Source organism: Vombatus ursinus, unplaced genomic scaffold, assembly GCF_900497805.2.
Source record: "Vombatus ursinus unplaced genomic scaffold, bare-nosed wombat genome assembly UNPS02014945.1, whole genome shotgun sequence".
Lineage (NCBI taxonomy): Eukaryota > Metazoa > Chordata > Mammalia > Diprotodontia > Vombatidae > Vombatus > Vombatus ursinus.
In genome coordinates this window covers 23604782-23748960 of record NW_020954723.1, presented here as the reverse complement: position 1 = coordinate 23748960, position 144179 = coordinate 23604782, and the positions used below count along the sequence as shown (strand labels likewise).

General features: G+C 39.0%; 5 protein-coding genes across 15 annotated transcripts; 2 read left to right on the top strand and 3 right to left on the bottom strand.

Moving 5' to 3' along the window:
• The first annotated feature begins 24140 nt into the window (after nucleotides 1–24140).
• EIF2B2 (eukaryotic translation initiation factor 2B subunit beta) lies at nucleotides 24141–30795 on the top strand. The gene is made up of 8 exons (XM_027844939.1): nucleotides 24141–24388; nucleotides 24490–24610; nucleotides 25399–25547; nucleotides 26766–26929; nucleotides 27770–27865; nucleotides 28992–29129; nucleotides 29218–29284; nucleotides 30239–30795. Exons 1-8 carry the CDS (start codon nucleotides 24226–24228, stop codon nucleotides 30394–30396), a joined length of 1056 nt encoding a protein of 351 aa, XP_027700740.1. The 5' UTR covers nucleotides 24141–24225; the 3' UTR covers nucleotides 30397–30795.
• Nucleotides 30796–45387: 14592 nt separating this feature from the next.
• Nucleotides 45388–77772, bottom strand: MLH3 (mutL homolog 3). Of its 6 annotated transcripts, none has more exons than XM_027844853.1 (13): nucleotides 77746–77772; nucleotides 72723–76045; nucleotides 62048–62146; nucleotides 61293–61378; nucleotides 59684–59788; nucleotides 56557–56629; nucleotides 52751–52822; nucleotides 51317–51428; nucleotides 50272–50431; nucleotides 48287–48310; nucleotides 48106–48184; nucleotides 46697–46848; nucleotides 45388–45803 (listed from the first exon to the last, which is right to left on the bottom strand). In XM_027844853.1, exons 2-13 carry the CDS (start codon nucleotides 75985–75987, stop codon nucleotides 45705–45707), a joined length of 4326 nt encoding a protein of 1441 aa, XP_027700654.1. In that variant the 5' UTR covers nucleotides 75988–76045; nucleotides 77746–77772; the 3' UTR covers nucleotides 45388–45704. The 6 variants fall into 6 exon arrangements, 5 of the variants coding, with proteins under 5 accessions (XP_027700654.1, XP_027700653.1, XP_027700655.1 ...); XM_027844852.1 differs by having other exon boundaries at nucleotides 77641–77761; XM_027844854.1 differs by lacking the exon at nucleotides 77746–77772 and adding an exon at nucleotides 76926–77127.
• A 1171-nt stretch (nucleotides 77773–78943) lies between these two features.
• On the bottom strand, nucleotides 78944–89430 carry ACYP1 (acylphosphatase 1). Of its 6 annotated transcripts, none has more exons than XM_027844873.1 (3): nucleotides 89129–89430; nucleotides 83497–83591; nucleotides 78944–79406 (listed from the first exon to the last, which is right to left on the bottom strand). In XM_027844873.1, exons 1-3 carry the CDS (start codon nucleotides 89292–89294, stop codon nucleotides 79191–79193), a joined length of 477 nt encoding a protein of 158 aa, XP_027700674.1. In that variant the 5' UTR covers nucleotides 89295–89430; the 3' UTR covers nucleotides 78944–79190. The 6 variants fall into 6 exon arrangements, with proteins under 6 accessions (XP_027700674.1, XP_027700675.1, XP_027700679.1 ...); XM_027844874.1 differs by having other exon boundaries at nucleotides 83497–83588; XM_027844878.1 differs by lacking the exon at nucleotides 89129–89430 and adding an exon at nucleotides 85348–85463.
• A 158-nt stretch (nucleotides 89431–89588) lies between these two features.
• Nucleotides 89589–95747, top strand: ZC2HC1C (zinc finger C2HC-type containing 1C). The gene is made up of 3 exons (XM_027844676.1): nucleotides 89589–89657; nucleotides 91109–92474; nucleotides 94509–95747. The coding sequence occupies exons 2-3, from the start codon at nucleotides 91128–91130 to the stop codon at nucleotides 94770–94772; spliced, it is 1611 nt and encodes a 536-aa protein (XP_027700477.1). The 5' UTR covers nucleotides 89589–89657; nucleotides 91109–91127; the 3' UTR covers nucleotides 94773–95747.
• Nucleotides 95748–99210: 3463 nt separating this feature from the next.
• NEK9 (NIMA related kinase 9) lies at nucleotides 99211–136715 on the bottom strand. Its single transcript, XM_027844675.1, is given in 23 exon segments — nucleotides 99211–101934; nucleotides 102523–102732; nucleotides 103490–103651; nucleotides 104266–104465; nucleotides 105519–105578; nucleotides 106492–106662; nucleotides 109114–109180; nucleotides 109182–109276; nucleotides 109954–110062; nucleotides 111024–111179; nucleotides 113022–113068; nucleotides 113401–113601; nucleotides 114520–114664; nucleotides 118884–119076; nucleotides 119495–119545; nucleotides 120713–120777; nucleotides 121559–121669; nucleotides 124082–124213; nucleotides 126913–127018; nucleotides 128206–128276; nucleotides 128826–128881; nucleotides 132880–133057; nucleotides 136443–136715. Coding segments are annotated over 23 exon segments (2931 nt in total). The 5' UTR covers nucleotides 136665–136715; the 3' UTR covers nucleotides 99211–101811.
• Between the last annotated feature and the right edge of the window lie 7464 nt (nucleotides 136716–144179).

The window sequence follows — 144179 nt, the reverse complement described above, 5'->3', positions numbered from 1 at the left end:
AATTTTTAGAACTAGAGGATAAAATAGAAATGGACAAAGTCCACTGACCACCATCTGAAAGAGATCCCAAAATGAAAACTCAACAGGAACTTTATAGTTAAGTTCCAAAGCTCCAAAGTCATGGAGTAAATATTACAAGCAACTAGAAAGAAACAATTTAAATATTGTGGAGCTATAGTCAGGATAACACCAAATTTACCATTTGGAATATGATATTCTGAAGAGCAAAGGAGCTGGATTTGCAACCAAGAATAACCTACCCAGCAGAGCTGAGTATAATCCTGCAAGGGAAAAAAGTGGATATTTAATAAATTAAAGAACTTTCAGGTATTCTTGAGGAAAAGCCCAGAACCGAACAGAAAATTTGAGTTACAAGGATCAGGAGAAACATAAGAACATAAACTTGAATGACTAATTATAAGGGATTTAATAAGGTTAAACTATTTATTTCTTATGTGGAAAAATTATATTTGTAACTCTTTTTTTATAAATTATTTTTAAATTTTTAAGCAATTGGGGTTAAGTGACTTGCCCAGGGTCACACAGCTAGTAAGTGTCAAGTGTTTGGTCTGAGGTCAGATCTGAACTCAGGTCTTCCTGACTTCAAGGCCAGTACTCTATCCACTGCACCACCTAGCTGACCCTTTTTTAAATAAATTGTAAAAATTATTTTAAACTTAAATACAAAATGAGAAAAGAAAAAAACATTGCCATGTACACAGCAAAACACTAGAGAAGATTCAATATAAAACAATAAATTTCCATTTCAAGAAAACCTATATTTATAATAAATATTACACATTGTTTTCAAAGCTGCCCAACTTTTCTTTGCTTCCTTGTTGGTTTTCTTTTGTTCTCTGCTGTGCATTTTTCACTTTACTTGTTTTCTTGTCTCTCTCCCCCTCCCACCCCAAAGAAGGCTACAATTAAACATGGATATATATACATATATAGATATCTATAAACATATACATATATACACATATGCACTAACACACATATAAGTAAGACCATATTATGTTTAATGCCACCTGTCATCTGTTTCTCTGAAGGTGGATAACATTTTCCTTCACAAGTCCAAGTCTTTCTACATTTTTCTAAATCAACCAGCCATCATTTTCTATACCACAGCAACATTCTAACCCAATCACGTCCTATTTGAGAGATTGTCTATGAAAGTTTCCCCCTCCCCCCAATTTTCTATATTCCTTCTATTCTTAGCTACATAGGTTTTATTTATACAAGAATATTTTAATTTAAAATAATTGAAATTATCTCATTTTACACATTAACAATGCTCTCATCTTATAATATAGTTTAAGGTCTGATACTGCTGAATCTACTTCCTTTACATCTTTTTCTCCTGGTTTCTTTGAAGTTCCTGACCTTTTGTTTTTCCAAATGAATTTTGTTATTATTTTTTCTAACATAGTAAGATAATTTTTTAGTGATTTAATTGGGATTACATTGAATAATAAGTAAAATTATCATTTTAAAAATAATATTGGCTTTACCTACCTATGAACAATAAATATTACTTAAATTATTTAGATCTGAGTTTATTTATATAAAAAATCTTTTATGTTTATGTTCATATGGTTCCTGTGTCTGTTTTGGCAGGTATACATTCAGGTATATTATACTATCTAGTTATTTTAAATTGTCTGACTCTAAAACAATATTGAATAATATTGCTAACACATAGTGTAGTTTCTCTATTTTTCTCTTTTGATTAAATCTATTTGAAATCTAACTTCATCTGAGATCATGATTACTATCCCTGCTTTTTTTACATAATAAACTCTACTTCTGCCCTTTATCTTATCTTTGCATGTATCCCTCATTTTTGTTTCCTGAAAACAACATATTGTTTAATTCAAATGTTTAATCTGCTATTTCTGTTTTATGAAAAAATTTGTTTCATTCACATTCTAAGCTCCAATTACTTGTGCATTTTCCTCCTTTTTATTTTTCTTCATCATCCTTCTCATCCTATTTACCTTATCTCTCCTCACTCCTCAGCTTTAACTTCTATCTACTACCTTGCCCTCCTATTCCTTAACCTACCCACCCCTCCAAGAGTTCTTCCTTATCCTTTCTCCCCACCCAATCCCCTTGCCCTCTTATTTCTTTCTGAATTTAGAAGATTTTTATAACCTTCTAAATATATATGTTGTTCCCTCTTTAACCTGTTTCCATTGAGAATAAGATTCTAGTACTACCTGCCCTCCCCCTACTAGCTTTTTCTGCATCAATTTTTCCTTTTATGCCTCATTTTGTAAGATCCCTTTTATCTCTACCTAGACAGTTTTATTTTTTTAGAATCACCCCATCATATTAAGCTCAGCCCAAACCTTTCCTTCAAACAACCCAAATAATGGTGACAGTCATAAGAGTACTGCTAATATTTTCACATAAGAAATAAACCATTTGATCATATTGAGTCCCTTATAATTGGTCTTTAATGTTTATATTGTATTTTTTTCCTGGATATTATATGTCAAATTTTCCAAAAGTTTCAAATTCCTTGGGGTTATTGTCACAAAAACTTGAAAGTCTTTCAGTTCATTAAATGTCAATTTTTTTTCATTTAGGATTATACTTAACTTTGCTGGGTAAATTATCCTTGGTCATAACCCCAGTTTTTTTTGCTGTACAAAATGTAATATTCCAAGACCTGCAGTCCTTCAAAGTAGTAGCTACCAGGTCTTGTTTAATCCTTATTGTAGCTTCATGATATTTAAATTGTTTTTTTTTCCCTTGTTGCTTCCAATATTTTCTCCTTAACCTGGGTACTCTGAAACTTGGCTGTGATATTCCTTTAAGTTTTCTTCCTGGGATGTCTTTCAGGTTGTGATTGGTGAATTTTTTCTATTTCTGCTTTGCCTTCTTATTCTAGAACTTCAGAGAAATTTTCCTTGATGATTTCTTATAATACTGTATCAAGATTCATTTTTTTAATCATAATTCTCAGGTAGTCTGACTATTCTTATATTATTTATCCTTGATCTGTTCTGCATATCAGTTATTTTTCTGATGAGTTGTTTTACTTTTTCTTCTGGTGATCTAGGTGGGCTTGGGGTAGGTCAGTTTCCTTGGGCAGAAGCACCAATGATCTGGGCTGCTGAAATGTATGGGAAATTTCAGGGACTGGGGTTGCTTTCAAAGACATAGTATTTTCCTTTTAGGGGTCCAGATCCCATCACCCCCCCATTGGGCAACATTTCTCTCTCTCTCTCTCTCTCTCTCACCCTTCCTTTTTTTCCTTCCTTCCTTCCTTCCTTTCCCTTCTTTCACCTGCCAGTATTCTGCCCAAAGGGCATTTAAATTTCATCTCTGAAACCTTTTTTTGTTTCTTTCTTTCTTAGAGACCAGCCTTAACTCCAAATCACTCAGATTCTCAGTGATTGGCTAACAATATGGCCCTACTCCACCATCTTCCCAGAATCCTTTCCAATATTTGTAACTCTTAAGAATGTTATCATTACTAGGGTAGTTGGAGAGAGTATACCTAGATAGAAGGCTTAAGGTTGAGTGGATGGGATGATCCTAAAAAGTAAAATTGGGTGAGGAGAGATAAAATGAAGGAAATTATGTCATACAAAGGAGGCATGAATGGAAGAAATGTTACAGTGAAGGGAAAGATGGGATGGAGGGTAGGTAGCACAGGAATCTTATTCTCATCAGAACTGGGTTAAAGAGGAAATAATATATACATCTAGAAGAGTATAAAAGTCTTCTTAATTTACAGAAAAATAGGAAGCAAGAAGATAGGATAAAGGAGAGAATCTTAGAAGAGTGTGTGGATTAGGGAAGCAGTGGTCAGAAGTAAATTAGTCTTCTTAGGAGGGATGGAAAAAGAGAGAGAGAGAGAGAGAGGCTGAGAAGGATAAACAGTGAGGAAAAATAGGATGGAAGTAAATATACAACTAGTAGTTATAACTTTGAATGTGAATGGGATGATCTCACCCATAAAATGGAAACAGATAGCAGAATGAATCAAAAACCAAAACCGGATAATATATTGTTTATAAGAAACACACTTAAAAATGAGAGACACACATAGAGTAAAAATAAAGGGCTAGAATAGAATTTGTTATGCTTCAGCTGATGTAAAAAAAAAGCAGAGGTAGCAATCATGATCTCAGACAAAGTTAAAACTAAAATAGATTTGATTAAAAGAAGTAAGCAGGAAAACTACATTATGTTCAAAGGTACCATAGATAATGAAGTAATATCAATACTAAACATATATGGATCAAATGCTATAGCATCCAAATGTTTAAAGGAAAAGGTAAATGAATTAGAGGTGGAAATAGATAACAAAACTATAATAGTAGGGGACTTCAATCTTCTCTCAGGGTTTTGTACAAATAAAACCAATGTAGCCAAAATTAAAAAGAAAGAAGAAAATTGGAAGAAAATTTTATAGACAGTTTCTTGGATAAAGGCCTCTTATCTCAACTATATAGAGAACTTTGTCTAATTTATAAGACTATGAGTCATTCCCCAATTCATAAATGGTCAAAGGATATGAACAGGCAGCTTTTGGAAGAAGAAATCAAAGCTATATATACTCATATGATAAAATGCTCTAAATCATTACTAATTAGAGAAATTTAAATTAAAACATCTTTGAGGTTCCATCTCATACCTATCAGATTGGCTAAAATGATAGAAGGAAAAAATGACAAATGTTGGAGGGGATGTGTAAAATATTGGGATGTTAATACACTGTTGGTGGAACAATAAACTGATCTAACCATTTTGGAGAGCAATCTGGAATTATGTCCAAAGAGTTATAAAACTGTGTACCCTTTGACCCCACTAATAGGTCTGTTTCCCAAGGTGATCAGGGAAAAAGGAAAAGAACCTATATGTTCTAAAATATTTATAGCAGTTCTCTTTGTGGTAAACTCAAATGTCTATATACATAAATGCCCAATGTTTAGGCAATAAGCAAGAGGAGCAAGAATTCCTAACCCAAGGAGACAGATTTGACTTTATAGTTATTATCAAGTCTTGGTGAAATGAAATCCATGACTAGATTGTAGCTCTAGATATATATACCTTTTTCAAAGCAACAGCATAAATAAAGGGGAAGTGTTAGCTTTGTATATTAAGAAGGTACAGAAATGTAAGGAAATCCAGGAACCAGAGTGGTGAAACCTAGTAAAACACAATTGGATGAAGATCAATGTAGGGTGAAACAGAAGGGATTTTGTTAGCAAAGTGTATTGTAGACCACCTGGGCAGATAAAGGAATCAGGAAATAATCTTAGTCCATAGGTATGACTTCAATTATCCAGGTATCTGCTAGGGTTCTCTCTCTGCCACAGGCAGAACAGTTGATAATTTGTAAAAAGTTGCCTTAAAGCTAATCTCATTCTTCAAAAAGTGGGAGAATCAATAGAATTCTATTCTGGATCTCATTTTTAACAACATGAAGAAACTGGTTGCTAGGGCAGAAATGGTGGGATTTTGAGGAGAAGTGAGCACTCTTCCCTAGAATTTATGGTAGAGAAAGAAGTGAAAACCAGACATAGTCTGACATACACCCTACATTTTGGGAGAGCATATTTCAAAGGAAGGATAGATAAAATGCTTTGGATGTAAATCCTGAAAGCAAAATCAGCTGAGGAGGGATGGACTATTCCAAAGAATAGAAATTCTGAAGACACAAAGAGAAATCTGGTGAGGATGGAAATAGTTCTCTGAAGAGACTAATGTGGGAGGCAGAGCCAAGATGGCAGAGAAAAAGAAGGGACTTGCCTGAGCTCTCCCCAAATCCCTCCAAACACCTTCAAATAATGTCCCAAAACAAATTCTAGAGCAGCAGAACCCACAAAAGGATAGAGTGAAAAAACTTTCTAGCCTAAGACAACTTAGAAGATTGGCAGGAAAGGTCTGTTGCACTAAAGAGTAGAGTGCAGTCCAGTACAGAAGACACCATCCTAGACCAGGCCCCAGTAAACAAAGAGCAGGCCTTGGGAGGGACTGAATAAGTGGCAACAGTGCTGGTTTCTGGACCTCTTAGCCCACAGATTGTAAGGGGGTCAGACCACTGGTCAGAAGGAGATGATATCTAGGCTCTTTCTTTGATCATTGCTTTCAGGTAGTCCTGAAATAATTCGTATATTGTCTCTCCTGGATCTATTTTCCATGTCAGTTGTTTTTCTAATAAGATATTTCTTTTTTTATGCTTTTGATTTTGTTTTATTGTTTCTTGATGTCTCATAGAGTCATTAGCTTCCATTTGCTCAATTCTAACTTTTAAGGAATTATTTTCTTCATGAGTGTTTGTACCTCTTTTTTCCATTTAGCCAATTCTATTTTTTAATAAGTTCTTTTCTTCAGTGGATTTTTGTGCCTCTTTTTCCATTTGACCTATTCTGTTTTTTAAGGTGTTGTTTCCTTCAGTGTTTTTTTGTGCCTCCTTTACCAAGCCATTGACTCTTTTTTCATGATTTTCTTGCATCACACTCATGTCTCTTCTCAATTTTTCCTCTACCTCTCTTACTTGATTTTTAAAATCTGTTTTGAGCTCTTCCATAGCCTGGGGCCAATTCATCTTTGGTTGTAGGAGTTTTGACTTTGTTGTCTTATTCTGAGTTTGTGTTTTGATCTTCCTTGGTACCATAGTAACTTTCTACAGTCAGGATCTTTTTCGGCTGTTTGCTCATTTCTCCAGCCTATTTCTCGACTTTTAACTCTATGCTAACATGGGGCTCTGCTTCTGAAGGGAAGGGGGCACTGTCTCGAGCTTCATGTTTTTTGTGCAGCTGTTTTCAGAGGTAATTCTAGAGGCCTGTCAGTTCTCAGTTCTTCCAAGGTGGTATGATTTAGGGAGAGGTGTGTTTACTAATCTCCTGTACTATGCACTGGTCTGTGAGTGACCACAAGCACTCTTTTCCACCCTGGAACTATGATCAGGGTCCCCACTCCTTGTGGCTGCAAAGTGTGCTAGTGTTCCTCCTTGCCCTGGGACTGAGGTTCAGGACTGAGACCCAGAACCAAATATGGGCAATGCAACAGAGTCCTGTCCCTGGTGCCAGCAAAGGGACCCCTGTAATCAAAGCTATCTATAGTCATATAAAAAATGCCCTAAATTGCTATTAGAGAAATGCAAATTAAAACAATTGTGAGCTACCAGCACAAACCTATCAGATTGGCTAATATGACAGAAAAGGAAAATAATAAATGTTGAAGGGGATGTGGGAAAATTAAAATACTAATGCACTGTTGGTGAAGCTGTATGCTGATTCAACTCTTCTGGAGAGCAATTTGGAATTATGCCCAAAGGGCTATAAAACCATGCATATCCTTTGACCCAAACATACCACTACAAGGTCTGTATCCCAAAAAGATAAAAAATAAAAATATGTACAAAAATATTTATAGCAGCTCTTTTTGTGGTGGCAAAGAATTGGAAATGGAGGGGATGTCCATCAATTGGGGAATGGCTGAACAAGTTGTTGTATGTGATTGTGATAGAATATGATTGTGCTATAAGAAAGGACAAGCAACAGTCACTTAACCCCAATTGCTTCACAAAAAAAAAAGAAAAAGAAAAAAAGAAAAAGAAAGGACGAGCAAAATGCTCTCAGAAAAACTTGGAAAGATTTACATGAACTAATGTAAAGTAAAATGAGCAAAAACAGGAAAATACTGTAAACAGTCACAGCAATATTGTATGATGATCTACTGTGAATAACTTAGCTATTCTCAGCAATACAATGATCCAAAACAATTCTGAAGGACTTATGGTGAAAGGTGCTGTCCATCTCCTGAGAAAGAACTGGTGGAGGCTGAATGCAAATCAAAGATACTTTTTCTTTACTTTCTTTATTTTTTATGTCTGTGTTTTCTTTCACAGCATGACTTACATGTAATGTGTTTGCGTGACTATACATGTATAACCTAGGTCAAATTGCTTGCCTTCTCAATGGTGGAGGAGAGAAGGGAGGAAGAGAATTTAGAACTTAAATTTTGAAAAAAAAAAGAATGTTAATATTGTTTTTATATGTAATTGAGGAAAAATAAAATATTAATTTTTTAAGAGACTAATGTGAATTCACAGAGAACTCACCAACCAACTCAGATTTTTAAAAGGTAGGTACAGAAAATGGAAGCAAAGGCACAATCCAGTAAGAAAAGAGTTGGGAGTATTAAAACTCAGAATAAGCTGAGGTGGATAAGGAAAGCTAAGGATAACAAAGAGGTGGGGGGGGGGTTTAAACCCTATATTGTGATAAAAAGGAGAAGTAAAGAAGGAATAGGACCACTGCTTGGGGTGGATAGGACAATGATATTTGAATGAGGGAAGGAAGAGATACTCAATTCTTATTTTGCTTCTATTTATCCTGCCAAGGAGAACAACTTTTGTCTAAAAAAAAAATGATTAATACAGATAAATAAGGAAAAAATAAAAAAGCACATATTTGACATTAAAGAATTCAAGTCACCTGACCCACATAAACTACATCCTCAGGTATAGAAAGAACTGATAGATGTGATTGCTGAGCTACTGTCATTTACATTTGAAAGACTGCAGAGAACAGGAGAGGTTTGCAGGACCAGAAAAGGGCAAATGTCTTGATTTTCACCAAAAAAGGGAAAAGAATGGAATGTGAAAATTGTAGTGAACTTCAATTTCTGAGATGGTTAGTGAACATAGAAAAGGAAGCAGTGATCCCAAAGAACTGGCATGGCTCCATCAAGAATAGGACATGCCATACTAAACTTATGTATTCTCTTTGATAGGGTTACTAAACTGGTAGAACAGAGGAATGCTCTCTCTCTCTCTCTCTTAATGTAGATGTAGAAGTATGTATATACACACAGGTGCGTGCACACACACACACACACACACATATAATTTACTTAGATTTTAACAGTGCTCAATAAAGTGTTGCATGTTTTTCTTATGGAAAACATGGAAGATGTAGGCTAGTGTGACAGTACAATTAAATGGATTCAGAAGTAGGTACGTGGCTGGACCCACATGACTGGACCCCATTAATGGCTTGATGTTAATTTAATAGTAAATCTCCAGTGGAGTGCCCCAGGTATCTGTTTGGTCATATGCTATTTAACATTTGTATCAGTGACTTTGATAAAGGAATAAATGGTATCCTTATTAAATGAGCAGATGCTACAAAGCTATAAGAGATAGCTAACACATTGGACAATAGAGTACACTAAAGCAATAGGAAGAACTTAGGAAGATACACATTTAGATTTTATCTTCCTAAAAATGAGAATGGTCTGCCTGGGAGTAGGATTTCCCTCCAGGCACTACCCTTGTTAGAGTTCATCTGGAACATTGTGTTCAGTTCTGGGCATCAAAATTTAAGGTCATTGATAACCTGGAACATGGTGTAATAATCATTTGGCCCTGCAAAAGAAATAAGGAAATGTATGTCCCTCCCCTCTCTGAAGAAGAGTGTGTGTGTTTATGTGTATGTGTGCACACATACATGCCGTGCAGGGTTGGGGGTAGGGACAGGGGACCTATGGGTGTGGAACATTGCATATACTACAAAACTTGGTTGATATAATGGTTAGTTTTGCTGAACTTCTTCTTCTTTCTTCTTTGTTACAGGTGTAGTGTGGGAGCAGCGGATAGGTTGATCCTGATCCCTTTCCTTAGCTAGTTGATATAATCACAGAAAGTATGGGGCAAATAACAGAGGTAATGAGACATGTTTAGAATATGCTAAAAAAATGCAAAGATAGGTCTATGATATCTTGTCATCCTTTCATGAAGTGTGAAAAAGTTCTCTGACTAAATTGGAAGGGAATCCTGGACATTAGCTGGGGAAAAGATCAGCTATACTTTAGGTGCTCCTTAAGAGGTAAGCCTGTCCACATCCAAAGAAAGAACTATGGTGTTTGAATGCAGATCAAAGCATACTATTTGATATTTTTTTTCTTCTGTTTGTTGTGTTTTGTTTCCTCTTTCTTGTGGTTCCTCCTATTAGTTCTAATTCTTACTTACAACATCACTAATGTGAAAATATGTTTAATAAGAACGTATATGTATAGCCTATATTAGATTGTGCGCTGTCTTGGGGAGGAAGGTAGGGAGGGAGGGGGAGAAAAATTCAAAACTCAAAAGCTTATGGAAGTGATTGTTGATAAATCAAAGTAAATTAATAAAAAAAAGAGATAAGCCTGGAATTTTCTTTTATGATGGTTTCATGAAAGATTAAAGAGGAGCAAAGCCCTCTCACATAGGGATCGGACCTGTGATTTTATCGGGATAGGGAACTCCTGTGTAAGGAAAGACTCTCTACCAATGCATGTCAGCACCTTTCTCGGCAACTTTTGGACTTAAAAAAAACTGCCTAGAGCACTGACAGGTTAAGCTACTTGCTCAGAATCATTTGGTTAGTGTGTTTCAGAGGCAGGACTTGTACTTTCTGACTTTTACACTGGCTCTCTATCCACTAAACCACTATGCCTTTCCTGCTACATACATTCCAGCAAAAATCTAGAAAGGGCACCAGATTGAATAAAAATCCAAAAAGAAACAAAAATAAGCTCCTTCTTTCAGCCCAGGATTGCATGTGACAACCATAAATCTGTGTGCACTGAGCATGGTGTCCTTCCTGGGCAGGAAGTTGAAGTACAATGTTAAGCTCAGGTAAATAGAACAGTCTCTTTTTGTACATCCACTGAGTCATCAGCTCTTCCAGCTCTGTCACCAGACCCCTTAGCAAGGAGTTATACATGGCCAGAAACAGCACACACATCCCTCCCCCCACCTCCCCAAAGCTTTCACATGGTTGCTTAGAATCAGAAAGGGCAACTTTGAACAAGCTCCCTAGGGAGGATGGAAGATCCTACTTCACTTACACACACACACACACACATACACACACACACACTCACATACACTTATTGAACTCAAAGTAGTGTTGTTGTTTTTAAAGAAGGAGTGGGTGATAGAATTGACTCATTAACTTTGTTATTTTTCTTGTCTTTTCTGCAGAATTTGACATTGCTGGTCATCCTCTCCTCAATACTCAGTCCTCTCTGGATTTTTGTGGCATTAATCTCTTCTGGTTCTCCTTCTACCAGTATGACTACCTGTCAATGTCCTCAGCTGGACCTTCATCCAGATATCACTCACTAACTATAGTTGTACCCCAAGACTCTCTCAGGCCCTTTTCTCATTTCTGTACTCTCTTACTTGGTGCACTCATCAGCTCCCTTGGGCTCATTTAGCATCATTATATATAGATGATTCCCAGATCCATGTATCTAGCCCTGATCTCACTCTTGAGATCCAATTCATGTCATCAACTACCTTTGCCTCAACCTCTTTTTCTCTCACCCTCTTAACTCTCTGTAGTCTGGCTTCCAGCCTCATCATTCAGCTGAAACTGTTCTCTCCAAAGCTACCAGGGATTTTAAAATTGCCAAATCTAATGGCCTTTCCTTAATTCTCATACTTCTGATCTCTGCAGTCTTTGATATTGTTGTTAGCCTCTTCTTGATATGCTCTTCTCTCTAGGTTTTTGTGACACTACTTTCTTCTGGTTCTCCTCCTACTTGTCTGACCTTTCCTTTTCAGTCTCCTTTGCTGGACCTTTATCCAGCTCACAGCCCCTAACTGTGCATGGCCCTCAGGGCTCTGTCTTAGGTTTTCTTTTCTTCTCCCACTATACTCTTTCACTTGTTGATCTCATCAGTTCCCATAGATTCAGTTATCATCTCTATGCAGATGTTTCTCAGCCCTATTTATCCAGCCCCTAACCTGTCTCCTGACTTCCAGTCTTGTATCTCCAACTGCCTATTGGACATCTTGAAGTAGATGTCACATAAACATCTTAAACTCATGTCCAAAACTGAATTAGTTATCTTTCCTCAGAAGCCCTCCCCTCTTCCTAGCTTCCTTATTACTGTCAAGGGCACCACCACTGTCCCAGTCACACATGGGAAATCTAGGTGTCATACTCCACTTTGCACATGCTCTCACTCTCCATATCTAATTAGTTGCCACATCCTGTTGAGTCTACCTTCATAACATCTCTCAAAGAATTCCCCTTCTCTCCTCTGATACTGCCACCACCCTGGTTCAGGCCCTTATCCTCTCACATTTAGATTACTGCAATAGCCTTCTGGTTGTTCTGCCTTAAATCTTTCCCCATTCTCCACTCAGCTATATCAAAGTATTATTCCTAAAGCACAGATATGAGCATGTCATTCCCCTCCCTCCCCAACACACACTTTATAAACCACACTGGCTCCTTATTACCTACTTTTAAAGCCCCTCACAACCTGTCCCCTTCTTACCCTTCCAGTCTTCATACACCTTCCTCTCTTTCACATACTCTGTGATTCAATGACATTGACCCTTTTGCTATTCCTTGCACAAGGACATCTTACAATTGGGCATTTTCACTGGCTGATCCCCTTGCCCGGAATTGTCTCTCTTCTCATCTCCTCTAGGCTTCCCTGGCTTCTTTCAATCCATCCTCTTCCCCCTATTCATGTAGTGACTACCTTACTTCAGCACCTCATTATCTTCCTCTTGGACTATTGCCATAGATCACTAATTGTTTCCCCTGTCTCTCCCCACTCCAATCCATTTCCCATATTTGCCAAAGTGATTTTCCTAAAGTTCAAGTCTAATCATATCATACTCTTACTTAACTTCTGGTGGCTTTCTTACCTCTAGAGTAAACTTCTCTGTCTGCCATTTCAGCTCTTCACAACCTGATCTTTCCCTACCTTCCCAGTTTTCTTACATATTACTCCTCTCCATTGACTCCATTGTCTAGCCAAACTGGCCTACGTGCTGTTCTTCACACATGAGACATTCCATTTCCTGTCTCTGTACGGTTGTACTGGCTCTACTCCCTGCTTGGGAATGCTCTGCCTCCTCAACTCCTCCTCTTGGAATCCCAGGCTTCCTTTGAGAATAGGCTCAGATGCTAAGTTCTTCAGAAGGTCTTTCTGGTTCCCCTCCAGCTGCTAGTGCCCTATCATCTGAGATTATCTTGCATCTGCTCTGGAGCTTGTAAATGTAAGAAGGGTCCATTGAGCATGTTCATAGTTGCCCTTCCTGGTTTTGAATAAAATACTTTTCCCATTCTTGATACATATTGTACTTCAGTAGAAAACTCCCCCTTTTGGGGAAATCATAGATGTGAATCATAACCCAAGGAGTGGTTTAAGAAGCTGTAGAGGGTAAAAACAAGGATCCTAACTCTCCTCATTGGAGAGTAGGACTCCAGTCCCGCCCTCCTAGGACTGCATACGTGGTTACAGAACAGAAAGTAGGAGCATTATCCCAGCTCCTGTGGGCCCAGCAAGTTCCTCAAAATTAGATAGATGATAGATATATACATACTTATTTACAAGCATAGGTACATAGATACATAGCATAGATAGATAGCATTTGTTAAGCATTAAATGTGTGCCAAGCATAGTGCTAAGCAGTGGGCACACAAAGAAAAACACAGAAACAGTCCTTGACTTCAAAGAGTTTACATTCTAACTGGAGAGACAATACATAAATAAATAGATATATACACATATGTATGCATCTGTTTATTATATATAATAAATGTATATACTTATTTATTACATCATTTATATATTCTATGGTGTATTATTATATATCTACTTTATATACATGCATACATATATATGTATATGTGTGTGTGTGTGTGTATCCTCTCCAATTAGAATGTAAGATCCTTGAGGGCAAGGATTGTTTTTGTGTTTCTCTTTGTTTACCCACTGCTTAGCACTAAGACTGGCATGTATTAAATGCTTAACAAATGATTGTTAATTAACTGATTGATTAAAACCTTTGGGTCATCATTGACTCCTTTCTCTCCCTCCCTGCACCTCTCCCATCCCCAGACAATAGGCTCTCAATAAATATTTGTTGATGATTGTGATGCAAAACCAGAGGATATTATTGAAATAATTAATAAAAAGGATGCATCAGTTCAGGTTGGGATGTGGGTACAGTAGAGAATAGATTTTAAAGCTGGGAGAGACCTTAGAGACCATTTCATTTAATTATTTGGGTTTTTTGGGGGGGTGCGGCTAGATTTTATTTATATCTATTAATTTAAGGGTTATTTTTCCCTTTTGTATTTACAGCTTGTCATTTCCAGAAGTACTGCCTCCTCCATTCCCTTCCCAGTAAATTTTCCTTTATAACAAAGGGGAAAAAAAAACTGAAGCAAAACTAAATGATGTGTATCAACTCTATGTGACAGTGGTGCAGCATTCCATACGTTAGGCCATAAGCTCCAGTACTTAGCTCAGGGCTTGGCACATTTTTGTTGTTGTTATTCAGTCATTTTTCAGTTGTGTCTGAATCTTCATGACCCCATTTGGGGTTTTCTTAGTAAAGATATCAGAGTAGTTTGCCATTTCCTTCTCTGGCTCATTTTACTTTTGAACACCGTCTCCCTTGGTCCTGCCTCCCTTCTATTAGCCACCTCCCTTTTCTTTCCCCTTTTCCCTCCCGACTGCTTATAGGGCAAGTTAGATTTCTATACCTAACTGATTATGTTATTCCTTTCTTGAGCCAAATCTGATGAGAGTAAGGTTCAAACAATGTTCATCTCCCTCCCTTCTTTCCCTCTGCTGTAATAGGTTTTTATGCCTTTTCCTGTAATGTAATTTACCCTTGTCTACCTCCTCTTTTCCTTTTCTCTCAGTACATTTTCTTAGTTAGATCAGCTTAATTCACTTACTTGGATCCATTTAACCCACTTGATCAGATTTTTTTTATCATTACATCAAAGTCAATTTATACCCACCCCCTTTATGTATACCCTTAACATGGTGTAATAACAATACAGTTCTCAAGAGTTACAAGTATCATCTTCTCTTGTAGGGATATAAACAGTTTGCCCTTATTAATAACATATTGTTTCTTTCTGTCCCATTTACCTTTTTATGTCTTTCTTGAGGCTTGTATTTAAAGATCAAATTTTCTGTTGAACTCCGGTCTTTTTATCAGGAAGGTTTGGAAGTCCCCTATTTTGTTAAATATCCATCTCCTCCCCTGAAAGATCATGCTTATTTTCGCTGAGTAGTTGATCCTTCGTTGTAATCCAAGCTCCTTTTCCTTACAGAATATCATATTCCACGCCCTACAGTCTTTTAATGTAGAAGCTGCAAGGTCCTTTGTAATCCTAACTGTGGTTCCATGGATATTTAAATTGTTTCTTTCTGGCTGCTTGCAGTATTTTCTCTTTGACCTGGTAATTTTGGAATTTGGCTACTATATTCCTTGGCATTTTCAATTTGTAATCTTTTTCAGGAAGTGATCAATGGATTCTTTCTATGGCTATTTTACCCTCCGGTTCTAGGACCTCAGGACAGTTTTCTTTTACGATTTCCTGAAAGATACTGTTTAGGCTCTTTTTTTCATCATGATTTTCAGGTAGACCAATTTTTAAATTGTCTCTCCTAGATCATTTTTCCAGGTCAGTTGTTTTATAAATGAGGTATTTTACATTTTCATTGATTTTTTCATTCTTTTATTTCTGTTTGACTGATTCTTGCACTCTCATAGAGTCATTAGCTTCCATTTGCCCAATTCCAATTTTTAACAAATTGTTTTCTTCTATTAGATTTTGTACTTCCTTCCCCATTTGACCAATTATATTTTTTAAGGACTTCTTTTCTACAGTTAGTTTTTGTCCTTCTTTTTCCAAGCTATTGACTCTCTCTTGCATACCTCTCATTTCTTTTCCCACTTTTAATTCTACCTCTCTCATTTGACTTTTAAAATCCTTCTTGAGCTCTTCTATGAAAGTTTTTTGGGCTTCAGACCAGTTCATATTCTCTTTTGAGGTTCCAGATATGGGTTTATTGACAATGTTGTCCTCTTTGGAATTTCTGCCCTGATCTTCACTCTTCCCATAATAAGAATCTATTGTATGTTTCTTTTTGCTCATGGTGTTTGCTTATTTCCTGACCTTTAAAGAGATTGAGCTCTCCTGCTGGGGAGCAGAGGGCACTGACCCAAGCTTCTTGTGTTGGGAGCCTAGGGCCTGATCACTAGCTTTGTGGGCTGGGTCCTCTGATTTTGGCAGTTGGAAGGTGTAGGGTTCTGACAGCTCACCTGGTGTTGGGCTGGAATCAGTAACACTGGAACTCTAGGGGTAGGATTGGATAGTGTGACCCATGCAGATTTCCTGCTCACCAGGGCCTTTCCTTCCTTTTGCTTTCTTTAGCTCCTTTCAGATGGATGTTGTAGGATGTTTATCCGCCTGGGGCCCCTTGGAATGCTGCTTCCCTTAGTTTTGCTGAGGCACTGGGAGACCCAGTTGCTGTAGAATGCCAAGGCACCTGGTGGTTTTCCAAGCTTGTTTCCACTGGTTCTCCTGCCCTCACTGAGGCACTCGGGGGTCCTGGTGTTGGTGTTTGCCTGCTCCACCATCTAGGTTTCAGGATCTCCTCCTGGTATGCTGAGGTGGGACTTTCTGCTAGCGTGCTAGGACACCTCTTGTTCTGTATTGCTCCCCTTCCCCCGGGGCACGAGGGGTCTTTCTCATTAATCCATCAAGTTTCCTGGGATATTGGATTGTCGCACCCCATCTTCCTTCTGGTTCAGCTGTTTCAGGGTTTTTCCTTGGGCGATATTTTCTGGGCTTTCAGAGATTAATAAAAGAAGGTAAGAGCAACTTACTTCTTTCTCCACCATCATGGCTCCCAGAAGCGGAACTCCCTTCTCCGGCTCATTTTATAAATGAGGAAACTGAGGCAGAGTTAAGTGACTTGACCAGGGTCACAGGTTTTTTTGGGTTTTTTTGTTTTGTTTTGTTTTGTTTTTTGTTAGGCAATGGGGTTAAGTGACTTGCCCAGGGTCACACAGCTAGTAAGTGTTATGTGTCCAAGGCCAGATTTGAACTCTGGTCTTCCTGACTCCAGGTCTGGCACTCTATCCACTGCACCACCTCGCTGCCCTAGCTTGGTACATAGTAGGCAGTTAATAAATGTTTATTAATTGGTTTATTGATTGATTGAAAGGAGGGAGCGGCTTTTCTTCATCCATTCTCCAGGAACAAGTTTGTTTATTATGATTACCCAACATTCAGCTTCATGTTGTTCTTTTCATTTACATTGTTGTAATCACTGTATATCTTGTTCTCTTGATTCTGTTTACTTTGCTCTGCATCATTTCACTCAGTCCTTTCCATGTTTCTCTGAGTTATACACAATTATCATTTCTTTTGCTGCAATAATATTCCATTACACCCATAAATTATAATTTGTTTAGCCATTCCCCAAAATCAGTGAACACTAATTTTGTTTTCAGTTTCTTATTTTCACAAAAAATTCTGTTGTTAACATTATGGTATTGTGATAAGATTCTGGCACATGCCCAGATGACCTAAAATGGTGTCACCCATGGGAAAGAAGACAAGCAGGGAGTGTGCTGGAGCCAGCTCAAACTGGGATCCTATTGTTAAATTTTCAGTGTGAGCATTTATACCTTGCAAATTGATTGCGCATCAAGGCTTGATTTAGAAAATGTTAATAATGCAGATTCAACTTGAAAGAGTGTTGTATGGACACTGGCTCTCCTGACTCCAAACTGGTTGTTAAACGTTTATCTGCATACCCCTGGTTGAGCCTCCCCCACACCCCCCTCCACCACCCTACCCCCACACCTTTCAGCCATGTAGTTCCAAGAAATGAGCTTGGGGTTTTGTTTGATCTTTTCAGTTCTAATTTCAGGAAGTGGGGTCCGCAACTCAAGAGCTTGAATTATGGGAATCTCAGAGCCTAGAACTCCAAACCAGATGTTACAGGCAGCCCAGTAGGGATACCCTGAGAAGCCAGGGTCCCTGAAAGCTAGCCTGGGTAGGGGGTGGTTTTTAACATAAACTTGGTAAGACAAATGCTTTGTAGAAACCGAATTAAACTGTGAGCCTAATCCTCCGAGGGGGTCTGTAGGGATAGTGCTCTCCAGTGTTAGGAAAAGTATTTGTATGTTTGTTCCTGATATGTCTTTGAAGTTAATATTCCTTTGTAAAAGACAATCTGATGTTTTGCTTAAATTAAAGAATTGAGGTGCTACTAACTGGGTCCCTAAAATTCAGGGAACACAGTCAATAGATACTCTAGCCCATAGGTTCCCAAAGTGGGCGATACCACCCTCTGGGGGGCACTGAAATGATAGGGGGAGGTGGTAGTTGCCTCAGTTGCAATTGGGGAGGGTGTTGAATAAAAATAAGCAGGCAGTGGAAGCATAAGAAAAGAAGAGAAGGTAAGAAAAATTTGAAAAACCCTTTGTACATGTTTCATCTGTTGTGTAACAGAGTTAAAGTCATAGTGATTACATTATTTTCCAAATAAACACACAAAATTGAAGTTATAACTGATCAGTGGTCAAATCTGCCAACAGGTCTTAACAACCAAGTGTTGGCATGTGTGTGCATTGTCTGGAAGTCCAGCATGCATCAGCAGGAATATGTGCATGCAATGACTTGTTTATAATGATACTATATGGTTACATGGTGCAATATTGCTTCATCAAAATTTCAATGCAGGAAAAACCCCACAAATTTACAATAAATTACTGAATTTAAGATGCATCATTTTAAAAAAAATTATATATTTTTGAAATGCTGCAAATTAAAAAAAAAAAGTTAAAGGGTTAAAGAAAGTAGATTCCCAGGGGGGCATTGAGCGATTTTTTTTTTAAAGGAGATGATAGGCCAAATAAGTTTGAGAACCTCTACTCTAGTCAACGCAGAAAGGAGAGCTCCTCCCCTGCCACCTCTAATGTACTGGAGAACCTTAGTCTTCATATGGGACAGGGGTGGGGCTGGAGCAAATCCCCTTTACATTATATGTGAAATTTCTCTTTGTATCTTTGACTTGCTTAGGATATTTGCCCAACTATGAAATGTCTGGGTCAAAGGGTACAAATAATTTAGTGACCAACACCTTTATTTTACAGATGAGGAAACTGGAACCCAAAAAGAAGATGTTACTATGCCAAGGTCACACAGGCAATTATATAGCAAAGTCAGGATTGGAAACCAAGTTTCTTGACTAGAAAGTGCTTTCTCTACTAAAAAACACAGACATTCAGATGTTAGACCTGGGAGAATCCTTGGAGCTCATTTAGTTAAACTTCTTTTATTTCACAGACAAGGAAACTGAGGCCAGAGGGTAAAAGGGACCTGCTCAAGGTCCCAAGGAAGTAGGTATATGAACTGGGAGGTAAACCCAGGTCTTTCATCTCTAAATGTAGTGCTCTTTCTGATGGGGTATGGGCCCAAGATGAGACCTTCATCTCTTGCCCCAAAGGGAATCTGGCTCCCATTTGTCTACGGGCCCCAGCTCCTCATCTCCCTTCAAAAGCCCTAGCCCCACCTTTTGACCTTATTCAGATGCCTTTCAAACTTCTTTCTTCCAGTTCTCTTCATTATCTATTCCCATTGTCTATTCAATCTCTCAGACCTTCCAATTGGAATTCTCACCTAGACCCTTTTCCCAGCCCCTCCTCCAGTCACCCAAAGTTACCTTAGTGTATATAAGATCCACCCTGGCTCCCATTTAAATGCTGAGACTTTCTCATGCCTGCTCATCCCTATGGGTATTAATAATGTTCAGATTCCTTAAGAATCTGGCCTGTATGGTTTATCTCTAATAAACTTTTCCTCTGGCTGAAAGAAGATTTGGGTTGAATTCATTCAGGCAGGGCCTACTTCACGATCTCGGGGGTCCCAGCACCACTAAACCTCTAGACCTCATCATTTCCACTATGCTAAGTTATCTCTAGGGATGTGAAAGAAAGTACTTTGAAAAGTACAAAGCACCAAATAAATGTGTTACTGTTGTAACCCATAGCCTAGAAGCCCAAAGCTCTGTGTTTACACAGACTGGGTTTGATCTTAAAGGATAATGCCAAAAATATTACTCTCTTTGGCTTGTTGTTCCTTCACCTAGACTCCCAGGGGTGGGGAACCTGTGGCCTTGAGGCCACATGTGGCTTTCTATGGTCCTTGAGTACAGCCTTTTGATTGAGTCCAAGTTTTACAGAACAAATCCTTTTATTAAGTGGCCTTGAGGCCACAGGTTCCCACCCCTGATAGAGTTTACTCTAGGAAAACCTCCAAATATAATTCTTATCTAGCTCTTCTCAAATATGGGTATATGGCTCATTTCTTAAAGGGCCATCATCTCTCACTGCATTCTGGGCCATCTCCAGTTGTCCTGATCTATATCTGGCCATTGGACCCAGATGACTCTGGAGGAGAAAGTGAGGCTGGTGACTTTGCACATTCCTCCCTCACTCAAATCTAATTCAATTGCAAGTCATGACATCATCTTTCTAATGACATAGTCCTCTTCGAGAACAAAGGATGAACCACATACAGAATCCTGTACAAGGACTCAAGGTAACAGTATGTTTATCCGGTATAGAACAGCTTTTATTCTGCTCCATAGAAAATACAAAAAATGCAAAGACTTCATGGGGGCAAATAAAGAAATACAGAAAATACATAAAGGAATCCCAATTGCCCATCATCATTCAATATTATTCTTTGGTGATATTTCATTTGCCCCAAGATCCTAAAGTCCTCAATTGTACAAATTTACCATTTGGAATTCCCCCAAAAGGGAAGCTAGATAGGCAATCAACCATTTTTCTTATCAAGCTCACTATTTCCAAATAACATACTCTTACAGGGGAGTGCACAGTTGGGGTCTCTTGTCCTTCCATATCAGGGCCCTTGTCACAGCTCCTTTCAGCACCAGAAGCCATATTCTTGATGATCTTTTCTTGCCAAAAGGGAAGCATTTTAAGAAATTCCCCTTCTTTCAATAGATGGCATGATTCCTAAACTTTGGCAGTTGGGATAGCTCACAAAGCAGTCCCCACAGCTAATACTGTCCAAGGAATCTCCCTTCTCTGGCTAAAAGTCTAGATTCTGGCATCATGCTGGAAGTGATGTCCTTTTTTTTCTAGCTAGAATACCTAACTAGATTTCATGACTCAAACTTGGGAATGCTAGAGAAGTAACCCTCAGGATTGGTCAACACTTAGACAAATGGTGCCCCTTTCCATGGATGCCATGTGGTTGAGAGGTTATGCCCCTGCTTCTCTATAGCTGGGGCCAAGAACTCAACATTGTTCAGGAATTTTCCTGTCATGATACAGGGGCAAGTACATCTGGCTTTGTTATATACCTTCCCAGAAATTGTGATACTTCAATTACCGCTTTCTCTTGAACAGAGAATCTGTGAGGCTGAGTGAAAATTGTTGGACTTTGAGGTTCAGAAACTTTCCTCTTGGTCCACTTCAACTCAAGCTTACTGCTTGATTTTAACAGATTTTAACAGCTCCTAGATTTAAATGTATGTGTGTTTTGGGGGGAGGTAAGAAGAGATCTATCCTGTTTCTCTGAAGATCTAAGTCTGCTCTTAGCTCTGCTGCTCTCTCAGAAAAAGAGACAGAAAGAAAATAAGGGCCTCTTAATACCCTTTTAGGGGGTAGCCCAAAGAGCTGGCTCCTATCATGAGTTCTTTATGAAACAGAAGGAACCAATCAGACCACACAGCATTGGTGAAACCCATTCTCTAGAAGGTACCAAGGTCATGCAGTCTCAAATAAAGGCTCACCCTCCCTATTCCCAGCTAACTGGAATCTAGTCCTTGGGAATATGGCCATGATAGTAAAGGGATTCAAAACCATGCCATTTTAGGATTAGTTAAAGAAGCTGGCAGAGGTTAGCGTGGAGAAGAAGGCTTAGGACACATATGGTAGCTAGCTGTCTTCAAGTATTTGAAGGAAGAGGGATCAGACTTGTGCTTGGCACCAAAGGGTATATGGGAGCAATGGGTGGAAATTTCAAAAAAGCAGAAGTTTTTACTCAATATAAGAAAAAAGAAAAAGAAAAAGCCTTTCTAAAAATTAAAACTGACCAATAATCACAACGTGTGACCTTGAAAAATGGTGAACTCCAGTGCCATACCAATTAAACTACCAAAAAATTATTTTATAGCACTAGAAAAAATAATAACAAAATTGATCTAGAAGAACTAAAGGTCAAGAATATCAAGGGAATTAATGAAAAAAATGCAAAGGAAGGTAGCTTAGCTGTACCAGACCTAAAACTATATTATAAATTGACAATCATCAAAACCATTTGGTACCAGCTAAGAAATAGAGTGGTAGATCAGTGGAATATATTAGGTACATAAGACACAGTAGTCAATGACTATAGTAATCTATTATTTGATAAACCCCAAGACTCCAGCTTCTCGGATAAGAACTCACTATTTGATAAAAACTGCTGGGAAAACTGGAAAATAGTAAGGCAGAAACAAGGCATAGACCAACGTCTTACACTGGATACCAAGATAAGGTCAACATTGGCATACGATGTAGATATAAAGGATGATACCATAAGCAAATTAGGGAATAGTTTACCTGTCAGATCCATAGAGAAGGAAAGAATTTATGACCAAATAAGAGATAAAAAACATTATGAAATGCAAAATAGATAGTTTTGATTATATTAAATGAAAAAGGTTTTGCACAAACAAAGCCAATGCAACCAATATTAGAAAGAAAGCAGAAAGTTGGGAAACAATTTTTACTGCCAGTGTTTCTGATAAAGGCCTCATTTCTAAAATATATAGAGAACTGAGTCAAATTTGTAAGTACACAAGGCACTCCCCAATTGATAAATGGTCAAAGGATATGAACAGGCAGTTTTCAGATGAAGAAATTAAAGCTACCTATAGTCTTCTGAAAAAAAAAATGCTCTAAATCACTATTGATTAGAGAAATCAAATCAAAACAACTCTGAGGTACCACATCACATCTATCAGACTGGTTAACATGACAAAACAGGAAAATGATAAATATTGGAAAAGATGTGGGAAAATTGGAACACTAATGTGTTGTTGGTGGAGTTGTGAACTAATCCAACCATTCTGGAGAGCAATTTGGAACTATGACCACAGGGCTATAAAACTGTGCAAACCCTTGACTAAGCAATATCACTTCTAGGTCTGTAGCCCAATGAAAACATAAAAATGAGAAAAGAACCTACATGTACAAAAATATTTATAGAAGCTCTTTTTGTGGTGGCCAAGAATTGGAAATTGAATGGATGCCATCAACTAGGGAATGGCTAAACAAGTTGTAGTATATGAATGTAATGGAATACTATTATGCTATAAGAAATGATGAGCAGGCAGACTTCATAAAAACCTGGAAAGACTTACATGAACTGATGCTGAGTGAAATGAGCAGAACCAGGAGAACATGGTACACAGTAACAGCAGCATTGTGTGATGATCAACTTTGATAGACTCAGCTCTTCCCAGCAATACAATAATCTAAGAATTCCAAAAGACTCATGATGGAAAATGCTATCCACAACGAGAGAAAGAATGGAGTCTGAATGCAGATCAAAGCATACTGTTTTCTCTCTTTTTTTTTTCTCACGGTTTTCCCCTTTTGTCCTCATTCTTTTTTCACAACATGACTAACGTGGAAATATGTTTAATATGATTGTACGTGTATGACCTGTATCAGATTGCATGCTGTCTTGGGGAAAGGGAAGGGGAGGGAAGGAAGGAGAAAAAAATTTGGAACTCAAAATCTTATAAAAGTGAATACTGAAAACTATTTTTACACGTAATTGGAAAAAATGAACTACTATTTAGTGGGGGAAAAAAAGTGAAAAACGGTGAATTCCCTTTCACTGAATGTGTTCTGGTACAAATTGGACAACCACCTCCACTGGAGCTATGGTAGATGGGAGTTCATAATGCCATTTATATTTTGGATATGAGTTGGCTTTGAGATTCTGCGGTACAGCTATGGTTGACCTCAACTTATTGACCTCCATGCAGAAGGGAAAAGGAAACAGGCCTCCTACTACAAGCCTGGAATCGGGGCTTTGTCGTTTCCATAGTGACGGGTCATAGAGCCCGGAGGACTGTGGGGACAGACATTACCCGCGGCGTACCAGCTAAGGGAGAATTAATTCACACAAATAATTTTTCCTTACGCATGGCAAATGGACTCTCTGGTTCCTTTCCTCTATGACCAGAGCCTCCAGTCTGTGATTGGCTCGTAGCGGGGCGAAGACCGGAAGCATACTCTGATCGCCCTGGAAGTAGAGGTCTGTGTCAGTCTCGCTGTGGCAGCGCGTCTTCTTGGCTCCTGCCCTCGGTTCTGCGGCGGAGTTGTCAGTTTTCAGGATGCCGGGCGCCGCCGACAAAGGGACGGAGTTGTCTGAACGGATCGAGAGTTTCGTGGAGGCGCTGAAGCGGGGCGGGGGCCAGCGCAGCTCGGAGGACATGGCCCGGGAGACAGTGGGGCTGCTCCGTCGGATCGTGGCCCACGGGCGCTGGAGCAACGCCGGTGAGGAGGGCGGCAGCAGAGGCCGGGGTGGCCTCGGGGGTCGGGGGGAGGTTGCAAGCCCCGACACTCCTCCGCTCATGCTCTCCCCTCCCTGGCTGCAGGGGAGCTGATGGAGCTCATCCGGAAGGAGGGCCGGCGGATGACGGCCGCTCAGCCCTCGGAGACCACCGTGGGCAACATGGTGCGGAGGGTGCTCAAGATCATCCGCGAGGAGTACGGCAGGTCAGCAGCGGCCTCCTCCTCCCCATCCCCCCGCCTTGTGGTCTCTTCTGTCACTCAGCAAACATTAATTTAGCGCCTACTGTTTGCCAGGCATTGTGCGAAGCGCCGGGCATACAAAAAAAGGCAAAAAGACAGACCTGCTTCCAGGGAGCTTGCAGTCTAATGGGGCAGACAGCGTGCAAACAGCTACGCACAAACAAGATACAGGACAAATTGTAGATAATCCCAGCTGGAAGACAGTAGAGTTGAAGAGGAAAGGGTGGGATATTAGCTGTTGGCAGGTGTGAGCGACCTGCTTGTGCAAGGCTCCTCTGTCCCAAAGAGAATCTGTCCAGATAGGGCCAAGGAATGTATCACACCCCTTCCCAGCCCTCTCCCCCCAGTGTTGTGTCTTTTGGAACTGGAGGGGTGGAAAGAGCCCCTGAGTAAGGCTGCACTCCAGTCTTGGGTCAGCCACTTCAGCAGCAACAACATTGCCCTGGGAAATCACTATCTCTATGGGCCTTAACTTTCTTTGGTTCTGTGATTTAGGGAAATGTGGGCTGGACTCTTGAGACTGAGGGTTTGGGTCTGAGACCTAACTCTCCCACCAGCTTCCTGTGTGATCTTGGCTGAGTCACGTTTTCTGCCTGGGCTTTAGTTTCTTCATCTTTTAGTTATAAATTTAGGGAATTTGGACTAGATTATCTTTAAGATCCCTTCCAACTATTGTAATCTCTGACACTTACTTCCCCCTTAAGATCGTTTCTCTTTACCCATCCCTCTGATGATGAGTCTTATATCCTCAGACTCCATGGACGAAGTGATGAGAGTGATCAGCAGGAGTCCTTACACAAACTCTTGACAGCTGGAGGCCTGAATGAAGATTTTAGTCTTCACTATGCCCAACTCCAAGCCAATATCATTGAAGTTATTAATGAGCTGTTGATAGAGCTGGGTGAGTGTGTGGCTGGGCCTTGGCATGTCTCCTCAGATAAGGGAAAGGGTCTTTATGGTTGTCTAGCAACGTAGATAGAAAGTAATCTAGTCTGTGATTCTTTCTAAACTTTTCTCCTTATGTTTTTGCTGGGAAGCCAGGGTTGAGACACATGGCAGCTTTGGTTATGGCTGTGTATTTTGTTTTACAGACCAATAACAAACTTCTTCTAGATTTGAGTCTAGACTGAAGATCCCTGAGCTGTGCCCACATTAGTAGAGAGAGACTCAGTAAATAAACTTAACTCGCATCAATAATAAATAAACAAACAAATAAATTCACAGTTTGAGACTGTGCTTTGAATTCATATATGAGAAAAAATGCTCAAAACCATGCTTACTAGGCCTTTAGTCTTGGAATAACTATATGGTGTAGTGGATGGAGTGCTGGACTTAGAGTCAGAAAGACCTGAGTTTGACTCAGATATTTATTTACTCACTCTGTGACCCTGCACAAATCACTTAACTTCTCACAATCAAAGCTTCCTCATTTATAAAGTAGTGATGATTATAGCACTACCTCACAGAGTTGTGATAAAGATCAAATGAAATATTTGTTAAGCACTTTTAAACCTTAGAGCACTGTATAAATGTTATCTATGATTATTGTTATTGTGATATTACTTCATTGAAGTTGGTCTCTGGAGACTGGCAAAAGTTCATCAGAGAAATAAGTGCCCCTTAGGGTCTCAGTTTTGTGTGCTTTTGTTTTTAGTGCTTCCTACCCACCTGTTTTTTTCCTTGGGGGTTTCCTTCTGGCATTCAGTGTTGCTGACTTGTAGCTTCTTTTGGAAAGAGAACCTTTTAATGGAAATTTCACTTTCCCCTCCTCCATCAGTTTTGGGTTTAACATTCTGAAAATTTTCTTGATTGGATAGTCACTGTCTTCAGAATCAGTTGTCCCAAAGGGAGCTAATAGATTTCGCAGCAGCCACAGTGACATGGGCTTGAAATAGGGGTGGGTTTTTTTAGAGGATACCAAAGGGGCAAGGTGGGTGCAGTTTTGAGATTAGGAGTAAAAATTTGGCTTTTGTAATATTTAATTTCAGCCATTTTTGATGTGGTGCCTCTTAAGGTCTAATTTCCCTATAATGTGTACTGGTAGGATGGTGTATGAAGGGCACAAATCTTTCTTTGCAACTTGGTGTCTAATTTTCCTATAAATTGACTGTGCTTGCAGAAGGGACAACTGAGAACATAGCAATGCAGGCTCTGGAGCATATTCACTCCAACGAGGTGATCATGACCATTGGGTACTCCCGAACCGTTGAAGCCTTCCTCAAAGTGGCTGCCCAAAAACGGAAATTTCATGTTATTGTGGCTGAGTGTGCTCCTTTCTGCCAGGTACTGAAGGAACTATGGAAAAATGAGAAAGATGGGAGAAGGTAGTAAAGGAAGGGATGGTTGGGTCCATTCTGACTGAATTGGTAAGCAAGGGGTAATGATGACTTGGGGGGAAAGTGTTTGTTATGATGGAAAAAATTAAGATAACTCTATGTAGTGAGATGTTAGTAGAATTAACCAGAAGCTAATATGTGTTACACCTGCATCTGTATTGGGAGAGGGAATTTCCTCACTAGAAGTGAAATCACATGACTGGTCAAAAAATGTGTGATAGTTGGTTTGAGAAAGTAGTAGTGAACTGCAGAGCTTAGGATATAAGAGTTAAGACAGCGTGATGTAGTGGAAACAGCACTGTCCTACCTGGGGGAAACCACAATCTCCCCGGCCCTCCGTTTCTTCATGTGAAGAACGAAGCAGCTGGACTGAATGGTCTCACAGGCTGCTTTCAGCTCTAAATCAGTAGAGTGTGATATCCTCTCTAGGGATCTAAATAGGGCAAGGAGCCTTAGAAATGACTGGTACTTGAGCTGACCTCAGTTCCTAGGATCATAAAGGACATTTGTCAGAATCCAGGATGGAATTGCAAGCTGGGACCAACCTGAGCAGCTGTGCCTAGTGGCTCTGTCTAGTAGAATGTCTAGTTTTATGACTGCTCTAATTAGTGTTGAGGAGTAGTTGCTGTGCTCTGCTGTCAGAGTTCTTCCTCAGTGTTATCAGAACTTATGCCAAGAACTTCTACTGTAGCAGAATGAACTTTTAGAAACAGATCAGCCCAAATTACATTTGAAAGCACACTCTTTATCTTCCACCGGGCTTATCAGTTTCTGCCTCTTATTTCAGGGCCATAAGATGGCGGTCAATCTGGCCAAGGAGGATATTGAAACAACTGTCATGACTGATGCTGCTATTTTTGCTGTTATGTCAAGAGTCAACAAAGTGAGTATATCTGGAATTACTGGAAATGGGAAAAGGTAACATAGAGGTATTGGCTGTTAACATAAGAAGTATTCCTTTCCTATGGGTTCCTAAAGTATTCATTCTTCCCCATCATAGCTCTGGGAAAAAGGAAAGTTCTTGATATTATTTAAAGATATAAGTTGAGACTGTTGATCCAGTTACCTAATTCCATTCCCTTTGTCCCTATATTCATTCCCATTGTCTATGCCCCTGCTTAGACTCTCTCAGATATTTGGAAGAGTAGTAAAAGGAATATAGGGCTGAAGGTGGAATAAATGACATGTATGTGAGCCCTCAGTGTCTGGGAAGAAAGGACTGTGTGCTGTGTCCTGAGTTTCACTGAGAACTTGGCAGGTGAAATGTAGTAAATGAATAGGGGCCTCTTCTACTGAGAAGTAAAATTCTGTACCTTACTAAGTAGTGAACATGGCAAAAAGTGGTAAGCATAATACTTTTGTTCGCTGCATATGTATGGTGATTGAATTTCACATCTTCTCTGGCATCTGCTCACTTATCAACAGCATAGAAACAGACATGCAGATATGTTGAAGCTTTCACTGTAGGTAGTTCTTTTACTAGCCCTAATAGAAAGCACGTTAGGGAAAGAAAAAAATTGATGACAAAGTAAATGAAATTGCGGGTTTGGTCTTTTACATCTGTCTAAGGCCCTTTCTGTTACTGGCCTAGGGATTTTCTTTCATTTTCAGTTTGGCTTCAGTTTGATCTGGTAGAGCAGTAGATTAGAATGACCCTCTAGCAAACTTATTGTAGTGAAAGCTGTCATGAGACTAAAACTTGTCTGTTATCAAGACATCACAAGAGTTGAAGAGGCCTTTTGCCTCATTCCCCGCCCATTTTCCTGTAAAAATCAGAACATGAAATAGGCAGTTGAGAAAAAGGGATCTAGTTCACTCTTAGTTACAAGACCTGAACTCTTTTTATCTTGTCTACTTGTGTCTGGACTCCAGGGCTTTGATTGTAAATTAGCTTTTGTTCTCAGTGGCCTCCAGTTAGACTTGTTTTCTGAACCCTTCCCTTGCCCCCCCCCCCCCAATCCCACTTGCCTGTTTCCCAAGTAGCTCATCATACTCTTTTCATTCCAAAGGTGATCATTGGCACAAAGACTATCCTAGCCAATGGTGCCCTGAGAGCAGTGGCCGGAACTCACACCCTGGCCCTCGCAGCTAAGCACCACTCCACTCCACTCATTGTTTGTGCACCCATGTTTAAGCTTTCACCACAGGTAAGGGCTGTTCTCTCCCTCTGACTCTAGTGGTAGGGCCGCTTCCTGATTTACTTATGTCGTTTCTTTTTATGTCTTTTTTTCCTAGTTTCCCAATGAAGAAGATTCATTCCACAAGTTTGTAGCTCCTGAAGAAGTCTTACCATTCACGGAGGGTACAATTTTGTTTGTTAAAGCTGATTTGTAGAATTAGATGAGACTGTGTTGCAGTTCAGATTCAGGGTTCCCTGTCATGCAGGAATAATGATGGACTGCCCCATCAGTGCCTTCAGTGATGATCAGGAGAGAGGAAGCAGAGGAATTTTTTTTCTAGTGGCTGTGATTCTTGCCCCATTTATGGCATTTCAGCACTTTGTGGTTTTAAAACATTCAATTTATTTTAGGCTAATTGAGCTTTTAGGTGACATGATGGAAGTAAAGATAACTAGATCTGAGCTTGCAAATAGACTGTGATACTTTAGTATAACAGACCTATGGAAAAGATAACAGTGTTAAGAATTACGTAAGGTGCAGTAAATAGCTTTGTGTCTCTTTGAAGCTCAGTTCTGGTCCTTGTGGAGGTTATTTTGATGATATCATTGCCACAGGTGGGTAGCTTTGAATCATTTCTCCTTATGAAACTCTCTACCTAGTGCTTGTGGACCCCCTTTTCTGTTTTCCTCAGAGGTGAGCAGCTTAATTCATTAAGTAAAGACCTAGCAACCTCCTCAGAAACAATTAATGCTGATACTCTTCCTAGTTGCTATTGCTTGAGGCCTAGACAATATTTCTTATTTTTAATACTTTAAAAGAATTTTGGAGTTCCAAATTCTCTCCCTCCTGCTTCTCTCCCACCCACTGAGAAAGCAAGCAATATAATATCAATTATACATGTGAAATCATGCCAAATATATTTCCATGTTAGCCATATTGTACCCCCCCAAAAGGCAAGAAAAATAAGGAAAATGAGAAAACTATACCTCAATTTGCACTCAGAGTTCATTGATTCTTTCTCTGGAGGTGGATAGGAGTTTTCATCATGAGTCCTTTGGCATTTTCTTAGATCATTGTATTGATCAGAGTAACTAAACTAGACGATATTTCTTACATTTATTCTTGTTGCCTTTCAGGGGACATTTTGGAGAAGGTCAGTGTTCATTGTCCTGTGTTTGACTATGTCCCACCAGAGCTTATCACCCTCTTTATCTCCAACATTGGTGGGAATGCGCCCTCCTATATTTATCGCCTCATGAGTGAACTCTACCATCCTGATGATCACATACTCTAAAGTCAGGAGATGATGGAGCTCAGGTAGACGTTTGTGTAACACTGAATGAACACTTAAAAAAAACTAAGGAGAGACATCCTACTCCTAACTTGGGAACAGGTGGAGTCAAGTCCCCTTAAAAGAAGTCTTGAACTCTAGATAGAAACTCCTGCCTCTGCAGCCATACACATGCATGGGCAGAATTCCAGGATCTGTTCTTTGGATCTTAATGGAACAACAATGCTTGACCTGTTGATTTGGAAGCCTCCTGCTGACCTGGATGCATCTCTGTGGGATATGAAAAGTTCTGATTCAGTGATGTGTTATGGGTCACGTGGAATTCTTTGCTGAGGTAGACACCTTTGCTCAGAGATTTCTACACCTTCTCCTGGGATATGCCAATAAAAGCTACTTTATGACTTCCGTCTACAAATCTACTGTGATTAAACTGCTTGAAACAGCAGCAGCAGGGCTCACTTGGTGTGTTTGCAAAGCAGTGTGCCTGTAGGAGGGTTGTAATTAGAGGTAAACTCTGAACCCTAGCATTACAAAAGAAAGTGTTTAATTTCCTTTGGAGTTCAGCAGAAAATTATATCAGAAATTTTTTTAGTGGCCTAAGGAAACTTAAAAGATAAAAACAGCCTCCTGGTGCTAATAGCTTTTCTGTGAAAACAGATTTTTTTTGTCTTTTTCTGATTTTGGGAAAGAAACGACATTGAGCAAGATTCTGAAAGGCTGATGTAGAAATTGTATGACTCAGAGATGACTGACTTAACCAGGCCTCAGCTTGTCAATTTATAAAGTAAAGTCCCCAAAGTAAAATCTTTACCAGCATTCTGGATGAAGTGTCTTATAGCTACCAATCCCTGGTAATTTTCTCCCTTCCAAAGGCACCAATTCTAACCACTCCCAACTTAACATATAGCTAATGTGGTTTGGGGATAAAACTTAAGGAGTGAGTCAAGAGACTCGAGTTCTAATTTTAGCTCCATAGTTTTACTGAAGGACCTCTCATCTAACTTAGTTTATTTGTAGAAGAGAAGGGCATTCTTCTTAGGGATATTTTTTTTTATTTTCGTCATATAAAGCATATAGCTATACTTGACAGTCTTAGAAGGGACCCTTAGTTGTGATAATGATCCCTTGCTTGGAGTATCTGTTCTGAACTCCTGTTTTTGGTTGGGGTAAATCCTTGTTACCTGGTCCAGCAGATTCTATTGAAAACATAAGCTCTATAGAATTGAACTATGTGTAAAGGGTGGGGTTGAAGGGTTGCCATAATACATTAAGTCTTTTTGCCTTCTCCAAGTGTAGGAAAGTTGGAGATTGGATGGAGAGAGTGATCTGAAGGGCAGAAAACTAGACACTACGTAGTGTTTATCTGCCTAGGTACCATCTTTTGGGACCATTTTCCCACTCCCTTCATCCCCCTTTAGTTTTATCCCCATGCCTAGGGGGAATATTTGTAAATAATGCTGTGAAAGTACATGTTCCCTCTTCCAAGACTCAATTCTCACCATCCCCCGACTTTTTTCTTAATTAAATTTTATTTTCAAACAAAGATTAGCTTTTTCTCGCTCCCACTTCCTTCCACCTTCTCGCCACTGAGAAAACAAGAAAAACAAAACCCTTGTTTCAAACATGTATAGTCAAGCAAAACATTTTCGCATTGGCTATGTCTAAAAAAATGTCTCAATCTGTACTGAGTTCATCACCTCTCTGGAGGTGAGCAGTATGTTTGATCGTGACTCCACAGAATTTGTAGTTGTTTACTTGTTGATCAGACTTCCCAGGTTTTCTTTTTATACATGTATACACACACACATACACATAAACACATATATTTTTTGTGCATATATGTATTGTATGTATACACAGACATATGTACTTCTTTTTTGTTTTAATCTTCTCTCCCACCCTAATTCTATCCCCCCTCCATTAAAAACACAAGAAAAACAAAACCTGTTGCAAACGTGTAGTCAATCAAGACAAATTTACACACTGGCCATGTTCTAAAAAATATCTGTCTCATTCTTCTAAATCCTTCACCTTAATCAGGAGTGGGTAGCATGTTTCATCATTAGTTCTCTGAAATCTTGGTTGGTCATTATATTGATAAGAGTTCAGTGCAATAGTACCCCATCACATTTATCTACAATAACTGGTTCATCCATTCCCCAATTCATGGGCACTACCTCAGATTCATGTTTTTTGCCACCACAAAAAGGGCTGTAAATAGTTCTGTCCATACTTTGAGTTTATTTTGCTTAGGACTAATCCCTCCTTATGGCCTCCCTCTAACTCCTTCCCCTTCTCCCCTTTTCTTTATGTTTTCCTGTCCCAACTCTGTGTGTGTGTATTTTTCCTTTTGATCAGTTCAGAGATGAGAGTGAGGTTCAAGTTTCAGCCACTTCCTCCCACCCTCTCCTTGTTTGTACTGATGTCTTCTTGTGCACTTGGCTTATATGAGATATCTCTAACCTTCCTTCCTGTCCTGCCCCCCCCAATGTATTCCTCTTCCTCTCTTTCTTTCTTAATATCAAGATAGATATACTCTCAGGCCTCGTCTAACTGTACTCCCTTTATGAGCTCTGATAGTGACAGGATTCACAGGGATACATCATCTCATATTTGAATGCACCTACTTTATCCTTTCTTAGTCCATTATTGTAATTCATGTTACCTTTTATGTTTCTTTACTCTCGTGTTTGAACTTCAAAGTTTCTGTACAGCTCTGGTATTTTCCTCCTCCTTTTTTTCTCCTGTAGTGTTATACCCAGTTTTGCTGGGTAGGTTATTCTTGGCTATAAGTCCATATGTTTTGCCTTCAGGAATATTTTCCCACCTTCTCCACTGCTTTATAGGAATGACTGTTAAATCATGTGTGATCCTGACAGTGGCTTCTGAGTAGTTGAATTCTTTCTGGCTGCTTGTAGTGCATTTTTCTGTGACCTGAAAGCTGGATTTTGGCCATGGAGTTCCTGGGAGTTTTCATTTTTTTTTTTTTTTCCAGGAAGTGACCAGTGGATTCTATTTCCACTTTGCCCTCTGGTTCTAAGAGTTCTGGGAAGTTTTCTTTTAATATTTCTTAAAATATGATGCTGGGGCTCTTTTTATAGTAATGGTGTTCCAACAGTCCAGTGGCTATTAATTTTTTTTTTTAATTTAAAAAAAAAAAGCCTAGACCTCATCCCTCAGTCAATTTTTCAGGTCAGTTGCTTTTGCTATAAGATACCTTACATTTTCTTCTATTTTTTCAGCCTTTTGATTTTATTTTAATATTTTTTGTCTCATGGATACATTGGCTTCTCTCCATTCCATTCTAATTTTCAGGAAGTTTGTTGTTTTGGGCAAGGCTTTGTACCAAGTTGTTAATGCCCTTTCTAATTCTTTCATCCATAGCTCTCATTTATTTTCCAATTTTTTCCTTAAACACTCTCATTCCATTTATGAAAACATTTCAAACCTTTTAAGCTCTTCATATCTTTCCGGATCTCTGGTTGCTTGTGCCTGATCTGTATTTTTCTCTGTGGTATGGCTCGTAGATGCTTGGGAGTCGATCTTTTCTTCATTTGTTTCTTGAACATCCCTGCCACCATTTTAGCTCTTCATGCTGTTCTTTTTTGTTTGCCTGTTCTTTGTTGGCTCAGCCTCTTTCCTGACTTCAGACTTGATGTTAGGGCTGGGCTCTGTGACACTTCTGGAGGGAAGGTCTGGGCTGGCCCTCTTGCTGCTTTCTTCAGGTACTGAGTATTGTGTTATTCCAGGATCTCAAGGACAGGGTGGGGGCCTGTGAGCTTTCAGTGCTCCCAAAGTAGTCTGACCCAGGGAAAAGTCTGATTGGTCCGTCCTTCTGTTCCCCCACCCCACACATGTCTGGCCTGGAATTGGGTCCATGCAGGAGTAGACTGCTACCAGACTGTGCTTCTGTCAGCAGGGCTCAGATCAGCAGAATCGTAGGCTTCCTCTGGGTTCTGAGCTACACTGATGCTGCTGCAGCTGCTACAGAACTTCCTCATTTTTCTGTACACAGCCTAGGGCCTCTCTCTAGGTGTCACAATGGATGGAGTTGCCAGGCCTGGAGTTAGGTAGATGAGTTCAAATCCAGCCTCAGACACTTAGTAGCTGTGTGACTTTGGACAAGTCACTTAACCTTTGTTGGTCTCAGTTTCCTCATCTGTAAAATGGAGATAATAATAGCTCCTATCTCATAATTGTTGTGAGAGTCAAATAATCATATTTGTTGAAGTATAGTATTGTATAGTATTTGGCACATAGTAGGTGCTATATAAATGTTACTATTATTACATCATCATCATCACCACCACCATCATCATCATTACCTAGGGATGCCACTTCTCTGCATGGGTCCCCTTCTCAATCTGACCTGGATCTAAGCTCCAGTTTGAACTTGTCTCTGCGAGTTGCCCCAGTAGAGGTCTGGGTCTGGGACCTCCTCTAGCCCCGGTGCCCATCTTCTCTCTTGGTGCTGACATCCTCTGTGTGACTGTGCTCATGGCCCAACCTGTCCTCAGCTTCTGCAGAATTCCATGTCTGTCTCATTATGCAGACCTGGGCTAGACAAAGGATACACTGTGAGTTTTCCTGTACTTCCCCATCTCGATTTGGCTTGGTGCAGTTTGTGGACAGGAATTCAATGCACTGCTTCCATCATGCCACCATCTGGTTCTGCTCCTTCAGCCCCTAATTTTTGCAAACTGAACTCAATAAAAGCAGTAGAGATCATGATTTAGCTTGATTTGAGCATGCTTTAACAGCAAATAGTAACAACAATCTAAATGTCTATATAGAGGTTTGTGTATAACAAGAGCTTGTTAACTATAGCAGACCCAACTGGAAGTCTTGTAACTTGATTGGTGCTAAACTTTAGAGGCGCTCATAGTTTGATTCTATAAATTCATGTGGTGAGAAGATTAGCTCATGTAAAGTCTACATGGAATAGAAATTCCTAGATATGGCACAGGAAGGAAATCTTTGAAAGATGTCCACCAAGAAAAGTTTTAATCAGTACAAAGTGATGAAACAAGGAAAAAGAAGCCAATACCCCTGCTTCTTATGTGTCAGATACAGCCAGTTAAACATTTCTCAAACAATTTATCTTATTTATTTACTGCTAAAATCATGTACTTATTTATATTAACAAATGACTCTATAGAAATGCATTTGTGTGATACTCTCAAATTCTCAGAGGGATCTGTGGCCTCCATTCAGCAGTTTCCCCTAATGACACAGATTGCAATCCACCAGTTCCTGGCTGTCCCACGTGACCATCTTGTCCACGATCTCCCAAAAGTTTGCCACAAAGGGTCCAACCAACATGCCAGAAGGCCTTCCGTGCTTTCTTATTGATGTCACCAGAATATCCATGAGGCATTCTGGCTGCCTACCCTTGCTCTCACCATATGACCAGCCCACCATCCTATCATACAGTTCCTTCAGTTCAGTCCTTTACTCCTATTCTTTGGAGTTCTTTGTCAGTTATATCTTATAACCTGCTCATACCTACCACACCTCTTCACTTCCCTTTGTGTGATACAGTTTTTCAGAAGCAGTGGTGTTCCATGTCTTGCTGGCATATGGCAACTCCAGCAAAACATTAGGATTGAAAAAATGGGCCCTTGCTTTCACAGAAAGCTTAGGAGGCAGTAAAAGAGCTTTGCAATTTTTTGGAAACAATCCAGCCTTTAACCCTGGGCCTGGTTCGTTGTCCATCTGTACTGTCTGTCCCCAATATACATACTAATAGAAAAGCTCTACGGGGTGCCCATCCAAATGCACGTTGAAATCTGGCCAATGAACATTCTTCATCTGGTTGATACTTTTGGTGTGGCTGGACAGGCCAAACTTGTTTGAGGCATTTCATGTTGCTTCCAGGAGGCTCTGTAATGTATGGGGACTTAATATAGTCAGCACAATCTCATCCATACACAGAAGCCTTAGGATCCCACCATTCCTAGGGAATCCCTCCCCATCCTGTATTCTGTGCTAGATCTCCCCCATCACAGTGTTGAATACCTCCACTGAGCACACATCTCCCCATTTTATGCCTCACCTAATATTGTCAGAGGGTCATTGGACAGGATTGTTTCTGTTATTACATCTTCCGAGGAATCTTAAATGATCTTGATATATGAGTGGGGAGACAATTTGCTGTAAAAGAGCCTGAAGGTGACATTTGTTCTACTGAGTCAAATCCTTTTTTTAATAATCAACACACAATAAGCACAATGAGATCTTATATTTTCTATATCTTTTAGTTAATTGTGAGATGGTGAAAATGGGGTCTGTTGTTGAATGTTGCTTGCCAAAGCCCTCTTGTTCCCTACTAATACTTTCATTCAGAGTACATTCAATTCTTATATAAATGACCACCATAAAGATTTTGTATAGATGGGAGAGTAGGAATATAGGTCCATAGTTAATGATGTTCTCTGGATCATCTTTTCTCATTATTAAAACATAAGATTTTTTTCTTGCCTTTAGTATCTTCTTCTCCTTCAACAGCCTTGTCTATCAGGTCCTCAGCGCCCTCACAATTGTATCACCTCTAGCCCTAATCTCCTTTGAGCTAATCCTGCTGCTTTCCCCCATCTTTGTTCTCTTTAATGCCATTTCTATGTCCTTTGTAAGTCATTCAGGAACTGTGATGTTAGGGACTGCATGTGGTGACCCCACTGTCACTGAGGGAGAAAACAGTTGAAATGTTGTTTTGCTTTTTGCTTTTTCACATCTTTTCCATTTTTCTTTTGTCTGTAGTCCTTCCATTTTCATCTTTGAAATCCCTTGGGATAAGTTTAGTTGAATCAGAGGCAGTGGAAGGTAAAAGCTTAAGAAAACTTGGCAAGACATCTAACCAAGCAAAGTCATCACATGTGCTCCATTTCTTAAGAAATGCTCAATAATAAAGACAATACTAGATTATGATTTGTTATAGAGGTCTTGTGCTTCCCACCTGTCATCCTTACAGATGTTCATGAGCGGATACAAAGAACTATTCTGAAATGTTGTCTGGAAGTGCTTTGGCTTTGACATGTTGCTTTGAATTATCCTTTCATTCACCAAACAGCTGTACTAGGACATTGTGCAACAGCTCATTAGTTATTAATGATTAAAAAAAAAAAGCTGTATCCACATAGCAGTCTGTTAGACTAGGAGATCAGGGGAATTATTTACACAGCGTATCTGAATTTCTGCAAGGCGCTTGGGATATTCCTGTAAATAAGATGGAAATATGTACCTGGGTGATAACACTTAGGTGTTATTCATACCCAAGCAATTCTGATTAATGGATCCTCAATCTACTCAACATTTTTAGCAATGACTTGAAAACAGGCAGATTACGGGGACAGCTAAACATTGGATAACATAACTAGTATCAGAAAAGATCTGCAGTTTAGAATTATGGACTAAAACAAAGAAATATTCAATTTAATGATAAAAAATTTCATATCCTTTAAGTTTTAAAAAAAATCCACACACAAGTGCAAGATTGGGGAGAAATCTGACTAAGGAGCGTAAGACAAAAAGGCTTCAGGGTTTTAGCCCCTACAAAGTCATCATAAGCCAGTTACACCCATGTCCTCTTCCCTCCTGGACCACTGAAAGTCATATGGAAACCTAGAGAAGGCATGGATTCTTTCATTTTTTTGTATTTGTACCCCCAACACTTAGCATAGTACTTTGCACATAGTAGGTACTCAGTAGATGTTTGAAGACTTTATGAAGTCTCTCCTCTCAAAAGCCTGCAGTGGCTTCCCACTGCCTACTGCATTGAAGTGTTAACCAATTAAGTATTATCCAATCCTAGCTCTCATTCAAGGCTCTCCACATGCTGGGTACATCTAGGTTATCTAGGCCTGCTCTCATCTTTGTGCCTGTGTTCATGTTATCTCTTGTGTTACCCTTCCACCCCAATGTATGTAAACTGAAACCTCACCCTTCAAAACCCACCTCAGGTGCCGTCTCTTCTATAAAGCCTTTCCTGAACCCTGCCCCACCACAATCAGTTGAAAGTGATGCCTCGGGGCAGCTAGGTGGCGCAGTGGATAGAGCACCGGCCCTGAAGTCAGGAGAACCTGAGTTCAAATCCGGCCTCAGACCAAACAGTTGACACTTACTAGCTGTGTGACCCTGGGCAAGTCACTTAACCCCAACTGCCTAAGCAAAACAGAAAAAAAAAAAGTGATACCTCAGTTTTATCATTGCACTTTGAGAACCTCTTTTTTGAATTCAACACATTGTCCTTTGTATGACAGTTATTCTGAAGAAGTCTTCAAACATTTATTGAGCATCTACTATGTGCAAAGTACTATGCTAAGCGTTGGGGTTACAATTATGAAAATGAAACAATCCCTGCCTTCTCTAGGTTTCCATGACACTGTTCTGTCCTGGTCCTCTTTCCTATCTGACCACTTCTTAGTCTCCTTTGATGATCTTCATCCGAGGATGCCCAGTAATGGTGGGTGACTCCCTCTGTCCCAAGCTCCCTTCCCTCTCTATACTATTTCACTTAGTGATCTCATCAGTTCCCATGTTTTCAGTTATGAATTCTCAGATATGAGATAGTTGAAAATCACTTGGCACAGTGCCTGGCATTTAATAAATGCCTGTTCCCTTCCCTCCATTGTCCAGTCCTAACCTCCCTCCTAACCTCCAGACTTGCATCCTCATCTGTTTATTAGACACTTCTAATTAGATGTCCCATGGACATCTTAAACTCAACATGTCCAAAACTGAACTCATTATCTTTCCCCCCCAAACTTTCCCGTCTTCCAGATTTCCCTCTTGTTATGGTGGGCACCATCATCCTCATGGTCATCCTACCACCTTCAGCACCTTCCTCTGTCTCGATCAACCTCATCATATCAAATATTGCCATATCAAATCTTGTTGATTTTACAATCGTGACATCCCTTGTATCTGTCCTCTTCTCTTCCCTGACACAGCCCCCACCCTGGTGCGCAGCCTCATCACTTCATGCTTTGACTACTAGAATAGCCTGCTGGTTTGGCAAGCCTCAAGTGTGTCCCTATGCTAGGACCTCTGCACAGCTGCCAAATTAATCTTCTGAAAGTGCAGGTCTGACCCTGTCACAGCCCTGCTCAACAAATTCCAGTGACTCCCTATCACTTAGAATAAAATATAAAAGCCTCTGTTTGGCATTCGAAGTCTTTCATAATAAGCTAGTCTGCTTCTGCCTCTCCAGTCTTCTTACATCTTCCCCACTCTGTAATCCAGTGCCACTGGCCCCTTTGCTATTTATCTTGTAAGATGCCATCTCCAGATACTGGGCATTTTCACTGGCTGTCCCCTATGCCTAGAATACTCTCTCTCCTCATCTTTGCCTCCTGGCTTCTTTCAGGTCAAAAATTCCATTTTTATGAGAAGCCTTTCCTGATCTCCCTTAATGCTAGTATCTTCTCTCTATTATCCCAATTTTATCCCATACGTATCTTGTTCACACGTTGTTGTTTGCATGTTGTCTCTCTCATTAGCTTCCCCAGAGCTTAGTACAGTACCTAGCACACAGTAGGTGCTTAATATGTGCTTACTGATTTAGGGGAAAGGTTCAGAATGGCTATGTCCTTAGCCCTCTTCTCTCTTAGTGATCAACTCACATGGGTAGAAAACTTCCACTCTACATATTCAGTCTTATTTTGCGTTGAATTCTAGTCTTGCATCACAACTGCCTGTCCAAAATGTCCACTTGGATGTACCACGGGCATATAAAAGTTATTGTTGTCATTCAGTCATTTTTCAGTCGTATTTGAATCTCCACAACCCCATTTGGAGTTTTCTTGGCAAAGATACTGGAGTGGTTTGCCATTTCCTTCTCCAGCTCATTTTACAGATGAAGAAACCGAGGCAAACAGGGTAAGTGACTTGTCCAGGATCATGCAGCTAGTAAGTGTCTGAGCCCAGATTTGAACTCAGGAAAAAGAATCTTCCTGATTTCAGGCCCAGCACTCTATCCACTGAGCCACCTAGCTACCCCCAAGTATGCCATCTAAAGATACTTGTAAACTATTTAATCCAATGCCTTTTTCCTCAGTACTTATTTCACTTGCCCTCTCTTCAGCTCTTGACACCATAGACCACCCCCAACCCCCATCCTTTTTCCTCATTTGCCTCTGTAATACCTCCTCTTGGCTCTCCTCCTACACGTCTGACCTTTCCAGGCCGATTTGCAGGTGTCCTCCATGCCCTAATCCCTGGCCTCAAGTGTCTCCTCCAAGCCTTCCTGGCCTTCTCTTTCTTCACTCATTTAGTCTTTATTGGCTCCCATGGGTCTGAGTTTCATTGTTCACACAGGTGACTCCAACCCACGAATTTAATTAAGTTCAACAAAATTTTGAAGGTGGACAGAGTATTTGCAATGCATAAGACACTATGTTAGGTGCTGAATAAAAAAATAACAATGGTTAACAGTCCTTTCTCTCACAGACTTTATATGTATACCCATGAGTAAATACATCATAAATACAAGGATATTTCATGGTGGTGGAAAGGAGAGCATTCATGTTTGTGGGGCATTCACAAAAGGCCTCAGGTTGGAGGCCACACAAGCTGAGCCTTGAATAGAGCCAAGGATTCCAAGACGCAGAGGTGAGAAAGATCAGCTCAGGCACAAGAAGCAGCTTCCAGGGGTGGGGCACCTACGGCCTCGAGGCCACATGTGGCTCTCTAGGTCCTCAAGTATGGCCCTTTGACTGAATCCAAATTGGATTCAGAGGGCTGCACTTGAGGACTTAGAGGGCCACGATGTAGCTTTGAAGCTATAGGTTCCTCACCCCTGGCTAAAAGACAGGAGGAGACATGTAAGGGAAGCAGAAAATAGGAATGGGGAATATCTGAAAGGAATGAGTAAGAAATCAGTTGGGAAAGTTGGTGGGAGCCACACTGTGGAGAGCCCTAAAGGACAAACTGAGAAGTTTGGCGCAGCAGATCGAGCACGGGGCCTGGAATCAGGAAGACTCATCTTCCAGAGTTCAAATCCAGCCTCAAACACTTACTAGTTGCGTGACCCCGGGTAAGTGACCTAACCTTGTTGGTCTCAGTTTCCTCATTTGCAAACTGAGCTGAAGAAGGAAATGGCAAGGCACTCCTGTATCTTTGCCAAGCAAACCCCAAATGGGGTCACACAGTCAGACATGCCTGAAAAATGACTGAACAACAACTGTGGGGACTATACTAAAGGCTAATGAAGGAAGAATAAAAGGATTGTCGAGCAGCAGTGACAGAAGATTCAGCAGCCAGAGAACTGTCGGGCAGGCCTTTTACCTCTATTCATGTGGGCCGTCAGGTGTTACAGTGGGTAGGCAGCTGGACTTCGAGCAGACTTTGAAGCCTGCCCACCAGTAACAGGACAGGGTAACGAGGGATTTAAGGGAAGAAGACAGTACATAATTTAACTGGTCAACTGCAGGGTCAAAATTATGAAGAGGGAAGTGAGGCTAAAGCATGGGTGATGACCTGGGAGGACTGTGAGGAAGGAAGGTGCGGGATATCACCATGAAGAAGAAAAATAGGTTAGGAGGAGTTGGGCAGAAAGACAGAGAAAAAGGAAGGGAAGGGAATAAGCATTTATATAGTACCTACTGTATGCCAGGCATTGTGCTAAGTTACAATTATCTTACTGGATCTCCCAACAACCCTGTGAAGTAGGTGCTATTATTATCATCCCCATTTTATAGTTGAAGAAACTGAGGCAAAGTTTGAATTATTTGCCCAGGGTCTTGTTGTTATGGTGATTTAGTAGTATCTGCCTCCTCGTGACCCCATTTGGGGTTTTCTTAGCAGAGATACTGGAGTGGTTTGCCATTTCTTTCTCCAGCTCATTTTATACACGAGGCAACTATCCACTGTGTCACCTGGCCTTTAAGGCTAGGCTAGGAGGTTATAATCAGAAAGAATTTCAGAATTCTGGATGATAGAGGTAGCACAGTTATGGGGGATGCAAACAGGAGATGTAAGTTGGCTAGTCTGGCCAGAGCTGGAGCACAGCATACAGAGGGGAATAATATGCAAAAACACTGAAAAGGTAAAAAGAGACCCTGTTGTGATGAGCCCCAAATAGGGGAATTTATATATGATCTGAAATTATTATTAATAACCAATGATTCAGGGAGATGCAGAGTTCCCCCATTTTCTAAAGTCCTGATTTTAAAAGTTCAGTCTCTTGCAGAACATTGCAGATAACGAGATTGGACTAACTTTCTTGTTCAAAAACCCACCCAGGTGGAAGCTATAGTGATCTGCTCAGCCTTGGGTGGGGTATGCATTCTTTGACCAGATGGCCCAAAGCTAGAGATAGTTTCTTGGTCCAAGGGTGACATGATATCCCTCATTTTAATATAGCCCATCTCCCATCGTGTTAACCAGTCAGAGTTGACTGCCACTCCTCTTCCAAAAGAACAAATTAGCTCTGAGCCTGACACCATGATTGCCTTTGGTCTAAGAGGGAAGCCAAATGACCATCTTTTTATTAATACCATGCTGGCATTATTAACAAAATGATTAAATTACTCAGAAATTATGTCCCTCAAACCTTTTCAATCATCACAGATCCTAGTGGAACTTCCGGTGTGTCCAGACCTCTGTCTTACTTTACTTAACCCTCATGCTACTTAGATGGGCTTCTATGTCAAAATGCCTGCCTGATTCTAGAACTTCTTTTCCCTTGGCTTTGGCCCTGGCCTCCTTCCATATCTGTCCTCTACCATGTGCTCCTAAGCCTTGCCCCGCAGTTGCGCCCCAAAACCTGTTGCCATTTATGGTCCTGGGGCTGACCATGGGATTTTTTCAGGTCTCCAACACCTTCTATTAGCTGCTTTGCCATGTGCTCTTGGCCTGGAAGAACCTGCGAAACTGAAGAAACAGAATAAAAAATACAACCTGTCTTTTCCTGTGGTCAAAGTTGCCACAGATGTGAACCTGATAAAGCTGCACTGCTTATAAAAATGTGGCTTTTATTCTTCTTAATAACTAAGAAGTTACGCGTTTCATAAAATTGTCCCCACTTTAGACTCTGGAAAACCCTGTTTCTCTCCAGGGGTGGTGGGATGCGGACTTTTATCAGGCTAAGGATCAGGGACAAGGCTATCAGGGTAGTCCTAGCTGCCACAGGTGATGGGGTGGAATATCGTAACTCTGCCTTTGGACAGGCAGGCCATTGAGGGTGACTGAATCACTTATGATGGTATTTCTAATCCTGGGAGTCTATGAAAATGTTGGTTCAGTACAAGAACAGTGCTTCTCAAACATCTTCACTTGATGGCCCTCATGAGAGATGCTGTGTCATCTCTCTTTCAAATTTAAAGTAAAAATTCTCAAAGCAACATTTTACTCTTATCATCCAGACTTGTAGCTTGTTCACAGTGCATGTTACTGCTTTTTCCACAAGTCTAATCCACTAAGCATTTTTATTAACCAGAGACATAGAAAATGCTTTTCTAAACAATTCATGTGTTAAGGAAGTAGGAATATATAAAGGAGACTGCTTGGAAGCATTTTGCAAGGAGGAAAATCCAGTGTTCACATGGAATTATGCCATGATTAAGACTGTAGATGGTAATTAAGCATGGATAATAATAACAGCTAACCTTTATATAGCATTTACTATGTACCAGGCCCTTTATAATCATTATGTCATTTGATCCTCACAACTTTGGGAGGTAGGTGCTATTATTATCCCCACTTTACAGATGAGGAAATTGAGGAGAACAGAAGTGACGTGACTGGCCCAGGATCACACAGCTAGTAAGTGTCTGAGGCTAAATTTGAACTCAGGTCTTCCCGACTTAAGGCCCATTGCCTCTATCCACTGTGACACCTAGGTGCCTAGATAGAAGTTGGGTTGGACCCAAAAGAACCCCTATCCCTTGAGGAAAATGCAGGGGAAATCACGAGCGATCATACCTGCTTAGGCAAAGTTAGGCATCTTATTAAAAGAATAAATACTGCATTGAGACATAAAGCTTTTAAAAACAAACATATACCGAAAATTAATGGTCTGCCATGGCCAAAAAAGTCCATTGTTGACTGGCCAGCTTCCTGGTGATGAGCTTTTCCATACTTAGCTGGGTCAACCCTCAGAACACAGCTTTGGTCTATGGTGAGGGCCATAACCGAAGCATTTCCAACATGGTGGAACCTGTAAGAGCTTACACTCCACTGGCATGGCCTTTGAGAACCCAGGATCACCTTCACATCAGGCTCAGATATTGGAGAAGTACTTAGCGGAAGCGAAATTGAGGAAGGCCTGCAGTACTTTGGATGGATTCCCCAGGATGCGTCCTTATAAGAGGACATGGCTGAGACTCACATAGGATGGGTAGATATGGATAGGTCGTGATCTGCACTGTCGGAAGGAACTTCCAAGTCAGGGAGGTTACAGATCCATTATGAGTATCCCCCCTGAGGGGGAATATGAGTATCCATATAATAAAAATCTCAACCCCAGACATCTTTAAAAACAAACTTTCAGTATTTCTGTGGTTGTAGATATATACAACATCATTTGCTAGACAATTGTTTTAAAGACAGCAGAAAAATGGAAACTAGAAATTTTCTCCATCCAGTTCTTGTCCTCTTTCTTTTTCTTGACCACCATGACTTGTGTTGGTCAGTTCCCTAAAATCATCTAGTTGAAAATGATGGAAGGGTAAGGACCCTATCTTCAACTAGATGGAAAAAAAACACTGGTTGGGGTTGTTTGTAGAGGAGATTCTTGGTCAGGTATGGGTTGGCCTTGATGGCCTCTCAGGCCCTTTTCATCATTCAAATAATCCAGTTATTGTGGGATCAGACTGGATGGAATAAGACTCTTTAGGTCTGGGCTTTTAAATGTAGGCAAGGGACGGGGCTCAGGAAAACTATAGGATAGGAAGGTGTATAAGGGACTAGCATTGAACATGGATGGGAGGACATTACCAATCCTTTGTAATGTAGATTAAATGAAAACTAAACTGATGACTTTTTTTTAAAATCCATTATTAAATTTTACTCCAAAATAAGACACGGAAAGGTATTTTCAACCTCCTGATTCATACAAATGCATACATTTACATATTTCCCCTTATGCAGCTTTCAGATTTGAATTATTATGTGGCAGTTTGCCTATTGAGATACCCAAGAAAGGATGTTATGCTTTTGCAGTCAGTTCTGTGCATTGGGCTTGCTAAGGAAAGTGTCACAACCGCAGTGATTCATCCTGTATGCGGCCATATTCAGCCAACTTCCCTTCATCTTCTCACAGTTGTGGGGCCTGTCCAGAGAGTCTTGTATTCATGGAAGTTCACAAGGTGGTTTCATCCTTTGTTTTGCTTTTCATCATGAGTCTCTACTTTCTTAAACAAATGCCAGGCCCGGGCCATTTTGCGAAGTTTAGCAAGGTTGGGTTTAGGATACTAGGAAAAAAAAAGAATTATTATAGTTGTTAACATACTAAAGCAAATATGGATACTCAAATCCCAAATACACTGTTAATTTACCAAAGTATATTGAAATCAGGCTTCAGGGAAGACTAAATGAGCAACACAATAGGTTTCTCCAGGATAAAAAAAAACTCCTCTAATAGTCGTGGAACCTAGATTCTTTGTGGTTCAGAATGGGGCAGAGTTTCCAGCACTAGGGAGTTCAACTGGGCTGCATACAAAGTTCTAATACCCATGACTCACTGTAAAAGAAGAATTGGTAGTTCTTTAGTGGGAAAGGTAAGCACAATTGCTGGCTCTAGGAATGCAATAACATGGACATTCTTAATATGGTCTCATGTTCTGTTTCAGTTAAGATTATAACTGAGAACAGAAAATATTCTTAATTTAAACCACTCTGTGTCCTTGCAGCTTTATCCACACCAAACTCTCTGGGGTGGATTGTGACCACAGTCTCATAATCCCCCAAGATGCAGAGACTCCATCAACTGGCATTGCCGTTACAATAAGTTACTTTCATGGTAAGTGACCAGGTAGTATGACCACGCTTAGCCAAAAGCTAATCTGCAGTATCCCTACCAAGTCTCTACAGTTCTAGGAAAAAGAATTGCTCCGTCCTATCCAGAAAGACAAGAGCAAGTCCGCACTAGATATGATGGATCCACAAATCTGTGCTTATACCAAACTCAAGAATACTGAACCATGTGTGTGTGGTGGTGGTGGGGGGAGGGGTGTGTGTGTGTGGGCATTTCAAAATGGGTGAGCAAGAAGAGCTGGTAGTTTATTCAAGGCAGCACTGTTCCCTGCCCTTTAAAAGAAAGAGGGAGACTCAGTTTCCTCTTCTTCACTCTTAATCGCTAAGGTACCTGTTTCTCCTGTTCCAGATGGTCTACGTCTGCCAAGGGCAGCATCGAAGGTCTCCCATGAGCACACTGGAAGGGCAGCTGGCACCGAGACAGAGCCTCAATAAGTCGACAGCTCTCCTCTAGGCTCAGGCTGTCATTAAACTTAATAGCTCCTAAAAACAAGAAAGGAGCACAAGAGAAGGGTCACATGGACAGTGAGAAAGCAATCCTGACTATGCCCCAAATGTCTCCTAAATAAAGGAACATACATCTTGGACACTTTTCTGTCGGTCTTAGAATTGCTGGAGTCATCACCTCAGACCATGGATGGAACTTACGGCTTCCTGCTTCACCATGCTCCTCAGCCATTCCCTGAGGAAACTCTCATCCTCGTAAGAAGGTTATGTTTTGTGGCTTAAACTAGAGCCATATAATGTGTTTTCAGAGTTCCTCTGAGTGACAAAAGCAGCCTTACATTCTTCGGAGTAACTAAGCCTTATATAATTAGGGTTATTTTTCAATATTTTCTTTCCTCTGGCTCCAGGTTCAATCTACCAAGTCATGTTAATCTTTCTTCAAAATGTCCCCTTTCATTTGCCATTTTCTTTCTACTTCTACAGAACCCACCCTAATGTAAATCTTCACTAGCTCTTGCTTATGTCATTATAATAGCCTAAATCTGATCCATCACACAAAAGTAGCAGTCAGAACATTTTTCTCAAATGCCATTTTGTTTTATTTTTTTCCTGCTCAAGATCCCATATCAAATGCCTGGACAACACAGTATGAAGGAATGAGCATTAGATGTGCAGTTGGAGCCCTAATGGTTCAAATCTTGGCTGTGCTGCTTTTACAAATACATCCCTTGGCCTTAGTTTCCTTCTCTGAAAAATGAGACGGTTGGAGTCCCAATCCAAGGTCTGTTCTAGCTCTAAAGTCTACGTGCCAAAGTGAAACGTTCCATTTTGGACTTCAAGGCTTCCATCTCCCCTTCTCAATCTAACTTCTTCATACTTCTCTATATAGATCCTTTATTCAAACTAAGCTAATCTACTTGGTGTTCCACAAGTATGGATTTGTTTGTTAGGCCTATGTTCATGCCATTCCTTCCATCCACTGTTTTCTTTTTTTCTTCTCTCTACTAATTCATGTTGAGTTTCATTCAAAACCCACTTCTTCTAGGAAAGCTGATTCTATTTGCTCTTCCATTTGGCTCTCCTACTGAACTCCTATATCAAATATTTGTATGAAACTCAAATGATCCCACTGTATTTTCCTTTGGTTGTTTCACATGTGTGTTGTTTCTTAATACAGACTGTAGGCTTCTAGAGGCAAGGCTCCATTTGTCTTACATTCTCCTCTTTCTTCTTCCACCCGTCAAGAGTGCTTAGCATAGAGTGAATCTTTAATAACTACACTGAGGTTCTTACCATGACAGGCCTGGGACGCTAACACCTTCTGGATGGTAAGTGGCAAAGTCCCTTGAGCTCCTCCTGTAGTCTGAAGCAGCTAAAAGCAATAGGACATGATTAACTCTTCATTCATAGTAGGAATAGAGGGTGATAGATGTGAGACCTCTGCCTGTCCTCCCCAAACAAAAGAATTGCTTACCTCTACTTGTTCTCGAATAAATTCCTGGAAAGCAAAAAATAAGTGCAAGTAAGCTGCTGTTATTCTATCTTTTCTCTACCAAGAAAATAAATATTTGAATTGACTCCTTTAAGGACCAGCAGCCTCAAGGAAAGGAAGCTTGGAATATGAGGTTTTATAAAACATAAAGTGCTTTGAGTAAGACGTTCTGTGAAGATTTAAACACATTTGTGCAAGGGAGACTCGATCCAGACACAGCTCCCAACAGCTTATGAGGACGTGTAATTGGTAAGAGTGGCTTTGATCATTTATTAAGAGATAGTCTGTTTCTGTTTAAAACTCTAGCCAGAACAAGTGTAATGTTGGACACATATTGTGAATAAAGGCAAATAAATAAGAAAAAAATTAACATAATTTTCCACTCAATACAACCCATGCTTTATGATCATAAACACCAGAAATTTTTCATTCAAGTTTCCACAGTAGTTCTTGGAAACTCCCTATCTTTAGATTTAAAAAAAAAACTCTATAGTACTTAAAAAAATTGCCTGGCATATTTTTGCCCCTGTTACATCTCTTTCAACAGCCTTATTAGAGCAGATACTAATTTTTTTGGGCAGGACAATCAGGGTTAAGTGACTTGTCCAAGACCACAGAGCTAGGAAGTGTCAAGTGTCCAAGGCTGGATTTGAACTCACGTCCTCCTGACTCCAGGGCCAGTGCTCTATCCACTGTGCCACCTAGCTGCCCTCAGCAGATGCCATACTACAAATGAATTTTAAAGACATTTCTACCAGACCTCCTTTCATGCTACCCATTTGTAAAACCTTTGAAAGTTAAGCTAGTCCAGTTACAGGGAAGAGCACTGCTTGAAGATACAGCACCACTAGCGATTTCTTTGCAATAAATCACAGGACTTCTTTATTAGGGATAAAGTGCTCAGCACAGTGCCTGACACATAGTAAGCATTTAATAAAGGTTTCCTTGGTTTATTGTTTCCCTCCTTCCTTCCTTTCTCAGTGCCTCTAGGCTCCCATTGCTCTTAATTGTCCTTCTTTTAGATCAGACTTAGAAAATACTCCTTCCTCCTCTTCTCCCAAGCCATGTTCTAATTCCCAAAGTTACTCAAAGCCAAATGGTAGACATTGCACTGCCTCAAAATCACAGCCATATTTCTCCCAAGAGGAGAAAAAAACAAACAGAAAGAAACTGAGTGACCCCCTTATCAAAGTTAGTACAACAGAGACAAATAGTAACTCCTCTCACATTCTCTACCATTGGTGTTTCCAGAAACTAACACATTTAGATTACAAAGCCCAGTGAGCAAGATCTGCATACAATTCCCTGATAAGTCGCTTGCCCATCATCACACTGAAAGGGAAGTGTGTGTGTGCGTGCATGTATGCGTGTGCGTGTGTGTGTGAAATGCTGTGAGAAAAGAGCTTTGAAAATTATAAAGCATCATATCAATGTGAGCTATCATTATTACTATTACTAATAACATCAATGCTACCATTACAACTGTTGGGTTCAATTAATGTTAAATGATTTGTTCTCTTAACTAGGAGCATGTTAGTGATTTGTTCCATCTGCCAGAAGTTAAGAGGCTACTTCTCTTTGGAGATACAGCAAAGCCATTCCAGTTCCCTTCAGAATCAACAAAAAATTATCTCGATCAGCCTGGCTGAACATAAGTAAGATTTTTCTTGCCATCATAAGCTTGATTTCAAACTGAAATAAACTCCTTAACAGCCGTCTTTGATGTGTGTGCTGCAAAAGTTTTTGTTCTAGTTTAATAGAGATTGAATAGCAAAGTCTATTAATGAAAAAAATAAAAAAGAAGGTGGGGGGAGAGGAGGGTTAGGGTAGAAGCCCCAAAGTAAAGACTGCTGAGAGAATGAGGGTAGCAAAGGACAGCTTATCAAATCGACCAAGGTCAAGCTCACGGCCTCTCCAGGCCAAATGCACCGGGACAGTCCCAAAGCAACCTTCCCAGCACGGCTCACCTCCAGGATACTTTTTGTCACAGTAGGTCTTCCCCTCCGAACTTCATTGGCTTCTCTTTCTACAAAGCAGAGCGGCACCTCCCCAACAAGGATATGGGAGCTGGGGGTATCGGGAAATATGAATTTCAGGCCCAGATCTTCTAGACCCTTGTGGTAACACCTAAAGAGATGAAGAGTCTCCAATGAACTAGAGTATATCAAAGAGTACTTCTGAAGAAGACTCCTTTGTTTCCATTTCAGTTACAAATACTCCATCATTTTTCAGAAATTGCCCTGGTTTTTAAAAGCTTCTCTCATTCTCTCATAATTAAAGATCTTCTTTTAGGATTCTACTATTATAATATCTCCCCTTTTGAGATCACAGTAACCTCCACTTATTCCCCATTTCGCTCAGGGAAACAAGGGTCTTGAGAGATTTAAAATACCTGGATTTACTTTTCCTCTTCACTGGAGAGTTACTCACTCTGATAGTTGATTTTCAACTGGCTCTTAAAGAAGCCTGGCACAAAAACAAAGAGCTCAGAATGTTTTAAATCAGCATGAAGGCAGGGAAGTAATTAATGGCCCCTGGATCCGAGAAGTTACAGATTAACTGGATGTAAATAAATGGATCTGCAGCTAATCTAAATTAGGCCCTAGGAGAAATGAAGTATTGGCAATAGCCTTATTTCCAAATCTGAAATAAATAAGAGACAATTCTCTCCTTCCCATTTCCATAAACGGCTGCCATCCCAGGAGTTGGGAAAGGTCTTATCTAGTGAATCACTACATGATTTATCCCTGCTATGCTTCTCTGTGCTAGACATTTCCTTCAACGTGATTATGGGAACTATATCTAAGGAATGAGAATACATTGATACAAAGCAGAATGGAAGCAATTATAGCAGTAACGTTGCTTTCAGAGACTACAGAATAAACACTCCCTGTTCCAAGAAAGGGCGAAAATGATCTAAGTTCTAGCCGCTGGACCAGATTACTAGGCACACTCTATCCTATACTCAGTATCCCATCTTTAAAATGTTCATCACTCAAGCATGGTACTAACTGTAAGAGCCTCCTCTGTTCCTCTGTCACTGTGACCTCCAGTGGTGGGTAGATGGTAGAAGACAGCAATTTCTTGCGGTGAAAGCTTTTTGGCTGTTCCTTCTCATAGGAATCTATTGGCAGAAAGTTTAATAGGTGGGAACAAAGAGAAATAAAGTCTAGGAGTCTCAGATCAAGCATGAAACATGACAGAGCATAATAATGTTAATTATTCTACTGCCTAGTTTTAGACCAAGAGTTTTTAACTTCAGAGTTTCAGGTTTCAGCCTTTTGGCAGACTCAAAATGTAATCCAGCCTGTCCATACGTTTTCACAGTAACTTAGTAATCTAAGAAATCTTCATCTTCTATACCAAAGACACAATGTCACATACATGTAGACAAATAACAACTACTCTTTCACTGATACAACTGAATGATGTGGGTAGGCTGGGAAAGAATACAAGGTTTTCTAATACAAATCTTGAGACTGTATCACTTATTCTCAAGAGGTCACTAGAGAAGACCGATCAGCATAATAGTCTAAACACCATTGCAATGAAGTTTCTCTAACTGTGATACTGTAATATGTTCTCTCTTTCTTGGGCCTTCCTCTTTTAAAGAGAAGTGAAAAATGGCATGGCAAATTTCTATTCAATAGAAGTATCCATCTCTATCCTTTCCTAGTCCACTGTCAACAGTGTTTTTTTGTTACTTACCCACAAAAGTAAAGCTCTTCCTGTAATTTCATCCGTTGGGGAGAACATAGTCCGATAATGTGAAAAATGGTCTATAGTGTTTCTAAAATGCATACCAAGCCTTCCGAGATTCTAGAAACCTTTGCCCAATGGACACTGAAGTGGAACTGCCCGGCTCAGTCCCCTCAACTTAATTCAAGTCTCTGCTCTGGACACCATGAATAGTAGTAGGAAACCTCAGGGACCAATGGGCACATTTCCTAAGCTTCTGACCAATTACAACCTTCCTGTCTGGATGACAGGTCTGACTGTTATGTCCTTAACTTAGAGTAGAGGGCACGAAAGGGCCTTCATTCAAGTGGCCCACTGCCTAGGTACTTCTTGGCGTGCCCCTGCTGCCCTGAGGATTTCCTCAGGACCTACCCCACAGGCAGACATCTGCTGAGAAGTCAGTCATCTCCGTTATTCCATGCCTTTCTTGTTGTTCAGCTGTTTCAGTCATGTCCAACTCCTTGTGACCCCATTTGGGGTTTTCTTGGCAAAGACACTGGAGCAGTTTGCCAATTTCTTCTCTAGCTCATTTTACAGATGAGGAAACTGAGGCAAACTGGGTTAAATGACTTGCCCAGGTCATACAGCTAGGAAGTATCTGAGACTGAATCTGAACTCAGGAAGATGAATCTTCCTGACTCCAGGCCCAGTACACTATCCACTGTGCCTCTTAGCCGCCCTATTATTCTGGCCACAATTACGTCTTACCACAAATGAGCTGCTCTAAGCGGATCCTCTCGTGGGCAGCATGCTGATCTACCAAGACAAGCAGGTTTCCACCTGGGAATATCAGAAGAGATTAGGACCATTTGAATTCCAAACTCGGGAGAACGAGAATAAAAGAACCATTTTATATAGAGCAACAAAGGCTGACTGAAATTACTTAACAACATAAGTACAAGATGAACCAAGGTTAACTAAAGAGCAATAGTATACTTTTAGCTTTCCAAAATACTGAAATTGTAATAAAGATGCTAACAAAAGATGCTTTCAGAGTCAGTATTTCCATGAGCACGGGCATTCCCTTTAGCTATGCATATCTTAGCTTTTCTCTGCTTAGCATGGTTTCCATTGGTATCTTGGGCTAAAAAGCTTCCTCACCCAGAAGCCAACCACCTAGGCTCTCTGAATTTTGCTAGGCTGGTCCTCGGACAATTTCGCTGGAACCATATTGGAAGCCTTTCCAGCTTGGGAGAGGATGTCCAAGGTACTTTATCAGTATATCCTTCAAGAACCAAGGGTCACGTCTATGCCATGATGCAGTTTAGGAATATCTTAAGGCCTTTTTGAAAAAGGCACTGAATTTATTTCTAATGAGAGAGTGTTGTCATTAGTACTCACTAAGGATTAAACACTACACTTATATGCTTTATTAATTTTAATTTGATAAAATGGAGTTTCATTAAACACCACATTAAAATAATCTAAATTGACTGCATGAAGATTTGGGATCCATGAAGATTGTGATTTTTATATCATTTGAAGAGCATCCAAATGTCTTGGCAGAGGGCCATAGGATACCACATTTCTGGTTATGCTTCTTTTTCAGTGCTTAGGAAAATGAAGTGTAAAAAATAAGTCCCATTCTCTTTCTGTTATGATAGCAGAATTAGTCTTCCTAAATACAATAGGAACATCTGTAGCCATATTCTTCAAGATGTCATCATGGCTTTTTTTCATGAGGGCTTGTCATGAACATCTTGCAGGAAGGAGTAACTCTGGCTGAGGTTTACTTTTATAGGTTAGAACTTTATTGCTCTGGCCAAGGGCCATTGCAAGAATTAAAGTTTATTAGAACTGCTTTAAAAATGAAATTCTGTTCTTGAAATTGGCTGAAGAAGATTATGCCAAATGGCTATTTGCTCTTCCTCCTACCTAAGAGATAAAAGACGCTGCCCCCAGGATACCCTCGAGCCCAGGGCATGAGAGGTTAAGTCTAGAAAAAGAAGCAATTTTTTGTACCGGAGCCCAAAGACAGGGTTGGCCCCCAGTGCTGTAATTTAAACTCCTTTGAGGACAAGAATTGCAGCTGGTTGTGATGAATGCTGTACATCCTGTGCTGGGCAAAACAACTGAATAAATAATAAACTATGAGGCAATAACATCAATATGAAACTGATGCCAATGTTCATTACTAAGAGTAAGGGATACTATGAAATCAGGACCACACCTACCCTTGGCCTATCTAGAAGGATGTTTATTCTTTCTTCTGTTTATAGTACTTCCATTTTTCATTTCTTAGATATAAATGGAGATATGACAGTAACTCTATCTACATCAGAAACTATATATATATATATTTTTTTTATAACCCTTGTCTTCTGAGGCTTCATAACTAGATAGCTGTACTTAACTATAACAGAAACAAGGAACATAAAATGTCAAGCTAGAGGTATTCAGTTATCTGTAATTTAGGACAATAATTTGTTTGGCCATATAACAAAATACAAGTGCAAATGTCAAAAGTAAAGGAAGTAAGTTAAGAGTTTTGAACATATTATTCATAGAACTAAAAAAAAATTGGTAAAAAAAAATCCTGGATAATGGAAAAACTTTTGGTATTTTGACTTAAAAAAATACCAGAGTTATATTAGCTTATCTCAGAGGCTTCTAGTTTAATCCAGTATGTGTCATGAAGTCTAAAGAAAAGTTTACCATTGTCCTTTTCTCACCAGGTCCGAAACAAAACTCATTCACTATCTTCCTACCAAACCCTGTCCTCTCCCCCACTTTTCTAGCACTGTCAAGGGCACCACCATCCTCCTGGCTACTCAGGCTCCCCATCTTGGTGTCATCCTCAACTCCTGATGTACACCCACCACCATTTTTCCAATTTGTTTTCAAGTCTTCTCATTTCTACCCTCCCAATGTATCTCAAACATATGCTCTTTTCTCTACTCACACAGCTGTCCTATGTTTCAGGTCCTTATCATGTTACACCTGCACTAATACAATAGCTTTCTAGTTGGTCTTCTTGCCTTAATTCTCTCCCCACTACAAACTAGCCTCCACCAAGCTTCCAAACAGATTTTTCTAAAGTGTAGGTCTGACCATATAATCTCTCTACTCAGAAAACTCCAGTGGCTCCCTGTGACTACCAAGATCAAACAGAAAGTGTTCTGTTTGGTATTTAAAGCCCTTCACAACCTGAAACCTTACTATCTTTCAGATCTTTATACTTTACTTCCCTCAATGTACTCTATGATTCAGCTACACTTGCTTACTTACTGTTCCTCATACATGATATTCCATCTCCCAGGATATCAAAGGATTTTTTTCTTTTTCTTTTTTTTTTTTTCTAATGATGGTAGTGGGGAGAGAAAATAAATGCTTGTGAAATTGAAAAAAAAATAAATGAAAAAGGAGTTATAGCCTCTAGTAAAAAAAAAAAAAAAGAATTGATAACAATCAGAACTTCCCAAATTAATTCATTTTTACTGGCAGTCCACTGACTCCACTTGCCTATATTTTACAGGGAATGGAATTAATTTTTCTTTGCTCTACTGATGAACACTGGGATTATTAAGTAAATTAACGGTGTAAACAAGATTGAAGGATATATATTTAAGATGCTAATGAGAATAAACTCTTTCCAAATCAAAGGTTCTTAACCTGGTATCTGTGAACTTGCTTTTTAAATATTTTTCTTTTTTTTTTTAATTTACTTTGATTTATCAACAATCACTTGCATATGCTTCTGAGTTTAAAATTTTGCTCCCCCTTCCTCCCCACCACCCTCCCCAAGATGGCGCACAGTCTGATATAGGCTATACATATACATTCCTATTAAACATATTTTCACATTAGTGATGTTGTAAGTAAAAATTAGAACCAATAGGAGGAATCACCAGAAAGAAGAAACAAAACTCAACAGAAGAGAAAAAAATAGCAATTCAAATTCCATAGTTCTTTCTCTGGACGTGGACAGCATTTTCCATCTTGAGGTCTTTGGAGACGTCTTAGATCCCTGTATTGCTGAGAAGGGTTAAGTTTATCAATATTAGTCATCGCACAACGTGGCTGTTATTGTGGACAATGTTCTCTTGGTTCTGCTCACTTCACTCAGCATCAGACCATACAATTCTTTCCAGTCTTTTAAATATTTTGATAACTGTATTTCGATATGACTGATTTCCTTTGTAAACCTTTGTTTTATGCATTTAAATACATCACTCTGATATGTTGTCCACAGGCTTCACCAGAATGCTTACGTGGTCTGTAATTCCAAATGGTTAAGAACTCCTGGTTTAAAAGTATCCGTTTTACAGACTAATGGTTGCTATCTTATTTATCATTCTTATCTATTCATTAGAACAGATCCAAAGGAATTATATACTACATATGTACTTGCAACAACTATATTTATTTGAACATTTTCACAATTTTGATAATTCTTCTGCCTCACAGTTGGTTTAAATCAGCAATCGTATATCCAAAATTTCCTTAAAATAAGGCCATGCATCTCTTAACTGAAGGTCAGCAGAGTACTAATCAAGGACAGGCTCTATTCTTACCTGTGCCAACATTCTCTTCCTGTTTTGTACTCATTAAACAGGCAATAAACTTGTTATCCACTTGCTGGAGTACCTGCCAAATATTCAAATTAATAGCACAACAATGAATATAGGTTTACAAAGGAGCTAGAAACCATAACAACAGATTTAATATCAATATATCTTTCTATTAGAAAAAATGAAGTTAGTGTTATGGTACTGGCTGGAATCTAGACACACAGACACAGACACAGATACAGACACACACACACACACACACACACACACACACACAAACACAAAAGTAATCCTGAGGTTATACAACAGCCCATTCCGGGGGGGGGGGGAAGGATGGCCTATATTTAGAGAACTATTATATATTTCATTGATGCTCGGTGATGCTAAGGCTCCAGCCTCCTTTTCTAGCCCTATTTCTTACTACTCCACTAAATGTTTTCCACAATACACCAACCAAACTGGACTAGTTCCTGAATATCTTCACCCCTGCACCAAAGCTCATGTTCTTCTCTTCTCTTAGAATGCTTTCTCCTCACAGCTCCACTTGTTGAATCCTACCAACCTTTTAAGATCTAGTGCCGAGTGTATCTCCTCCATGAAAACTTCCTTCCTTTACTGAAAGGGATTTCTCCTTCCTCTGAACCCCCAATTCACTTAGTTTATATCTCTTTTTATGGCATATACCACATATTCTTCCTTGTACTACAGCTTTTTTTTTTTAATTTGCCCTATCCCTCCTACTGGATTAATTTAAACTCCTGGAGGCTAAGAGTTGTATCTAAATCATCTTTCTAACATTTATAGCATATTATAAGCTGTTGTGCTAGTGCTCAAAAGAATTTACTTGAAATGAATTACACAAAAATCTAGAATTTAGGAGGAGGGAAAAAGTTCTTTAAAAATGTACAGAATTTAATCATGATATTAAGTCTTAAAAAGTTTTAAAATCCAAGTTGACTGATAAACTTGGTAAGATAACAGAATTAGAGGGGCAGCTAGGTGGTGCAGTGGATAGAGCTCTGGCCTTGGAGCTGTGTGACCCTGGGCAAGTCACTTAACCCCAATTGCCTCACAAAAAAAAAAAGATACAGAATTAGGGCCGACATGTTGGGGCAGTCATTGGGAAAGATGAGAATGCTAGAGACACAGGGAGTGAATAGATATGTAAAGAGAGAAAATAAGAAGGAGGATATAAAAAAACAAGGTAAAAAGATGATCATGGTTGAGTGGCAGTGCTTCACAGTAAACAGAGTGCTGGACTTGGAATCACAAAGACCTATAATTCAAATTCTGCCCCTGCCCCTTGCAACGGGCAAATCACTCAACCTCTTAAACCCATTTAACCTCTTAGTTTCCTCCTAGGTGAAATGGGAATAATAATAAAATCTATAGCAACTATCTATAGCAACAGGGTTATTGTGTGGCTCAAATGAGATGTTTATAAAGATTAAATAGATTATATGAAAATGAAAAGCTTCTGCACAAACAAAATTAATGCAAACAGGATAAGAAAGGAAGTGGTTGAATGGGAAAAAAAATCTTTGGATCAAATGTCTCAATTAAGAGTTTGGTAAGGAACTGAGGTGGGACTTGAATTCAGGACTTCCTGACTCCTGGCCCAGCACTCTATGTACTTACTGTGCCACTAAGCTACCTCAAATAATAACAGAAATAATAAGGTGAAGGACACAGTGAGAAATTGAGGTGATGTAAAAACAAGAGATATTAATACAATTTTATGTATTTAAATTTTTTTTCATCCCTTAACCTTTGCTTGTGAAGCAAATTGTGAAAAGTATATGATCTGTTTCTCTTCTAACTCTTCTACTACGTGATGTTTAATATTCAGGTCACATACCCACTTTGAATCTATTGTGGCATATGGTATAAGATGTGAGCGTGAGCCTAATTTCTTCCAGACTGCTTTCCAGTTTCCCCAGCAGTTATTATTATAGAAAGTCTCATGTTTCTTAACGCTGTCTGCAGCTATCTTGTTCCAGTAAAATCCCTCCCCTTCTAATTGTGGGGTCCTAGCTTGACCCATGCGTGCGAAGTTGTCACGTACAACTTTCCCAGCTGTGGTGCAGTGTGCTCTGGGCAGCACTATCTGCTTGTTGGTACTTTTCACAGCTTGCTTCTTAATAATGTCTTTATTTTTCATTTATATGTTCACTCCTAAAGTCAGATAACCCCTATGAGTTTCTAATTTAAAGGTGCCATTATGACCTCCATTTTACAGTTGAGAAAACTGAGGCAAGCAGAGGTTAAATGATTTGCTCAGGGTCACACATCTAGTAAGTATCTGAGGCTGGATTTAAATTCAGGTCTTCCTGACTCCAGGCCCAGTGCTCTATTTGCTGTACCACTTAGCTGTCTCCAGACAATTCCCACTGTTGCAGGAACTGTCAACAAGGTAGTTTATTGATTCCTAAATATCTCACAACAGCAAGTGCATGATTCCGTGCAAAATTTTCTTAGCCCCTGAAAATGAGGGTAAGACCACTTTGCAGAGGTGTGGAACATTTTGTGGAAAGGCAGACTTTTTTTGACATATTGGTTAGTTTAGCTGAACTTCTTTCTTCCTCTTTTTTATTCATTTTTTAAAAGGGATGGTTCCGAGGAAAACGTTTCCAGGAGATATGCAGTAGGAAATGTAGGTTATGTAAAAATATTAGATATCAGTAAAATGCAGTTTTTGTTTTTGCTTTTTGGTGAGGCAATTGGGGTTAAGTGACTTTCCCAGGATCACTTAGCTAGTAAGTATCAAGTGTCTGAGGCCGGATTTGAATTCAGGTCCTTCTGACTCCAAGGCCAGAGATCTATCCACTGTGCTACCTAGTTGCCCCTAAAATGCATTTTTTAAAAAAAGAGAAATTGTGGGTCAGAACACGCAATTCAACCCTCTCGGATCTTCCACATTCCTAAACAAATTGCTTTCTTTGCAATACAAACAATTTCCCTTTGATTTCTTTGCCTTCTCCTCTTCTGTGGTAAAGATTATATGAAAACGATGACAATTTAACAACCTAACTAAGTACTCTGTACCTTTAATAAATGTAATTTGCTTAAAATTCAGCAGCTATTTTGGGCACTGCATGTGCTTTTTATTAAGCTTCGATCTATCTTTTACCTGCATCGAATGAACCATCTCTTTGGTAAAACGATAGGGATATAAGATGTTGTGAATTTTCACTGTTAGACTCTCAGCCTGTTCACTGCTCACATCAAGAGCAACCTATAAAAAAACCACAAACAATACTCCTTAAATCTAAATTTTTTAGATGTCTATATTGCCTTTTCCTGAAGGTTCTCAACATGCTTTTAGAAGCATTTATTTTCATAGCACCTATAGGTAAAAAGAATGAATATAGAGAATTAACAGAAATGTAAAAGAACCTATAAATTATAATTTTGTTTAAAAAAAAAACACCAAACTTCTTTTTTTAAGTAAAATCCTTTTTGAAAATTTCTGATGAAAATGATACTGTAGTCACCAACTTTAGCCAAGAACTACTGAACAGTCAGTAATCAATTACTGGACTACTACTTATCATCATCATCATCATCAATGAGAATTTATTAAGTGCTTATTATGTGCCAGGCACTGTGCTAAGTATTGAGAACACAAAGAAAGGCAGTAACAGCTCTTGCCCAGAAACAGCTTACATCCTAACGTGGAAGACAACATGCAAACACCTACCTAAATATACACAAGATATGTACTATGTCAGTGGGAGTTAATCTTAGAGGAAAGGTACTAGCAATGGGGGGTGGAGGTGGGGTGAGTGTGTGAAGCATAGGCTGTGAAAGGCCTCTTGTGGAAGACAAGATTTAAACTAAGTTTTGAGAAAGACAGGTAAGCAGGAGGCAGAGATGAGGAGTGAAAGCTTTCCAGACCTGGGGGACAGCCAGTATGAAATCTGTGTGTGAAGAGATGGAATGTCATGTATGCAGAATAATAACATGGCTGTTGTTGCTGGATTATGAAGTACACAGTGGAATGAAGAATAAAATGACTGGAAAGGTAAGAAGGGTCCTGGTTATGAAGGGCTTTAAAAGCCAGGTAGAAGATTTTATATTTGATCCTGGAGGACTAAGGACCCACTGCAGAGTACTGAGTAGGAGTGGGTGGTTTACATGGCCAGATTTGCCCTTTAGGAAAATCACTTTGGCAGCTCACATAGGACATTCGGTAATACTTACATTTCAGAGAAAATGTAGTGCCCAACTGGAATGACAAGCTATTGCATCACTAGAAGATGTACCCATTTATCTAATGATACCAATTTTTACTATGACTATCCTATAGTGGAAAAAGTACCAGGTCCAGAGTCAGGTGACTTCGAGGCAAGTCTCACCTATGAAATGGGCCATCTCTACGACTTCAGTAAGTCACTCAGCCTCTGTGGACCTCTCTCCTCATCAATAAAATGAGAGCTTTCGATGAGATGCCACTGAGGTCTCTTTCAGCTCTATGCCTGTGATCCTATGATTGTATGGAGTTCTGACAACACTTCAGGGCATGGACAGTTTTGGTCCATGTACTGGTTACATAAGAGATTTGCCCATAATGTCAAAGTTGCCAAAATGTTATTAATTTTAATGCCTTCTCTCTCCACAGATGACATTTCACTTTCCAAATATAGCAGAAATATTGCCAATTTCCATTACTGAGTCATCTGAAAATTAGTTTAGTCATTCATGTATTGACTCCAAGACTAAAGAAAGTTCAGACTCACCTCTGGATAGCGGGCAAACACTGGATTTTCCCACTCTGAGAACAAAGTTTGGAGAGAATCAGTACCAGTAGCTTTATCCACAGTATCTAACATAAAAGAAAAAATGTAAAGTTAGTTTTGGAGGCAAGGAAAATGGCAATCTTCTATTTTCTGTGGTTTAACTTCTGAAACTAAAATCACATTTTTAGTTGCCATATTCTACAATTTTGCAGTGTAAATGTTACCCCTAAATGATCCCAACATGTTCATATTTAAACGAGTTAATGGAATTATCTTCTGACTTTACAGCCATTATTCTAGACTGAACACAAAATGAAAAATGAAAAGACATGGATCAAAGTATCAGTTTTATTCCCTTTATTTAAACACTTTTGAAAATAGGGTGGGGGAGGGAAAGAGATAGGAAATGAAAACTAAAACAAAAACAAAAACAAAGTCTATAGCTTCTTTCTAATATAAGAATTTTGCTTAAATTAAAACACGTGCTGTATTTCCAATCTCTGACATCAAAAGAGGAATAATTTTTCAAATTATAAGGTACTTCAGACCATGTAACTGACCCTGGAGTCTGAAAAAGTAATTTCTGATCTAAAATGCATAAGCTGAATCACTTAGTTATATGGTTAAACAGGACCTTGGGGAATTTCTGGTTCAAGTCAGTCACAGCTGGCTCTGCTCAGGAACATTAACACATTTTTGCTTTGTTTTGTGAGTTAGGTGACAAGGTACTGTGTGTTCCAACAATCTGACTCTACCTCTGTATTCCTGTCTCATCATGGTCCTTTCTTCTCTAGTTTTACGAAGGAAGGGCAGGACAAGCTTGCTTCTAAATGGATGGCACCTGAACTGAAATCCTAAATATTGAAAAAACAAACAAACCCACCACACCAAAAATCAAAATAAGACAAAACAAAAAAACCCATTGTGGAAATTTCATACAGGGGACTGCAATCATTTAGATTACATAAAACTAACAGAAATACAAAGTATCTTTCCATATAAAATAAATGATCCAAGACAAAATGTAGTCCTCTGGATAAGACACCAAGATGCCCCAGTGAGGAAGAAAATTTTGGTGACTCAGACTAATCCATTTTAGGGATAAAATCTAAGGTCTCAGTTTCGTCATCTGGACAAGGAAGATGTAACGGAGCCGGCTACAGAACAGGAGTTCATCAAGTACTTTTCGGCATAACATTTTTTTTCTTTAATTTAGGGATGAGATGCTTAACCTTTCAATTCACATACAAAAGAGGCTCAAATCTTCTGTGACCATCAAAGAATAAAATGCACCTTTCCCACAGGAAAAATGCCTTGGTTAAATTCAAATTTAGGTTTGAGTATTTTTATATATTCATTGACTAATATGTACATTAATTGTACATGGTTGTTTGCATGTTATGTCTTCCTCTCCCCGTGTCTCCCCTTCAACTCTGCATTTGATTGTGAGTTCTTTGTCGGCAAGAACTATCTTTTGCCTTTCTTTTTATCCCCAGCACTTATCACCGGCCCCGGCACATAGCTGACACTTAATAAATGCTTATTGACTAAACAGTAAATATTCATAGAATCACAGGATTCCAGAGCTGAAAAGGATGTGAGTGGCCAGTTCTTTGGGTAATACAAAGAATTAAGACATGGTTTTGGACTTCAAAGGTCTTATAATCTAGTTGAGATACAATATATATTTGAATATTTTTATATATTAATTGATAATATGTAACAGAATTGTACATAGTTATTTGCATGTTGTTTCCCCTCTCCCCCTTCCCCCTTAGACTGTGAGCTCTTTGAGGGCATTCTATGTATCATATGCAGAGAGAGAGAAAAAGAGAGAGAGAGAGAGAGACAGAGAGAGAGAGAGAGAGATTTGACTAAAAATGCAAGGTTCTAGATGAATGATACAATAAATGCTAAAAGAGTTCAGATAACATAGAAATTACCATGAGCTTGAGTTCTAAATTTATCCCACAGATAATATAGAGCTGTTGATAGTTCTTCAGGAAGGGAGTGAAACAGTGAAAGAAATGTCTGAGGAAGATTAAACTAGCAGAGGCATGAAGAATAGATATGAGACTGAAGATAAAGAGACCAAGTAGGAGAATACTGCTATGGTTCAGGTGTACTGACTTAAACTAGGGGCATACAAGTGATTAAGAAGGAAGACATTTTGAAGTAAGAACTGACAAAATTAAGTGACTCTATATTATTCCCTAATATTACTGTCACAATTTCACTTGCGTAAAGTAAATTTTTCACCTTTTCAGCTCATTTTACTTTACCTCTTTTATCTCTGGTACAGTAGGGTCTTTCAACAGTTAAAAAGCACACATATTTCTAAAGGGCAATTTTCCCTGTCAGCTGAAATTGTTCAGAATAATTTCTTCCTGAAAATTTGTTTGAGTACTTAACAAATTTTATTTTTCATCAGGAATCCATGAGTTGACATGACCTTCTAAAGTTCATTACAAGGTTGACTGGTCTAGAAAGTTACGTTAGTTGAGGCGCTTTGAACATCAAGATTAATTTCACAGGAGCAGATGTTTACCCTGGTTATAACAGCCAAGATCTTCCCTCTTTATTAACAACTGCTGCACGGTGTATTGTGTTCCAGTTATTTTTTTTGGCACCATACCAGAAGCAAACGCACTTCAATAATATATATTGACATAATTAATGAAGTGCTTTGAGTTTGATCACACAATAAGCATGCTACATAAATTAGGACATGTAACTATATGTACTGAAAAGGTCATAGGTCCCAATGAGCAAACCTATATTCTCAGGAGCATTATTAATAGAAAGGATTTCCTCTTAAAAGTGATTCCTTGTCTGTAGCAAAATACTAAGGGATGTTTTGGAAAGTAGTGGTTTTACCCAACATTAAGCATCTTATAGTCTTTTGCTGGCAGTACCCATCTGAAAAAAAAAATTAAAAATTCATCTGTATTTAGGAGAAGCCTTTTAATATGTATATTGTTTTTAATATTTATCATTCTAGTGCAAATTTGGTGTTACTGCCAGATGGAAATCTGCTTTACCATTTCCTAACATCTGGGTCTCAACATACTGCCAAAATACTGTCACTTTTAATCTAAACTGAAAATTGAGAACTCAGAGTCCTAAGCTTCACTCTACTGCTGTCTTACAGTGTCACCTATGAGGCACCTTAAAACCTTCCAGAATAACAGCAACCAAATCTGTAAGGCAGTTATGTATAATCATTATTATAAAATGTTTCTGAAAAATTGTTATAGAAATACATACTATACTGAAGTTCAAATATCAGATTTTTTCAACTTCTAGAAATGAGGTTTTATTTACTAATATACAGTGAAAGAACAATAAGATGGGACTAAAATTTGCATGATATAGTATAAAGCATGATAAAGCACTGAATTTGAAATCAGGACATGAGTTAGAAACCTGCTTCAGACACCTACTAAAAATGTTTTTATCTTGAGGAAGACCCCTAACTACTCTATTCTTTCTCCTCATTTATAAAATAGAAATTATAATACCATCTATCTACAGAGCTATTCTAAAGACCAAAAGAGATAATGTATATAAAGTGCTTTGTCAACCTTAAAACACTACATAAATGAACTATTTTTATTGTAATTTTAACTTGTAGTAGTCAATTTCTCCTTGGGGGGAGTGGAGAGAGGGAAGGATTTAAGCTTAATTTTGTACTGATGATTCGGGTATCCTTAGAAAGACCAGTGATAATATTATTCATCACTGGGTCCCTCTAGTTCTTGACTAGAAGTCACAATAGGGTCTATAGTTCATTAAAAATAATGCCACTGGACTTCTGGGGATGAAACCAAGATGATGGAGAGGAGAAAGCACTCAGCTGAGCTCTCTCAACATCCCCCTCCAAACAACTTTAAAATAATGCCTCAAATAGAACTCTGGAGTAGCAAAGGCAACAAAAGGTCAAAGTGAGACATTCTTCCAACCCAAGACAACACAGGAGGTCAGAAAAAGAGATCTGTGTCATGGGGGTAAAGTATGGCCTGAAACCCATGTGAATGAAAATACCAGTGGTAGGACTAGGTGGTGGTAACAGAAGGAGCAACAACTTTGAGAGCTCTCAAACCAGAGATGGCAAGGGGACCTGACGACTGGTCAGAAAGAGATTACAGGGTACCCCTGTGCTAGCAAGGGACACAGCACCAGAATCTGTTCAGCAGCTCCACTGCCTATACCCACTTCTGGGTCATAGTTCAAGGATAGACAGGAGCACTTTTGGTCAAGAAGGAATGGAAGCCCTGAGGGGCAGTATCCCTTCTGGTCCCATGGGATCAAGGACCCTAAAGAAAAGTATCATTTCTGGTCCCAAGGGAACAGGGGCCCTTTCTGGTTAAGGACCAAAGTGCAGAGCAAGAAAACAGGGACCACACCTCGCCCCAGATCACACCACCTTAGAAGCAGTGAAAACTTCTAAACTCCCAAAACCAGCTATGAAAACAGCAGTGCAAAAAATGCCTGAAGCTTTGGACAGACTCTCCTACCCTCCCATGCCGGGAATGGAGTCCAACATTAACATAAAGTTCTAAATCAAGAAATAGGGTTACAAAAGAAAAAAAGAAAGAAATAGGGTGAAAAAATAAGCAAACACACACACACAAAGAATCTGACCATAAAAATCTACTACGGCGATAAGGAAGATCAAGACACAAACTCGGAAGACAATGAAGTCAGAACAGCTACAAGCAAAGCCTCAAAGAAAAAAATATGAAATGGATACAAGCCCAGTAAGAATTCCTGAAAGTGCTCAAAAAGGATTTTAAAAATAAGAGTGGTAGACAAAAATTAGGTAAAGAAATGAAAGCAAAGGAAGCAATTATGAAAAGACAGTTAATAGCTTGGTAAAAGAGGTTAAAAAAATTCTGAAGAAAATAACACCTTAAAAACACAATTGACCAAATGGAAAAAGAGGTACCAAATTCGCTGAAGAAAACTCTTTAAAAAGCAGAATTGGCCAAATGGAAAAAAAGAGGTGCTGAAGAATATAATTCCTTAAAAATTAGAACTGGGGATTATTTTTTCACAACATGACTAATGTGGAAAGATGTTTAATATGATTGTACATGTATAGCCTATATCAGATTGCACGGAAGAAGGGAAGGAGGGAAAAAATTTAGAACTCAAAATCTTATAAAAGTGAATGTTGAAAACTAAAAATAAATAAATAAATACAATTTAAAAGTAATTAGAATTGGGGAAGTGGAAGCTAATGACTCCATGAGACAAGAAACAATAAAACAAAGCTAAAAGAATGAAAAAAATAGAAGAAAATATGAAATATCTGATAGGAAAAACAACTGACCTGGAAAATAGATCAAAGAGAGATCACTTAAAAATTATTGAACTACCTGAAAGCCATTATCAAAAAAATAGCCTGGACATGATATTTCAAAAAATTATCAAGGAAAAGTGCCCCCAATATCCCAGAAACAAAGGGTAAAATAGAAATGGTAAGAATCCACTGATCACCACCTGAAGGAGATCCCAAAATGAAAACTCCCAGGAATATTATACCCAAATTCCAGAACTCCTGGGTCAAAAAGAAAATACTTCAAGCAGCCAGAAAGAAACCATTCCACTAGCACACAGCCATAGTCAGGATCATACCACCACAGTCAGGATCCCACCAGATTTAGCAGCTACTACATTAAAGGAGTGGAGGGCTTGGTGAAGGCAAAAGAGCTGGGATTATAACTAAGAATAACCAGCAAAACTGAGTATAATCCTTCAAGGGAAAAAATGTCTATTTAATTAAATAGAGGACTTTTAAGGATTCCTGATGAAAAAAACAGAGCTAAATAGAAAATCTGACTTTCAAATACAAGATTCAAGAGAAGCATAAAAAGGAAACATGAAAGAGAAATCATAAGGGACTCAATAAGGTTAGACTGTTTACCTCTCTATACGGAAAGATGATATATGTATCTTCTAAGAATACTATCATTAATATTATAGGGCAACTGGAAGGATTCTACCCAGAAAGAAGGTACTGGAGTGAGTTAATTATGTTGGGATGATATTAAAAAAAAAAAATTGGATAGAAGAGAAAGACGGATGACTTAGGAGAAGGAGACAGGGAGAGGAAGAATGAGAAAAACTATCCCAATAAAAGTGGCATGGAAAGAACTTTTACCGTGGAGAAGAAAACGGGTGTGGGGATGGAGAAGTGGGCAATGCTTGAATCTTTGAACCTAAATTGGTTCAAAGAGGAAAAAATTCTCTCTTTCTCTCTCTCTCAATTGGTAACAGAAAAGTATCTTAACCAACAAGAAAGCCTGAGGGGAAAGGGATGGGGGTGTGTGTGATAAAAGAGAGGGCAGATAAAGCAGTGATCAGAAGCAAAACAGACTTTAGAGGAGGAACAGGATAAAAAGAGAGAGAGAAGGATAAACAGAAGAAAATAGGATAAAGGGAAATGCACAGTTAGTAATCATAACTGTGAATGTGAATGGGATGAATTGACCCATAGCATATAGCAGAATGGATCAGAAACCAGAATCCAACAATATGTTGTTTACAAGAAAGACACTTGAAACAGGGAGACACACATTTAGGAGGGGCTGGAGCATAATCTATTATGCTTCAGCTGAAGTAAAAAAAGGCAGGGGTAGGGACAGCTAGGTGGTGCAGTGGATAGAACACCAGCCTTGGATTCAGGAGGACCTGAGTTCACATAACACTTACTAGCTGTGTGACCCTGGGCAAGTCACTTAACCCCATTGCCTAGGCAAAAAAAAAAAAAAAAAATTGGGGTAGCAATCATGATCTAAGACAAAGCAAAAGCAAAAATAGTCTTAATTAAAAGGGAAGCAGGGAAACTACATCTTGCTAAAAGGAACCATAGACAATGAAATAATATTAATACTAAACATATATGCACCAAATAGTATAACATCCAAATTCTTAAAGGAAAAGTTAAATGAATTATAGGTGGCAACAAACAGTAAAACTATACTAGTGTGGTACCTCAAATTTTCCCTCTCAGAGCTAGATAAATCTAACCATGAAATAAATAAGAAAGGAGACAAGGAGATGAATAAAATCTTAGAAAATGACAGATCTCTAAAGAAAACTGAATGGGAATAGAAAGGAGTATATACTTTTTTCTTAGCTATACATGTTCCTTCACAAAAACTGGCCATGTATTAGAGCATAAAAACCTTACAACCAAATGTAGAAAAGCAGAAATACTAAACTACCCTTTTCAGACCATAATGCAATAAAAATAAATTTAATAAAGGACTGCAGAAATATATATTAAAATTTAATTGTAAACTAAATAATCTAATCCTAAAGAATGAGTTGGTCAAAGAACAAATATAGAAATAATCAATTATTTCATTAAAGAGAATGACAACAATGAGACAACATTCCAAAATTTGTGCAGCCAAAGCAGGTACTTAGGGGAAAATTTATATCTCCAAAAGAGAGAAAAAGCAAATCAATGAAGTGAGCATGCAACTAAAAGAAAAAGCTAAAAGAAACCCCCAAATTAAAAATCTCCAATTAAACACCAAAATGGAAATCTTGAAAATCAAAGGAGAGATTAATAAAATTGAAAGTTAAAAAACAAAACAAAACACTGGACTAATAAATAAAACTAGGAGCTGTTCTATGGGAAAAAAACCTCCAATAAAATAGCTAAACCATTGGTTAATTTGATTTAAAAAGAAAAGAAAACCAAATTACCAATATCAAAAATGAAAAGGGTGAATTCACTAACAATGAAGATGAAATCAAAGCTATTATTAGGAACTACTTTGCCCAATTATATGGCAATAAATCTAAGAATTTAAGTGAAATGGATGAATATTTATAAAAATATAAACTGCCCAGATTAACAGAAGAGGAAATAGAATACTTAAACAACACTTTCTTAGAAATAGAAATTGAACAAACCATCATGAACTCCCTAAGAAAAAAGCCCCAGGACCAGATGGACTTACAAGTGAATTCGATCAAACATTCAAGGAACAATTAATCCCAATATGATATAAACTATTTGAAAAAAATTGGTAAAGAGGAAGTCCTACCAAATTTCTTTTATGACACAAATGTGGTTTTGACACCCACACCAGGAAGATCAAAAACAGAGAAAGAAAATTATAGAAATACTTCCTTAATGAAAGTTGATGCAAAAATTTTAAATAAAATACTAGCAAAGAGATTACAGCAATATATCACAAAGATCATATACTATGGCCAGATGGGATTTATACCAGGGATGCAGGGCTACTTCAATATCAGGAAAATAATCAGCATAATGGACCACATCAATAACAAAAACAATAAAAATCATAGGATTATATCAATAGATTAAAAAAAGCCCTTGACAATATACAACACTCATTCCTATTAAAAACACTAAAAAGAAAAGGAATTAATAGAACCTTTCTTAAAATGATAAGTTGTATCTATCTAAACCAAGAACAAGCATTGTCTATAACGGGGATAAACTTGAAGCCTTCCCAGTAAAATTAAGAGTGAAACAAGGATGTCCATTATCAACACTATTATTCAATATTGTACTAGAAATGCTAGCAATAACAAAAGAAAAAGAAATTGAAGGAAAATAGGCAATGAGGAAACAAAACTATTGCTTTTTGAAGATGATACGATGATGATACTTAGAAAACCCTAGAGAATCAATTAAAAAACTAACTGAAGCAATTGACAACTTCAGCAAAGTTGCAGGATATAAAAGAAGCCCACATGAATCATTAGCATTTTTATATACTAACAACAAAACCCAGCAGAAGAGATAGAAAGAGAAATTCCATTTTTAAAAAATGCAGATAATATGAATCTAACTGCTGAGACAAACCCAAGGATTATATAAACACAGTTACAAAACACTTTTCACACAAATAAAGAGATCTAAATAACTGGAGAAATATTAATTGCTCATGAGTGGGCTGAGCCATTTTAACAAAAATGATAATTCTACCTAAGTTAATTTCCTTAACCATGGCTATACCAATCAAACTCCCAAAGAATTATTTTATAGAGCCAAAAAAAAAAACTCAACAACAACTTGAAGAACATCTGGAAGAACAAAAGGTGAAGAAAATAAAGGGAATCAATGGAAAAAAATGTTAAGGATGGCAGCCTAGAAGTTCCAGATTTCAAACTATATTAGAAAATGGTAGTCATCAAAATAATCTGGTACTGGCTAAGAAATAGAATAATGGAGATAAGAACTCCAAATTTGACAAAAATTTCTGGGAAAACAGAAAAGAAGTTTGGCAGAAAGTGGGCCAACATCTCACACTCATACCACGATAAAGTCAAAATGGTTAAATTATTCTAGACATAAAGGGTGAAAGCATAAGAAAGCATAGGGGAGCATGGAAAAACGTACCTGTCAAACCTATGGATAAGGGAAGAGTTTATGATCAAACAAGGGACAGAGGATTACGAGAAGGAAAACAGATAATTTTGATTATATGAAATTTAAAAGCTTTTACACAAACAAAATCAGTGCAGCCAAAATTAGAAGGAACAAAGGAAACTGGGGGAAAATTACAACAACTTTCTCTGATAAAGACTTCATTTCTTAAATATATAGGGAAATGAGTCAAATTTGTAAAAATAAGAGTCATTCCCCCATTGATAAAAGGTCAAAGGATATGACCAGGCAGTTTTCAGAAAAATTCAAAGCTATCAATGCTGTTGTTCATTCATTTCAGTCACGTCCAACTCTTTGTGACCCCATTTGGGGTCTTCTTGGAAAACATACTGGTTTGCCATTTCCTTCTCTACCTCATTTTAAAGATGAGGAAATTGAGGCAAACAGAGTTAAGTGTCTTGCCCAGAGTCACACAGCTAGTAAATATTTGAACTCAGGTCTTCCTGACTCTAGGTGCGGTGCTCTCTCCACTCTGCCACTTAGCTTCCCCAAAGCTATCAACAAACAGTCACATGAAAAAATGCTCTAGATCACTACTGATTAGAGAAATGCAATTTAAAACAACTCTAAGATACCACCTCACACCTATCAGATTGGATAATATGACAGAAAAGGAAAATGATAAATGCTGGAGGGGATGTGGAAAAATTAGGACACTAATGCATTACTGATGAAGTTGTTAACTAGTCTGACCATTCTGGAGAACAATTTGGAACTATACCCAAATGTTATAAAATTGTGCATACCCTTTGACCTAGCAATACCACTACTAGGTCTGTATCCCAAAGAGATCAAAGAAAAAGGAAAAGAACTTATTTGTACAAAAATTTTTTAGAAGCTCTTTTTGTGGTAGCAAAGAATTAGAAACTGAGGGGATACCTATCAACTGCAGATGGCTGAACAAATTATGGTATATGATTGTGATGGAAAATGGCTTCAGAAAAACCTGGGAAGACTTATATGAACTTAGGCCAAATGAAGAGCAGAACCAGAATACTGTACACAATAAAAGCAATGTTGTAAGGATGATCAACCATGAAAGACTTAGATACTCTGATCAAGACAATAACCCAAGACAATTGCAAAGGACTCAAGATGAAAAATGCTATCCACCTCCAGAAAGAGAACTAATGACTTCTGAATGCAGACTGAAGCATACTTTTTTTAACTTTATTTTTACTGTTTTCTTTTGTTTGTTTTCTTTTGTAATATGGGTAATATGGAAATATGTTTTATATGATTTCACACATATAGTCAATATCAAATTGCTTGCCTTGTCAAGGAAGTGGGAGGGGCAGGACGGAGGGACAGAATTTGGAACTCAAACTTTTGAAAAATGATTGTTAAAATATTTCCAACAATAAAAAATTATTAAAATAATTAAAAAAAAATAATACCACTATTGGTACTGCAAGAGCACTGAAGATAATTCCTGGGATGGCAGGGATCATAATGGGTCTTAGGCTTACTTCACTGCTTCCATTATAATACGATCATTTATAATGTAAACGTCCATCATGTCCCTGATGTGTGAGCTACATCAATCAAAATTTCACAGTGTTTCTAATTTAACTGCTTCTGACCAAGGGAATTTTCAGATATTGGAGGACACTGAATTAGAACAGCTTTCTAGTCAGTATTGGCACTTACCAGCTGTGTGATTCTGGGCAAGTCACTGAGCCTGAGGTTCCTCATCTGTATAATGAGAATAACAATAGCGCCAACCTCACAGGCTTGTGAGGGACAAATGAAATAATGTATGTTAAGAACTTTGCAAGCCTTAAAACGTTATTGAAATATGAGCTATTATTATTCACTACAATTACACTTTTCTCCAAATCATCATTTTGTGGTTGAGTACTAGTTCTTCAAAGATATTGCTTTTACTCATGCAAAGAAAGATTATTTTATAACTCAAACACTGTATTTCTTTCTAGGGCATTTCATATTTATAATACATTTGCTTTGAAAAGAAACTTTCTACCTACCGTTTCTGGAGACAATATTGACAGCCACGGTTGTTAGGTCTTTCGTACAACTGGCCAAACTCTCCTCTGGGGGGGCACTGAATGTGCTAAGTCCAGTTATTTTGTTGACATAGACTGTTCTACCCAATGACATATCAAAATGCTGTTGCCAATCAAAGGAATGTGTCATTGACTCTTCATCCTTAGAAACTCTTGTTTTGGTATTCTCTTTCTGAAAACAAGCTGCAGTTTGATCATCTGCTGAAATGTCTACATGATTTATTAAAACCGTGCTGGGAGGGTCGGCTGTTTCCGATTGCTGTTCTGAAGATATGGTGGGGATACTTGGGTCTTCACAGACCTCAAAAGATGAATTTCTGGATAATGCCAAGGGAACATTATGTCTCATTGGGTAGTCCTCTGTTGTATTGATTAGTAATGACTGGTGAGTAAAAGGTGAATTTGTATTTTTATTATAGGTATTATCTTGTACAGCAGTGTCTGAATCTGGGATGTTAAGCATGTTATGGGGTAACTTATGAGACTCCTGGGCTAACACACTGCACAAACTACTGTCTTCTGTATTGGAGCTGAATTGGCAAAAATCATTAGAATGTCCTATAGTTTCAGTAATTAAAGCTTCTTTGTTGTGACCTTTCATTCTGGATAGCTTAGATGCTAATGATCCTAATGGCCTATTAACATTCAAAGGTTTTCTGTTAAACTGAGAATAGTCAGTCAGTGTTATAGGACTTTCTCTCACACAGGCATTCTGCTGCTCCAACATCGCCTTTTTCTTGGAAGTTGAGAACTGTTCTGAGAGGATGTGACTAACTGGTTGGTCACTATCACTGGATTCACTATTATTTATTGTTGGAATTTCGCAAACATTGGAGTGGTCTAAGTGACTATTCTCTTTCTGGGAAAAGTCAGGTTGAACTTGGGAACTATTATTGGTAGTTATTTCAAAATCCTGAATTCTTGTAGGCAAAGGACTCTCAGCCTTCCTATATTGTCTCTTAAACCTCTCTAAAGGCACTGGCTGTGAAAATAAGTTTAGTTTCTTATGAGCAAAGGGTTTAGAAAAACCAATCAGCTTTTCTGTTTTCCTGTTATTTGAAATGTGTACATTCCAAGGAAAAGTTACGGAAGCATTAGATAACAAGTTACTTGTATGTGACTGCTTACTGCTTTTCTTTTGAAAAAATGCCTTATTTTCATAGATTCCTATGGTTTTGCTTTTCGGCCCATCTTTCATATTTGTTATGTAAAAATTTTGGTCGACTGGTTTAGCAGATTCTTCACTTAAATGAATATTTAAGTCTATGTTTGGGGTCTCAACTGAACTTTGGGTTTTGTTTCCAAATATTTGCCTGGCACTAACAGGCCCAGGTTGAAAATTATTTTTTAATGTAAAGTCCATTTCAGATGCTTTTGATTGTTGGGTTTGCATCACATGAGTTATAAAACCAGTGGAGCACAACTGAACTTGTCCATGACTAATAACTGTCTTTCCTCTATCACAGTTGGATTCTCTCTCTGTTTTCTTGTCTTCTTTAAGTGTATCACATGTCTCCAATAGCATTCTCCCAAAAGGTGAAGATTTGCATGCTATTTCAGGGATATCTTTAAGTCTCTGTTGTTGTCCCTCACAAACACTGTTGACAACTATTCCATTATCGTTGGTCTTTTCCTTCTGGAGAGATGGATTTTCCCCACTGTCCTTAAAGTGATATGGAGTGTAAAAAGAACTTTTTAATACTTCTGAACTGGTTCCACAGAGATTTTCTGAATGCTCAAGTTCTAAACAAATATTTTTAGTATTATTTTTTTCAGAATCTGTGAATTTGGCTTCCTGTTGTGTTAAGATACTTGGTCCTGAGCAGGTACCATCTTGACAAGGTACAGATGACTCCATCATATCATTAAAGCACATTTCATTTGAGTCACCGTTGGTCAGCTCTTGGCAGTCTTTTATTTGTTTGATGTTTTCGTCACTCCTACAAGCCTTTAAAGTAATGTTTTCCACTACGGCTTTTCTTTTCACAGTTTTAGACTTCATATTAAATATTTCACATGAATCCATGACATTTTCGCATGCTTCCTGAAAGTTGTTCTGGACATATTTTTCATCAGAGGCCACAGGCTGAAGAATAGCACTGAATAAGGTCAAACCACCGTCTTCATTAAATTCTTTAATGTCATCACCTGACAATTCTATAAATAATTGTTCTTGTTTTAAAAAAGTTTTTATCCCTTCCTGAACACAAACCAAGACAGTATCCCAGTCCCTAAATTCAATTAGCGTTTTTGCTGGATCTAGGCATACATCATACTCACAAAAATGGCATTTGACATTGATTACATAGATCCCATGGAGTTCTAGGTTTGACTTATGCCGAGGAGGGCTTGAATTCATTTGCTTACTTGCAGGGCCGCCCTTTGGCCTACAAATAATACTTTCTTTCCTTAATAAAAAGTCAATGAGTTTATGCAATCTTGTCTTTAAAACCAGTCTTTTGTTCACAAACAAAAACTGCAAATTTTTATTATAATATCCTTCAGAACTGATATGTCCATTAAGTTCAAATTCTTTATGTTTAAAATTGATTTCTCTCAACTTTTGTGACTTACCCAATCCATAAATTTGACAAAATCGAGAGCGTGTATCTTTGGTTTTGGGGAGCTGAAGAACCATAGAACCAGAAATATCATTTCTCAAGGAGAAGGAGATAGAGGGGTGCATGAGTGAAAGTGCTTCAATCCTCTGCCTAACCTTCTCAAACTCCAGTCTGGGATCCATGCATTTCCTCCTCACTGGTAACTGGTAAAACAGGTTACATACAGTAACTGTTGTCCCTGAACTTGGCCTAGTCAACTCAGCTTCACAAGCTTCCAGGGCTTTCCCATTCTGAAACAGTTTCACAAAAGTTTCCACTGTCCTGTTTGTTTTGGATGAAATTTCTACAGCACTGGCCATATTTACTATGCTTGATATTGCCTCCCCTCGGAAACCATAAAACTTTGGGTTCTCTAAGTCTTGTACAGATTTGCATTTGCTGGTGAAATATTGTTTTCCCACCCTCTCTATATCACCCCTTTCCATCCCAGAGCCATTGTCTATAACCTGAATCTTGAAAGTTTCTACGTTTACTCTCACAGCCACACATTTTGCTTCAGCGTCAATGCTATTGAGGGCAAGTTCTTCAACGCACTGGCTAAGGGAGCTGATAGCCACACCAGAACGAAGTTTAGCTTGCACTTCCTCAGACAAACACTTGATCATGGCAGGTGGAAAACTGGTCTAAGAGAGGCGGTATCTTTTTCTGATCAGAAATACTTCCCTAGAGAAAACAAAGAAAATTAAGGCCCTGGTAAAACTTTTTAGTTAGTATCAAATTATCTGGTACACAATTACATCTGTTTTGTCATAATCAGTTTGTGAATATTATTTAAAACAAATACCATTCTCCCATATTGTTAATACACAATAGACAATGTACTTTGGAACTTCTCTTACTTAGTGCAATCTATTTAATAGTATAAGACAATAACCCTCATGACAAGTTTCTCTCCTTCTTAAGTCCTATGTGCCACAAAGTAGACATTAGTATTCTGTCCCAAAAGTGATCTACAATGGAGACATAGAAGATTCTAGTTATTTCACAATCAATAGCTGAATAAACTCAATCCATTATGGAAAACATATTTTTTTAATTCTACTTGTTAGATAGTTTTATAATATCTATACAAAAATCATGGCTTTGGAATGATATAAAACTCCATGAAGGATTTTATTAAACTTTTTCTAGTATACTTAAGATGACTGAAGGAACCTGAGTAAATTTACTTTAAAAAAAAAAAAAAATCACATTACTATGATGTGACAGCCAGGTGGTGTAGTAGGCCTAGCCTCAGGAAGACCTGAGTTCAAATTTGCCCTCAGACACTTACTAGCTGTGGTCTTCCTGTGGGTAAGTCACTTAACCTATTTGCCTCAGTTTCCTCATCTGTAAAATGGTGATAATAACATCTCCTTCCCAGGGTTGTTGTGAGGATCAAATTCAACAATAACTTAGCAAAGTGCCTTGCAAACAGTAAGCACTCTATAAATGTTAGATATTATTATGATTGTGTGGGGGAAAGAGAGTAACAGGCCACCACCACTCCCATGCTTATATATTCTAGGCTGCTACATTTGTAAAAAACTCAGTAGTATCGTACCAGTTCTGCTAGTAAGCTGTGACTCCGTTAAATCTTAATTCAATTCACCCCAATTCAACAGCTGAGGTCTGTTTCTTCATCTTTAAAATTAATTAAAAGATTGTCTTTAAGAGCTATTTTGGCACTAAATCCTCTGACTTTTACCTCGTATGCCCCATTTAATTCAACTATTGACAACAGGGACTGAGCTTCCCACAAAAGGTACAGAAAAAAAACTGAGTGAACCAGCAACATCAGCACTGTTTAAGTCTGGGGGTGCTGAGTTTTAAAGATGACATCACCTCGAGAAGGAGGTTCTCATAAACACTCTGTTTCCACTCAACTCCACAATTATTTAGACGAGCCCTTACTATGAAGATGCTCCTTTCCACTGAGAGGGCCCAAAGCCCCTGGGAACAAAAAGGAAAAACATGCTCTTTCTTAAATTCCTAAGAAATTACCTAACTCCCCCAAACTTTGCTCCTCTTACACGGAAAAAGTTCTAGCAAGAGCGCATGCGGGCCACGCCCCTATCTGGGAAGGTCACGCCCTTCGGGGGAGACCACGCCCCCGTCACTTCCCACCCTTTCCGGGAGCCTGCTCCAGCCTGGCTCGGGCCCATTCACAACCCACTTTTACTTAACCCCGCCCCCTCCCCTAAACTCCGCCCCAGACCAAACCATCCTCCCCAAACACCCAACCGTGGGAAACTAAGGCATAAATATTTGCAAAAGACCCTTGCTCGGAGGCTGCTCAATCACTCCCTGGAGGCGTCCGTCAACGCTCGGCCGCCGAACGAAATGCCCTCGTTCCTTCCTCCCTTCCCTTGCTCTCCAGTCACCTCTAATGGTAGCTTCACCGACCGCCACAGTGACGAAAGCGCGCACGGAGACGGAAGCGCACGTAAGCGAGGGCCCAGGTGGACTCTGGGAGTCGTAGTTTGCCCTTGATGCCCAGCCCTTTCTGAGCAAAGTGGCATCTTCCAGACAGTGTCTTTTCTGTGCGTGGTGGATTCACAAGAACCAGAGTGGAGGAAATGTGGAGGTAGTAATTTATGCCAAGATTTCAGCGTCCAAACGATATTTATCACTTTCTAGGCATATGAAATTGACAATCTTTTTCCCCCCATCATGGCATAGTGTTACTAATTAGATAACTAAAAGTTATCGATCTTTTTGGAGGATTCATTTCTTTTAATCAGCCCATTCCATCCCTCTTTATTGACCGTTTAATAAATCTAACCCGTGTGGAGGCAAATAAAACCCTGAGAGCCCAGTGAAGTGACTTGATTGAGTTTGTTTTCTGTCCCACTTTCATTGGAACCTACTTTATAAAAAAGCTCATAGGGTTTTTTTCACACATTACTAATCGTAAGTTCTTAGTAAGTACTTGTTGAAGAAATAGCCAAACTGCTGTAATCCCCTGTATCCCTTATTGAGTTTATAATGGGTGTCTCCTGGGTTGAATGAATAAGTGATACATTCATAGTCGAGTCTGAGCTTCTACTATAGAATGAGAGGGCATGGGTAGAGTATCCCATAATGCCTTTTCCAGCCTTAATATTATATCATTTTGCACAAAGACTTACTCAATGCCGTTTTTATGATTGGCAAGATCATCAGCAGTTTCAATGTGTTAGCATTAATGGTTAAATATTCACAGAATTATTGGTTTTTGAGCTTTTCAGTATATTTTCCCAAAAAGGCATTCCTCTTCCAAAATTATTTATTTTTTGTTGAGGGGACCATCATCCTAACAATCACGGATTTGCACACTATGAATCAAACTGGTCTTTATGTTCTTCATATAAGACACACCATTTTCTGTTATCTGCACTACTGCACTGGCTGTCCCTAACTCCTGGAATGCACCTCTTTTCTGTCTGTTTTATAGCAGCTCAAGTGATATCAAGAGGCCTTTCTCCCAAAGTCATACTGTATATCTCTTATTTACATTTTTGTTATAATTATTACTATATTATATATTTTATTAGAGAAACTCTCAGTGAAGACAATAAAAAATACCAAAGTTAGGGATTCCAATTGTCTTTATTTCTTTATTATTGAGTTCCTATTTACAGTTGCAATGCCACAATGTGGCATTATTAGATTCAAGAAATATTTGAATTTAATTGAAATAACATGTTAAATGACCACCCTAAATATTAACAATAACAAATAGTTCTGCATATTAACAACACAGATGACAAAATAATAAATTTAATACCACTTCAAATAAGCATATACTCATATTACACTAGGAAAAAATACTGTCTTTTGATTACTATTATTTCACAATTTCAAAATCTTTGTGTTCCAGCTTTGGGATGACCTTCTCATTGTGGAATTTTGCCTTGTCAATGCGGGATTTTGGGCTTCCTTTTGTCTTAAGCCATTCTTGCATGATTTGAACCTGGACAGTGGGACCCTGTATCTGTCCTTGCACCGTGCCCTGGTCAGTGTTCTGGACCCAGCCTACCAGTCCCAGCTTTTTACCCTCAGCCTAAGGAAAAAAAACAGAGTTGGATTAAGTGAGACTAAAATAAAGCGAAATCACAATCTGTTGTCAGAACTTTGGCCTGGAATCAAGCCATGGAAGCGGCCTGATGTTGCCCAGATCCTCCTTCAGAACACAAAGGCAGCAGGACGAGGATCTCCTTGTGACTCTAATGTGAGGGTGTTCGGCATCTGAACTCATTTCCGTTCCCCACTCGACTCACACCAGGGGTTAGAATTTTCCACTAACATAAAAACTGGCAACCACTAGTACTAGAGATGCAAGCACAAAACCACTCTTTTCAAAAAGCTCCCAGGAGGTTATCCATTTGCTCTCAGCACACTTGATTATGCATGGTAATCTTCCCCTTTCCTAGTCAAGAATCCATTGGGTATAGGGGAAGAAAAAAAAAAAGAACCTGGAACCACACTAAAAGGTCATCGAGTTCCTCTTCCGGCCTTCATGACTGCTACTCCAAATGGGAGAATAGCCATCATATTTTTAAAAGATCTCCCAACTGTTCCTGGGAACACGTGTCATTGTTATTACTTTCAGGGAGTTATGTCTAACCCAAATCTTTCAGGGTGCCTCTGAAATCCATTTTCTGTCCTCCAAATTAGAGAAGAGCAGCTGGTCACTACTTTTGGTATAATAACCCTTCACGTGCTTGAGGGATCTTGGGTAGTGTGACAGAAAGAATACTGGATCAGGAATCAGAAGATGTGGATTCTAGTCCCAGCTTTGCCCATTAACTAGCTCACTGACCTTGGCTAATTCATTTAACCTTGACAAATAAGCCTGTTTCCTCATCTATGAAGATAAGACTTGATGATCATTAATCTCTTTCAGGGCTAAAGTCTACGATTCTATGAAATTCTATGACATTGCCCCTCAGACTTCTTTTCTTTAAGTTAAGCAAGACCAATTCCCTTAAAGTTGAAAAAGATACATGAAGAAAAAAATACAGATACACCTACACACCCGAGCGTGCCCGCACACACACATGTGCATGTGCAGCTGAGCTCTAAGCCTTTTTCTAAATTCTTTCCTTTACAGCTGTGGTATGCTGGAGCCAGCTTGTACCTGTGAGCAGAAGGTTAAATTTTCAGTGTGTGCATTTACATGTCCACTATTGGCAAATGATACAAACCAGGGCTTGATTGATTGTTTTGTTGACTGCCTTAACTAGAGAAAGTGGTAGAGAAAATGTTAATAATATAGATTAAACTTAAAAGTGTGTCCTGCTTCAATCCCCACCACTTCCTGCCTCCTAACCAAGGATGTTAAAACATTTACCAGTATCCCACTGCCCTAAATTGAAAGACCAATATTTCTTTAAGCATTACTTTCACCTGTTATGCTTACTTTTTTTTTTAAATGTACAACTTGCTATTCCTTTTATTTTATTTTATTCTCATTTCATAGCAGGGCTTCATTTAAATTTTTTAAATTTTATTTATTTTTAGTTTTCAACATTCACTTCCACGACATTTTGAGTTCCAAATTTTCTCCCCTTCCCCCATGGCGTGCAATCTGATGTAGTATGCTTACTTTTTAAACAACAGAATTACATTTGCTGACAGATTCAGTTTGTAAGTTTAGGCTGAAAAAAAAAAGTATTGTACTTAGAAGAATCCCAATGAATTATTTTAATTTGCCCACACAAGTTACAATTTCTGCTGCAAATACATACCAGAGAATTTAAACTAGGTGAATAAACTTTGCCACATAACTTACATTTAAATGTCATTCATATAGTTCCAAAAGAGCACTCTACTTCTATGGCAGATAACACAATAAGAATTATTTTCATGATTAGTTATAATCACTGATTAAACTCAGTAAGACAAATTTTTAAAAAATATGGTTTATAATTTGAATGTAACATAACTATAAAGTGAACTTGTAAAAATTTTACTATATCACATCATTTCCCTCCTTTTCCCTGATAACAACATTTTATTCTAAATTGTAGGGGAAATTAGGCCACCAAGTAGGGCCTTGGTTGTTGCTTGTCTTTGAGAGTCCCATCTCCATTTACTAAAGAACTGTGACCAGCCTGAAGTTATGAAACAATCAGTGATAAAGCCAATTGGAACATATATTCCTGGAACGAATGGCCGAAAAAAGCATTTATTAAGTACTTACTGTTGTCAAAGCACTGTATTCAACAATGGAGATGAAATTAGAGAAAAAAAAAAAAAAAAGTTGGGCCAGCTAGGTGACGCAGTAGATACAGCACTGGCCCTGAAGTCAGGAGGACCTGAGTTCAATCACATTCGGCCTCTGACCAAACACTTGACACTTACTAGCTGTATGGCTCTGGGCAAGTCACTTAACCCCAAATGGAAAAAAAAAAAAAAAAAAAGCAAGACAACCTGTGCTTTGAAGGAGCTCACATTCTAATAGGGGAAACAACACAAATAGGAGGTTTCAGTCCCAGCAGAGGCAATATGGTACAGTGGAAAGGGCAATGAATTTGGAATGAAGAGGAAACTGTTCAAGTTACTTGTCTCTAAGCTTGTTTGCACATCTGTAAAACGGAGATAATAGTACTTGTACTACATTCCTCATAGGGTTGGAAGGCTAAAATGAAATAATGTATTTTTATAAAGTGCCTTATAAACTTTAAGATATAAATGTCATTTATTACCTCTTCAAATATTTCTCTTTTAGCAATCCTATTCTGATTAAAGAATGTGCTTTGTGTCTGTGAGGGAAAGGGAAGAAGAAAATGATGTGCAAGTGAAAGATGGTGCTTAGGTTTAGGACTTCTTTTCCTTTCAAGACTGAGATTTGAATTTTAAGCATCCTAGTTGCAATCAATTACGATCACCTAGTTTTACAGCTCCAATTCACTATTCCTGTTTCCCCATTAAGTTTTAAAGGGATGAGGTGGTAAAGGAGGGGAAGAATAGAACACAGTCTGGCATCTCCAGAATATAAGGGGCAAAAAAGGGAGGAGATGTGTGTATTGCAGAGCAGAGACAGTGGAAATTAGCTAGCTGCTCCCTTAATTTAACTAAACATTTACCTGTCCTGTTATGGACAAAGCAGTTTGTAATTAGAGAAGTCTCTGTTGGCAACAACAGTTGTTTGAAAGCTAGAAAGCTGTTTCCATTAGAATTAGAATATAATTTCATCAAGGGCTGTTTAATTTCTTTTTATCTTTGTATTCATAGCACCCAACACACAGAGCCTTACAACAAATACTTGATGAGTTTAATTTAAGTGACAGTTGATACAAAGCAAGGAAGAATTACATAGGGGAATAACACTTTGATTTTCTTCTTTAAAATGGTAACAGGAGTGTTAAAATGCGTAATAGAAACAGGACAAAATGAAGATACTCAAGCTTGCAGATAAATACACATAAATAATATGTATTCCATGTACATAGAGTTCACCAAATATTCACTGCTGCTGATGGTAATGAAGATAATGCATAATCTGATAGAGATCCTTTAAATAGCAGGATTTCCTCAGAAAATAATAGGAACTCTATCATACGAGACATTTAAAACTGGACAGAGAATTAGAAAGCATATCTCAGGAAATAATCCTTTATTACATCGAGGTAATACAAGTACTCAGTACACAGAACTCCTTTGAAAGTTTCTTGTGTGACAAAGCTCTACACTCCATAAGGACACAGACCAGGAATGTTTCCTTTTAGAAACTTCTCTGAGAAGGTAAATTTGGAAAAGCAGTCTGAAAAAATAGCAGTATCCATTAGAGAAAGTGATATATGGAATTACTGAATACAAGAAGCAATTCTGATTTCTTTAGTGTTGAAATTAGTTTAATGCTGTAAAACGAAGAGCTGGGAAGTGTTCCTTCTCCTTCAAGGAAGGAGCATCTCTGTCTTGTCTAGATAATCAGACATCATAAGTAATAGAAAGGAAATAGAGTAAAACAAAAACCAAAAAAAAAGGATAAAATACGACTCACAACCAAACCTATGCCCCAGTGCTTTAATATCCAGTTCTTTATAGTCTCATCCCCAATACAGCCAGCTCATGTGTATCAACAAAAACATTTCTTATTTCCTTGGAACATTATTTAGCATTTTCCAAGTCCAATGTAGAACACTTACCTGTGTGTACTTTCGGAAAAATACACCTTGGACTTTCCCAAAGATTTCATAATCCACTGACAACAGAGTGTGTCCTTCAGCCATAGTAAGACCTGCTGGTGACCAAGAAAAGCAAAAGAAGTACAAAAAAAAAGTCCAGCCTGGACAGCCTGAGCCTTTATTTGTCATACAGTTGGGTCTCAATCCTTATTGCTCATTTGTTTAAAAAACAAACAAAAAACATTTGTTGAGCCCCTAATGTACTCTTGTAGGTCCTTGGGAGGACTTTTTAAAAAAGAAAGAGGGGCAGCTGGATGGAGCACCAGCCCTGGAGTCATGGAGGACCTGAGTTCAAATCCCCACCTCAGACACTCTGACACTTACTGGCTGTGTGACCCCTTGATTGCTGAAGAAAAAGAAAACAACAAAATGCTCTAAAGGAACCTGCTATTTAGACAGTAAACTCTATAGAAGTAGAAATGTTATCTTAGTTTTTGCATTCCCAATTCCTAAATCTAGCATTGTGCTCTGAATGCAGGGGACTGACAATAAATGTTTCTTCAATTGGAATCTAGTAAGGGTAAGACACAAATATATACATACACACTTAGGTGTACACCCATGTAATTATATATGTACATGTATATACATATATACATGTATGTCGCATATACACACACATAATATACATAATATACCTCATATATTATAAAGCATATAGAAAATATACACACACGCACACTCTATGTATGTATACATATATAATGCATAGGCATATAAACAATCTATGCATATGTGTATATACAAACATGCATGTGCATACTTGCACATATGCACAGTACGTGTATATAGGTGCACACATGTAGATGTAAGTTTATGTGTACATATCGCACGTCTACATGCACACATGAATGGTATGTTCCCATGTATGCGTATGCATGTACATGCATAGACATATGCACCTATATAATACATATTTATGTACATATTCATAGTAAATGCATACACACGTATATACACTTATACAACAATGTATCTACACCAGACACAATGTATACGGGCTTGTTCAGTGCTGTCCAACTCCAAGTGACCCCATAAACAAAAGTTTTCTTGGCAAAGACACCAGAGTGGTTTGCCATTTCCTTCTCCAGGTCATTTTATAGATGAGGAAACTGAGGCAAACAGGGGTAAGTGACGTGCCCAGGATCACACAGCTATTAAGTGTCTGAGGCCAGATCTGAGCTCAGAAAGATGAGTCTTCCTGACTCTAGGCCCAGTGCTCCATCCACTATGTCACCTAGCTGCCCCATATTTACACAAATCACAGTACATGCATGCACCCATGTACACAATACACATATGTACATGCACACAGATAACCGCGCATTTGCATGTATACATGCACACATGTATATGACGATATACACATAGATAAATTGCAACCCCTCTCAGCATGACTCTCCCCTCCTCGCCCTATAGGCTGTGTATATGCTTCAGTTGGCAGAAATTCGGTCTCATAAGTGTGCTATCTCATCATCGAGCCATGTTGCTGGTGGCAGGGGATACAAAGTCGGTCATCAACCATTTATTAAGCATCTACAAACTCCACGAAATGCAAGGTGCCATCCATGCTACCTCCACCACCTAGCAGGAAGGAGGCCCCCCCCAAGTCCCCCACACAGGCTAGCAAGCCCGGGCGGGGGTGGGGCATCTCGGTGGGGGGGCCCTCCCCCCACTTCGTGTTCCTCCTACCCCACCCCACCGCTGCTCACCTGCCTCTCGAACTCCCCTCAGCCTCCTCCCCTTTGCACTAACATTGCATGCTGAGTGTTCCCCCCGCCCGGGTTGGGGGGGAACACCTCCCGGGCTCACCCTGCTCAGCTTTTCCCCGGAGGAGGTCGCAGGGCGGGCAGCGGCGCACTTCACCTAACCGTCGGCTCCGGCCACAACCGCCGGTACCTAAAGAGCATCGAGTTCTAGTCCTTCTCCTCTCCGCTCCCAGCTAGAGAGGCTTGTGACCCAGCTCAGCCAATCAGGGTCAGCTGTTTCAGCTAGGAGCCCGCCCACCTGAGATGGATGCGAAAGTGCCGAGTCAGGGGCGCTTGGGAGTCTCACCTGGGCCCCTGGCCTCCCCAACTCGTGGCCCTTAACCTGGGGTCTAAGACCTTCTATAGATTTCAGGGGGTCCTTGAACTTCAATGGGGAAAAATAATCACATCTATATTTCATTATGATGGGTTTTCTTTGTAATCTTATGCATTTAATTTTATGCATTTAAAAACATTCTGGGAAGGGGGTCCATGAGTTTTTTGCCAAAGGGGCCCATGCCACAAAACCAGTTAAGAACATCTACACGATCCAGTTCCCTTTCACGATTCCCTTAGACAAGGTAGCCGCTGATGAACCAGCCTGAGCCCCCTTAGGGATGTAATTTGGCTTAGTGAATAGAATCTTAGGCTTGACTTCAGAAACCCCTGGCTTCACATTCTGCCTGATACTTCCTTACCAGTTCTCTGTGCCTCAGTTTCCTTATCTGTAAAAAGAGGAGGTTGGATTAGGTAGCCTCTACCATTTTTTCCAGTGCCCGATATACATATGATCCTATCCTTCATTTCTCTGTCACCACTCTGAAACAATGTGTGAACTTGTGGGTGGATTGGAAGGGTAGGGAAGATGCTTCCAGCTTCAACGCCCCTTGGAAGCTGCCAACTAGGGTGCCAACTACTAATTGCTTTTAGCTTTCCTTATTATGCTCTTAACTAAATTTGGCCAGCCAAAAAGACAAGAACAAGAAGCAACCTTTGATTCCAAAATTACGTTTGAGCCAATCATCTCAGACTATATATTCCATATATCAAATTTTAAGGACTTATTTGGGGAAAGGAAAACAGGAAGAATGTAGGGCAGGAGAGGTGGTTATACTTAAGCACCATAACCTTGCTTACTGAATGAAACTAAGTGAAAAATATACAGTATCAGTATTAGTCCTGGTAGCGAAGAGGGTTTCATTCAGTTTCAGAAGCCGAGACCTTTGCCACTAATAGTTTTATTGTTAAGCCCTTTTCCAAAGCCTGGGCCTTTCCTTTTAATCTTATTCAAATACGCTTTCTTTCCTGGCCCCAAAATGAACCCAGCTTCAGTCTGTCTACCAGTCCCAGGAAAACCTTAAAGTTTTAGAAACTCCCTTTGAAAGCAAACTCCCCCCCTTCCAGTTTCCTTCATTATCTATTCTCATTGTCTGTTCAAATCTCTCAGACATTCCAAAGGGAAATGCTCACCTGGACCCTTTTCTTTATCACTTCCTCCTTCAACTGGCCTCTCATTCCATTGTTTTGCCTTCCTGGCCAGATCCCACCCTTAATCCTAGCTAGGTGCCACAAGGTCCAGGACTCAGGAGTTCTGTTCACCCCAGCTTACTAGCCACTCCCATCCAGATCTCCTTAGACCCCTCCTCCCATCCCTCCAAACTGCTTGGCCACTCCTAGACCCCTCCCCCAGCCTTTCTGTACCTAAGATGACCCCAGCCCCCACTCAGATGATGAGCTGTTCTCAAGCCTAGAGGCTGAGACTCCCACTGCTCGTCCTTACAAGCATCACCTGGCCTCCTTAGCCCCCCAGCCCCCATTTAGATCACTGATGTTTGGGTTCCTTGGGAGTCTGGCCTATATGCTTTATCTTTAATAAACTTTTTCTCTGGCTGGAAGATCTGGGTTGAATTCATTCAGGCGGATTCGGCACCGCAATCTAGGCTTTTTCCCAGCACCCCAAAACCTCCCGTGATCTTGGGGTGCCTCTGTGCATCTAGGAACACCCCATAACCTCCCTCCTTTTCAGTAGGATCAATGGTCCTTTAAGAATTAGTCAAAAACATTCTTTAAGTTGCCATTTAAAGAGAGTTTATAGCTTTGTATGCTGAGCTTTATATATATTGACTAATATTCTGAAGCATTTTCATCATAACCTGATGGGGTAGGTTATCCCCATTTGATAAATAAGGCAACTAACACTAAGGTTAAGTGATTTGCTCAAGGCTCAACAGCTATTAAAGTGGCAAGGTCAGAGACTGCAGTGTGTTGCCCTCAAAAGAACACTGGATTTGGAATGTGAGTATTTGGATTAGAATTCTGCCTCTGCTATTTTATGCCATCTATAGATGACCTGTACAAGTCACTTAACTTCTCTGGGATTCAGATTCCTTATCTGTAAAATACAGGAATTAGATCAGTAGTATCAAACTCAAATAGAAATGGGGGCCATGAAATATAAAGATCCTTGTAAACCTCATATTGACTTAGTTTTAAAATGTAATAGTATCACTGTTTTATTGTATTTCTATTTATTTTGTTAAATATTTTCAATTACATTTTTTTTTTTTGGTTAGGCAATGGGGTTAAGTGACTTGCCCAGGGTCACACAGCAGGTGTTGTGACTGAGGCCGCATTTGAACTCAGGTCCTCCTGAATCCAGGGCCAGTGCTCTATCCACCTAGCTGCCCCTCTCCCATCCATTACATTTTAATCTGGTGCAAGCAGCACTATGTAGTGTTATGGGCACATGGGGCCTGGAGGACTGTTTGACAGCTCTAGGCTAGATAACTTTAAGGTTCCTTCTAGCTTTAAATATCCTACAAAAATATAGGCTCCTTGCTGACCAGGGAAGGGAGAAAGGGAATGAGCATTTATATAGTCCCAGGCACTTCATAAATATTATCAATTCCTCACAACAAACCTGTGAGGTAGGTGCTGTTATTCCCATTTTACAATTAAGGAAACTGAGGCAAACAGATTAAAAATGATTTGCCCACAATCACACAGCTGGTACCTCTGGGCAGCTAAGTGGCATAGTGGATGGAGTTCTGGATCTGGAGTCAGGAAGACCTGAGTTCATATCGGAACTCAAACACTTACTAGCTGTGTGACCCTGGAAAAGTCACTTAACACTGTTTGCCCCAGTTTCCTCATCTGTAAAATGAACTAGAGAAGAAAATGGCAAACCACTCCAGTATCTGCCAAGAAAACCCCAAAAGGGGTCATGAAGAGTCAGCCACAGTTGAAAACGACTAAAACAACTTCCTAATTTCAGATCTAGCACTACCCACTAGACACCTAGATCCAATTTCCTTTCCACTGTCATATATGCTCACGTACCTTATATGGCTGCTATCTTCACCAATAAGTTATTCCTTTTTTAGTTTGCAGCAGAGCCCAATAATCAGGCTCAATTTGAAATTGGTGAATGACATTACAATATAACATTTGGAGATTTTAAGTTTAACATGTACATAGATTTCGTGCACAAGACTGACTTTTCCAAAGCATTTGCAAAAGTGAACCGAAGCATGAAGAAAATGCCTTCTGCTGACAATTTACTGAGGCTTTCTTAATGCTGGTGCAAGTGGTTTAACGGATTATTTTGATTGGGACTTCAATCCTCATGACCGTTACATTTAGCTGAGTCATTTGTAGGCCCTAAGGGATGGGCAAGTTAGTTTGGGAGTGATCGCAATAAAAATGGCATTAACTAGTTCCTGATTGGCCATAAAATATGAGAAGAAAGATATTTAAAAAAAAATCATAGCCAGTGAAACCTGCAACACTGCTTACTTATTGGCAAGGTAAAGCACTTCAAGAAGAGCACAATAATAAAGGCATACCTGATGAACTAATAACACTGCTGAGCGAACTAAGAGAAGACACCAGCATGCCTAGAGCGGCTAGGTAGGCACACACAGGAACTCTTCTCCACAAGGATTTTGGGGCGAACCTCGGTTTATCCCTCTCTAATACGATTAAAGCCCCGGCTTCAGTTTCTAGGTGCATTTTCACTGTTTCTGGGATGCTCTGGCCCACACTCTCTTCTTTCAAAATGTACTTGGGAAAGGCCCTGCGGAGGCTGGGACCAGCCGGTTAGCTGGGCTTAGCTGACCCACGCACGCTCCTCTCCCAGGTTCAGGGCGGCTAGCGTACTTGCAAAATGCCGGGCCTCCCGGAGCTCAGGTGTAGGGCAAGAGGCGGGCCCTTCCCCCCACCCCCCCCCCGGCTCGCGCTCCCAGTTTCCAGGCAACGGGAATAACAGAGTAGTCTAGAGCGCTTGCGCCAGGACCGCTGTTAGGGGTCGGGTTCGGGAAGCTGGCGTCCTGTGTAGAGTTTCCCGGAGCTGGAGCGGACGCAGCGGAGCTTAAGGTACCTGGAAAGGGACAGAATCTTCCCTAGAGGGGGAGAATTTTATCCCCATCCCCACTCCCCAAGTTCACCCTTGCACACCCCACTCTCTCCCCGCAAGGGTAAAGAGCCCTTCCCCTGTGTGGGAGAGCCCACCTGCCCGAGCGCTGGGACCGGGCGGAGGGCTCCGTTGTCATGGCTCCCAGGGACGCTGCTGCAGCGCAGAAGATGCCCACGTTAGCGAAAGCCCAGCTCTACACAGACACACCTGTGCGGGGACCCTCCCTCCAGTGAACTAGTCAGGAGGCCGGAAGGTGGCCATCATACTTGCCTACCTGCCTACCCTCCAGTCCTATCTATACTTAGCCCTAGGCAAGCGCTTGGGGAGCGGTGCTGTGGTGGAAACCCTAGTGTAAACGGAGCTTTTGGTTTATCCTCTGGGTTCATTTCCCAGACCCAGAATATTGTCTTCTCCACCTCAGCCCTCACCACATGCCTCCATTTTTTCACGAGTTGAACTGCTCCTTCTTCAGGGATCCGACCCAAATGACACTTCCTTATTGAAGCCCGAATAGATACTCCAGGCAGAAAGGGACCGATCACTCCCTCCCGGGATCGTTTGTCACATCTTTTAGGCCGTTGCATTCATGGAGTTGTGGAAGGACCTCCGATTCTAGTGGGAAAACCTGAGTTCGAATGTGAACACCACAGTTTGCACTCGAGCAGATCACCTCTCTACAACTGTTTCCTCATTTGTAAAATAAGTGGGATGTATTAGATGGTAGATATTTCCATTTCCCTTTAAAGTTTGCAAACTGCTTAACATATATTTGGCCTTCATAACGGCCCGTAAGTTGTGGTATTATTTTCATTTTCAAGATGAGAAAAAAATGAGGCTTGGTTAAGTGACTTGCCCATGGTCAGGCAACTAGTAAGTGGCAGAGGAAGATTAAAAATGAGGTCTTCCTGACACTAAGTCCTCTTTCCACTACGCTACTCAACAGGAGTGTCTGAAACTTTGGGTGCATTAAGTGTATTACAGCCTGTGAACCTGCTCTCAAACCTCCTACTTTACTTAAAATAAAGATTTAAAATTTAATTAAAATCTTAATCTTAAAACCCTTTTCTTTTCATGCTGCAACTGTTATTAGCCAAATGGTAGCACATGAGATTTTGGAGCAGCAACTTTGCCCTTTAGCAGACATAACGTACTTTACTAATGTACTAAGTAGCAAAGGCAATTTTGTCGAATACATAACCTTTCCCCCACGGGCTTTGGAGAGAGAGACACTCTTACTATTTTAAGGGAAAAGGCATCATATCAGTATCCTTTCTCTGTATCAACCCTGGCACCATTAGTAATGTGGTAGGGAAAAGTAAAGGGGATTGTTGGGAAAGTAACTTAGAATCTGCTTCAGTATCCCAGACTCAGCATCAAAGTTAACATGAATCTGATTTTGATTCTCTCCCAGGCTTCAGTTCAGGCACTGAATGGCTCGCCTTCAGTTGGCTCCACGCCCACATGCGGACATCATGCTTCCTTTTAACAAAATGGAAGCTTCAGAACTCCATTCAAGTAGGCAAACTGCTTACGAACAAAGCAGCTCTACCCATCAGTCTTCGCTGGAGCACCTGAAAAACAACTTCCAGCAAAAGCTTCTAAGAGACAAAGAAGAGAAGCTGGAGAATATCTTTACTCATAACGGGCAGAACACCTTTACTAAAGCCCATAGCTATCCTTCTTCTCATTCTGCAGAAAACAGCCAACAGGATTCGGGAAACAATCAGGAGGGTTCAGGAAATGGGGATTTTTATTCAGTTGGGGTCCATACGAGACACACCAAAACAGATAACCAAGAAAACACAATGCCCTTCACAAAGAAGAGAGCTGGTGTGGATCGTGCCTATCCCCTCAAACCAGTGTTTCACCGAAAATCACTGAGTGCTACTCACATTGGGATTGACTCCCGAAACTTCTCCCAGAAACCCTCTGAATCAAAAGAGGTCCCGCTCAGGCACTTCAGTTCACGGAATAGGGGGAATTCATCTTCAACTAAGATGCTCCTTGCTCCCCTACCAGTGGTTCAGCCCAAAACATTCTGGTCAAATCCAGACAGAACTGAGCTAATGCAGATTCAAAAACTGGAGGCAGCAGGTGAGAGCTTAGAGGAAGAGATTCGGAGAAAAGAGACTCTCCTAAGGGAAAAATTGAAGAAGACTGAAGAAGAACTTAGAAGGATCCAAAAAGAAAAGGAACAGGTAGAAGAAGAAGGAAAAAAAGAGCTACAAAGAAAGACATTTCCAAGGAGAAGAGGCACAGGTGGTAGCAGCAGCATTTCCAAACTCATCTCACCAGAATTCAGGTCTGAAGAGGTCTTCAGTAGTTGTAGCAGAAGTGATGAAACCTGGGAACGGTCCCTAGAGAATTCTAGTCCATCCTCAGTATGTTCCCAGTTCTTCAATCATGGAGTACAAAGACTCAGAAAGGAAAGATTAGTGGCAAGTAACAGTAAAATCCAAGACCAAACTTCAGTATCATCCCCTGAGCTGTTTTCACAACATCAACAAGATCCTGACAATTCTTTACCCAAATCCCCCAGTTATAGTTCATCTCAGCTATCAGTCTCTTCAGGTTCCAGTTCTTCAACTGAAGAACCAGAGCTTGGTGAGTGCACCTACTGTGGACGAAAGTTTCTCTTGCTAAGGCTAGAGAAACACACAAATGTCTGTAGCAAGACCCAGGGTTCTAAGAGGAAAGTGTTTGACTCATCCAAGGCCCGGGCTAAAGGCACTGAACTAGAACAATACCTGACCTGGAAAGGCCCAACTCTAGCCAAGGTAAGTAATGTTGGTCCTCTAAACTTATGGATTTTAGTTTGGGTGGAGGATGGGTGGGGAGTGGGAAAGGTAATCAGAGATATGGACTGTTTCCTCACCTTTTAAAAGTATTTTAAGTGGGAGGCAGGGAAAATGAATTTGAAATAGAACTTGAGTGTAACACCACCATCTTGAATTTCTGAAAAGTTAAGTAGCCTAACCTCTGTAGAACTTCTTTTTGCATTTCTCATTTTTGAATTGCTAGAATTGTAAGAATCATGGTTTTTTCAACAATAGTGAAACACTGTCATTTTTTCCCACTCTGTAGCACAAATTTGGTGTTGGGTTCCCTCGGAGTTAAAAAACAACCCTGACAATTATTAATTCCAAGTTATTCATCTTTTTAAAACTTGTATTTAAAAACTCGTATTTAAAGCAGATACCAAATTGCCAGGACACTGAATTTAACAGTGCAAATTATAAGGTCTAATAAAAGCAGACCCTGTAAGATAATTGAACATGAAGGTTTAAAAGTCAGTAGGTGAGTGAAAGTTTTAATTAGGACTCTTGCCTATATTTAGGCAAGTGTTTTAGTATTACTTTTTACTGCCTTAGGTTTTGCATATGTCACGGGAGAGCTGCTTTAACTTTTTTTTGACAGATTTTTCTAAACAACTTGTTAGTATACCTTACAATTTTTCTGTAGTTTCATATGCAAATAGATTCTGAGCACAGCAAAGGCAGATTTTGGTTTTTTTTTTCTTGCTGACAGCTTCAGAAAAAACTGTATTGTAAAAAAAAAATACGAATTGTAAACTGTTTCTATGGCACACTTCTGAGAATTCTATAACCATTTGTAATCTGGGATGATTACATATAAGGAGACTTGTAAATGAAGTTTCTCATCTTGGGGAGAACATTAATGAATATTTACTCAACTGAATTAGAATGGTGGAATCACAGTCTGGAGACCAGGGTTCCAGTTTTCAATCTATCCCTATTCCTAGTCATTTTAACCTAACTTGGCCTTTTTTCCTTATTTGTCAAATGAAGAAGTTAGACTAGATGGTCTCCAAGATATCATCAAACTTTAAAATTCTATAATTCTATGAAAGTGTCAACTTGCTCTCTTTCTCCTGCCTCTGCCAGTCATGCCCCTAAGCACAAAGTTTTCTCTAGAATTCTGAAGTTTATGTATAGGGTATGTAGGTTCTAGGAGGGCCCTTTTTAAATTCCTATTAATGGGAGGCCTGTTTGGAAAGGTACATCCCTAACTGGATTTCATTTATACAGTATACTTAAAGAGAAAACTGTCTCCCAGATCTGACTTCCACCATAATAACATCACCAAGTTTCAATCCCTCTAGGTACTTCTGATATTTGTATTCTTACTGATCATATTCTTTAATGCTCTATCACAAAAGTATTTTGTTACACCACAATTGGTGTATTTTGTGTAGAACCTTAAAGAAATTCAGTCTTTCTAAATTTCTTAATAGAGTAATAACAAGCAAAAAACAATTCCCCCCCCAAAACAAACAAAACCAAAATACCACAAACACAAACCTTAGGTCTTTGTGACATTGTACTTCCTAGGCTTAAGCAAGTCATTGTGGAAGAATGAGTTCCATTGAGGACCTACACCCTAACTTTTATATAATGGGGAAGAGAAGCCTGTCATCATTTGAGTACTCCAGTCATCACCAGATGGATGTTCCCATTAGCCCTTCATGTTCACGTAACTACCAGTCTGTCAAGGCTACTTTGTCATCCTCTCACCCCCACTCCCCTTATTTTCCCAAAGCATAAAACATAGAAATCAGATCTTAAACATTTTTTCTACCTTAGTTCTCTCAATAGGTTCCTATAATTCATCTTAGCAAGCTTCTCCTGGTCTTTCTTAACAAGAGATGCTTTGCCATGGGACCTCCAAGAACCTCGTCTCTGTGTCATGTCTTAGGTTTTTTGTTGTTGTTTTTTAATCAGGCATTATATCACATCACTAAGTACCCATTTGTGTTAAGGGGAGAACTAACCTTCCCCTCTACTTTATAGCCACAGCCACCAAAGAAGAGTAATTGGCGACAAAAACATGAATCTTTCATCCGAACTCTCCGTCAGGCCCGTGAATTGCAGCAGGTAATTGCCCGGGGTGGAAATCCCTCTGACTTGCCTCCCGTGCCACCTGCAGAAAACCCTGACTATATCCAGTGCCCCCACTGCAGCCGCCACTTTGCCCCTAAGGTGGCTGAGAGGCACATTCCAAAATGTAAGACCATCAAGAACCGACCTCCTCCTCCACGGAAGCGCTGCTGTTGAAAAGGAATCACCCAAGAACCTCCGGGTGGCCCTGTGAGCAACACCTTCTCTTCAGTAGCCCACAGGAGTAGAACTGGGTGAAACTAGAAAGGAATAGGACTTTATATCTCCCCAACCTGGCTGCATTGCCAGAATTGGTGAGGAACTCCATTTCTAAGCAAGGAGAAGAAAGCTTCAGGTTCTCACTGAACTGTAAATTTAGGCGAAGCTCAAGTGCCTTACATTATTTCCATGGGAAGTGAGACTTAAGAGCAATGAAAAGACTAAATTAAAGCCCTCTCTTCTTGAAAGTCTGACTTGTGATTTGTGACAGATAAAGAGTACTCATTTGGGTGTCTTTTCACACGTTTATTGTTCTTGTTAACTCTTCTTGCAGTCATCTAACAACGTGGTAGTCTTAAGTGACCCGTTAACATGGTATGCTGCCAGATGAGAATAATCATAGCCAATATCTCTTTTAAAATGACAAGATTCTTCTCTGAGTCATTAATTTGATACTAGGAATCCAAGAACCTGCAGTGAATGTAATGCTGTTTCTGATCTCATTGGAACATACTCTGTAAATAGGTTCTGTGTATTTCAGGATGTCTGTGAAAACTTAAGTTTTATGGCTATCACTTTTAAATCAGTTTCAGATAAGACTTTTATTATAATTTTTCCCCACGTTTTCAATTTGAATATTTTAAAGTATTAAAAAACCCCTGAATCAGACCATATAGCTCTTCTCTCTCACCACAGTAACAAAATCTACAGTCTTAGGGGGCTGGAACATCAACTAGCTTAAAATGTCACATGAATACTTTCAGGACAACTGTTTTAGTCATTTCTGCTTATTATCTGTGTCGTGTTTTATGCTTTAGAGTGTAAGCTCCAATGGAGCAGGACTGACCATATCTTTGTAATTTTCAATTAAATAGTGCCTAGGTACAACACAACAAATTACAATAAAAATTGTAATGCTGACAAACACACTAAGCATAAGTCCCAAAAGAAAACGTGTCTCATTTCTAAAAGAAAAAAAATTATAGAATAGAAGAATTATTTAATTTCTGCAAACTTTTAAAGTGGACTACAATATTCAAGGATGCATTAATGAGTGTACATAGTAAATTAAAATTAGGCAAGAGCAATAGTAGGACACAGAAATAGTTAGGATTATTGCCTTGTGTGCTAAAAGAATCATCACAATGTGTTTCCATCTAAGTTACAGAAAAGCTAATATGACCCAACATCAGCTGAATGAGAGGGACCTAAAAGATAACAGAACATTCTGCCAGTAGCAAATATGTAATTACTGTTTAATCCACATCTGTTGCCACTCCTCCTGAAGCCTGTTAAACAGCATCTTGGCCAACAAATCAGCTCAGCTAGAGATGGAAGCTTAAACAGTAAAAATTATATTAAAAATCTGCTTTCTAAGAAACATACTAAATTGAGATCTTTTTAAATTTTTTCTTAGGGTCTTTTAGTTGGCATTTTAAAATCAAGGCCCTTTCTAGATTCTACCTGAAGGCCTCATTATGCAGTCAAAGGAGACATTACCCCAAGTTGTTGGCTGCCTACTAAAGTACACTGTTAATATTTAACATTTTAACACATATATGAAAATAATTGTTAGCAAGAATAGACTCTGGTATTTAGGTCAGAGATCAATTTTTTTTTTATCCAAACCTGGATTATCTTTTCATGGCTGAAGATTGACGATTTAACTATAACTTAGAGATTGCTTGCGGCATTGAGAAGTTAAGTGACTTGTCCATGGTCACACAGCTAGTGTCAGAGGTAGAACCTGAAGCAAGATATTTGTTTCCAAGGCTGACTATAGACCAACCACACTGGGGCTCAGGTGAAAAAATATATTAAGAAAAAATATTATTTATAAACAAAGCAGCACCGTTATTCTCTCAGAGTTAAATAAGTTGGTTCATGACTAATTAGTTTGCCTTATTAAACAACTGACAAGCATTAAATGCCTACCACATTCTAGGTATAGGAGAAATAAAGATAGTTCTGCTCTGGTTCCATTAGTGATGCCCTTTCCTTGGTTAAAACTTGGAAGGGCCATCAGCTACAATCTAGTCTACAGAAAGGTATTTAACATTCAGACTGCCAAGGATGTAGCCTAAAGACAAAGACCAGGGTCTTTGGGGGATGGGGAGAGAGAGAGGAAAGGGAGGAGGCGTGCTAAGGAAATGAGGTGGTTGTCTCCAGAACAGAACAGGAAATAGAGATAACATTTTTATTTTATGCCGTCTTTTTGTCGAAGAAGCCTTGGTGTTGATTCATTTTATAAAGGATGAAGGGGAAAAAAAACTAATAAAAAAACTAAGGAAAAAACTATGTAAATTTAAACTGGACAAAATCTGCTCATGGTAAAGTTCATATGGCAGCCCCATCTTTAGGGAGATTTAAAATAGGATCTTGATGAAATGCTGTAATTAAATATAATTAACACATTACTCATATTATTATAACTGTATATTGACTTGCTGAGTTAATGATACTTCACTGCACTTACAAAGTACTCTTTATACAACTCTGCCTTGACTCATTACATACAGCCCCAGAGGAAGCAGACAGGTAATGATGTGATACAAAAAAAATTTCCCTTTTTATTTTCAATAATTCTATGACCTTTAACGATCAGCATGTTTATTTCTATAGTTAATCATAATTCAGTAGTAAAAGGTGTTTTTTTTTTTAAGCTCTGAGACAGAATGGGATGTGATCCTATAGTCCTCACCTATCACTGTCACACTAGTAGGAAACCACTCCACAAAGACCATTTCCAAGGAAAGTTCAGGAATGAGTTCTTGAAGAAATTTTTGTTTAAGTTACAGTCTTGCTTCTCAGGTGCACTTTCCATTGTGGTGTTGGTCACTCAAAGATTTATTAAGTGCCTATTATGTGCCAAGCATTACACAAAGTGCTGAGGACACAAAGAAAGGTAAACACATTCTTTCTGCTCTCAAGGAGCTCACATACTAATGGGGGAAGACCATGTAAATAAAAATATACATATACAAGATATAAACTAAGTATATAGAAGATAATTTCAGAGGGACAGCACCAGGGGATGTGGGGTACCATGCAAGGCCTCCTGAACAAAGTGGATTTGGGATAAGTCTTGAAGGAAGCCAGGTAAACTAAGGGGCTGAGTTGAGGAAAAAAGAACATTCCAGGTAGGAGGTAAAGCCTGGAAACAGAAGACAGGAATATTATGTTTGAAGAAGAGCAAGCCCAGGATAGCTAGATCAGGTGCAAAAGGGGCTGGGGGAGAGGTAGGTAAAGCAAAAGACAAGAAGGGTAGGAAGGGCTTTAAATGTCAGAGAACTTGACATTTGATTATGGAGGTAATAGGGAACCAGGAGAGTTTACTAAGGAGTGTGTGTATGAAATGGCCAGACATGTGACTTTAGAAAAGTAGTTTGACAGGCAGGTGGAAGATGAAGTGGGGAAAGACTTGAGGCAGAGAGACCAACAAGGCTACTGCAACAGTTTGGGTGATGAGATGAGAGCCTGTAGCAAGGTGATGGCTGTGTGAGTGGAGAGGAGACGTAAGAGTTGTCATGAAGGTAGACATCAAGGATGCCACTAGTAATACATGGTTTGGGTTGACTGAGTGACTGGTGATAGGAAACAGGGGGCAACAGATCAGAGAATAGAGGATAATGCAGAGCTCACCAAGGGGTTGAGAAACGAAAGGAGAATGTAGCCAACATAGGGATAACAGCCTAGGACAGACTTGAGGGGAGAAGACAATGGAGGTCACAGAGAGGAAAAAGAACAGAGTCAGAGATCGTAAGACACAGGGAAGGATGGAATAATGAAAGATTATGAGTTCAGATAGTTATTTTGGAGTTCATGAACATGGAAGTGGTACATTTGTGAGCAGGAGTAAAATCAAGGGCACGACCATTTCTGAACAGACTGAGGAAATGGCAGGTTAGGGCATTTGAGAGACCATCAAGATGTGTGCTGAAAGTCCCTAATATGAAGGCAGAAGCTGAGGTGGAGAGACTGTTAGCCAAGCAAAACAAAACATCCCATGACAGCTCTTTAACTTGGCTCCACAGTTTTTCTGGTACTCAGTTCTATGCTGGGAGAATAAATATGGCTTCAAATTCTTTCAGGGAAATGGTTCTAAATAAGGTAGAATTATCACTCGGAAGCTCCTACTAAGACTAAATAGATAATGTGAAAGGAAAACATTTCCGGTTTGGTGTTTCCTCTTTTCCCGCTGCAATCACAGACTATTTCCAACACTATATTATGAATGGCAACTGTATAAATGATTCTGACATCAAAATACACAGAGTTGAGAAACAAAGGTTTCTGCCTAAATACATTCCTCACAATGCTACCCTAACTAGAATATCTCAACTAGGATGTGTTTTTTTTTTCCCCAGAGAATGAAAAGGCAAGTATAGACCCAACATAAAAAAAAAAAAGTTTTTTTAATCACTAATGCACATATAGGCTTATTGAGCACTGCACCATTTAAGAATTTATATATTTATTTAAACAAATGCCAAACCATTCCACCCTTAACCTTTCAAACAGGAGGCTAACAACAAGCTAGTTCTTCAAGTGTCAGAGCAGAGGTTTTAATCAGGTTATATTATAACTCGAAAGCAATACTACTGGGAAGCTTAACGAATACAAATCTAGTCCTGAAAGAAGAAAAATACAACAGGACAAAATAAAAAGGCAGTTGAGAACAAGAACCATTCAAAGGCACTTCTGCCTATGTGCCCTCTGCATATCATCCAATGCATGGCTGCCAGCTCTGAACTGGTTTCTGTTTGCATAGCTGCTTGGCACGAAAATCATTAGGTTCTCCCAGGCCTACCCTAGGTAAGTGCAAATTGTCTTTAAAGGAACAGAACTTGAATTCTCAGCCCGATGAACAGGAAATTAAGGCTTCTCAAAGGCAACACAATACAGAAAATGACCAGTCTCATGCTGCTAGTGGAATCACTTGCTGTCAGAGTTAAGAGTAGGCCTCTTTTCCCTTTTGATGCTCACTTACATCTCACAGTCGTAGCAACGTGACAAATTCCTTCATTTCCCCCTCAGGAGTAATGCTCATGGTTTATACCAAAACGGACCTCACCTCCCAGTCCTGCTGAGACAGTGAATGTGAAGGTTACAGGAGCAAGGCCCATCAGCCCTCAGCAATCAAAGCTGTGTTTACATGATAAAACAAAACACACTAAGTTGTTGTTCTTGTTATTTTTAGCAAAACCCCAAGTTCCTAGAATTTATACTCTTAATCTGGGACTGGCTTCTTCCTTATTCAAAAGGTACACAGATTACATTAGTACTACTCTAGCTGGCTTCCCCTAACTAAAGATAATGGGAACGTGACACAGAAAGACAGCTGCTCCTACTGAACACAGCTGCTCCCACTGAACACAGCTGCTCCCTCCCTCCAAACCCCCAACCCCAGCCATGGGGTTTTTCCAAGCTCTAGTCTTAATATCAGTTTCCAAAAGACTAGAAAAGTATGCCTAAGAAGGTAGCAAATCCATCTCATAACCCCAAACAAAACTCAAATCTCATCTTTTTGTTTAGGGAAAATGAAACAATAAAAGAACTTGGCAACTGTTTGTAGGGAGGTAGATATGAAACCCATAAGCAGGCACTTGTGAAATCAAGACACTTCATTTTTCATAAACTGAAATATAAAGTTCATACCTTTAAGGGAAACCAGCAACTCATAGTACACAACCAGTGGGGTTTAAGATCTGGGGTTTAGGAATAAAGAAGACAACTCTTTCTGAGAAAGGTGGTCTGCTCCCCCCTACAATGGCACAATAGACAAAAAGGTCACCTCTTCCATTTCCTAAATTCTATTCAGTCTGTTATATATTCAAGGAACTTTGGTACTGGCTAAGAGCCACATAATAAGGAAAAGATACATATTCACTGGCTACTACATGGCTTCATAAGAAGCTAAGGGAAAAAAAAATACTGACTAGACACAGAACAACAGTGGCCAGTGCTACTGGTGCCAAGATCAGAACAAAAACAAGCTGTGAAGGCAGAAGCAGGAAAGGGCCTCCTCATAAGAGAAGGAGCCATGGCAGTCATCAGCAGTCTCTAAGGAGTCAAGCACAGCTGCTGAGGACAATGTCATCAGAGGACCTCTTTTCCCTTGTGACTTAGTCTTGAGGAGACTATCATTTCTCCAATGTTTTCAATAGTCAAAGAAGTAACATCACTTCAGGAGGTCCCTTTTCAAGGCTATGAGTCTCTTCCTGCCTCATCCACAGTGCAGAAGCTCCAGCATTATGCACCAAGAGTATGACTATGTAATAAGGAGAGGCCTGCCCTTCTTTAATTCTCACCAGAGAAATCCCAGTCAACTTCCAGAGCAAATATCAATCGAGACCCTCTTCCCTCCAATATTGAGCTGCATGTGAGTATTTCAACTCTATGAAAATAAGCCAAAAACTAGTCTGTAAAACTTCTTTTCCTCAGACTCTGTCTCCGAGATGGCACAAAACACTTTGCCATCTTTTAAGCTGACTTTGGCAGGACTAGGACCCCGTTACAGCCAGCCAGCTAGTCCTAACAAGCTCTCGCAAGCTTTCCACTTTCCCCTCCTCCACCTAGAAGTACAGTGATTGGTGCTGGGCTCCCAAGGTAGCTCCCAACAAGTGGTGAAAATTACAAACGGGTATAAGGGGCTACCTGTGCAAATAGCATGACAGGGCTGTTTCTCTTCTTTACAGGTGGGATCAACAGATGAGGTACAGAGCTGCTGTTGCTGCGGCAGTCACTGAAGGCAAAGCCAGGGACACTGGGCCTTTCCCCCTCAAAAAAATAAAACAAAACAAACGACAAACACTCCTAGTTCCTATCTAAAAGGAGATGCTTCCCTCCATCTGTACTCTAGAGGCCCTTCAGAGCCTCCTGCTTTGCTCCTTGTCAGCAACTGAAACGAAGCCAGGAAAGCCGTTCTCTGCATTCAGTAAGTGTGCTGTGAAGTTGCAGGGATCCCGTCTCACTGGGGATGCACGGGATCAGGAAACTAAAGGCTGGACCGACAGGAATCTGTTCCCAAAAGGCACCAGGAATCTGAATCCAAGTCTGGTTTTGGATCTGTTTCCATCTCTTCCTTTGCTGTCTGAGTTCCTTTGGAATGAGTCTCCAACTATTCAGATAAAAGTGTTGTGTTAGCGATGCATTGTCACGTTGCTGGTTTATGAGAACATTCTTCTAATGCTAATTCCTAATAACCTTGTCTCAGTTTTGCAAGGTACTCTAAAGTTACAATGGCTCTAAACCTATTCTTCTAGGCTGTTTCAACATCACCTTTCTTCTGTCACAGTTTTGTCTGTCAGTCACCTCATGCTCACTTATGCTTGTACAACACTCCTCAAAAACAATGTCAAATAATGGCAATGAACTCAACTAAACCAAACTGCCTATCCTGGCTTCAGTGGTTAACTGTACAAGCTCCATCACTTAGAAGTTATGGAAGTTCTATAGACAGAACATGGAAGTTATGGGAAAGTGCCTCAAAAGAAACCTGTTTATTGAGATCCCCGGTGTTTTGAAAGATTAGTGAGTATCAATAATGGTACGCCCTTCAATAATCTGAAAGTCACTCAGAAAAGATGAAAAACCCAGCCACATACATCATCACTTCCTTACAACCGGGGCACATAGGAGGATCATCTGATTGCTGAGGCCTCAAAGTAGGCACAGAAATTACCTATACCTCATCAAATATTCTTACCTTCTGCACTCCTTCTGTCTCTTTGTTGAGCCTTTGGAGTTGGGTCCAAATCTTGAGATTTTCCTGCTGCAGTCTCTGCTGTTCAGCCAAACACTTTAACACCAGACCTTCCAGCCGGTCCACCTCCACCTGCAGGCTGCTACAAACACAGGCAGCACCCAATGGTGCTCCCTTTCCAGCACATCCTAGTGCTGGATTAAGCCGGGGGAGCTACAGAAGCAAGGAATGAAACAGGAAATCTAATATTACCTTCTCATGCTTAGCTCACATAATTCCCTTTTTAAAAAATAAACAAACATGAAACTATCTCATCTTCCTCTAAATGAACTTAACAGATTATGCCGTAAGTTACAGGATTAAAGCTTCTATGTAAGAAGAACTTCAGGAAGCAATGGGAGATGAACAGAGAACTTGGTTGTGCCACATCATCTTCTAACTTAGTTGCTCTTACTTTAAGCACCTCCGATCCCTATCCAATAATGAGAAGTAACAATGACTGGCCTTCAAACAAGCTTTCTAAGTACACCGAGATGTTGTCTGAAATGCTAAAGTTAGATGGGACAAATCTTTTTGGCTGCATCATAAGCATGGAGGCTGCAGAACCTCCAAATGTAATATCTATGAGACAATTCTGGTCATACTTTAAGATGTCAGCAAACAGTATTGCTAAAGAACTCAATTACTGAAACCTTGGAATTTTAGGCTACATCATGCTTCCCATGACTGATAAACAAATATTAAATGATGACAAAGATGGGTTTTATGTTGGTACTTCTGAATCTGCTAAGATAACTTACCATTAAAAGCCATTAGCATTTGCTCTAAGTAATGGTTTTAGGAGTTATTGAATGAGAAATATAGAATGTGCTAAACTGCTATGGGGCAGTGAAGGCATACAGTCAGAATTTAAGGGGAGAATGTAGTCACTGTTTATCAAGTTGCAACTCAAATAAAAAAGCTTCATTACCCAGGTTTCTCTTGTAGACCTGCGTTCTGCAGGTGCTTCAGAGGCCACTTTGAGTCCTTGCAGCTCCTCGTAGGGCAGGGTATCTTTCTCAGGCTCTGAAAAAGCTGCACTCAGGGGTGAGGGGCTATCAGGCATGGGGATGAACTCTGCATTTTCCAATTCCTAGGTATCAAGAAAAGTATCTTAGTTGGTCTGCTGTCAACAGCCCATTTCTTCCAACATTCTCTTCTCCCTTAGCTATTTACTTTCTATCTGCCCCCTCTAGTGGTACGAGATAGTCATGGTTATTAGTTGTACTTCATCCGTCAAACCTTTCTATCCTTAATAGGACAAGCAGTGATGGACAGTCAAACCCGCTCCTGAGAACAGGGTGATGTAATGTTAGGAATCTGGTCTTTTACATCTTTCTCATCACTATGCAAGTTCACTCAGGTCTGGAAACTCATTTACTCTGGCAACAGTAGAGAGAAAGCATCCAACTGACAGAAGATGAGGCTATATGTGCTCTATGTTGCTCTTACTTTCAACTTTCAGAAGAATAGCCTAGACTAATAAAAACAAGTCACACGTCTTCATATTTAGATATCCTTTAGGCAAGGAAGAAATGCCAGAGGGGAGGTTTACCATTTAGAAAGAAATCAGAAAGAGTAACTTGCTATAAAACAATTGAATGATACATGACTAGTCCTGGAAGGCTGTAACAGTGTCTTTCTCAGGTGTTTGTAGGAGATCCAAACTTTAATACAAGCAACATATTCTTCCACTAAAGCAATTACCTTGCGCAGCCAGCCGGGGCAGGAACTGTTGCCCACACTGCTGATTCCCATGGCCTCAGTTGGACTGATTAAATCCCCCATTCCTCGGTCTGCCTCCATTGTTCCCCGGAAGCCTCCACTTGGATCAGGGGTCTCAGATTCCGGTTGGCTCTCCTCCTCTTCTCCTCCGCCCCCTCCCCCTTGGGTGGAGTTCTGAGCCACTGACAACAGAAGACACAGAAAGAGGGGGTTTTCTTTGCTATCTGAAATGGAGAACTGTCCTCCTAGGGAATCCACTTAACACTGGAAAAGGATTGTTAAGAAACAAGCTACATACCTCTGATGAAATGGCAATCAGTAAATAAATGGTTAGCAGGTAGATGAGACATCCTTTTACTGAATGTTTCTTTAAAAAAGTTATTGTTCATCCAATGTCTACATGAAGATTCATTTCTCCTCTATTTTAAAAACCTGCTTATATTCTGGTGCTCAAAAGTAATCTAAATGTTCCCTTTAAAGTATCAGCCTCTAAATAAACAGAATTCCCCTTTTCTATCATTAATAGCTTACTCCATGGCCCCTTCTCCATCTCAAAAAATCTGTTAAAACCATGTCCTATTCTAATAACAACTGCATTTCTGCCTTTCTCTGAATCCTGTCACTGTTCTTCATGTGGTCTAAAGAGCTGAACTGAATATCTCCTAAGGGGGGGTACTACGACAAGTAGAAATCAAAAGGAACAAAAAACGGTTTCTTGGCACAGTATCAAATAAAGAAGAAATAAGGATAAAGCAGTTCAAAAGAAGCTATCAAATAGCACTGGCCTGAATTTCCCAGGCGTATTTTGGGTTTAGCTGGATTTTTCATTAGAAGAACCGATTTTGAAGATGTTCCTATAAACTAAAAATTCTTTCAGGGTCTATCAGAAGAAAGGATAGCGAGAATCTGGAATACTTAGACTAGGAAGGAAAGGGACAGAATATACTTCATTCATTCTTCACATAGCAATGCTGGATGGGTCACTGAAGCTACTTGATAAGCAGAAGCAGAGCTGAATTTTTCTACCAAGCTAGGAATACTAAACCTTCCACAATAAATACAATGTAGCTATGAAGTCAATCATTCTTTGATTCTTCTCAGCTACCAACCACACTCGCCACCTCCCAATGAATCCAATTCCCCATTTTCTTGTGAATGACAGAGAATACCTAGAAGATCCTTTCACAAAGATGTACCCCTCAGGAAATAATTACTGCCTAAAGTTTGTTACTCACCAGTTCCTATCGACAAGCCACTGCTATTGGAACGGATGGTCTTAGAATTCAGCACTTTCTCTGAGAAAAAGAATTTTTTTTTGTAAGATATATATATATATATATATATATATATATATTATGTGTGTATATATGTAAATGTTTATGTGTATCTATATATGTATATCTATATCTGAAGATAATAAGACTGAAAAAAAAAGACTAAAAGTTGAAGAAGTTATCTAGAGCCCTCAAATCTACATCTCTAACTTCAGATTGCTTTATGTAATTTGTTTGTTTGTTTTAGGAGGGGTAGTTAGGAGTAGTTTCTAATATTTTTTCTAAAGAGGCTTAAAATAACAAACCAGCAGATCCTGACACTGGTTTTTGTAGCTACTACCAAATGTTTTTTATACAGAAAGCAGCTTACTACCATCTCAAGTTTCTTTTTAATTTAATTTGTTAAATTAGAGAATATAAACAGATCACATATTGAATAATGAACCACTTCTAAAAACATAGGAGAAATGCGTCAGAGGAGGTCTGGGACCAAAGGTGTCATGTGGGAGAAAGGTCAAGTGGAAGCAGGTCACCAAGTCAGGAAATGGAAAGGTCCCATCCCCACTGAGGGCTCTGGGAGTTTCAAACTTACATTATGTGGTTTTTTTTTTAAGCTTCAGAGAATATGCTCTTAAACGTTTTTAAAAATGGTATTTTTTAAATACAATAAACACATCCCAATATATACCTCCCCCCACCAAAGTATATTTCCTAAAAAATGGCTGAGAAAAAACTGCCTAAAAGAGTACAATGAGCATACCATATTAAAAGAAGTAACCACTAATAGCCCTATCTCTTCCTCAGGACAACCTTCTTATTTGGAAAGTGGACATGCAGCAATGACCCCTTAAAGATGGATGGTTTGCCCTGCCAGACGCATCCCTATGTCCCTGTTCCATTTATGTCTCATTTTTCACATGTATCAAACCCTTACCAACAATGAGAATGGTGTGCCAGCCACGGCAAGACAGATCTGGGATGTGATGTAGAGATCCAAAAATAGGCCGAGGCCACGAGGTACATATATCAGAGCCATGAGGTCTCTCTGTGGGAGTCATTGCTAAGCGGCCGTTCCCACCATTTCCCCAAGCAAAAATGTGGTTATCTGGAAGAAAAAAATGTGTAAGAAAAGAGAGATTAAACAAGCTACCAACCTCTACCCCTGGTTCCTCATTCTTCTTCTTCTTCTTCTTCTTCTTTTTTTTTAAATCTTTACAGTTATCCCTTCTACATCTCAGGGGTTAGGAGCAGGGAACCCCCCCCAATCACTTCCCCTCCCACCAGCAATCTAGAAAATCCAAGTAAGTTGGCCCTCCCTTTGCACCAGAGAAGAAGTCTGAAATTATGGTATTAAAATATAAAATATGTTGATATTATACAATACTATACCTATATTTTATCCACTAAACTTTATAAATTTTTTTTTGTTGAAATTTTTATGTTTCTAAACTTTTTCTGTGTCATCTATGGGTCTTCACGTGTTGTCTGTGGCTTCCACAAAACTCCCCCAAAACTCCCATTTAATTTCTTATGACAATCCAAGATATATCAAAACCGCAATTGGGAAAATCACAATGTGGAAAATCACAATGTGGAAGGGATAACTGTATTTGTATCTCTTTACCTCTACTTTCTTCAGAAATACTTTTCTTTAGGTTTGCTTTCTTTCTTTTTCTACCTTCACCGTTATTACTTTTTCAGTAACTCCTATAAGCTATCTTGTTTTGCGACATTTTCCATTTACACAATTGGGTTCCTCATTTTTCATCTGTCCTGCTAGAGCTCTCTCAGAACTAAACAAAGGAAAGCTTCTTTCTTTTCTTAATGAATTTTTTTTAAATTAGGAAACATTTATTTTTTTCTCCCTCTCACTTCCCCTAAGTCAGTCAATAGGCATTTATTAAGCATCTATTATGGGCCAGGCATCATCCTCAAGCACTGGTGATACAAAAAAGGGAAAAAGACACCCAAAACAAGCAAAACCCCAAATCCTAATAACATACATGCATAGTTAACAAAACAAATTCCCACACTGGTCATGTACAAAAATGTCTCAATTTTGCTTACTGAGTCCATCACTTCTCTCTCAGGAGGCGGGTAGCATGCTTCATCATTGATCCTCTGGAATCATGACTGAGCATGGCACTTATCAATGTTCTTATGTTGGAAATTTTTTTCCCCCTAAAAACACTATCTAGTGTATGACAAAAAACTTCCAGAAATAGTCACAAAGAGAGAGATGCCAAGTTGGAAAATGCTGCTCTACATTCTCTAATTCTGGGAGTACATACCAATTGAGAGGCAAAATCATATGTCGAAATCCTGTCTAAAAATATCAGTGGATCAAAGAGAAAATCTTAACCAAAACTCTTTGCACTGGGTTTGTGTTTTACTACTGCTCATTTCTCTTGCTCCTCAACTGTGCCCTCTGAATAATCTCAGTTTCTCTAGGGCATCCTCAAAAAAGTCCTCCAAGGTTGCTTCTTAAATATTCCCAAATCTAACCCTTTTGAATCAGTATGAAATATTTTCATTCAGAAGTCTGTTCATCCATTAAAGCCCTACTTATTTGGAATGTTGCCATCTATAACCCTCAACTGAAAAGAATGGCCACAAATCCAGAAGCAATTAAAGATCATAAATTGCAACAAATGCAAAGAAATGCAAAGACCAGACAATTAAAAAGCTTGCAATGTGATCTGTTTAGCAACTGGAAGAAGTGGCTAGGAAGTCAAAAGCAGCAGGAAAAGTAGAGAGAAGATATTAAGTTAAAAGGAAAAAGTAAAGTGGAAGAAAAAGAAGGGAAGAGAATACAGGACAACACAAGGTCAATGGTTAGACGCATTAACAATGGGAAGAAGTGCCTGCAGAAAACACCTATAGAGGGGAGAGGGAAGAAAAAACAACTAGAACCAAAGGGTGTTCTGAGGGAATCTAGTGTAAAGACAAGCAATTCTCCACACTCAACAGGGCCTAAGTGCACCTAATGCATTATATACAGGTGGCCATAGCCATTCAAGGTTAAGTTGGTTTCAGTATGCTAAAAGCCTAACTTGATGCCTCAGCAAGGGGTGAAAATGACACTGGATTCTTACAGGGAGGCCAATGAGACAAAAGCTTGAGTCAGTCTGCTGAGTTGGAAATGCTATGTACATAGACGAAACTCCAAGAAGCAGCCTAGGGAAGCCTGGAGGCGCTCCTCACTAGACAGACCACCAGGTGAGGAAGTTTTCAGCCATACCAACTCAAGAAGACCGGCACCTAAGGCATATAAAGGTTGCAACATATATTTGGTGGAGGAAGTTCCCACACCAATGAAATTACAGATTCTTTAACTATACTTTGTTGATTAAGTCAAGGAAGTATATTATAATAAGTTTAGAAAGATAGCCATCAAAAATAAAAGTTGCAATAACATGCCTATTACATTTTACAAAGATAAGTGAGGAGTCAAAAAACCAAAAAAAAACCTCACTGTTCAAATAACCTAACAATCAGGGCAAAGATATCAAATAATCTCTTGGAATTAAGTATATGCCACAATATCTATACTTACCATCAGTAGCAGCGATGGTAAATTCATCACCACAAGACACTCTGATCACCTGCTTCCCCCCCAAGGGGTCCCCCCAACAGGTTAATTCCCAGGCGCTTCTTATAATTCCCCACTCCAAGTTGGCCACACTTGTTGCAACCAAAGGTCAACAGGCGACCCCGTTCTAAGAGGAAAGCAACACAACATGGTCAGCGTATAAATGCTAAAATGAAGACTGTGCAGAGTTCAGTGGTCTATTTTCTGGTTTTTCAACATGAGAAATATAGAAACAGCTACATTATTCTGAACCTTAAACCTCAGACAGTTAAGTTATACAAATATTGAGACAACTTAGAGAAGGTGATAAAATGAGCCTCCCAATGTTGTATTTTTAAAGACTGGAACTTTCTAGAGCAGGAGTTCTTAACCTGGGGTCCATGAACTTGTTTTTTAAAAATATTTTCATAATTGTATTTCAATATAATTGACTTCCCATGTAATACTGTGTATTTTATTTTATGAATTTAAAAACATTCTGAGAAAGGGTCCATAGGGTTCCCCAGAGAACCAAAGAGTGACACCAAAAGCATTAAGAACTCATTCAGTAGCAACTGCAGGAAATGCAAAACCACTACCACAACCAAGGAAGAGATGGTGTCTGGAAGAATAAATATGGATCCTTCATTAAGAGACGTATATGAGGTAAATGGATCCTCATCAAAAAACACCTAAGTGCATACGACACTGTACTAAATCTAGTGATACGGACATAAAAGTAGGCAAGTTTACATGGTATTGACAAGTACTTCTGGTGAAGGTGAGGGATCCTTGCAAATGATACAGATTGGAAAGTCATCTCACCATCAATAGCTGCAGTGTGAGTCTTGCCTGGGGCAATGGTTCGGATCTTGTAAAATGACAATTGCTTGGCCAAAGTAAATGAAGTTGTGTAGGGAACTTCATGGTAAGCCTGAAACAAGAGTTTTATAAAACATAAGCCAACGACCTAGGGAGAAAGAAGGGGGATTACATATACCAGAAGACAGAAGACTAAATAGTATTTATCAATGGCCTTCAAGCAGATGAAGTTATTACAAGGTAGACAATAGCTAGTTATCATCTATCTCTGATGGAGGCAAAAAGAGAAATAGGCTTAAACTGAGGTCAGAGAATTTAACGGGGCTATTGAACGATAACAGCAGCTGGCACTGATACAGGGCTTTAAGGTTTATAAAATGCTTCACAATTATTATTTCATTTGATTTTAATTGGCCCTTTGGTATAGGTATACTGTATACCTAGGTATAATGTAGATGGGATAAAATCCCCCTCACAGGAGATATTTAAAAAGAGAACCACCAGCTTATAGCTAGGATGTGTAACTAGTACAGTCTTACAAGAAACTCTTGAGCTCCCTCTCAGATCTACAATCTAAAAGCTATTATTTCAATATTTTAGAAAGTCCTCAAGACCTATTATTAACGAAACAAACAGTGGGCCATAGAGCTGCTGAAGACTAACCCAAATTCTTAAGAAAATGTCATTAACTAAACCCTGAGAAGATATATGTACAAAGATAAGCAGGTCAAAACATTGCAGGCCAGCAATGATTAGACAAGCTTGAGTTAGAGATCTAATTTAATTCCCAGTTTAATTTTTCGGTGATCTGACCTAGTAAAAAGAAGGAGCAGCACTTTCTGGGCATAAATCTTATAAGTGCAACATCAAAATATTTCTTTTTATAATTCTGATATATCTGTCCCTGGTTCAGAAAAAAGGAAGAACTTGAATTTCTTCACTTGATATAGGGGAGGTTTTGCCTCATCTCTTGTAACTCTAATTGTCTAGTTATAAATTACAGAAATTCTAAAGAAATTCCGACCTAGAGAAGTTGTGACACTGTAGATAAGATGGTGATGAGCAGCACTCACGTCGTGGTTGATGATGCCAGACATGCATTGGTTCAGGCCCAGTTTGTTGAATTCGTTGAGTCCACATGCCAGCACTTTGCCTGACTGTGTTAGAAGAAACGTTCCATCACAGCTGCACTGAACTGAGACAATAATCAAGGCCTTAGGCACATCTACCTACATGAACAAATCAGAAAAATCCCAAGTATACATGAATTAATTTAACTATGTAATGAAACTTCAAACTGCCTCAAACTCACTCTGGTGCAGCTACCGGAAAGAAATGATGGTACTATTTCTCCTCAGATCTGTTTTGTAGTTTATTAGCTACTATTTTTTAACAAAGAGCCCAAATTCTAAAATATAAATCAAAGAGGTTGACAGTTTAATTGAATTAGACCATTACTAAGCCTACTGCTATTAAGTGTCTTTTGCAGGTGTTACAACAGCTCTGGGATGATATGGGATGATTCTATGCTTTCTCCCCTTGACCTGAATAAGAATTTAGAAACAACATAATAGGTCTACAGATAATTTATGTTACTTTACAGAATCCAAATTTAGTCATTTTACAAGCAAGATGACAGATAAAGAGAAAATAACATAGCCCCTGTTTTCCTGTACTCAAATCACTCCACATGGAATAGTATCCTTTAGCAGCTCTGGAATGGTAGAAACATACCGGACAATACAAAATGGATGGACATGAAAACCCCAGACCTCAACAAAACAAAAGCTCAGAATCACAGTCCTACTCTTGAATGCATAAAAATGGGGAAGAAATGATTAAAGAATAATGATGTAACCAGTCGTACAGAACACTAGGGTGGTCCCACCAGAGTGCAAAATCCTGTGGTTGGCTCCTTTAAATTCAAGGAACACAGTGATGACTGCCCATTTCATGAGTACTCTGAAGTGACTCCTTCTCATCCCTCTCTGGAATTTATGACTGTCTGCAAGAATGATAATGTACTACTATGGGGCAGGAGTACAGTGGAAGGCTCAATCAACAAATATTATTAAGCACCTACTATGTGCCAAGTATTGTGCTAGGCACTGGGGCCAGAAGTATGAAGAATAAAAAGATTTTTACTAGCAATGAGCTTAAAATAGCTTCTCTAATAGAGAAGACAAGTACATCTATATATGTGATGGCCAGTGCAGAGATGGGAGATGGGGTGTTGTAAGTGAGCAACAGAGAGAAGGCTAGTTTGGATGGATCACAGAGTATGGGAGGGAGAGTAATATGCAATGAGGCTGTAAAGACAGGTTGGGGTTAGATAGTACGGGGGTTTAAAAGCTAAAGAAGAGTTTGTATTTTATTCCAGAATTAATAGGAAGCCACTGGAGTTGGCTGAGAAGGGATGTCACATTGTCAGATTTGTGTTTAAGGAAAATCACTTTGGTAGCAGCATGCAGAAGATGCTGGAGTGGTGAGAGACTAAAAGGAAAATAAATTAGATGCTGTTGTAATAATCTAAATGAGAAGTTATAAGGGTCTGAATTAAGGTGGTAGCCGAGTACATGCAGAAAAAGGGTCAGATGTGAGACATGTTATAAAAAGCAGAAACAGTAGGGTTTGGCAACTTATTAAATATATAGGATAAGGGAGGGTGAGGAGTTGAGGACAATGCTGAGATTACACTCAGACACTTGAATGATATCAAAAGAAACAAGGAAGTATGGACAAGGGGAGGGTTTGGGGGAAAGATAAAAGTTGAGCTTTAGGTATACTGAGTTTAAAACGTCTCTGAGATATCCAGTAAGACTGAAACTGGGGGGAGAATGATGACTAATATATAGATCTGGGAGTCATCTCCATAAAAACAACAGTTAAACCCATAGGAACTAATGAAGTTACCAACACAGAGAATATACTGGGGGAGGGGAAAAAGAACCAGAACAGAACCGTGGGGAATATCCACATGATAAACTAGCAAAGGAGTTAGGGAGAGAAGTCAGATTACTGGAATCTGTGATTTAGATAAGATTTTCAGAAAAAGCCGATATAAATTTTACCTTCTGTGGTGTGTAATAATCTTCTTCTGAATCCAAACCCAGTCGTCCTATAACAAAGAAAAAATAGAAGAAAACAAAATTAGTCAAAACACAGGCCCAATGAAAGTTTTCTACAGAAATTTCCTCTATAGAACGAACTGATTTCTCAAAGAGGTTGGTTGGATGGAATAGTTTATTTGTTAGACTCCGAGGTTTTAAAAGCATAAGGAGTGATAGGGATTCCAGGCACCACAAACTGAATAAAATTTCCAAAGACCATCCAGGGATAACCTTCATCCCACACAGTTCTAATACAACTAGTCCAAAAGAGGACATCAAGCAAGCTTAAAGTCAGGTTACATATACATGCACAAGTGGCTACAGCCACAGCTCTACCTACCGTATTCTCCACAGCCCCATGAATAGACTTCTTTATTTCGTGTCAGAACTGCCACGTGATTATCTCCACAGGAGACCTGCTCCACTGGATTGTTAAGGAAGAAGTCTACCTGCATGGGCTCTAGTACCTCAGGCCCGGCAACCTTGTCTACACCCATGCAACCATAATAATCTGATCCAAAGGCATAAAGCTGACCTTCATCTGCCAAAGGAAGAAAAGGAAAAGGCATCAGTGTTCTAAATTCCTTTGCCTTACCAGGAAGCAAGGCAGGGCTCGAATGAGAAGAGCTGGTCAATTATCGAAATCCAAGAACGTGAGAGCTGAAGGAGGCCTTAGAAAGATCATATTGTCTGACCTCCCCATTTGACAAATGAGGACTGTGCAACTCAAAGAAGGGAAAAGAACCTCAGTGTGTTTAAGGGCTACTATCTGTTTAAAGGATGACAAGAGATGATAAACAGAATAAGACATATAGAATATCACTATTTTTAAAATTATAAAAAAATAATAGTCAATTATAAGACAATTATATTAGGGCCTCACACTACAGATAAGAAAACAGAGGCACTAAAGGTTAATATAAAGAAAGCAAAAATCATAAAAGTAGTTAGTGACAAAGCTATAAACGTAACTCAGTTTTTTTGATTCTGCTCTACTTGGGATTATCATAATCTTAAAAAACAAACTGGATTATATTTCTGAACAGAAAGTTTCTACCTGAAAAGCTCTGTGAAAGGGGACTTTTTAGGCTAAAATTCCACCACTTTTTTCACTCCTTCACTAGGTGGCAGAAAGTGAACAAAATACCCTGATGCTATTCATTCTATACCAGTAATCTCCATACCTTTCCTATTCACTGTATAATGCACACATTCCTATTCAAACCATACAACTCAACATAGACTGTGTCCTCACTTAATGCTTTTTATATGTCTACATATGTCCTCTGTGTCTATTTACATAGCTGCTAACTAAAGGGTAGTTAACTCCTAGACGGTACTCTAACAAAACCCATGCAGAATTTAGCACAGTACTACAAAGGTACATGAGAAATGCTGTTGGAAAACAATGATGACGATGCCAATGACAAAGAAAAAGAATAGTGATGCTGTGTCTTACCTGTGACACATACAGTAAAGTCATCTCCGCAAGACACCTGATGGATAGCTTTGCCTTGCAACTTTTCTACATGCTTTGGCTGTCGATAGGAAGCTTTGTCTCCGTGGCCCAGTTGCCCATGAAGTTTGGTGCCCCCTTGCATATTCTATAACACACATACACACACACAAATCTTGTGAGGCTTAAGTTTGGTATCTTTAGCCCTGACTTAAGAAAATTTTGGAAAAAAATAGGAAGAACCAGATACTTATAAACTTAAAAGAGAGTAAGAGGTAAAAACCCTTTTATGTTAGTATAAACTCCTACCAAAGGGTCAAGACAGAGGTTTTAAAACAACCCCTAGCTACTTGCTGTTAATAAGCCTGAAGAAGCCAATGTCTCAATCAATCAATAAATCAATCAATCAACATTTACTAAGCACCTACTACGTGATAGGCACTGTGCTAAGCTCTGGGGATATGAAAAGAGGCAAAAGACAGTCCTTCCCCTCAAGGAGCTTACAATTTAATGGGGGAGACAATATAGAAACAAATATATACAAAGCAAAGTATAAACAGGATAAATAGGAAATAATTAACAGAGGAAGGCACTAGAATTAAGAAGGGTCAGGAAAAGTTTCCTATAGAAGGTTTAACTAGGGCTTGAAGGAAGCAAGGGAAGCCAGGGGGCAGTAATAAGAAAGGAGAGCATTCCAGGCATGGGGGCCAGCCAGAGAAAACGTCAGAACTGAGAGATGGAGCATTTCACGTGTCAAACAGTCAGGAGACCAGTGTCACTGGATCGAAGAGTACATGGAAGGAAATAAGATATAAAAAGACTGTAAAGGTAGGAGGGGACTATGTTATAAAGCATTCTGTATTTGATCCCGGAGGTGACAGGGAGCCACTGAAGTTTATTAAATAGGAAATGACATGGTCAGACCTGTGCTTTAGGAAAATCATTTCAGTGGCCAAATGGAGGATGGACTGGAATGAGGAGAGACTTGAGGCAGGCGGACCCATTAGTAGGCAATCACAATAATACAGGTATGAGGTGATGAGGTTGTGTACTAAAGTGGTGGCAGTGTAAGAGGAGAGAAGGGGGCCTATTGCAGAGGTGAAATCAACAGGTCTTGGCAAGACTGGATGTGGGGGGGGTTAAGAAATAGGGAGAAATACAGGATGACTAATAAGTTGCCAGCCTTGTGGTACTGAGAAGATGGTGGTGCCCTCTAAAGTAATAAGGGAAGGGGTAGGGGTGGGGGTGAGGATGGAGAGGAGAATAGGGAAGGAGGGCTTTTAGTAGGACAACAAATGAGTTCCATTGATGTTCAATTAAAAATGTCTGGATATCCAATTCAAGATATCTGAAAGGCAGATGGAGACAAGAGATTGGAGGTCAGCAGAAAGGCTAGGGAAGGATAGGTACAGTTATCCCTTTCACGTAACGGTGGTTAAGGGTGCAGTGCCCCTGTGATCTGGAAAATCTGGGTAAAATTTTTTGGCCCTCCCTTCATGCCAGAGAAGTCTGAATTTTTTCTTTTTCTTTTATGGGCTGATTATAATATTAAAAAATAAAATTTGTTGATATTATATAATACCATACATATATTTTATGTATTTTTGAGGTTCTAAACTTTTTCTGTCATCTGCTGACCTTCGTGTGTCATCTGCAGCTTCCACAAGACTCCCTCAAAATTCCCATTTAATTTCTTATGCCAACCTGTGATATGTCGAAGCAGGAAAGCCTTGATGTGGAAGGTATAATTGTAGATTTGATAATCTACCTATCAGCAAAGAGATGATAATTACATCCATGGGATCTGATGAGATCACCAAGTCTTCAGCCCCTCATTATCATTTCCAAGGCAAGAAGCTAAAAAATGCACTATAGATGATGAGAGAAAAACACTCTTGTTTTAGAAATTATAAAACCTCAGAGTTGGAAGACACCTCTTGGGCTCTCTAGACAAACTTATACTTGAAAAAGAACTCCCCCTACAACAGAGCCAGTAAGTGGTCAGGCAGCCTTTATCTGACTGTCTCTAGTAAGAAGAAACCCACTGTCTTCTGAAGTCCGAAGTCATGCATTCACTAACATTTCCTCATATAGTCTAAACAGCCTCTTTGTAACCTCTCCTCATTGTTCCTAGTTCTATAGCCTGGGGCTAAGCAGAACAAGTAGATTCTCTGCTAATTTCTAGTTCCTGATCTTGGGTTTTCTAGATACCGAAAATCATGTTTTGTGTGAAGAAGTTTTAAAAAACAACTGCCAATGCTTATTCCCTTAATTTCTTTTTTATGTTCTGTTGCTAAGATTTCTAAAACTATACCACACAGTGTACTGAATTCCCTATTTAATGCCTACTTTTAATAGGAAGAGTACTCTTCCTCCACTGTTAGCTTGTGGTTTCAAATACATGCTTTAAAATCATTATGATGAACAAGAATTTTCTATACCTATAATTTTAATTATTTTAGCTTGAACATTAAGTTTAATCAAAAAGCTTTCTCTGTAGCTAATGATATGATCAAGTAGTCTTCATTTTTCTTATTGACTAGATTGGCAGTTGGCAGTTTAATAGCAGGAAAACAATCCTTTAACTGCATTTATATATCGTAGTTAGTCATGATGGATAATTTTTGAGCTGTAGTCTCTTTCTGTGTTTTTATTTAGTATTTTTGTGTTGATACTCAGTAGTGATATTAGTCTGTGGTTTTCTTTCTTAGCTTCACCTTCATTAGGTTAAGGGCACAACACCATCAAATACAGTAAGTTCATTAACTTGAGAGTCCTCAGCATTGTCAAATGGCTCAACATCAGAAACGGAAATGATTTTATCAATGGAAATGACATTAAAGAAGAGACATTACCATTTGCTTTACTGCTGCAACCTAAAGACCATGGGCCCTTTCCATCTGACTTGTAGCTGAAACCTTCCATATGAGTTGTCTCCCCTTTTAGAATGAGAGCCCTCTGAGAAAAGGGACTGCCTTATTTTTCTATTTATATCCCCAGCCCTTAGCACAGTGCTTTGAACAAAGTGCTTCATCAATGCTTTTTTCATTCATTCATCCATGGAGGCTTGTTTGGCAGAAATTCACTTGTGAAATCTGTCCAGGGTTGGAATCTTATTGCCTGGCAGTTCTTTAATGGTCTGTCTGATAACTTCTTCTGAGACTGGGCTTCTTAGACTGTTCACTTCTTATGTTAATTTGGAATTTTAGATTTTTAAAGATTATTTCTTTTTTTAATTTTTTTTTAAGATTCTCAAATTTATTAGCACAGATTTCAATATCGGATCATTTTTTTTTTGTTCTTGTTATTTTTCCTCCTTGGGCTCTTTCTCATTTCTAATTTTCATGATTTGGGTTTGTATTTTTAAAAAATTAGACTTAATTGTTAAGCAGGTTTTTTGTGTCTTTTCATAAACCAACTCTTGGGTTTATTTATTTATTAAATGTTTTCTTACTTTCAATTGTATTGATATATACTCTGATCTTGGATACTACTCTTTTTTGGTTTTCTTTTGTTTATGCTTTTTTCACTAAGTTTTTTAGGTACAGACTTCCTTAATTTTTTCTCTTTCTAATAATAAAGGTATTCAGTGCTTCATGACTGTGCTTCTAAGATTATTATTTAGTATATCTATTGTCACTATTAGGTGTAATTTACTATTGTTTTTATAATTTCCTTTTACTCAGTCAACTAATAACACTTATTAAAAAACATTTTCACAAGAGCCCTTTCCATTCCTACCTCCTTTCTCCCAAATACTGTTTCTCTAATACTCTTCTGAAACCTTTACTGATTTATCCAGTACAATCTTCTGAGGGTTCTCACATTTTTAAAGTAACCACTTCATTCTGGTTGTTTTAATTACTTGTTGATTTTGCTAAGGGGGACTATTTATTATTCCTGGAAACTCTTAACACATACTTTACAATTTCACCCACAGCTTCAATAAAACATGGGTTCTGTTCTTTGCCAGTAAATAATTGCAGGGAACCAAGTGTATAATAAGATTAATGTCCAGTCCCTTGCAGGTTAATTTTCTTGAGCCCTTTCTTCAGTGCTAATCATTTGGTTAAAAAAAAAAAAACCTACCACCAGTCTCAAAGTGTGGTCAGGAGGCTACCTCTCTGATGAATATCTGCAACTTCTCAGTCCACAATGATAGAACCTCCCTTTAAAAGGCATAGTCTCCCTCAATTCATGCCCAGTCTCTCTCTAGTCTTCCTTAATCACTCAAATTTTCAGAATTTCTGATTTCTAATTCTAGGACCCCATAACAAAGGTCTTTCCAACAAGATACTAGGGCACGTTTTGTCCAGATGATATCTCTACTTAGCATGCCAGACTAGAGAAGAGTTTCTCTCACTTACCACCCAGGTGTATAACTCCTTCTCCACTGTCACCACAGCAAAGTGGGTATTGCCTGCACACACCTGCCGGGCACTACATCCACTCTTGATGACATCTAGCTTCTGGGGAGTGGATTTTCCACCTCCCCAAACATAAACCTCACTTGTCCGTGATGTTACCACTGCAATGGGAGTCTCATTCACAGTACTTGACCTGCACAAAAAACCCACAAAACATGGACTCACTTAACACAACTAAATCAAAATGGAATGCTTCTAGTTTCTTCCCTGAAAAGAACCACTGACTATGGGTATTTGAGGATGTGGCAGTTTTCTTCCTATCAATACATTACAATCTTAATCCTTGGTTACAGCATACTTGATGATTTTAGCAATGCAGCTTTGTAACAGTTTGGCCAAGGTATCTCACTTTAGTAATACCCACTCTCATATAGGATTTTGACCACCTATACTACGTTCCTTGTCACAAAAGAATGTCAGAAGGTTAAGCTAATGAGATCTCCTGGCAAAAAGCAAAAAACAAATGACATCAGACTAAGCACAGACCAGAGAGGTGGTGAAGGCAAATTAGCCTACTTCATAAGATTCTCTACTAAATGTGGTACAGTTACCTTGGTCTCTTTGTTGGCCCATTAAGCAGTGTGACTTTTTCCTCCATTTCCCTGCCAGGAGAAAGGTAAAAACACATCAAACAATAAGATGACAACATTTACTTTGTGATAACACCCTTTACAGACATTGTTGGATTCCTACTTTACCAGAAGATTATAGCTTCAGAGATGGAAAAGATCTTGGAGGTCATTTACCCCAACTCCTTCATTACACAGATGAGGTAACTGAGTCCTACAGTGATTACATGATTTGCTTAAGGTCATATATGTAAAAAATAGCAGAACCAGTATATGAAACCAGGTCTCTCTGACTTTAAAGCCAGTACTCTTTCCACAGAATCAGGCTGCCTCTATGATTAATCTGAATCCTTTCATAAATCATATAGTCTATGTAAAAGCATAACCTGTTGAACATGGTTAATGAGTTCCACAAAAACAAAATGTAGGTGAAATGACATTACTAGGGTCAATGAATTCCATGGGAATAATGCAATAAATGATATTACTGAATGATCAATTGGACAATATCATCATGTATTTCACAACTTTATGGTAGGATTAGATTAAAAATGTATTAGTGATGTTATTGTGAAATGATGCTGGTCAGAGCAACACTACCTTCCCCCATCACAAAGTTTGACTACTTTTGCTACTGGAGAAGCAGCATGGTATGGCAGATGGGGTGCTAGACCTGTAGTCATGAAGAACTGGGTGCAAATTCCACCTCAGACATGTATTAACTGTGTGGCAAATCACTTAACCTCTCTGTGCCTCAGTTTCTTTATCTGTAAAATAAGAGGTTTGTTCTAAATCTATGACTTTATGAACTTTCCATAGGGTATGCCTTATACTAGTAGATAATGGCCCTGTCATAATTTGCAGCAGAAAACTGAGTTCTCATTCCTTTTGATTCAAAAGTATGAAGTACAGAGCTCTTCCAGATAAAATACTACAGATTTATCAATACACTTTTGGAAAAACATGAGCCAGAGATGTGAAAGACTTTGATTTCCTTCAACCAACCACAGTAGAAATTCTGGTGAGAAACTAAAACTCTAGACATAAGAGATAATCAGGCATAAATCAGAGGATATACATACACACAAATCTTAAACTGAGCATAAGCACTCGAGTGGCTCAGTTAGGCTTCTCTGAGTAGGTTTCTTCCCAATCAATATTTTACAGAAAGGCAGTAGAATGACCTGTTTGCGTATTTACCTCCTGCGCTTACTGAGAAGTGGACAACCCAGAAGTTCATCAGCAGTGGGCCTCTTCTCAGGGTCCTGAGGGAAAAAAAATGAAGAGAGGGTTCGTTTTCAAGGAAGCGCTAGATTCAGTATTTTACTTGCACTTAAGAAGGGCTCAACAATAGTCAAAGGTCATTTGTTAAACACTGACATGTCGGTTTGAAAAGATTCAACACACCAGGCTCAACTTTTCACCAGTTACATCTGTATGTCAATGGTGGTTTACTCGCCTTTGTTAATAATACTCACAGCAAATAAATCAACAATATCAGGAGGCAGTTTGATTTATGTATATTTTGTAAGTAAAATATTTTGTATTCCTGCAGAGCAGCAGATAAGTATTAAAACGTATATTTAAATTGACCCCCCTCAATTCAAAATTTAGAAAAAAAAAGAATGTTAAAATTGTTGTTATATGTAATTGGGGAAAAATAAAATATTAAATAAGATTTTAAAAATAAAATATAAAAAATTATTTTAAAAAATGATAAACTGATCCCCTCAGGAAAACATTACTACTTTTTTTTGATGTGGAAGGGCACAGTACATAAACTGTAATTTCTTCTGTGTACAGGTATGAACATATAGGGCTCAGTGGAAAGTGTGTTTTTTTGTGCAAATACATACAAATATAGGTTATATACACACATAGATATACAACACACACACATATATGTATCTGTATGAATACGTGTGTGCATATCACACACACACACACACACACACACACACACACATAACACTCTCTTGGTTGTTCTTAGCCTCAGTTTGTGGGGATAAGACAGAAGATGACAAACTGAAATCAAGTCACGCTCACCTGATCAAGGCATGAATGAACCATCTGAATCAACTCTAAAGAATACTGGCTGGAATCTACTTCCATGGCACGGATCCCTTGCACAATCTTCACACACAGATTAAGAGGATTCTAGGAGTCAATGATGAATGTGTCATCTTCTGTACAAAAGAACGATGCTACACAGACTGAATTTTTTGATTTTGTCATCTTTTTAAAGAAGTGGTAACAGTTTTATGCCCAATTTTTCTTTTCTTTTCTTACCCAATACCGCTTTTAAGCCACTAGAATGCATTTCTAAGATACCTGGTCAGAGTCAGAGGTATGCTTGACCATTACATGAATGTTGCTAGCTGACCAACATGAGGAACAAAAACCTTACCTAAGGACCTCAAAATCACAATACTGCAACTGAACTAACTAGACACATAAATGAGAAGAAAATCATGACAAGCCAAGGTAGAAGAGTCAAACCAAAAATTCTGGACATGAGGGATAGAAAGCATAACTCAGGATATACCATAATCAGAGCCAAATGAAAAGAGAACACAGAACAACCACGTTTCTTTGCCTCCAGTGGCCCCTTTACCCTGTTAGTGATTTTGTACTTGGTTGTAGTAGGTAAGGCAATGATTCTGGGTAGATAAATATCAAGACTCAACATACAAGAAAGATGTTGAACAAGGGAGATAATGAATTACTAAAGAGGAAATGACTCAAAGTAAAAATGTTAATTCACAAAATAAGACAACTATTGGAATGATGAGATGGTTTTGTCCAAAACAAAGCAAAAATTATAATAGTAGGAATTGGATTTCAGGGCATTATGGTTATTAGGAGACTATTAAGCATGAGAACATATTGTCTTGAACACTAGTAGACAGAAAATTATTTTTTTCTCCTTTCCATAAACACTGATGAAAATGGTTTGAATTTTTCAGTCTCTCCGTGGTTGTTAAAATTTCCACTTAAACTAGGTAGTGAAGCATTAAACGATTTGCTCAGTACCAGGCTAGATCTAAAACCCAGGTCTACAAACTCCAAGTTCCTCATATTAATTATTTGGGCATACTGCTCTCCATGGGGAACTCAAGTCATGGAAAAATAAAGAATTATAATGACTAGTAATTCACTGACTATTGTAGTAATACCATTCAAGTTCATATTTGATATGGATTTTTATACTGGAAACCTCAGTGTTTTTGAGATGCAGTATTTCTTAGTTTACATGTTGTTAAGGGATATAAACAAACAATTCTCAAAAAAAGAACTGCAAACCATTTCACTCTCTTCCAAACACTAATAATAAGAGAAATACCCATTAAAACAACTCTAAGGTTTCATCTCACACTAGACTGGCAATAAGACAATGCTAGAAGGCCAGGAGGAAGATAGGTACATACAGTATACTAATGACAGAGCTTGAGATCCTATTGCCAGGCATATGTCCCAAGAAGGTCCAAAACAGAAAGGACTCACATGTACTAAAATATTAATAGTAACATTTTTTTGTGGTAGGAAACAAAGTAGGTACCCATCAGTTAGGGAATGGCTAAAGTTGTGGTATGTGAATATTGTGTATTACCATTCTGTAAGAAATAATGAATATGAAGAATACAGAGAAGCTTGGGAGAACTTAAATGAACTGATGTGTAGTGAAGTAAGCAGAACCAGGAAAACAACAAACACAATAATACAACATTGTAAATGGAAAGCACAGTAAAAACTGAATGCTAAAATGACCAAGCCTGGTCATAGAAACGATGAGAAAATATACCTTCCTCTCTTTACTAAAGAGTTGGGATATAGAGAGTAAGGGGAGACTATGAACATGGAAATGACTAATATGTCATCAGAAGTCACTGATATCTTGTTTGGTTTTACTAAACTGTTTTTTCTTTTTAAATCTTTGTCACCAGGGAAAGCTCACTGGAAAGGAAAGGTTGTTGTCACTGTTTGGTAGTTTCAGTCAGGTCTAACTCTTTGGGACCCCATTTGGGATTTTCTTGGCAAAGATACTGAAGTAGTTTGCCATTTCCTTCTCCAGATCATTTTACAGATGAGGATATTGAGGCAAACAGGGTTATGTGATTTACCCAGGGTCACACAGCCACTAAGTAACAAGGTCTTCCTAACTCCAGACCTGGTGCTCCATCCACTAAACTGCCTAATTGCTTCTGGGAGGGAAGGATGAATGTATATATTTAGAAATTAATGTGATTTAAGAACAAAAGAAAACTGACCTAGCTTCCCAAACTGGAACATCCCATCATCATCTTCAATTAATTTTTATAATTTATACCTGTTTGTAGATGTGACCATCTATAAAATGATAATACTTGTATTATACTACTTACCTCACAGGGTTGTCATGAGGAAAATCTTTTGTAAACTATAAAGCACCACACAAAAGTGAGCTATCATCACAATATCACACACACTAAAATGAACAAATTTAACAAAATTAGAGTCTCATAGACAAATGAAGTTTTTCCCTGTAAACCAACTTTTGTCACCTTTATATAGTGAAAACATACAACTTACTGTTGCATCAAAGGTCCTCTTTAGGGTGAGCAGCTCAAAAATAACACAGCCTACTGCCCAGATATCAGACTTGAAGTTGTACTTCACCCCTTGGCAGAGTTCTGGAGACATGTAGTATGGGGTTCCCACAAGCTGAACAATAAAAACAAACAAACAAAAAACAGAATTAAAAAAAAATCACTTTCTAATTAGTCTGGTTTCCTAAGGCTCCCTATTGCTAAAAGCTCAATGTTAAACTTGATTTTCCAGGAGATGACTTTAGAAGCCTCAAACAAAATATCAGAAATAGAATTCATTTATATTATATATATATATATATATATATATATGGCTCATCTGAAAAAATATCATCAGTTCAAACTTACTGAAAGTAGTGAAACCATCTGAGAGGCCAAGTGCTCTAGGAGTTCATTTCCATCATGCAGAGGCCCTTAAACATTTAAGCTACATTTCAAGCTTCACAGACACAATTATACTTGCTCAAAGTTCATCAAAGGGAAAAAATGCTGAAAGTGGGGTGAACAGAATGATTTGGTGGAGTTAATAGCTATTCTAACTAAAATTCACTGTTTCCAAAGCAACTTTTATGATAATCCAATTTTATATCTACTCCAATAATCCAGCTTCCTTCATTTGCTCCTATTCTGACAAGTATTTTCAACTACTAGAATGGTTCTGAAAACATGTTCTAGGTCCATCAATATATAGTCCTTCATATCCTAATAGATAGGAATGCTCCAGCATGGACTTGTTTTTACTAAGTTTGAGAGTCACTATTTTTGCTGTTATTCAGTTTAACTCAACAAACAAGTACCTACTATGAGTACAACACCATTCGATGCTGGAAAAGATACAAAGATAAGGTTCCTGATCTTGTGGAGTGTACGACATAGTAGAGGTGATATGGAACACAAATAACTATAACACAAAATAGAATGTGGTAAGTGCAGATGAGAGATATACAAAATTCTAGGTAAAGGCAAAGGAAAGAGAACTTCCAATTTTCTAGCACTAGACAAATCAGGGAAGGTTTCAGAGGAGGGGCAACTCTAGTTAGGTCTTAAAAGATGGGTAGAATTTTAATGGGTAAAGATGAGGGAAGGGTATGAATAAGAGGCAGCAAGGCAGATGAAATTTCTTAGAAGAGAAAGGTTATGATAAGTTTTCTGTTTCTATATAATTTTTTTCTTGAATTTTAACTGATCAAAGGCAACCATAAATTCAAGCCTCAATAATGGTCTTTCTCTCCCTGCAAGCTCACTAGCTGGCTGTCACCATCCAAAACAGTCTGAGTCCCTAAAGTAGTGATTTGCAAACCTAGTTCACCCCCAGAATGTTTCCAATTACTTCTGTGGATGTCTAGAAATTGTCTGATATTTTAATTTACTGAAATTTTAAAAAATTCTTTTAAAGGAAGCACTGTAAACTGACCATGCAGCTAGGCGGCACAGTGGATAGAGCACCAGGCCAGGAGTCAGGAAGACCTGAGCTCAAATATGACCTCAGACACTTACTAGCTGTATGACCCTGTGTGCCTCAGTTTCCTCATCTGTAAAATGAGAGAGAAGGAAATGGCAAACCACTTCGGTATCTTTGCCAAGAAAACTCCAAATGGGGTCATAAAGAGTCAGACAGGACTGAAACAACTGAACAACTGTAAAATGAAATGATCAATAGAGTTTATGACTCCTACAAGGATGAACATTCTAAACAATTCCTAAAGTATAGGAATCACTATCTTTTTTACAGATGTTACTTTGAGATCAAGGTAGAATGGGGAACCTATAGCTTAGTCTATGTCAAATGCTTCTAAATAGACTGTTTTCTAAATATTGGTTTTCATTTGTTCCTTATGGTTTATCTTTGAGCTAGGAACTTTGAAATAGAAGACACAGAGAGATTTCAAACACCTTGATCCACAGCACCACTCTGTGTGTGTGTGTGTGTATGTGTGTATACACACATATATACCTACATATACATATATGGGGATACACACATATATAAAATACACACACATTGAAAATTGCCAAAGATCCTAGGAAGGGGAGGATATTAATAATTTTTTTAAAAAGTAAAACTTTTTAAAGTTTAGATCAGTTTATAACTAGATGGAGGGCAGCTAGGTGGCAAAGTGGATAGAGCACCAGGCCTGGAGTCAGGAAGACCTGAGTTCCAACCTGGCCTCAGACACTTACTCACTGTGTGATCCTGGGCAAGTCACTTAACCTTGCTTGCCTTAGTTTCCTCATCTGGAAAATGAGCTAGAGACAGAAATGTAAATCACTCCAGTATCTTATCTAAGAAAATCCCAAATGAGTCAGAAAGAGCCAAACACGACTGAAATGACTGAACAACAATGATAACTAGATGGTATTCTGGGGAATGTAAAAATAGGGCTGTGTACGGACAAAGACTCCTGCAAGTAGAAACATTAAAAAGACATTGCAAATACAAGAAAAAAGACTCCTGAAAACTTGCCTCTGGCTGAATTACTACGAAATTCTGGCTTGAGGACTGTGAAACATGTAGTGCTGTGGAAATAGCATTGCACTGGCTCCAAAGGAAGAGGATTTGAGTTCAAAGCCTACCTTTGACACTAATTTTATGACTTTGGGCAAGTCACTTAACCTCTGTACGTTTTAGTTTTCACATCTGTAAAACGAGGGGCTGCCCCAATGGCCTTTAAGGTCCTTTCCAATTCTAGGTCTAGGATTATATAAACTAGATGGCATAGAGTCTATGCCACAGAGGATGCAAAATTTCTATATCCTACAGTAGAAAGAAAAGGGAAAAACCACTAACTTAATATAATGGCAATATATACTTACAGTTTCAGCCATGGAGTACTCAGAATTAAGTTTCTTTGCCAGCCCATAATCTCCAAGTTTAATTAGATTTGCCTTAGTTAGGAAAATATTTAAAGTTTTTATATCTCTGAAAAAAAAATCCACATTAAATCCCTGTATTAGTTTCTTTTTTATCTTCTTTCTTTAGAGTTCAAAGTAACCAATCTAGTGACACTATTAATGCAGTACAAGCACTATCATGTTACTACTCAGATCCTCTATGAGACTCTAGTCAAAGTCTCAATGCAAAGACTATCACCCTAACACACTGTATTTTAACATCCAAAAGAGAACAAACAACTCGAATCTTTAAACTCTCCAAAGAAAGGAACGATTCCCACACCAACGAATCCCCAGAAAGGTGGGAGAGAAAGATGATAAAAACCATGTTCTATGTCACTTTAGTCCTTTGGGCTAAGCTGCCTTTGTTAAGCACAACTTTCTGGCAAACAGCTGCTTCAGATCAAGAGACACGAAAGTCATTTTGCTATCTTACCTTTGATTAGTTTCAGGGTCTTTATCATACCAAGGGAAAGAGACTCTAAGTCCCAGCAAGCAATGTAGCATGGTATCATCACTGCCTTTACAGGCTACATTTCTAAATATGTTTTATATATGATCAGCGTAAAGTAAGCTAGTTCATTCTTCAGCTTCCCTTGCTGAAGAATGTGTACAATTCATAGTAATAAAACTAATTGCTCTGAGAAAAAAAGTAGCAAGCAAGAATCACCACTCAACAACTATCAAAAAGACTACTATAATTAATCTCCATTGGTTAATGATTTACTCAGTAAAAGTCTGCAGATTAGACAGTCTCAAAATGGCCTTATTCCTTGATTAGGAAATAATGACAATATAGATTGTCATTAACAGGAAAAATAAGAATGTTTTATTTAAACAAAAATAAATAATGTAAGCACAAAAGAAGAGTGCTTTCTAATTGTCAGAGTGGCTCACCTGCTTTGCATTTTAATGAACCTAACACAATTTCCTGTGTAAGCATGGGACATGTTCATGAACTTATTGAACTCTAAAGTTTACAGCTTTCACTAACAAATGAACACTAATAGTCTTAATTAGTGCTTAGCTCATTAGGAAGATGTATCTATAGCACAAACATGGTTTAACCTCAGGAACTAAGGATGACACCCACCATTAGTCATTCTTTCATCTCTAAATTTTATTCTGTGGAAAAAATGCTCATGAAAGCACTGTCTATTTTACCCTCTTCCAACCATGGGTCCCTAGTTCTTTGAACTTCTCTTCATTCATTACCTATGCAGTATCCCAGCTCTATGGATGCAGCTCACCGCTGATACAATTTGAAACAGGTACCAGACCACCATCTACAAAGACAGAAGAAATTAGATTTTGTATTGAAATGAATAAATTCACTGAAAAGAAAACACAAAAGAAGCTGCAGCCAAAGTTGGATTTGGAGTCAAAGTAAATGTCCTTCTTGTTGGTTGAGTAGTACATGACAGAAGAGCAGACATGGAAGGTAAAAGCAGATCACCATCATAGCTTTAATGCAGTTACAAAGTATACCAATGACAGACTTTTGTGAACTTTTGGAATGATACATGCTGGCAAGAAACCTAAGGAGGTTTCTAAGGAGAGCTATAGATAACAAAGCAATCTTTAAGCAGAAACACAGCCTGGGAGAGCTCATAAAGCATCATTTTCTGGGAGGAAAAACTTAAAAGCAGCTACAGACAGCCCTCATCTTCACGAGAGACTGTACTCTTTTAGTCCCTTGACTATCCCAAACCTAGAAAGGCTTGACAGCAGACTGAGAGGAGCAGGTGAGAGGAGAGCAAACATAAGCAAAGAACCCCAGGAAGTTAGAATTATTAAAGAACAATTCTTGCCCCTTCCACATTAATCTGAAATACCTCTTCCTCAAACAATTTGTCCTTCTGACGCAGGATTTTATCATATAGGTTTCCTCCTAAAATTAAACAATGGAAAAAAGAACATTTAGAGAAAAGCTCTGCTTAGTTAACAGATTGATGTTTAGCTCCTTTAACTCTTGGTGCTTTATCCACCCACACAGGAAAGGCAGAACTCTCAAAGCTTCCTCACAGGAAAGAACATCTCTTGGCTTTTCACTTTTTAAATACCTTACATCAAAATTTTCTCTCAGGCAGCATTTCCCAAACTATGGAAAACTCTGGGTCTGAAAACATGTAGATGGAACCCCTAAATACTGCTTAGAGGAAACTGAGGAATACCCCTAAAACAGGGTAGGCAAGTCAAGGAAATTTTAATTCAAAATAGAGGGAATTAAGTCTATTGTCACACTGGAAAGTCTATTTTTAAGTCTATTGCCACACACATATATATGTATATAATTTCATATTTAACATTTTAGGAGGAAAATATTAAAATTCTCATGAAATCCCAATGCACCTTACATAAATTACTATGGTTCCACAGAACACAACTGCCCTAAAGAAGAGTTCCTTACTACAACAACAAGTAAATTAACTGTCCAAAAAGCAAAGGTGGTATTTTTAGAAAAGACGACAGAGTACAAAAGATCTTTAACTGAAAGTACTGGATACAGTAAATAAAACTCAGGTCACATTGATCCTAAGATTTAAAGGGGGCAAGGATCTTAACAGCTCCTTTGGATCAGGCCTTGATATGATTAATATCACTTATTTTGCTTCCTCTGATATTCCTTTACCAACCTTTTCTGCTGATGAGATGTTTTGGCATATTTAGGTCCTTTTACCAGATTTTTTTTTTTCCTTGCTAAGTGAAAAATGTTCCTGTGCGTAGGCTCCATCCTTAAGTTCTCCCCCAATCATTAACTGCTACCTAAGTTACCTTCTTCCTGCCAACTAAGTGGTTTTGATTAACTCTCTCCTTCACATTTCCCTTTAAGACTGCCTTACTTTCTACTTGCATTTCTAAACCATATTTCAAGCTTAGCTAAACTTTGCATCTTTAATTCCTTGAAATTTAGCAAATAAAAGTTTCATTAACTCTTATCATCTGCTTTCATTTATCTGAACCATGGTGAAGAAATTAACTTTCTGCAACTTCTACTAACTCCTAAAATCACAATACAACTTTCCAGATCTAGGTTTGATTAGGATCTAGAATAATCCATACACATGAGAAGTGAAATTATCTGAAAAAATCTCTTAAGACCTTTCTCCGAAGAGGGAAAAGAAACAAGACAAACTTATTACGCACCTACTTTGTATACAGCTTTCTATTACGTACCGGTGAGATACAAATTTCAGGTTAAGAGATCCTTGTATTCAAAGAACTTACAGACTAAGAGAAAATTATTTAACTCCTGAATCTCCCTACCAAAACGAGATATTCTAAACTGAGGATTTCCTCACAGGCTGATCACTACATAATGGATTATTTGGCCATAACGACAAATGGAACAACTTAAAAAGGAAAATGGATAAATGAACTAAATATACAAAGTCATATTATTATAAAGTTAGAGGAGAATATAAGGTTAGTGCTCTTATACCTATGGTTAGGGGATGAATTTATGACCAGATATGACAGATATTATAAAAACCAAATAGCCCACTTTGATTACATATAAATAAAAATCTCTTGTACCAAAAAAAAATAAATAAATGCAGCTAGAAGTTATAGACTAAGGAATAAAAACCCTTGAACAACACATCTTCAATAAAAAAAGTCTCATATTCAAAATTTAGAGGTAATTGGCAAAAATCTATGAAATTAAGAACTGAGCCCAAATACAGAGAATGTCTAAGGATACAAATAGTTTCAAAAGAAGAAAAGTAAAATACCAACAACCACATACAAAAGTGCTTAAAATCAGTAATCAGAAAAATTCAAATTAATACAACTCTGAGCTATCACCTTTTGGTTGCCAAATTGGAAAAAAATAGTAAAAGATGGAAAAATTCAGTATTAAAGGGGCAATAGGAAAACAGACAACATAATTCATTGCTGGTGGAATTGGTGAACTGGTTCAACCATTTTGAAAAACAATTTGGAATTATGCAAGAAAAGTTACAAAATTGTTCATACTCTTTGACCCAACAATTGTACTCTTGGTTTTATACTCCGATTCAGTAAAAAATGTATTGAGTAACTACTCTATGCAAGGCACTGGGAATAACAAAGATACAAAGAAAACAGTACCTACCACTGAAAAGTTTCCATTCTTCTCCAGGAATTATGATATATACACATATAAGTGCTATAGTACAAGGAAATATGAGAGAGCACTAGTAACTGGGTAGATCAGAGAAGGCTTCAACAAAGGAGGTAGCATGTGAGCTGAGAATTAAAGGAAGCCAGTAATTCTGAAAGGTGGAGGTGAGGAGCATTCTGGGTCTGGGAAATGGTTTATGTGAATGCATGGAGGCAAGAGACACTGTCAAGTTCGGGGACAGCTGGGAGCACAGTTTGGCTGCAATCTAGAGTTCATGAAGGGGAAAAGTAATAAATAAGGTAGGAAAAATAGGTGGAAGGGCGTTCCAGATTATGGAGGGCCCTAAATTTTCAGGTTTGTAAATTTTCAGTTTGTAATTTACTCTAGAAACAATGAGGAACTACTAAAGTTTTTGAGCAGACAGCAACCTGGCTGGATCCATGACTTAGGGACCTATGACCTTATTTTAGCAGTTATATGGATGATGGATTAGAGAATGGAGAAAATAGAAACAGAAAGACTCATCAGAAGGCTTTTACAGTGAGAGGTGATGAGGGAATGAATTTATAAGAACAGCTAATCGTTAGCAATTATACAGCACTTACCATGTGCCCAGCACTTTAAGTGCTTTACAAATATTATCTCATTCATCAAGATAACTCTGGGATGGTGCTGTTTTTGTCTCTATTTTATAGATGATGAAACTGAGGCTAACAGAGGTTAAGTGACTTCCTCAGGGTCACACAGTTAGTAAATGTAACAGGCTGAATTTGAACTCAGGTTTTCCTGAGTTCCCTCTAGGTCCATTACTTTATCCACTCCATCACCTTGCTACCCCATTTAAAGTCATGACTGTATGAGCAGATGGAAAGGGACAGATGAAAGAAATGTTGTGTAGGTGCAAAAGACAAAACTTGTCAATGACTACATATGGAGAATGAAGAAGAAGGAAGAGGTAAGGTGACTGTGCAGTTGTGAAGCTGGGAGGCTGGAAGTGCTCTTTAGAGAAACATTTTGGAGGAAAAGCAGATTAAGGGAGGTTGGGGTGGAAAGCTGAACATGCTAAATTTGAGATGCTTATAGGATATCCAGAAGAGATCTGGCAGCGGTTGATCTGCACAAAAATATTCATAGCAGCATTTTTTGTAATAGCAAAAAAAATGTGCCCAAGACTGAAAAACTGCTCAACAAACTGTGGTCCACATGGAATGGCAAGCCAAAGATTTCAAATACAGGAAGACTTGTACGAAGGGCCGCAGAGAGAACACAAAGTAGAATCTAAATAACAATAAACACAATTACTACAACTTTCTACAAGAATATAAATGAAAACATCCCTAAATGGTAAGAAAACTCTGATCAAAAACATGAGACAAGATTGTTATAAAGTATATTTCCATTCCTTCTATTAAATGATGGGAAAAGGTACTGTCAGTTTCAAGTACTCTCTTCATGTTATTTTACTTAACTGTTTTGGGGGGTTGTACATTGTAGGGGGGATTCGAATGGGATTGTGGTGGAGGTTTGTATAATGTGCTGAAACAAAAATTGCTAAAAAAAAATGTCTAAGAATTATGCTTCAGAGACAAAGCTATGACACTGTGGCAGAAATTAATAAACACAGAAACAATTAATAGTCCCATTTATTTTGTTGTATCATTTCAAAACATTCTGGGGACCATTACTTCTTTTGAAAACATTTAAACTCCGTATTACAGATGACAGTTCTTTTGTGCAATTAATAAAAGCATGTTAGAGGAAGTGTCACTAAGATCTCTGCTTACCATTACAATACTCTAGTTCAATCAGCAAGGTGTTGTTGTCCATGAAGTGATTGTAGTAGGCAATAATGTTGTCATGTTGTAGCAGAGCCAGAATAACAATTTCGTTCAAGGCATCACGACGTTCTTTCTCAGACAATCGGGTCAAATCAACTTCCTTCCACACAACCAATGAGTCATCCTACAACATAGTAACATAAGTATGGTGCTTTCTTCTTTCCTGGAAGTCAATGAATCCACATCTGCGTCCACAAGCCTAGAAAGGCCAGATGGACAAACACTTGCTTATTTAATTTTTTTCCTTTAAAAGAAACAAAACAGACTTTAGGCAGAGACTATATATAATTATTTGTATTAGTAATCTTTGGTTAGGGAATGGTAAATATTAAACAAAAAACTGTTGGGTATGCCAGCTGATTTATGAAATGCAAGATCTAGGTCCGCAACAAGGTAGAAAACATGGACTAGGATAGAATGTAAACGTCCAACAGAGCGATACAACAAGAATAGTGGTGGTAGAAGAGGTAAGAGGGAGGCAGGAAGTAATGATAATTAGCACTTATATACCCTTTAAAGTCTGCAAAGCATTTTACATATGCTATATTTGTTAAGAGAGCATCAACCATTCTAATTCCAACTTCTTAATTAACATGAAAGTTCAAGTTAAGTTATAAAATTTAAGTTAGTGGCTCGGCTCAGTCATCCTCTTTAGCTTGTAGCTTAAGTACAAACTCAGTCAAGGCACTTACTTTACCTTCTCATTCTGTCTCCTACCATACCCCTTCACAAATCCTCTTGTCTAGCTATGTAAACCCACCTGCCACTCCCCAGGTCTAGAATTAGCTTTCTGCTACTCTCCCCTTTCACTCCCCCTGCCCAAAAATTGCTCTAACTCTTGAAATAAGCTCAAAAATTCATTTCTTCTAGAAATTTTTAGAGTTGAGAAAGGATTCTAATCAAGTAGAGTACCTTCATTTTACAGATGAGGAAATTGAGGAACAGAGGGATGAAGAGCCTCAGATTCTACATCTACAAGATGAGAATAACAGTACTAATATTACCTGCCTTATGGGACAGTTCTGGAGAAAAGGCTTTTCAAACTTTAAAGCAGAGGTGTCAAACTCACAGGCTGCAAACAGCAGCAGGCCTGAAATAGATTAAAATGTAAATAGGAAATGTTTAACAAAATAAAAATACAATACAGCATAGATGTTAACTTGTGGTTTCCTAAGTCAATATATGGCCAACAGGGATTTATTTATATTTGAGTTTGACACCATTGCCTTAAAGTGTATATAAATATGAGGTAGAGAGCAGAATTGAATCTATAATTTCAATTACATGGGGAACTACTCTATGAGGAAACGCCTATCAATGCAGACTGGCACGTTCTCTGTCACTTAGAATCTAAGAGAGTTGCTCAGAACAATGGTGTTAAACTCAAAAGGATATGGATCCCTGCAGTGTCACATTGTCTTAGAAAACCACAAATTAACATGTTGCATTTCCTGATTATATTTTAATCTGGTTCTGGTAGTTTTTCCAGCTGCCTGCACAGAACCTGAGACCTCTGGTTTAGAGCATAAAGAGTTTAAGTAACTTGCCCAAGGTCACAGAGTCAGTATGTGTCAGAGATAGAACTTGAACTCAAGTCTTACCTGACTCTTGGGCCAGCTCTCTGACCTCAGTCAGACAATACCTTTCATTTCCCAACAATCTTACAGTGAGGGCAAATTAAAGAACAGAGAAATAACAATATCTTACAAATGCAAAATACATTTTTTTTTTTGCTTTTTCAAAGCATTTCTGCAATCCTTTCACAAAAGACGCTTCATGAAACAGGATATTTATGGGCCTCTTCAAAAAGTCCTAGTATGGGGGGAAAAGACCTTTCTAAATAATTACCTAACCGGTTTCTTCTGCCCCTACTTCTCTTTTCACTAATTCTTTGAAGGTCTCAGCTTCCTCATCCTCAAATGAAGAAACTGGACTAAACCATTTAAGGCTCCAATCGGCTCTAAATTCTACAAATACAAACCAAGGCTTAAGTTCAAGACAGAGAAATATGAACAAAAAGTAATGCTTCAAAGACATTCGGGTCATCAATATATGTTTAAGTGTTCAGAATTTGTACTTCTTTGGATCTGTAACATGTGGCTTTAGGGGTACAACCAAAAGTCCTTAGCTTACTTCAGGACTCTGAGTCATCAATACAGTGTAAAGCCTTCTTATGATAAACACTGCTGGAGAAACCAACCAGAATTCTAAAGCAGCTGGAACTTCCCAATGGCCTTCAAGAACAGTCGCAGGTGCGTGGGTATGTTAGAATTTAAAAGCAATAACTGCAAGGACTTTTTTTGGGGGGGGTGGCGGGGGTTGAAAGGCATAAGACTGGGAAGAATACTGAGAGATCTGGCCATTTGGGAAATATACTACCAAAAAGTTGTTTGGAGACTTGGAATAGTATTAAAGGAAGGAAAAATTAATTAGTGGGAAGGAAAGACAACAGGCATTCATGACAATGCCCTAGTTCAAACTTTATCAAGATGGCAGGTAACTAATGAAACTTGTCTCCTAGTGAAGGTGATGTTTAAGTTAAATAGTGAAGATGACACCAGGGACCATGCCCTATGGGAATCTGATAAATATTAAACTGATGTTGAGCTCTAGTTAGGAGATGATGATGCTACAGATGTTGGGGACAAGACAGTAGGTGGGTAAAAATGCTCTACAAAAGGTAAGAAAAGGGAACAGAAAAGGGAAAAGAAGGGGGGGAGAAAGGTAAGGGAAAAGAGAAGGAAGGAAAGGAGCACTTAGAAAAAAAAGGAAAAGGGAATGGTTATGGAAAATTTTTTTTTTTTAGAGTTGAGAAAGGACTGGAGAGGTCCTTCATTTTACAGATGCAGAAAATGAGGAACAAGGAGATTAACATCCTCTCTTTCTACATCTATAGGATGGGGACAATAGATGGGAAAGGGAAAAAAAGGAAGAGGAACAGAGAACAGAACAGGGGAAAAAAAGGAAAGAGGGGAAAGATTGGGAGGGAGGAAGAGTTAGGCACAAGGGAAAGGGAAGGATTAGGGAAATTCTTTTTTTTTCTGTTTACAGTTGAAAAGGACTCTTGCGGTAATCAAGTAGAGCTCCCCCATTTTACAGATGAAGAAACTGAGGAACGGAGGGATGAAGAGCCTCAATTTCTACATCTCCAAGATGGAGATAATAAACAGGGAAAGGAGAAAAGATGAAGAAAAGATAACGGGAGAAAGGAAAAGGTAGAGGAGAAAAATAGGGGGGAAAAGAAGAGTTAGGAGAATGGAAGGAATTAGGGGACTCTTTTTTTTTTAGAATTGAGAAAGGACTCTAGAGACAATATAGTGGAGCTCTTTCATTTTACAAATGAAGAAACTGAGGAAGTGAGATGAAGAGCCTCAGTTTCCACACCCAGATGATGGGGCGATTAGAAGGAGAAGGGGAAAGGGGAAGGGGAGAGGGAAAGCCGGGAGAAAAGAAAGAGGAGGAAGGGAAGGCCGCGGGCAGGCGGGACGGGGGCTCCGGCTGCGCTCTACCTCGGTGCGGCGGTACAGCGTGGCCTCCCCGAAGGCGCCCCGGCCCAGAACGCGGATGGGGATGTAATGCAACTCCTCCTGCTCCATCGGGAAGCCGCCACCGGGGCGGGCGGCCGAGCCGGGGCCGGGGCCGGGGCTGGACACGGAGCCGCCGCCGCACTCGCTCCCGAAGTCGGAGTTGATGGAGTCGCAGTGTCGCTCGTACTCGCCCAGCACTGACATGGCGGAGGCAGCTTCGCCGGGACCCGCCGGGCAGGAGAGGGGAGGGGGCGGACCTTGGGAGGGGAGGGGGCGGTGGGGGGAGGTCCCGGCAAAGGCCAGACCGGGCCGAGCGGCGGCGGCGGCGGCGGATGCCCGGGTCTTAGCGACTGCACAGCAGCTCCGCTAGCCTCGCAGATGCGCGAGGTTCCATGTTGGCCCTCTCGGCGTCTGACCTGGAAGTACTCGTGTCCTCTTCCGGTGCCCGAGCCTTTTCCTCGCCACCTCCCCCTCCCGTCTGCGTAGTCGTAGTCCGTCCTAGCTAGGGGCAGAAGATATGGTTCCCCGCCTGTGTTGGTGGCGGGAGTAGAGGGAGCGCAGGCACATCGGGGCACCTCGGGGGTTAGGACGGAGCACTGGGGACTTTGGGACAGGGGAAAGTGGGGGTGGGGGAAGGGATTGCAGCTGTGGTTGGGATACGAGGGACGTTTGGAGGTCACCTCCTGCAATACCCACACCGCGGCCGGGGCCGGGGAGCTTAGCCTCACCGAGGAGCCTGCAGCTTGCTGTCCGACAGTTATTACTGTGAGCAGAAATACTGTTAGCAACAACGATATTATTAGCAATAATATCGTTATTGTTGGCAGCTTCTTTCGACCCGACCAACATTGGCCTCTATGGGTTCACGGTTCAATCCTACCAGTCTTAAGCAGAAGAGCCGTCTGCATCCTTCCACATCCATCCCACGTCTGATAAATCAAGTCAAGTCAACAAGCATATTTAGTAAAGCGTCTGTTATGGGCCAGGCACTGGGCTAGACTAGTTGTTGGTTGTTTTTCCTTATGTTGGACTGAAATCATCATTTATCATAGCTAGCATTTACATAACATTTATATAACTTAACTCATTTGATCCTTAACAGCAACCCTGTGAGTTGGGAGCTATCATTCCTCCCCTATTTTACAGGCGAGGAAACAGCCTGAGAGGCTCAGGGACTTTTGTCCTTAGTATCACACAGTTAGAAAGTGAGGCAGCATTCGAATTTGGAATCCCAAGTCGGTGCTCTATCACCTGTTCTACCTAGCTAGCTAGCTACCTGCTTTAACATCATAATATAATATTAACAGTCCCAACTACGGAGCTTTTAAGTGAAGGGACAAGCAAAGGGAAATTCTATTCTGCTTTTGATTTTCACCAACTAAGAGGAAGGTGTTGCTGGGGGTGGAAGTGATGGTAACAGGGTGGGGAAAGGAAATGACCACTCCACTTGTGAAAGAAAAGTGGAATATGAGAAGTAATATGGCATGTATCCTAGATCTTGGAAAAATAGATTTAAAATGCATCCTAGATCTTAGGAAAGCAGATTTAAAAGGATTTAGAGAAGATAGATAGGAACCCAAAGAATAAAATTCTACATGGGAAGTCAGCCCCAGAAGATGGGAGGCTGTCAAGAATGAAATTCTTTAGATAGAAATGGCTGTGTTTTCTAAAGGAAACTCACATAGATGCACAGGGAATTGACCTTCATCATAGAATGTAAGAAAAGGCAAGTACATTTAGGGAAGATGGAAACAAATGCAAGTAGTGGAAGACAAATAAAAGTATATTAAGGTCCTGTAAGACCGGGGTTAGGTTGAGCCAAAGCTGCCAAGCAAAGCTAATGCAAAGGACAAAAAAAGGGGGGCTTCTTTTTTTTTCTTTTAAGTTACATTGAGAAAAAATGAGGATCAAAGAAGGGATTGAACCACCCCTTCGTGAGTAAGATGATAAATAGTGAGATGGCACAGTTATTTAACTCATTTTATGCCCATCCTTTCTACTGGGAAAATGATCTTAGCCGTGGTAATTTTTCTATTTTTTTATCCAATACCAAACACTTCAGATGTTTTTGTAGTATAATTTGAGATTTAACAGTCCTTCCATCCCACTTTTTTTCATTATTTCCCTTAATGTTGAACTTTTGTTCCTCCAGATAAAATCAGTGACTTCACACATTAAAGAGATAGTTAGTCAACATCTAGAAAAAACAGTTATTTGATGGTCAACTAAGATGGCTTTGAAAGACTTAAGAATATTCATCAGTGCAATGATCAGCCACAATTCTAGAAGTCTATTGAAGAAACATGCTACCTACCTCTTGACAGAAAAGTGACAAATTGCAGAAAGACATACATTTTCTTGGATATAGCCAATATGAGAATTCATTTTGCCTGATTATGAGCATTTGTTACAATAATTTTTTTTTTCTTCTCAATTTGAGAATGTGGGATAGGAAGGAAGAGTAAAGGTATGGATAGGGCTTTAAAAAAAAAAAAAAGAGGCTCTTCAAATGTGTTTTGGAAACATACCAAAGAAGAACAGAAGCAAGGCCAGAAGGAACCAGAGGCAGGACATCTTTAAAAGTAACATGCTGAATTTATCATATATTTAAAAAGAAAAGCAAGCTGTACATAACAGATATTTGTACTTTCATGTACAATCCAATTTCTGTTCTGTGTATATGAAAGTGCTCATTTTATTTGATGTCAGGATTTTTTTTTTCAAAAGTGGGGAAAAAAAGAACATCATTCTGAATAAATGTATTTCCTTTGTGGTAGATTGAGGCAAATGCTGTAAATATGATTTACCTATGTTTTATCAAAGCATTAAGTTTCTAATGCTAATATATGTATTAGAGCATATATTAAGTGCTTACTATGTGCAAATCACCAGGGATAGCAATAGAAAAACTACACAGTCTGCTTATAAGGAGCTCACATTCTAATAGGGAGAGACAAAACATAGGAAGTTTCAGCAGCAGGTCAGATGGAAAGGAGCCATGATTCTTAGGGGACAGTGATAAAGCAGATGGTAATACATTTTTTTAATGTTATTTCCATTGATAAAACCATTTTCATTTCTGATGTTGAATCATTTGACAGGATTTTGGCAGCCAAAGATAGAGCTTTAATCCAAATTACAGACCCAACCTGTTAGTAAGTAAACAAATACCATTTCCACCAGGACAAAGCAAGCTGAGAGAGCCAGATGTGCAGAACTGGCAGGAAAGGTGACAATCATTGAATAGAAAAGGCAGAAATGTAAATTATTTGCATGTCATGCAGAAGAGCAGAATAATGCATTCATATGCACTCTATAAGGCAGGTTCTATATTTCAAGGTCCAGTGCTCTAGTACTTTTTCCAAACAACACTTTTCAATACCATTATTCATATAACTTCTTAGCAAAAAAAAAAAATACACAAATATGTATGTGTGTATATATAAATTTTGCCTAAGATATGAACAATTTGGTCACACCTTGAAATGATTATTTTAAAGTAAGCTCAATTCAAATAACAACTCACATACACAAAAGGCAAGTTGATAAATCACCAAGCACCTACTAGGTATGTACTACATAAAAAAAAACTTGTTAGCCTAAGTGCTCTAACTACTACCTTTATAAATACTTTTAAATTTGGATGCATTTATAGCTAAAGTCTTTAATTAAGTAATCTGACACATATACTTGGCTACCATGGCCATAGAGTAGAGGGGAAAGTACTAGATAAAGAATTGGGTTATATCCCCAGTGCCTGAAATGCACTACCTCCTTACATCTGCATCATAATAGCCCGCTCTTCTTTAAAGATACAGTTCAGACATCATCTTCTGCATAAAGCCTTTCCTGATTCCCCAAGGTGCTATTGCCCTGCCTCCTACAGTACCTGGTATTATGTATATTTATTAACTTTACATTGTATCTATATATGTATGTTGTCTCCCTTATTATGTCAATTCATTGTGAGTAGAGATCTTTTCAGTCTTTGTACTTGCATCCCCAGTGCTTATTAGCACAGTGCCTAACACAGAGTAGCTGCTTAAAAAATATTGGATTGTTAAAGGTATCATTAAAAGTTATTGATAACTTACTTTCACTAGACATTCCCTTCTACATTCCTTCCTTTTCTTTCTCCGCTGCAGTGATGCTTTCCTCATAACAAAGAAAAAAAAAGCTAAGCAAAATCAATTGGCATATCAAGTGTCTGACTGCACATACAGCATTCCATATCGAGACCACCAACCCTTTAACAAAAAGTGTGAGCTGTATTTCTTCTTTTCTTCCCTAGGATCAACACTGGTTGACATAATTATTGTTTTAACTTCATTTTACTGCCTTCATTTTACTGTTATATATGTTACTTCATTTATACTGTTGTAGTCTCTGTGTATATTATTTTCCTGGTTCTGCTCAATTATGCATCAGGTCATATAAATCTTTCCATGTTCCTATGAATACTTCATATTCACAATTTCGTATGACACATATTATATTACATTCACACACCACAATTTGCTTAGCTATGCCCCAATTAATGGGCACTCAACTTTCTATATTTTTGCTAAAGTATAGATATAATCTGTGTAAGGAACCAAGCAATAGACAGCAGGCAGTTTCCTACAATTCCAACCCCTTCTTGAACCAGATCCCTGATCTTTGTCCCTTAGCCCTGGGACTTTCATCTTTCACTAGTCTCTAAACCTTAACTGTTCAATGAACTCTAACTCAAAGTACTTAGCCCTCTACTACTCTAGGTCCTTAGGCAGCTTACCTCCTTAAATTCATAAGTCTGCTACCCCTAAACCCCTAATTACCTGTCCCTTTTCTTCTAATGGATTCCTTATTCTAGGGTCTATCTACCTTCCTATTACCCTCCTTATCTCCTTATCTGATGATTCCAGACCACAATATTATTCAGAAATAATATACCAAATAAGGTAATTAAGGAAACCACATGAGGTCCTAGACTGGACAGCACTCAACTTCTAAACTATAAATTCTAAATCCCGTTACAATTCTCCACCTCTCTTGGCCTATACCTTGATTAAAATTATGGTACAATCAGGTAGATTCAGAACTGGCTGGATGGCCAGATCCAAAGAATGTCATTAATAGTTATGATGTCAACTTGGAGAAAGGGCTCCAGTAGATACCTGTTCTTGGTCCTGTGCTGTTTAACATTTTTTATTCCCTAACTTGAATAAGGAATGTATATTGAATTTGCATATGACATGATGCTAGGAGGCACAATTAACATACTGGATAAGAGTCAGAATTCAAAAAGATCTTGACAGGCTAGAATGGAGAAAGCCAATTTGGGTTTAAAAAAAATCAATTTCATGAGTATAAGATGTGGGAGGTATGGCTAGAAAGTAGTTCATCTGAAAAGGATCAAAGAACTTTAGGGACCTTTGAACTCAATGTGAGTAATTAAGTGCAATAAAGCAGTCAAGAAAGCTAACATGATCCTAGGCTACATAAGGAGAGGCATAGCTTCCAGGAATAAGAAGGTGATCATTCTTTATACTCTTCCCTGGTCAGGTCACATCTGGGTATTATGTTTAGTTTGGTGTGGGTGAGGGAGATGGAGAGAACAAGGTGAAGGGCCCAGAGTTCTGTTGGAGGAACTACATGAAATGTAAGAAAAAATTGAAAAGGTAGAAAGGGCCCTAGTTGAGAAATAAACTAGAGTGGGATGGGGGTGTGTGGGAGGGATTAGACTTACCTAGCTTGGCCTCATAGGGCAGAATTGGAAGCAATGAGGGGAAGTTGCAAGAGGCAAATTTAGATTTGATATAAAGGCATTTTCCCAACAATTAAAGCTATCCAAAAGAACTGTTTCAAAGTATTTCCCCCTGATCACAGGTCTTCAAGAAAAGGTTAGATGATTTCTTGTTGTGAAATTCTTTTCCATGTATCTGCTGGACTAGATAGCTAGCGACTGAGGTACAGCCCAACTCTGAAAGTCAGGGTCACAGAGTTAGTAAATGTCTCAGGTGGGAAATGTTTCATTACCAGTTCTCTAGAATCAAGATTTCTCCCTGAATCTGAAGATCTAGAAGGGGTCTTGGGAATCTTCTAGTCATGATAGCCCTTCAGATATTAGTAGGGGGTTATCATGACCTCAAAAGTCTTCTGGAGGGTAACAATCCCTAGTTCCTTCAGTTCTCATCTTCTCTCATTCATATCTCATCATCTTTTACTGATGTTTTTAAAGTGTAGCCGCCAGAATGAAACATAGTTCTTCAGATGTAGTCTGATCAAACACAGAATACAGCAGGAGTGTCCCTATCCCTATCCCAATTTGAACCGTTACTTGGTGTAATGGAAAACTAAATTTCAAGCCAGAAAGCTAGGCTGCTGTCTCAGCTCTGACACTAGCTGTGTGACTAGGGAAAGTTACCCCCTCTTATTTATCCAGCTCAAATCTCTCCTGATCTACAGTCTCACATCTCCCAATACCCCCAAGACATCTCAATCTGAATGCCCCATAGACATCTTAAACTTGACATGTCCAAAACAACCTACTCCCCTCAACCCAAAACCTTCCCTGCTTCCAAACTTCTCACCATCCTCACAGTCACCTGTGTTCAAGACCGAGTGTTATCCTTGACTCTTTACTCCACCTTCCATATCCAATCTGTTGCCAGGTCCAGTCAATTCCACCATTCTAAGAGTTCTCACATACTCCCTTTTCTGACATAGCTGTCATACTGGTGCAAATTCTAATCATCTCACACCTGGATTATTGCAATAGCTGTCTGCTTGGTCTCCCTTCTTCAAGTCTCTCCCTACTCTAGTTCATCATCCATTTAGCTGTCAGAAGGGTCTTCCTAAAGTACAAGTCTGACATTACATGCCCATACTCAAAACCCCACTGGCTCCCTATTACCTACAGGATTAAATATAAAATCTTGTTTGGCCTTTAAAGTCCTTTACAATCAGGGCCCTTTCTACCTTTCCAAACTTCTTACATTTTATTAACTTCCATGTCTACTACAATCTAGGGACGTTCGCATCCCTGCTGCATCTTGAACAGGAAACTCAGTTTTCTGCTAAAATCCCACATTATGCAAGAAGTCTTTCCTGATCTTCCTTAATGAGAAGTGCCTTTCCTTCAACTTATACCAACTGTATGTATTCTTTTTTTGTACATAGTTTGCATGTTGTCTTCCTCATTAAACTGTGAGCTCCTTAAGAGCAATTTTTTTTGGGGGGTGCCTTTCTCTGTATCCTCAGCACATAGCACAGTGCCAAGCACATAGTAAATGCTTAATAAATGCTTGTTGACATGACCCCTAGGTAACATTAGGTTGTATGGTATAGTGGAAAAACCATAATTGGTTTTAAATACCTAATTTTAATCTGATTTTGCTTTTCAAAAAAGTGAGAAAATTTATTCTCTCTTCATCACCCCTCTCAGTCACTTTAAACTCTTCCCTTGGGGGGGGGATAATTGCCAAGTTTTAAATAATTTTTTGAGTTATGATTCTGCCATATATTAATCATCTTGCCATCCCAGCCTTTTCAACAAATTCACTAAGCACAGATTCAATGTCTTTAAGTCACTGAAAAAAGTGTTAATATACAGAACAGGGCCAAGGATAGAACACTATGAAAGCTCCCTCTAAGTTGGTACTTGTTTTGGGGTATGTTTGTTTGACTAGCTATATGTCTACCTGCCTATTCCACCATTCAGTCCATACTTCTCTATCT

Coding starts and splice junctions, on each gene's coding strand:
- MLH3 (XM_027844853.1), bottom strand. CDS start 75,987: ATGATCAAGTGTTTGTCTGAGGAAGTGCAAGCTAAACTTCGTTCTGGT. Junction 61,379..62,047: donor GATGAGACAGGAATACAGAG/GTAGAGTCAGAT, acceptor CTTTTATGTTAG/ATACTGTGGATAAAGCTACT. Junction 45,804..46,696: donor ATCTGGAACAGGAGAAACAG/GTACCTTAGCGA, acceptor TTTTTTTCCTAG/TATCCTAAACCCAACCTTGC.
- ACYP1 (XM_027844873.1), bottom strand. CDS start 89,294: ATGCACCTAGAAACTGAAGCCGGGGCTTTAATCGTATTAGAGAGGGAT. Junction 83,592..89,128: donor CAGTGTTATTAGTTCATCAG/GTATGCCTTTAT, acceptor CTTGGTCACCAG/CAGGTCTTACTATGGCTGAA. Junction 79,407..83,496: donor TTTTCCGAAAGTACACACAG/GTAAGTGTTCTA, acceptor TTTTTTCCTTAG/GCTGAGGGTAAAAAGCTGGG.
- ZC2HC1C (XM_027844676.1), top strand. CDS start 91,128: ATGGCTCGCCTTCAGTTGGCTCCACGCCCACATGCGGACATCATGCTT. Junction 92,475..94,508: donor AAGGCCCAACTCTAGCCAAG/GTAAGTAATGTT, acceptor TCTACTTTATAG/CCACAGCCACCAAAGAAGAG.
- EIF2B2 (XM_027844939.1), top strand. CDS start 24,226: ATGCCGGGCGCCGCCGACAAAGGGACGGAGTTGTCTGAACGGATCGAG. Junction 25,548..26,765: donor TGAGCTGTTGATAGAGCTGG/GTGAGTGTGTGG, acceptor CTGTGCTTGCAG/AAGGGACAACTGAGAACATA. Junction 29,130..29,217: donor TGTTTAAGCTTTCACCACAG/GTAAGGGCTGTT, acceptor TTTTTTTCCTAG/TTTCCCAATGAAGAAGATTC.